The sequence below is a fragment of the Schistocerca gregaria genome, chromosome 2, assembly GCF_023897955.1.
Source record: "Schistocerca gregaria isolate iqSchGreg1 chromosome 2, iqSchGreg1.2, whole genome shotgun sequence".
In the NCBI taxonomy this organism is placed as follows: Eukaryota; Metazoa; Arthropoda; class Insecta; order Orthoptera; family Acrididae; genus Schistocerca; species Schistocerca gregaria.
In genome coordinates this window covers 250,729,871-250,874,049 of record NC_064921.1, presented here as the reverse complement: position 1 = coordinate 250,874,049, position 144,179 = coordinate 250,729,871, and the positions used below count along the sequence as shown (strand labels likewise).

The following is a 144,179-nucleotide window of genomic DNA, read 5'->3' as shown; positions in this document are numbered from 1 at the left end:
CTCAGTGTGCACTGCACTGCTGCAGTGTGTCGTCCACACTGCTGATATGCCCAAACCACCTCCACCAGTCCACATCCTTCAGTGTGCTGATGACACTGCTTTCCTCGTCCTCTATCCTGCACTCCATAAATCCCAAAATACACTGTTGTTGTTGTTGTGGTTTTCAGTCCTGAGACTGGTTTGATGAAGCTCTCCATGCTACTCTATCCTATGCAAGCTTCTTCATCTCCCAGTACCTACTGCAACCTACATCCTTCTGAATCTGCTTAGTGTATTCATCTCTTGGTCTCCCTCTACGATTTTTACCCTCCACGCTGCCCTCCAATGCTAAATTGGTGATCCCTTGATGCCTCAAAACATGTCCTACCAACCAATCCCGTCTTCTAGTCAAGTTGTACCACAAACTTCTCTTCTCCCCAATCCTATTCAATACCTCCTCATTAGTTATGTGATCTACCCACCTAATCTTCAGCATTATTCTGTAGCACCAAGTTTCGAAAGCTTATATTCTCTTCTTGTCCAAACCAGTTATTGTCCATGTTTCACTTCCATACATGGCTACACTCCATACAAATACTTTCAGAAACGACTTCCTGACACTTAAATCTATACATGATGTTAACAAATTTCTCTTCCTCAGAAACGCTTTCCTTGTCATTGCCAGTCTGCATTTTATATCCTTTCTACTTCGACCATCATCAGTTATTTTCCTCCCCAAATAGCAAAACTCCTTTACTACTTTAAGTGACTCATTTCCTAATCTAATTCCCTCAGCAACACCAGAATTAATTCGACTACATTCCATTATCCTCATCTTACTTTTCTTGATGTTCATCTCATATCCTCCCTTCAAGACACTGTCCATTCCGTTCAACTACTCTTCCAAATCCTTTGCTGTCTCTGACAGAATTACAATGTCATCGGCGAACCTCAAAGTTTTTATTTCTTCTCCATGGATTTTAATACCTACTCCAAATTTTTCTTTTGTTCCCTTTACTGCTTGCTCAATATACAGATTGAATAACATCGGGGAGGGGCTACAAACCTGTCTCACTCCCTTTCCCACCATTGCTTCCCTTTCATGCCCCTCGACTCTTGTAACTGCCATCTGGTTTCTGTACAATTTGAAAATAATCTTTCGCTCCTTGTATTTTACCCCTGCCACCTTCAGAATTCGAAAGAGAGTATTCCACTCAACATTGTCAAAAGCTTTCTCTAAGTCTACAAATGCTAGAAACGTAGTTTTGCCTTTCCTTAATCTTTCTTCTAAGATCAGTCGTAAGGTCAGTATTGCCTCACGTGTTCCAGTATTTCTACGGAATCCAAACTGATCTTCCCCGAGGTCGGCTTCTACTAGTTTTTCCATTTGTCTGTAAAGAATTCGTGTTAGTATTTTGCAGCTGTGGCTTCTTAAACTGATAGTTCGGTAATTTTCACATCTGTCAACACCTGCTTTCTTTGGGATTGTAATTATTGTATTCTTCTTGAAGTCTGACGGTGTTCGCCTATCTCGTACATCTTGCTCACCAGATGACTGGCTCTCCCAAGGCTGTCAGTAGTTCTAATGGAATGTTGTCTACTCCCGGGGCCTTGTTTCGACTCAGGTCTTTCAGTGCTCTGTCAAACTCTTCACGCAGTATCGTATCTCCCATTTCATCTTCATCTACATGCTCTTCCATTTCCATAATATTGCCCTCAAGTACATCGCCCTTGTATAGACCCTCTATATACTCCTTCCACCTTTCTGCTTTCCCCTCTTTGCTTAGAACTAGGTTTCCATCTGAGCTCTTGATATTCCTACAAGTGGCTCTCTTTTCTCCAAAGGTCTCTTTAATTTTCCTGTAGGTTGTATCTATGTTACCCCTAGTGAGATAGGCCTCTACATCCTTACATTTGTCCTCCAGCCATCCCTGCTTAGCCATTTTGCACTTCCTGTCGATCTCATTTTTGAGACGTTTGTATTCCTTTTTGGCTTCTTCATTTACTGCATTTTTATATTTTCTCCTTTTATCAATTAAATTCAATATTTCTTCTGTTACCCAAGGATTTCTATTAGCCCTCGTCTTTTTACCTACTTGATCCTCTACTGCCTTCACTACTTCATCCCTCAAAGCTACCCATTCGTCTTCTGCTGTATTTCTTTCCCCCATTCCTGTCAATAGTTTCTTTATGCTCTCCCTGAAACTCTGTACAACCTCTGGTTTAGTCAGTTTATTCAGGTCCCTGCCCCTTAAATTCCCATCTTTTAGCAAATTCTTCAGTTTTAATCTATAGTTTATAACCAATAGATTGTGGTCATAGTCCACATCTGCCCCTGGAAATGTCCTACAATTTAAAACCTTGTTCCTAAATCTCTGTCTTACCATTATATAATCTATCTGAAACCTGTCAGTATCTCCAGGCTTCTTACATGTATACAGCCTTGTTTTATGATTCTTGAACCAAGTATTAGCTATGATTAAGTTGTGCTCTGTGCAAAATTCTACCAGGCGGCTTTCTCTTTCATTTCTTAGCTCCAATCCATATTCACCTACTACGTTTCCTTCTCTCCCTTTTTCTACTGCCGAATTCCAGTCACCCATGACTATTAAATTTTCGTTCCGCTTCACTACTTGAATAATTTCTTTTATCTCATCATACATTCCATCAATGTTTTCATCATGTGCAGAGCTAGTGGCATATAAACTTGCGCTACTGTAGTAGGCGTGAGCTTCGTTTCTATCTTGACCACAATAATGCGTTCACTATGCTGTTTGTAGTAGCTTACCCGCACTCCTATTTTTTATTCATTATGAAACCTACTCCTCACCCCTATTTGATTTTGTATTTATAACCCTACATTCACCTGACCAAAAGTCTTGTTCCTCCTGCCACCGAACTTCACTAAATCCCACTATATCTAAAAACTTTAACCTATCCATTTCCCTTTTTAAATTTTCTAACGTACCTGCCCGATTAAGGGATCTGACATTCCACGCTCCGATCCATAGAATGCCAGTTTTCTTTCTCCTGATAACGACGTCCTCTTGAGTAGTCCCCGCCCGGAGATCCTTATGGGGAACTATTTTACCTCCGGAATATTTTACCCAAGAGGACTCCATCATCATTTAACCATACAGTAAAGCTGCATACCCTCGGGAAAAATTACGGCTGTAGTTTCCCCTTGCTTTCAGCCAGCACAGCAAGGCCGTTTTGGTTATTGTTACAAGGCCAGATCAGTCAATCATCCAGACTGTTGCCCCTGCAACTACTGAAATGGTTGCTGTCCCTCTTCAGGGACCACACGTCTGTCTGGCCTCTCAACAGATACCCCTCCGTTGTGGTTGCACTTGCGGTACGGCTATCTTGATCGTTGAGTTACGCAAGCTTCCCGACCAACGCCAAGGTCCATGGTTCATGGGGGGAGGCAAAATACACTGTGATCAAAAGTATCCGGATACCTGACTGAAAATGAATAACAAGTTTTCGTGGCGCTTTCCATCGGTAGCGCTGGAATTCAATACGGTGTTGGCCCACCCTTACCGTTGATGACAGCTTCCATTCTCGCAGACATACGTTCAATCAGGTGCTGGAAGGTTTCTTGGAGAATGGCAGGCCATTTTTCACGGAGTGCTGCACTGAGTAGAGGTATCGATGTCGGTCGGTGAGGCCTGGCACGAAGTCGGCGTTCCAAGGACATCCCAAAGGTATTCTATAGGATTCAGGTCAGGACTCTGTGCAGGTCTGTCCATTACAGGGATGTTATTGTCGTGTAACCATCCCGCCACAGGCCGTGCATTATGAACAGGTGCTCGATCGTGTTGAAAGATGCAATTGGCGTTCCCGAATTGTTCTTCAACAGTGGGAAGCAAGAAGGTGCTTAAAACATCAATGTAGGCCTGTGCTGTGATAGTGTCACGCAAAAGAACAAGGGGTCCAAGCCCCCTCTACGAAAAACACGACAACACCATAACACCACTGCCTCGGAATTTTACTGTTGGCGCTACACACGCTGGCAGATGACATTCACTGGGCATTCGCCATACCAACACCCGGCCGTCGGATCGCCACATTGTGTATCGTGATTCGTCACTCCAAACAACGCTTTTCCACTGTTCAGTCGTCCAATGTTTACGTTCCTCACACCAAGTGAGGCATCGTTGGCATTTACCAGCTTGATGTGTTGATTATAAGCAGCCGCCTAACTGTCATGGTACTTGCAGTGGATCCTGATGCAGTTTGGAATTCCTGTGTGATGGTCTGGATAGATGTGTGCTTATTACACATTACAACCGTCTTCAACTGTCGGCGGTCTCTGTTGATCAACAGACGAGGTCGGCCTGTACGCTTTTATGCTGTACGTGTCCCTTCACGTTTCCACTTCATTATCACATCGAAAACAGTGGTCACAGAGATGTTTAGGAGTGTGGAAATGTCGCGTACAGACGTATGACACAAGTGACAACACATCATCTGACCACGTTCGAAGTCCGTGAGTTCTGCGGAGCACCCCATTCTGCTCTCTCACTATGTCTAGTGACTACTGAGGTCGCTGATATGGAGTACCTGGCAGTAGTTGGCATCACAATGCGCCTAATATGAAAAACATATGTTTTTGGGGGGTGTCCGGGTACTTTTGATCACAAAGTGTACCTCCAAACCCACTTCAATCATTTTACCACCTGGTGTAAACAGTGGCTCCTCGAATCAACCCTACCAAATCTTATGAGATCATTATTACATGCGCCAAATACATCTTCTGTCTCCAAGACGTTATCATTTACGCCTGTCATATCCAGTCAATTAATACACTAAAATATCTTGTACCAACCATCAACTCTCAAATCCTATAACTCGTCGATGTCTTCATCGATGACATCATCAGTGACCTACATTGAAACTGAACACCCTCAGCCTACCAAATTTAGATAAACCCATTGCAGTTGGAATGGTTATTATGAATATTTCGAAAAAGCTTCTTATCGACTTCCATTATGGATGCATATTAAACAAGTCTCCGAAAAACCATGTAACACTGCGCGTCACAGGCTGGGAAAGTTGAATAATATATCACATTACAACGGTATATTAAGCGATGTTCTTACGAGATTCGATACTTAGTGGTTCACTGCAAATAATGTATACAATAACCTCTTGGTGAATAAAAAAAGACATTGATTTAATGAAAGACAAATGGTGAAACTATTACAAGGCCTACAAGCAAAAATGTATGCTCTCAAGACCAAGTCAGCGCACATAATGTGTGGAGCAAAAGACATAAAACAATCTTCTCTTACTAGGTTAACCGTAGACCATTATAAACAATATGAGTTGGATACAAAAGAAATATCTACTGTGCAGTTTGTAATTAAGGCGAATCAGTATGTTGTTTCTGATGTTACACAACACAAATCTGCTTACCTACAAAGGATGATAATCATCTGATGCTTCAAGATAAGATAAGTAACTGGCTTAAGACCATTAACACATGAAAAATGGTGACTGATTTTATAATGAGTGCCTGAAAAAATGTAAATAGCTGTAAAGAGTGTAAAACTGTATGTGTTTCAAAATATAACTCCTATAAATACCTGAAAAATGCGTTTGAAAAATGTGAACTGTAACTGATTAGAATACATGTACTTATTTCTTATTCATTCATGTTCTCATTATCTTGATGCATACCTCTTGATTGATATTTAATGATTTATCATACTTGATTAGACAACGAGAAATATAAAAACATTGTACAATGCTCAAACCTGTAAACTATTATTGTCTGCTGACTATCATTCTCCACTGACCATTTTTCTCCAATGAATATCATTCTCCATTCACCACCAAAGATTCAGGTGTGTGTGAGCACAACCCATGTGCACACATGTATGTGTGTGAATGAGAGAGAGAGAGAGAGAGCATATGTGAAATGGTGACCATCATTGCTCCATCTAATATTATCCAAAAGGTAATGGCAAATACTTCTGGAAACTGTCCCACTTACAGTAAACAGAGTTGAAAACTGACCATTATTTTCCTCTGATTATAATTCTTTACTGGCCGTCATTCTCCACTGAGCACCAATCTGAAGTAACCATCATCCCTCTGTAAACTAACCATCATTATCCCTCACAAATGCAGATGTGTGTGTGTGTGTGTGTGTGTGTGTGTTTGTGTGTGTGTGTGTGTGTGTGTGTGTGTGTGTGTGTGCGTGCATGTGCTTTCGCGTGTGTCCATAATTTAGAGGCAAATATGCAATGTTGTGCCAGTAGCAGTATTAATACTTAGACAGTGAAATATAGGATTGTGTGTGTGTAAAAAACTGAGACATGAGTATCTTATGCCACTTTATAGAAAAATTTTTAATTTGACATAAATTTTACACAACAGACACCATCAGTTTAATATTTTGCTGTTTAAATACAGAGATGTGTAAATTAAAGGGCCAATGTCTTTGCTATTTTACACAAATATCTCTGGCTTTCAAGTGAAGGTTGGCAATGGCCTTGCCGCAGTGGGTACACTGGTTCCCGTGAGATAACCGAAGTTAAACACTGTTGGGTGTTGCCGACACTTGGATGAGTGACCATCTAAATGCCATGCGCTGTTGCAATTTTTCGGGGTGCGCTCAGCCAAGTGATGCCAATTGAGGAGCTACTCGACTGAATAGTAGCGGCTTCGGTCAAGAATACCATCATAACGACTGTGAGAGCTGTGTGCTGACACCACACCCCTCCTATCCACATCCTCCACTGAGGATGACACGGCGGTCGGATGGTCCCGGTAGGCCACTCGTGGCCTAAAGACGGAGTGCTTTTTTCAAGCAAGGTCACAGAAAAAAAATATATACAGACTCGCGAAATTTGGCACGTACTTCGATGCGAGATGCCTTTAATAGGTTCCACAACGAAACATTGTCTCGAAATTTGGTAGAAAATCCGAAGAAATTCTGGTCGTATGTAAAGTACACAAGCGGCAAGACGCAGTCAATACCTTCGCTGCGCAGTGCCGATGGTACTGTTATCGACGACTGTGCCGCTAAAGCGGAGTTATTGAACGCAGTTTTCCGAAATTCCTTCACCAGGGAAGACGAATGGAATATTCCAGAATTTGAAACACGAACATCTGCTAGCATGAGTTTCTTAGAAGTAGATACCTTAGGGGTTGCGAAGCAACTCAAATCGCTTGATACGGGCAAGTCTTCAGGTCCAGATTGTATACCGATTAGGTTCCTTTCAGATTACGCTGATACTATAGCTCCCTACTTAGCACTCATATACAACCGCTCGCTCACCGATAGATCTGTACCTACAGATTGGAAAATTGCGCAGGTCGCACCAGTGTTCAAGAAGGGTAGTAGGAGTAATCCATTTAACTACAGACCTATATCCTTGACGTCGGTTTGCAGTAGGGTTTTGGAGCATATACTGTATTCAAACATCATGATTCACCTCGAAGGGAACGATCTATTGACACGTAATCAGCATGGCTTCAGAAAACATCGCTCTTGTGCAACGCAGCTAGCTCTTTATTCGCACGAAGTAATGGCCGCTATCGACAGGGGATCTCAAGTTGATTCCGTATTTCTAGATTTCCGGAAAGCTTTTGACACCGTTCCTCACAAGCGACTTCTAATCAAGCTGCGGAGCTATGGGGTATCGTCTCAGTTGTGCGACTGGATTCGTGATTTCCTGTCAGGAAGGTCGCAGTTCGTAGTAATAGACGGCAAATCATCGAGTAAAACTGAAGTGATATCAGGTGTTCCCCAGGGAAGCGTCCTGGGACCTCTACTGTTCCTGATCTATATAAATGACCTGGGTGACAATCTGAGCAGTTCTCTTAGGTTGTTCGCAGATGATGCTGTAATTTACCGTCTAGTAAGGTCATCCGAAGACCAGTATCAGCTGCAAAGCGATTTAGAAAAGATTGCTGTATGGTGTGTCAGGTGGCAGTTGACGCTAAATAACGAAAAGTGTGAGATGATCCACATGAGTTCTAAAAGAAATCCGTTGGAATTCGATTACTCGATAAATAGTACAATTCTCAAGGCTGTCAATTCAACTAAGTACCTGGGTGTTAAAATTACGAACAACTTCAGTTGGAAGGACCACATAGATAATATTGTCGGGAAGGCGAGCCAAAGGTTGCGTTTCATTGGCAGGACACTTAGAAGATGCAACAAGTCCACTAAAGAGACAGCTTACACTACACTCGTTCGTCCTCTGTTAGAATATTGCTGCGCGGTGTGGGATCCTTACCAGGTGGGATTGACGGAGGACATCGAGAGGGTGCAAAGAAGGGCAGCTCGTTTTGTATTATCGCGTTATAGGGGAGAGAGTGTGGCAGATATGATACACGAGTTGGGATGGAAGTCATTACAGCATAGACGTTTTTCGTCGCGGCGAGAGCTTTTTACGAAATTTCAGTCACCAACTTTCTCTTCCGAATGCGAAAATATTTTGTTGAGCCCAACCTACATAGGTAGGAATGATCATCAAAATAAAATAAGAGAAATCAGAGCTCGAACAGAAAGGTTTAGGTGTTCGTTTTTCCCGCTCGCTGTTCGGGAGTGGAATAGTAGAGAGATAGTATGATTGTGGTTCGATGAACCCTCTGCCAAGCACTTAAATGTGAATTGCAGAGTAGTCATGTAGATGTAGATGAACTTCAATACATAAGTGGCATTTGCTTTCTGATTAGCTCTGTCCATTTTAATACTATGCTGTCTTTGACTGGAGATGAGGTGAAGAAAAGGGAGGGGGGAGAGGGGATACATACTACTGCTGTATTAGTTCCTCCATCATGGTTTAATTTTTTTTTTAGTTTTCCACTAGCACAGCTGGGTCAGAGATACCATCTTCGATTTTGATTGGTTCATTCATATTAACTATCTTTAAAGTGCAGGACTTTGATTGGTTGGAAAGACGGGGAAGAGTGAGTTGGGAGAGAATATAAAGCACAGCTGTGGTAGTTCCCATACCTTGGAGTTTTCAAATTCCCACGATATTGGATTTTTTAAAAGTTTTCCACTGACTAGAATTTTTAAAAAATTACTACCTTTGCCATCTAGCATTTTATAATTTCCTGCCGTCCACCATCTTTGATTTCTAAATTTCCCAGTATCCAAAATCTTGAATTTTTTATTTTCCCAGTGACTGGAGCACTTCAGCTGTGGCGCTGACTAATGGCAGAAACTTGAACTATATGCCGGAACACTTATAGGTCTACTATCCACAATAACAAAAGAAATGGAATGGTCACTGTCTCGGACACAAAGGAAAATGGAGATACGAAAAAAAAAACAAAGCAATATGACGCTCTTGGAAACTATTCAGCATACACAAAAAACAGCTTCCAGTTTTTCCTTGAATAGGAATGTGAAGCCCACATCTCTGTAGTGTGAGAAATAAAATGTGTGCTTGGAGAATGTGAAGGCCTGTCCATTCACTGAATAGCCTTTCATTTCAAGAGGTCCTCCTCCTGTGCTGTTCTATGTGATCACGATTGTCATCTATAAAAAACGAAGTCAGGATCAATTGCATTGCTGAAAAGCTACACATGGGGCAGGGGTATATTGTCACAAAACATTGACCAGTGAGTGTATCATGTTCAGAGATTTGGAAATAGATACGCCAGTGCAACATTATGCCCCCACACAATAGCACTTTGACTGGTCCACCTGTTCCCCTAACTTAAAACCTATCAAGCCATATGGGACGCATTGGGGATACGTGCTGCAGCACATCTCCATGCGCCAGTGAACATCCAACAACTGTCAACCACATTGATGGAGGGATGGAAAGCCCTACCACAAGAACTCCTTACCCACCTTGTGCCCAGAATGGGCCCATGGTGCAGAGCATGCACTGCCTATATGTGTTAATCATACACCCTATTTAGACTACATTACACCTTCTGTAAATCCTGGTGGACAATTATGAATCTTGTTGGCTTCAGCGTAATTATTGTCACTGAATAAAAGTGTCTCTTCTGTGCGCCTTATTGCACATTTCTTTGAGTTACCTTCATTACTATACCACTGAAATTGATTCTGTGTATGGTCTAAGCTTCATTGGGCTATGTTACTTGACAGTGACACATCATGCAAAAGTTACTTTCGTCCTTAAGTTTTGCGTACCAGTGTATTACATTTATTTATGGCGAGTCTCTGTCACCACACATAGGACCAGATATGTCTCTCTTCGTTTTGTAACAATTTACTAATCATTCTACAGATCTGTAGAAAAGTGCATCACTTGCAAATAATCTGGGAGAAAGTACGAACAGTGACACACTTATCACACTCTCTTGAGGTATTTCCGACAATGCTTCTTTTGATGGTGCCCTACATTAATAAACATGTAATGAGTTCTATTTGCTAGAAGATCTCTAACTTTGTTGTTATTAATTGCTAGGTCTTGGGTTAGACTTCCAGTAACTGCACAGAACGTTACTCAGTTCTGGAATGTGATCCACATGGCTTTGGGGTCCTGAATGGGAAACTACTTCAATAATTAAGAAAAATAAAACTGTCAGCAAAGGAACAAAGTTTCGACAAATTGAAAGCCTTGCAACGGAATAATGAACTTTTCATTTTATGCTGAAGAAAAACTGTAACTTGTTTTTAAGTGTGAACAGACTCACCGAGTGTTGTGGAAATTATTTTAAAAAAGGAAACTACAAAAATAAGTAGATAATTACTTAGTGTTTTTAAGGCTGTTCAATCACAATAGAAGTTCTTGAAGCTCTTCAACTCGTCACAACTTCGGAATGTTTCAGGGGAGAATCTGCTCACCATCTCATGTAACTGACACCAAATATTGATGCCAAACCTTAGAAGCAGTCTCGCAGCAAAACATGTGGTGAACAGGCATTGTTGTGCTTCTATTTAGTATTTCAAGCGAGCTAGATTTATTCCATCCTGCATCTATCACTTCGTAGTCTAAAAGTCGCAGTTGACAGTTAATCAATAATCAGTTAAATGGTAAATTCTGAGGGTATTAGTAGGTCTTTGGCAACTAGCCTAGAAAACCACCTAATTAAAGACCCAAATCCCCAAAAGCAACTTTAACCACCATCCAGCATTGAAACAATCAACTAATGACCGTGGGAGAACTGCCTCAGAAGCGCCAAAATGTTTGTACAGAGAGTTTGTGTGCAGGACCAGAAATTGTCAAAGAAACCATTGTCGATGTATAGTTCTCAACCAGTTTTCATGCAACCCAAGCTACTTAGAGAAATATTGGTGAGACTTCCTTGCCATTGTTCTTCTGTTACTGTCATATGGAGGACTGGGTGGTAAACAGGCAGCTAAAGGAGTGAGTGCCTGCAATAGGACCAAAGCCTTTCTTCAGACAAGAAGGGCTCTCAGATACTACAATCAGATTAAAGTTACATATTAGTCGACACTTCATGCCTTGGAATGTGGTTACTCCTTCTACAGAATCTCAATGCCAGTTGCAAACTGAATGCCATTGCCTATCAGCTACAATGAAGCATTATTTCCAATGAAACTTTCTGGCAGATTAAAACTGTGTGTCAGACCTAGACTTGAACTCGAGAGCTTTGCCTTCTGTGGGCAAGTCTCTACCAACTTTTTCTTTTTCTTTATTTTTTAAAATATTTATTTAAGGAACAATGTTACACATTCCAATACATACTGAGTACATGTACTAACCATGCACACATGTTATACATGAAACGATTTGAACAAAAACAGTTTGACCATTGCAATTATGCTGATCTTAAAGAAATACAACAGAAGAATGTGTTATTGACTAAATTATCAGAAAGAATTAATTTGAACTGCAAGAAAAGTTTTTTTAAAGACATCCAAACTTCTTCAAACATCAATAAATAAAAAACTGCACTTTGAATTATATGTGCTCCAATATTTACAGAAGTATAAATAGAAATTTATGAAGAATATCGGCAAGTTTTGGGATAATTTTTAATATATTAATGTACACAAGGAAATCGTCTCCTTGAGAGACAGGTTAAGCGGAGAAATTGATCTTTGACTTTCTCAGCTCGATCAGACTAGCTACGAGCACTTCACACAATTGTATAAAAGTTACCAAACTTATACAGAATGTGGAAGATTGATGGCCATTGCACATAAAAACAATTTAATAATTATATTACATAATCTCTTAAATACTTGAGAATGGCGGAAAAGAGATGTTATAAAGTTGACTAGCCATCCAACTACACTTTGTTGACATTAACGGAATGTTAATTACCTGAAGTGATCAGACGCATATAATAGATCTTTCATTGGAAAACTGACTTACACATCACAGTGCAAAAATGAACAGGGAAATTTGCCAGCCATTGAATATTACATTATGTCAGATACAATCTTATGATTTTAACCAATCGATAAAGGACTTTTCGATAAACCTGACAATTTTCATATTTATACTACAAATCAATAATGTAGCTTTAATGTTTTGTGTTTTTACACTATTAAACACACAAGCTGATTGTCACATATGTCCTGTACATTAGCTTATAAAATTTCAAAAAGTACTTTCTGAAGCAGAAAAAGCACACACTAAAAACTGACAAGGAACTACAATACATCACTGTCAACACAGCCTTCTTTTTATATTTACCAATGCCCATTCTTTCAAATATAATTTTTAACGTATTACCGAACTGTTGCTCGTGATTTGAATACCTAGTAATTTTGTGGTATTCACACAGCTTGTATACCCTGAACTCTATGGTGCTGTCGGAGCATAGTTTGTTAATGACGTAATTAACAAGATTGCCCAGCAACCAGTACACAGTGTTAGTTTTTGCCTCTGAGAAATAGCGTGCTTCATGCCTGTGTATCAATGACAGCGATATATTCTCAGGGGATGCCCTTGTAATCAGAGCTATTTGCTCTCCTACCCATTTCCAACTATTCGTGTGACTGCTGCAAGTGTATCTATGAATTATTGTGTCAACTAAATAGCACTGTTTGCACAAATTTATTTAACAGGAGTCCGATTGCGTACAGCCTTTCATTGGCGCTAACTATGTTGTTAACTGTCTTGCATCATGATTTTTTATATTAGACGTGAGCACATTAGAACTAACGTTTTTCCAAATCTCAGTCCAATCAATGTTTGAAAACTGTCATTCTATTTTGATTCTTTCTTCTCTTTTCTTTCGTTCCCACACTGTGGCTCTTGATGTTAAGTGTCGTGACTGATTTCGGCACTTACGTAACTGAACTCAACATAGAAAACCCTCACCTGCTGTAAACGACTGTTGATATTCTGCACGTCAATCGAGGAAGCAGGTTTCGAGGTGTAATAATCTCGAAAAGTTGGCTGGTTATGCTTTCTCGCGAGTCTCTTATTGAATTAATTTGCCTTTTGATAAAAAGTGCAGAGGCTTTATCTGTTATATCAGTTAATCCTATTCCACCATTTTTAGGATCTAAATTGGCTTCTTTAGCAGGTACTCTGAACACTTCACCTTTCCACAAAAAGTTTGTGATTTTGGACATTATTCTTCTCGCTATCATTATCGGTATTGGAAACAGCTGGGCAGTATAATAAGCTTTAGCAAGGATGCATGAGTTGATATACATCGTCCCTTGAACTTGGTTCATATATCGAGTTAATTTTTTTATAATGGCTCCTTGCACTTTATCTGCTGCAACTTTTCAATTTAAAGCCGTTATTTTCATGGGGCATACTGTCAGGGTGATCCCAAGTGCTTTATGGTGTCGGACTAATTTTGCCCACTCGACTTTGATATTATCAAAACCTCTGAAATTTAACATATTACTTGTTTTCGCTGGCATTGGCTCCAGATGCTTTACAGTACGTATCAATCACTGTTGTTAGCGTGGTTACCTCTTCATTATTCCTTATAATGACCCCTATGTCGTCAGCATACGCTCTTATTACTGTATTGTTTCCTGAAAATGCTAAGCCTTTCAATATAGCATGGACATGGTCGGAGGAAAGGTTCCAGTGAAATGGCGAAGAGCGACACTGGACAGAGAACCTCCTTGAGGAATACCTCGTTTTATTTGTATCGGCCTGGATTGTTGACAATTCACAGCTATTTTAGCATTTATTCCAGTTGCTATGTTCTTTATCAACTGTATGATCCTATCGTTGAAACCAATTTTCTTCAACGTCTGTAGAAGATAATTCATGATTTATAACATCGGAGGCTTAATAAAAATCTAAAAAAGAACAAAGGACACTTTACGTTTGTTACAGAAGTTATTGCAATGATATTCCTGAATTCTGCAGCATTTTGAAAAATGGTTCTGTCTTCACTGACTACCTCTAGAAAAATTTCGTTGTCATCTTCTGTCAGCTGTGGGGCTAGGATGTCAAGGAATACTTCCAAGGATGCATCACTGCTTTGATTTACAGAATATAGCTGGCAATAATAGCGATAAATCTCGTCCATGATATCCTGCTGGGTTCTGGGAATAGTACAGTTTTTTGTTCGAATTTCATTCTTCCTTTTTCGTATGCTTCACTAAATGATAAAGGGAAGTAGTTTTGTCTTCTGACACCGAATTTACATTCGATTTTATTTTCAACCCTTCCATTTGATTTCTATTGATATTAAGTAACTTGGTTTTGACTTTTTTGATGTCTGCTATCCGAAGTGAGGAATATGCTGAGACCTGATCATATAGATCTCTCAAAACGGAATAGTAATATTCTACAGTGCATTTCATTTCTGTTGCGCTCTGGGGACTGGATTGAATAAGAACCTTCCTTAACTTTGGCTTCGCCATTGTATCCCACTAGTCTATAGCAGTGGCATATCTACTACGAGCACGCAGGCTTATTGCCCATCCTTCTTTAATCAGGTCTTCTAAATCATGATTCACTAACAAGGAATTGTTAAAAATTCCTCTGATTCTTGAATCGGCGAACTGCCTGTCTTGTTATATTTATGCAAGCTAAGACACTTGAATGGTTTGGAAAGTACCTCTACTTTTGTCACGGAAGTTTCAAGGTTTTTAGAAATATATAATGTATCAATCATGCTACGAGATGCTGCCGAGACATAACTCAACAATGGAGTGGTATTTGACTTCCCACGTATCCTTAAATTCTAAACCAGTAACTAGTTGTTTTAGTTCACTTGAGAAATTAAAATTAGGTAACTGATCTTTTCAATTTAAAACACAATTAAAACCGCCTCCAAGTAATAATTGTCTTGGATTTTTCCTTAACAGGTATATCAGTTCGTCTTTGAAGAAAGGTGCCCTGTCAGCTTTGTGGGAACTTCCTGAAGAGGCATACAAGTTAATGATACTCACATCATGGATACTTAGACCTATTCCCCTTCCGGATTCCAGTCGTTCCACCTCACTTACTGGAATCCCTTTCCTCGCCAAAACAGCCGTTCCAACACTTGTTTCGTGATACACGTTTATGTAACTGAAATAACAGGGAATTACTAAATCCGACATTATAACTTCTTGGAACAGGGCAATATCAGTTGCAGATTCGTACAAAAATTCCTTAAGTGCCGATAATTTCAAACCGGATGTAATTTTATTTATGTTTATAGTGGTGACAGAATAAGATTGCGTCATTGCGCAGTCACAATGTAGTTGTTTTGACGAACTAATTTAGTTTCCTGTGGTTCAGAGTTCAGTAAAACTATTAACAGTGATCTCGGAAGGGTAAACATGGAATAACACTGCAATCAGTTTATTAGTTACTGTTCCGTTTTTTTTCTACTTCTGTGGTTTTCTCTCGTACAGCTAGCAAACTGATTTCCTTGTGAACTTTCTGATTTTTCCTCTAGTGATTCGTGTAGGACCGTTTCGCATCGAACATTCTTTGGGCTTGGGTCGCCCTTTCCAGATTTTCCCTCCCTTGGTTACGCATACATTCGCATTTGGTTGCGTTTTTATTTTACTTGACGGCTCATCTGGAGCAGCGGCAGACGCCTTCGCAATTTCTATTGCTGGCGCCTGCCCTGCGATGTTGACTGTGATTTCATTTTGGCCACCACTTCCTCGTTCTTTATTAATATCACTTACTTCCTGAACGGGGGACACAAATGGACACGGCAGTTTTGCAACCTCTCCCTGAACTGACTTATTAACAGATAGCTGCTGATCTTTGCAATCAGCTACATCACCTGTTGTTCCTTGCAAATTAACAGTGACTACACCCCCTTAATTTTCTTGTACCCTATGTTTATTATCTTTCTGTTCATCAGTTTCCATTCTCATTCTGCCTTCTCATCACACTGTTTTTGCTTGCCAACTGCGAGAGTTGGACAGGACAGCTCGTCCTCTGAACAACTATCAGTTGTTTCCACAGGTCGTTTTTTCGGTTGCATTTCAGTTTCACGAGAAGTGGTAACATGGTTTCCTTTTTTGTTAACGGGGAAAATTGACTGGCTCGCTGCGTTAACATCCTCAAACAGTTGATCCGGCCTATTCTTTAGTAACAGATCATTTAAGGCATGTTTCTGATGCTGCATCAAATTATTTTTAAGAACACCAGTTCACCGCGGACATTCCTGTCTGAAGTGGCCGGTTTCGTTACCTATATGACATGTAGCTTCCTGACCTGTATAAACAATTTGTGCCTAATACTCACAAACAGTTATGTGAGATGGAACATTTATCTTAACGTCCATCTCTACACAGCGGACTCCGCTGAAACATTGCGGTTTAAAGCGAGGCATTCATCTTACATTTACAATTGATTTAACGTCCCCGTAGTTTGAAAGAGATTCCTTATTCTCTCAATTTCAATGGGAAAATTCAAGACACGAACGATTTTGTAATCAATATCGGCTCTGTAGATGTAAACACAAAATCTACTTCATAGCCCCCCCCCCCCTTTCGTAACACTTTATCAACAGTCGCAGCACTGAATAACTTGACAAAAAATGGTTCCAATGGCTCTGAGCACTATGGGACTTAGCAGCTGAGGTCATCAGTCCCCTAGAACTTAGAACTACTTAAACCTAACTAACCTAAGGACATCAAACACATCCATGCCCGAGGCAGGATTCGAACCTGCGGCCGTAGCGCTCCCGCGGTTCCAGACTGAAGCGCCTAGAACCGCTCGGCCACTCCGGCCGGTAACTTGACAAAAACAGAGTATTTTTCCCGATCCATTTGCTAAGTATGGACGGTTTCAGAATTGAGACGAATTACCTGCGTAATCCACTCATCTATATCCGGGGATGTCTGCTGAACAGGACGGCATTCCTTGTCAAAAGCAAATGCCAGAGTATCCTTCTTGAGTTTGCAGCCATGGTTAATTCAGCATCAAAATTTCGGTTAAACAATCAAAATTCCAATTAGGAGCAGCAAGACCAGAAGGAGCGATCAGATCACTAGCAATATGAACGAACACGAGATTAACGGGCGGACAGCACTCTGCGAAGCCCAAGTATGGCTATGTGAACACGGAAGTGCAGAGCAGCAGTAAACAACGTCCACTCGCTAGCGCGGGCTGAAATAGAACTGCCGACTGAGCTACCCAAACACTACTCACGCCCCGTCCTCACAGGCTTAATTCCGCCAGTACCTCGTCTCCTACCTTCCAAACTTCACAGAAGCCCTTCCGTGAACCTTGCAGAACTAGCACTCCTGGAAGAAAGGATATAGCGGAGATATGGATTAGCCACAGCCTGGGGGATGTTTCCAGAATGAAATTCTCATTCTGCAGTGGAATGTGCGCTGATGTGACACTTACTGACAGATTAAAACTGTGTACTGGACTGAGACTCGTACTCGGGACATTCTGGGTTGTTTCCAGTATATGGGAAGTGCGATGCGCATACATAACCAGTACCCCATTTGTCACTGGCTACGGTGAAAAATACAGTCTATTTCCAACATGCACTCCATTTTTCGAACCTTAGTTGATTTTCGGTTGGGAACCGACTGACATGTACTCTTAGAAACGTCTAGTAGCAACATGTGTGTCCCAAACACCTCAAACGATGACCCCCAATAACTTCTTCTAAACTATCTTTTTCCATGTAACATCTCTGATTTGAGGTCTCCCTCAGCATTTAACGTCACCATCTGAAGAAGACATATAGGTGCACTATCACAATGTCCAACACACCATCAAGTTTCCAGAATGAGATTTTCACTCTGCAGCGGAGTGTGTGCTGATGTGAAACTTATAGGCAGACTAAAACTGTGTGCTGGACCGAGATTCGAACTCGGGACCTTTGCCTTTCGCGGGCAAGTGCTCTATCAACTGAGCTACCCAAGCAAGACTCACGCCACGTCCTCAGATCTTTACTTCTGCAAGTACCTCGTCTCCTACCTTCCAAACTTTACAGAAGCTCTCCTGCGAACTTAGAAGAACTAGCACTCCTGAAAGAAAGGATATTGCGGAGACATGGCTTAGCCACAGCCTGGGGAATGTTTCCAGAATGAGATTTTCACTCTGCAGTGGAGTGTGCGCTCAGTTGGTAGAGCACTTGCCCGCGAAAGGCAAAGGGTGTTGAATCTTGTCGTTTTCACAGTGGGCGGCCGGGAGGAGTTGTCCAAGCAGCTGCAGTACCTGTCTTACCAACTGCGGCATGACTATGTAGCATTCTGCATCTGCGACATTAAATCGATTCTTTACATTCTATTTTGTATTATCATTTATTATTACAGTTGTTCTCTGTTGATGGTAGTCTGTAGAACCTTGTCTTTTTCACAGTGGGTGGCCGGGAGGAGCTGTCCCAGCAGCTGCACCAGCTGTCTCGTCAAGTGCGCCACAGCCCCGTGACCTTCAGCGCCTGCTCACTCTTCTCTGTGGACGGCAGCCTACTGACTGGTTTCTCAGCGGCCGTCATCACATACGCCATCATCCTGCTGCAGTTCAGCTCCCAGTCCACTGGTGACAGTGCGACCACTCCAAAAGCTGTTTCCTGAATTCCTCACTCACCGAGACATTACTTACGTCATCTAGAAAATCAGGAGATTTTTCTTAAGGACACCAGAGGAAGTTCTGCCTTAATATGGATGTGAGATCTGAGAAGCAGGTGATGAAGCAGCAGAAGATACAAGTATATACTTTATGATCCGATATGATGCACATTTTATATCAGCAATTGAATCTTTAAATATCTGATGAGTGTTTCACGTCATAGTCATGAGTGTTTCATATCAGTCACAGATATTGTATAGAAATATATCATTAAAATCTTGTTTAGATGTAGTATGTTCTAACTAAATATAATTAATTTCGAAATCTATCTACTGTCTCTATAACTTTATTCGTACATTCAGTTTATTCAGCAAATTGCACTTGTATTGCGCTCTGAATTCTTAAACCCCTTATCAATCTTTATTTATTTATTTATTTACACGTCAAGTTCCGTAGGACCAAATTGAGGAGCAAATCTCCAAGGTCATGGATCGTGTCAGTATATGAAATTACAACATAAAAGTAATAACAGATAAAAATAAATGTTCATGAACCTGAAAAAAGTCAGTCCATAAATTTAAGTAAACGCTATCTGCAATACAATAAGAATCAGCTTAATTTTTCAAGGAACTCCTCGACAGAATAGAAGGAGTGACCCTTGAGTAAACTCTTAAGTTTAGATTTGAAAGCGCGTGGATTATTGCTAAGATTTTTGGATTCAAGTGGCTGCTTAATGAAAATGGATGCAGCAGTATACTGCACACCTTCTTGCACAAGAGTTAAGGAAGTCCAATTCAAATGCAGGTTTGATTTCTGCCAACTATTAACCGAGTGAAAGCTACTTATTCTTGGGAATAAACTAATATTGATAACAAGAAACGACAATAAGGAATTTACATATTGAGAGGCCAATGTCAAAATACCCAGACTCGAGAACAGAGGTCGACAAGAGGTTCGTGAACTCACACCACTTATTGCCCAAACCGCCCGTTTCTGAGCCAACAATATCCTTGTAGAATGAGAAGGGTTGCCCCAAAATATAATACAATACGACATAAGCGAATGAAAATAAGCAAAGTAGACTAATTTTCGTTTCTAAGTATCACTCACTTTTGATACCATTAGAATAGTGAAAATGGCAGTATTAAGTCTTTGAACAAGATCCTGAACGTGGGCTTTCCACGTCAGCTTACTATCTATCTGAACACCTAGAAATTTGAACTGTTCAGTTTCACTAATCATATGCCCCTTCTGTGAAGTTAAAACGTCAGGTTTTGTTGACTGTGCGTTAGAAACTGCGAAATTTGAGTCTTGCTGTGATTTAACGTTAGTTTATTTTCTACAAGCCATGAACTGAGGTCATGTACTGCACTATTCAAAACCGAGTCAATGTTGCACACAACATCCCTTACTACCAAGCTAGTGTCATCAGCAAACAGAAATATTTTAGAGTTACCCATAATACCAGAGGGCATATCATTTACAAATAAGGAACAGGAGCGGCCCCAACACTGACCCCTGGGGCACCCCCCACTTCACAGTACCCCACTCAGATCCCACATCACAGCCGTTATCAGCATTGTGAATAATCACCTTTTGCTGCCTGTTGCTAAAGTAAGAGGTGAACCAATTGTGAGCTACTTCCCGCATTCTCGACAGGATAGAAGGATGGTCCAGCTTCTAGAGCAATATTTTGTGATCAACACAATCATATCCCTCAGTTAAATAAAAAAAATACGCAGAGCGTTCGAAACTTTTTGTTTATCCCATCCAGTACCTCACAGAGAGAAGAGAATATAGCATTTTCAGTTGTTGAACGACTTCTAAAGCCGAACTGTTATTTGATAGCAAATCGTATGATATAAAATGATCAGTTATCCTTAGATACACAGCCTTTTCAATAACATGAGCAAACGCTGATTGCATAGAAATAGGTCTAAAATTATCTACATTATCCCTTTCTCCCTTTTTATAAGGCGGGATTACTACTGAGTACTTTAATCGCTCAGGAAACTGACCATTCCTAAAAGAAAAATTACAAATATGGCTACATACAGGGCTAACATGTGCAGCACAGCACTTTAATATTCTGCTAGACACTCCATCATAACCATGATGGCAGTGTGTAACCTCACATTGTTCTCTTGATTGGGTCATCATATCTTGTCTCCCTGTGATCTGTAAAAATGTGGGCCATGTGTCGGCCTACATTGTTTGGATGACTATAATGTGTGTCCTTACAGTACAGTATTGTGTCTTTGTTGGTGTGGATGATTGCCAAACTGAAGAAGAAATACACCATTCTCACAATCACTGAATTGCCTGAGCATGCAGCAAAAGACATCCCAGGGATATTACATGGGACCATAAAAACGTTTAATGACACTGAAGTCGAAAGTAGTAACAGTCAATCAACTGTTCGGGATGTATCATCAGATCATGAATGTTGTTCACGTTTTCCAAGTTTGACCATTATCAGAGAAACATCTTGCACTGAGAGGTTAGTTTGCATGGCGCTGTCTAGCAGAGCATATCACTACGGCGCAGTTCAGCTGATGACGATATTCGATTTGTGGAGCGCTCAACTGTGCGGTCATCAGCGCACATACAAAGTCCCAAATCTTAACACTATCCAATGTTCAACTCAGTCCATTCTAGCAACTGTCACAAACGAGGATGATAATGATGAAATGATGAGGACAACACAAACACCCAATCCTCGGGCAGAGAAAATCCCCGAACCGACTGGGAATTGATCTTGGGACCCCGTAATCCAGAGGCAGCAACGCTAGCCACTAGACCACGAGCTGCGGACAGTTGACGCAGCAGTGGTGGCCTACTGTCACTCTATGTAACAGTACACTGAAAAACTTGGTAAAACATAGCCATCAGTGGTACAGCATTTTCTGCGTATTTTGTGTGGCCAACATGAAATTATTTCTCTTTTGTGTCAAGGGTAGTAGTGTAACTAAACCATCAGCAACATTGTGACATTGCAGCAGCCTGTAAATATACTTAAATGGGTAGTTAGTCCATTTTAAGACCACTAGAATTGGCTGGAGACCTGTGTCACCTATTTATCTAGGCAGGGCTACTTTCTGGAGCTAAAGATGAGCAAATAAGCTTTCACTAGTTGCTATGTTTTCATCTCCATAGTTGTTAGCACAGTCATCGCCACTGTTACCGTCTTCGCCATCACTGAAGCTACCGTGAGTGACTCCACATACATCACTGGTACTATAATCGTAGACTGCAGTCCTTTGTCACGCAATCACTGGTTCGACACTCTAGGTTCAGATTCCGCCCTGCCGATGGCGATGTCACTTACTTTTCGTTAGATGTTAGGGCACTCTGGGCTGACCCGACTATTACAGCAAGACATCTGCAATTCTTCTGACTCATACCAGAAACTGATGAAACGAAATAAAATGACGGCACCAGCCAACGACCACTATTATATACACCAATAATCTGGTGTTCATCACCGTATCACTATCTACGTCTCTTTGAAATTTTTGACTTCTTAGTCGCGTCATCAGGGCCAACAATACCGCCAGCTGCATCAGCAGCGACTAGCGGAACTCTGCCGACCAGCCCCCCCCCCCCCCCCCAAGACCTAAAAACATCAGAAAGAAGAAAAGGCTGTTCAGGTACGTGGACATAACTGCTAATTAGCTCAACCCTCTCAACAATTTCACTGCAGACCACTTTCATTTCCATTCAGTCTACCTCTCTTACCATATACATTCATCCCCTTTTCAATCCTGACCCAAAGGTCTTAATCGCAAAACTCTAGGAATAATGACAACATCCTTTATTGCAACATATGCTTCTTAAGCACCAAACACAGCAGAATGGAACAGCTAGTGGCAAAGATCAGTATAATCTGATCGCTATAGCTTTTTACATTGGACTACTTCTGTGCATTCATATTGAAAATGATGCAGTATGTCGACTTGCTTCCCTTCTCGAATGTGTATCCTGATAGATTCCACTGAGTTTTAATGTTAAAAATTGCATTTTAATGAGGAATAAGGGCAGGCCATACAACACAGCCCTTATATTTTGGGAAATATGATTGTTTACTCCATATGTTATACATGTTTTAAGCAAATCTTTAGCTTCTCGCGAAATAATACGTCATTTACGTCCTTTTGAGGCTGCTGGTCATAATTTTCTGTCACACTGTATTGTTTCTTCAGCGGCATGTACTACTGTAGTCTTTAGGTAGCAAACAAATGCTGGCTTTAACGGATAAATATTCTTGATAAATCGTAGAACAGGCATATCCCCCCTATCTTTAGACAATTTTTGTTCTGTTTCAGGCGTCTGAGCTGGGGTATAACACTTGTAAGGAATGGACTTTCCCTCTCTCTCCATCTGGACAGTAGGTTTCGATTTCTGCTGAATACTGTTAATGTAATCCTTGAATTGCTACAATGTTATTTGAAGGTGAAGCCATATAAGAAGTGAATCGTCGAGGTTGATATTAATAAACATACTGTTCCTTGGAACATGGCTAAAGTGGAATACAACTTAACAACAGTATACTATACATTGTCTATGGATCTGGTAGCATCCGCTGCTTTCATTTTGTTTAGTAAGTAAGCTGCACCAAGTTTCTTGTAAATGCACAAATAAATCATAATGAAATGCCAAGATACTACGAATTACTGTGGCTAAGACGAGTTGTTTGTAATAACACGTAGAAGACGTTGATTGGTACCTACTATATTATGAGCCTTAATTAGTACTATTAGCAAATTCTGCACCAATTGGCGTAAAGTAAAACATGAAAGTGCGTGGACTGATTTATGAGGATCCCCCCCCCCCCCCCCTTACAGAGTATATAGGGTGAGTCACAAACTATTGCAACCAAGAATAGCTCCGAAAGTATGATAGGAGCTGAAAGGTTTGTGGGTCAAATGTTGCATGGACAACGGGGGATATAATATGACGTCGGTTTTTTGTTGTTAGGTGGGGTCGCGTCAGAGGTATGAAGATCAACATTTTTTTAAAATGGGATGCTATAGTTTGGTAATTTTTTTCTGATAGCGGCTATCGAGACGAATCCGATGATGTGTAACAGTAAGGTCTTTGAAGGTCAACGAAGGTCAGAAAGATGGCATGAACGTCCATTTACAGAAGGTGATCAAAGTGTTGACCATTGGTACCAATGCATTGCTGCAATCTTCTTATCATGGAATGAGTGGTATTCCTTATCACGTCAGCACTTATCGAAGCACATGCTCTGATAGTTCTCTCTCGTATATCGTGCAAGTAGTAAATATTCGCCGAATACAGCGTATCCATCTAACGCGCCATTGACATGTAAACACCAGTTGACGGTTTCGCAATACAACACTAATAGGAACGGTAAGACTAGTATCGTCGAATGAAGTGAATGTGAACGATGTTTACCTTCGAAGAACAAGTCGATATGCTTCTCATTTACGGATAATGCCAACGAAATTCAGTGAGGACTGAAAGATATCCTCAAGGTACCCTACACGTCATACATTGAAATCTATGTATGATAAATTGAGAACAACTGGATCTTTAACGTGTCGGAAACATATCCGGCAAACGAAAGTTGCTAACGATGAAAGGGAAATTGGTACTCTTGCCACCTGGGTTCGAGATCCTTGTGTTAATTCGTGTCAAATCGCAAGGGAATCTGGCATGAGCCAGAGTAGTGTTGTTCGTATTCTGCATAGCCATAAATATCATCCATACCATATCAGTCTTCACCAGCTGGTATGAATTGTATGAGTCGCATTGAATTCTGTCGATGGACTCAACTTCAGATTCAGAGGGATGACACATTTGTTAATTTGATTTTATTTACTGAAGAGGCCACATTGACGAACCATGGAAATGTTAATTTGCATAACTGGCACTATTAGGCAACTGAAAATCCATGTTGGCTGTGGCAAGTTGTACACCAAAAACGGTGGTCGGTGAATGTATGGTGTGGGGTTTCGGAGGACAGAATTATAGGCCCCTATTTCACTGAAGGAAATCTTAGTGGTAGGAAGTACACCACATTCCTGCAAGAAACTGCAAGAAACATAGGTCTGTTATTGGAAGAAATACCTTTAGGAACAAGGAACAAAATGTGTTATCAACACGATGGGTGTCCTGCAGATTTTTCGCTGATGGTTTCAAATGAATTGCAGAGACAATTCCCAAATCATTGGATTCGTCCCGATAGTCGCTATCAAAAACTGGCACCAAACTGAAGCATCCCATTAAAAAAAAAAGGTTGATCTTCATATCTCTGACACGACCACACCTATCAACAAAAGACCGACGTGATATTATGGCCCCAGTTGTCCCATGCAACTTTTGTCCCACAAACTTTTCAGCTCCTATCATACTTTCGGAGTTATTCTTGGTTGCAATAGTTAGTGACTCGCACTGTATAACATTGTAAAATTTCTAAGTTGAATTCACATATAAATACGAGTCCTGACTGCAGCCATCACAACTAGAAATAATACAAGTTCTCAGAAATGTATTCGAGATATCGGAAATGCCTGTGAAACTGTCAAGTAAAGTTAGAGGCCGAAACGAGATTCAACAGCAGTGCCGAGAGAGAACACATGAATAATTATAAGTTCAAACGGAAAGGGGTGGTCGATTCATCCGCAAGAATAACACTGGTCGTGCTCTTGGTGTGGTTAAAAAGTTGAAACCACTCCGACGTCAAATATCCTTTGGCTGTTGTCTGAATAACACTGTACAGATCGCTATAATAATTGTCGTTATTTGTTACGCCATATTGGCTGCTGGCATCATCAGATATTAAAAAGCTTAGAACTTCCAGAGCAAGGATCAGTGTCAGAATTAAAAGCTATAGATAATCGAGATATCGACTTACACCCCGAAAAGGCATAGGTTTCAATATTCTCACTAAACCTTGTTCTGCAAGTTATAAGCTTCTGATATCTGCTAACGCCAGTAGCTGAAACAACATAATAAATGAAGACAAATTCAATAGCGATCTAGTCGGTTTTATTCACAAAATGTTTACAATGATCTTGGACTCATACAGTACTTCATTCTCTTTATTAGTAATCCTTGGGCTGGGTATTCCTAGACTACCAGTACTTAGGCTCAGAAAATACGAGAGCTGCAAATTACAATTTCTCTATCGTTTATGGAGCTAAAATCTAGTTACATGGGTGGGTACATAATTCTGTATTCATTAATTCAAGAAGGGGTAGTAAGTTATGGACTCACAGTTAGTAAAAATATAATTAGTGAGAGGGCACAATTTCACTAATTTATTAGTAATGCCTACGTTTTCTTACTATTTTACTAAGTGGCACATCAACCTAATAGAAAACTGCTTCTCCTTTCTGCTATTCCAGTCGCATTATGGGCAATTTTAATTGCTAAAGCCTTAACTTATTGAAAATGAACCATGTAAAACGTATTACACAAGTTGCAGGCGGTTTGTGTGATAGTGTCCTGGTACATATTGCGTGTTGGTCTTAAGTATAGCTGGCTTCTTTGGATAATTATACAGTGTTTTGATTAAATTTGTATAAAATATATTTGATACGTGAAATACGCCAAGAGCTGCATCTCGTCAAGCTCTTCAGTTTGGTATCTTGATAATTACTTTATTACTTCTCGTTAAATAATTTTGGACTTCATTGCCTCATTACTGTTATCATCACCCTAACGAATATTTGTTAGTTTTAATGATGCCAGTACAAATGTAGTACTTCAGACATGCTCAGATGATGAACCTGCCGGAAGTTTCTGTCACACCAAATTTTTGGGCAAAATTTTATCTTGTATTATAATTAGGTCTAATGAACTGTTGTTATTTCTCCATTTATACCCTATTCCAGCAGAAGATAGTCTTGGTCAAAACTAGAAGCAACTTCTCTGTAACTTTGTGCCCAGAAGTCTATGTCTATTAAGATATGGTCCAATATACCATTCCCAAATGTCGGTTATGCAGAAGTAGACAGTGTCACATATTGTCACTATGTATCCTCATTACGTCGAATTATGCACACTTCGAAATGCATCCTGTTCTCTGTAGATTGTGTCCCACTCTAAACCGACACCTACTGTTGAGCTACTATTAATAATGAATTGTGATGAGGAATTATTAGATTGCGTATTAAGTGTATATCACATTTATGTCACTGACGTAAGTGTTATAACAGTGGCCCTGATAAAAACAGAAAAAGATGATTTCAGTTCATCCTTGTTGCGATATGAATTTCCAGGAGCAATTAAATTTCATTCAGACATTTCATAAGTGAGGTCCGGAATTTTTACGAAATGACTCATTTTCTTTCACTGTAGCTGATTTATTTCTGTGGCTTTCTTTGATCCAAATATATTACTTGTCCGAGTTTTCATCACATAGTTTCCCTACGTCAGAGTCATATCTTGAACATTCACTATTATTTCAACAGACAGAGCCTAACTTAAAAAGGGTGACGCCAGAACCATAACTTAACACAGAGTGCCCCACAACAGGGTTATAACTTACAACAAGAAACTGTCCTATGAGAGAGATGATTTTTCGAAGGACGTTACAGTTTCGATTCTATGACATTAACTTTGTGCATAGGAAAGATATACACTGAAGAACCAAGGAAACTGGCACACCTGCCTAATATCGTGAACGGCCCCCGCGGGCAAGCAGAAGTGCCGCAACACGATGTGGCATGCACTAGACTAATGTCTGAAGTACTGCTGAAGGGAAAAGACATCATGACTTGTGCTGGGCTGTCCATAAATCCGCAAGAGTACGAGGGAGTGGAAATCTCTTCTGAACAGCACGTTGCAAGGCGTCCCAGGTATTCTCAATAATGTTTATATCTGGGGAGTCTGGTGGCCACCGGAATGTTTAAACTCCGTCGGAATGCACAATGGACATGAATGGATCCAGGGATCAGAAAGGATGTATAAATACTTGTCACCTGTCAGAGTCATATCTAGAAACATCAGGGCTCCCATATCACTCCAACTGCACACGTCCCCATCATTACACAGTCTCCGCCAGTTTGAACAGTCCCCTGCTGACATGCAGTGTCCACGGATTCGTAAGGTTGTCTCCATACCCGTACACATCCATCCACTCGATACAACTTGAAACGAGACTCTTCCGACTAGGCAAGATGTTTCCAGTCATCAAAAGTCGAATCGGCGTTGACGGACGCAGGTGAGTAGTAAAGTTTTGTGTCGTGCAATCATCAAGGATATATGAGTGGGCCGTCGACTCCAAATGCCCATATCGATGATGTTTTGTTAAATGGTTCACACACTGACACGTGTTGATGGCCTAGCATTGAAATTTGCATCAATTAGCGGTAGGGTTGCACTTCTGTCACATTGAACGATTCTCTTCAGGCGTCGTTGGTCTCGTTCTTGCAGGATCTTTTTCCAACAGCAACGATGTAGTAGATTTGATGTTTTACTGGATTCATGATATTCACGGTACACTCTTTAAATGGCTGTATGGGCAAATCCCCACTTCATCGCTACCTCGGAGAACCTGTCCTATCGCTCGCGCACAGACTATGATACACGTTCAGACTCGCTTAAATCTTGATAACCTGCCATTGTAGCAGCAGTAACCGATATAACAACTGCACCAGACACTTGTGCGTTGCCAACCGCAGCGCCATATTCCATCTATTTACATATCTGTGTATTTGAATACACATGGCTACACCAGTTTCTTTGGCCCTTCAGTGTATTTTCATGGCCGCTACAGTCTGGAACCACGCGACCGCTAAGGACGCAGGTTCGAATCCTGCCCCAGGCATGGGTGTGTGTGATGTCCTTAGGTTTGTTAGGTTTAAGTAGCTCTACGTTATAGGGGACTGATGACCTCAGAAGTTAAGTCCCATAGTGCTCAAAGCCATTTGAACCATTTTTTTTGTAGTTTCATGTGTTATTGTGAAATATAACTTTTATTGACATTAATAATTATTTTTATCCTATTTTATTCAAGTTGAGTGTAAAATCACCTGGATAACTCGTTTTTCAGATTGCACGTATTTTCATGTAAAAAGCATACCGAACATCTTCATAATTATCCAATACAATAAAGGAATACAGTAAATACCAGCACCTCAAAAATGGCGAGAATTACACATAGAATGAGAAAAAGTGGTGTCAAGCGATTCATTGAGAGTGAGTGCAGCATCAGTAGAGTCAGTTTAGGAGAGAGAAAATTACCCTATGGTTATTAGAACTACTCTTCTCAAACAACGTCATGCATAGCATATGTATGGCATTTTTTGACCTTAAATATGTCTATCTGGCGTAGTAAAAAAGTCATATTCTTTTTGTATTTGTAATTTTGAATGCAAATGCCTTGTGTTACTGTGACAGGTGATGGCAGTCTTCATATTAATTAATAGTGTCATATGAAAACTGTATGATAAAATTTTTCTGAAATTCTTGCTTAATTATCTGTGTCATCAACTATAAGTAAAGTGCAAAATATCTTTTTAACCAAAGTTTTACATTTCTTCACAGTATGACAAATATCATATTTCCTATGCTTTGATAAACGACAAATAGGTTGTAACACATGAAAGAATTTCAGAAGTTATCTTTTAATGAGTATGCAGTATATTAGTAACAAAAATGAATTTACTTGTAAAAAAACTTAAAATATATGCTTTCTCCAACAAAGTAAACTTTCAAAATAAGTTTTATATGCTTAGCAGGATACATGAGACACTGATAATAACATTTGTGTCATACTCGTACACGTCTATGGAGTAAAATTGCAAATATAACTAAGTATAGCATCATACATGTGCAATATAAAAAAAGACATGTAATAATTACTGTTAAATATTTACTAATTTTTGTGTGCAGTTTAATTGGTGCTGATTGACAACTTCAAAGACATTTTGTGTGATGAGTATTTTTAGCTCATTGTTTTATAAAAGTAGTCATGAAAATTGTCTGCCCCTACACTGTACAGCCCCCCCCCCCTCCTCATGAACCATGGACCTTGCTGTTGGTGGGGAGGTTTGCGTGATTCAGCGATACAGATAGCCGTACCATAGGTGCAACCACAACGGAGGGTTATCTGTTGAGAGGCCAGACAAACGGTGGTTCCTGAAGAGGGGCAGCAGCCTTTTCAGTAGTTGCAAGGGCAACAGTCTGGATGATTGACTGATCTGGCCTTGTAACCCTAACCAAAACGGCCTTGCTGTGCTGGTACTGCGAACGGCTGAAGGCAAGGGGAAACTACTGCCGTAATTTTTTCCGAGGGCATGCAGCTTTACTGTATGGTTAAATGATGATGATATCCTCTTGGGTAAAATATTCCGGAGGTAAAACAGTCCCCCATTCGGATCTCCGGGCGGGGACTAGTCAAGAGAACGTCATTATCAGGAGAAAGAAAACTGGCGTTCTACGGATCGGAGCGTGGAATGTCAGATCCCTTAATCGGGCAGGTAGATTAGAAAATTTAAAAATGGAAATGGATAGGTTAAAGTTAGATATAGTGGGAATTAGTGAAGTTCGGTGGAAGGAGGAACAAGACTTCTGGTCAGGTGACTACAGGCTTATAAACACAAAATCAAATAGGGGTAATGCAGGTGTAGGTTTATATGCCAACTAGCTCTGCAGATGACGAAGAAATTGAGGAAATGCATGATGAAATAAAATAAATTATTCAGATTGTGAAGGGAGACGAAAATTTAATAGTCATGGGTGACTGGAATTCGCCAGTAGGAAAAGGGTGAGAAGGAAACGTAGTAGGTGAATATGAATTGGGGCTAAGAAATGAAAGAGGAAGCCGCCTGGTAGAATTTTGCACAGAGCACAACTTAATCATAGCTAATACTTGGTTCAAGAATAATGAAATAAGATTGTATATATGGAAGAAGCCTGAAGATATTGACAGGTTTCAGATAGATTATATAATGGTAAGACAGAGATTTAGGAACCAGGTTTTAAATTGTAAGACATTTCCAAGGGCAGATGTGGATTTTGACCACGATCTATTGGTTATGACCTATAGATTAAAATTAAAGAAACTGCAAAAAGGTGGGAATTTAAGGAGATGGGACGTGGGTAAACTGACTAAAGCAGAGGTTGTAGAGAGTTTCAGGGAGAGCATAAGGGAAAAATAGACAGGAATGGGGGAAAGAAATACAGTAGAAGAAGAGTGGGTAGTTTTGAGGGATGAAGTAGTAAAGGCAACAGAGGATCAAGTAGGTAAAAAGACGAGGGCTAGTAGAAATCCTTGGGTAACAGAAGAAATACTGAATTGTATTGATGAAAGGAGAAAATATAAAAATGCAGTAAATGAAGCAGTAAATGAATACAAACGTCTCAAAAAATGAGTTCGACAGGAAGAGCAAAATGGCTAAGCAGGCATGGCTAGAGGACAAATGTAAGGATGTAGAGGCTTATCTCACTAGGCGCAAGATAGATACAGCCTACAGGAAAATTAAAGGGACCTTTGGAGAAAAGAGAACCACTTGTATGAATATCAAAAGCTAAGATGGAATCCCAGTTCTAAGCAAATAAGGGAAAGCAGAAAGGTGGAAGGAGTATATAGAGGGTATATACAAGGACGACGTACTCGAGGACAATATTATGGAAATGGAAGAGGATGTAGATGAAGATGAAACGGGAGATATAATACTGCGTGAAGAGTTTGACAGAGCACTGAAAGACCTGAATCGAAACAAGGCCCTGGGAGTAGACAACATTCCATTAGAACTATTGACAGCCTTGGGAGAGACAGTCCTGATGAAACTCTACCATCTTGTGAGCAAGATGTATGAAACAGGCGAAATACCCTCAGACTTCAATAAGAATAACCTGCGGAGGACTGTGTGACACCGAACGTCAGCTTCTTTCGAAATTTGATACCAAACTCACTTCATGTTTTGTTACCAAACACACACCTCCCGCATCAGGTCAATGGAAGTAGCTTCTCTATGTGCTCGTCCCGCAGTGATACCACCAGCACAGGACGATTGGAGAAGGAACCTCCCATCAATCCTTTCTCCAGTCCCCTCCTTCCCTCGCCTCTCACCCCTCTGATAACTCCCTCGCCTCTCACCCCTCTGATAACTTTCTGTCGAACAAAGCATCAGCTGGTGGCAACTTTTGATATTGATACCTGGGAAATTCCTGGCAAAACATATGTTTCTTTCTCTCTCCCCTCTTTCTCTCTCTCAAGCTGCTACTTTCTGACCAGCGAGCATCTGTCGCATGCCATCAGAATCCACATTAACCCTCCTTTTGTTCTCAACAAAGTAGTGGATACCTTGTAGACCCCCAGATGTGGATGTCTTGTGTTTCGGCGTATCGACAAGCGCAGGCATGAAGATTAAGGACGAAAGAGCAGAGAAGGCCATGAGATTACGTCAAACAATAGCCCGCTGACTAGGACCGAACCACAACCGAAGCGGCCTCTATACGAAGGGAATTTAAGCGCCGCTCCTGCCAGCCTAGGGCGGACAATATACGGGGAGTAGAAGACGGACACTAGTAGAAACCACGTCTTAGCACTATAATAGTCGTTACTGGTGATCCACAAACTATGTGACAAACTTGCATGAACATTGTATACGGCAAAGGCCTCTGTTTGCATGTCGCCCATCGCTTGTGGCAACTCGCTGTAAATCCAAAGTTAAGTATTGTCAATCATCTTTATTGTAATAAAAACTATTAATGTGATTTTGCTTGAATTGCTGTATAGATATCCGACAACTCTGCATTCCTTTGGCACCATATAACAGACGAGTGGGCAGGACACTGCATCTTGGAAATAGTTCATTTCGATACTTCCACTCTATCAAATTTATTGACAAATTAATAAAAGCGGTACCCTGTCTGTAGTACAGTTTTCCTTGCATTCTATTGGTGGATACCAGGAGTGGCAGAATTGGCGGGAAATTCTGAGACTATCTGGTATTAGATCCCGCAACTGCCCAGTCTCCAAACCCTCCTCTTCTCCCTTCTGGTTTTTCCTTCCCTCCGATTGGTGGGTGCTGACGCAGTTAGAACGTTTGGTGGGAAATGTATTACTTTGCAGGTAGCTGAAAATGGTAGTGAAAATTTCAAATGTTAGCTCAATTGCGCTTTGTCCTTAAGCAGTTTGCAGGAGACAGGAGGGTATTTGACCGAAGTATACTCGCAATACCACTATTGGAAAATAAATCGATCAATTAGGATTTTAACATCGTGATTGGAAGCAAAGATGTATAAAATTATAGTTCTAATTTCAAATTTCGGTGGTAATTATTGCCATCATGGCTGTGTAATTCCCGACCAACTACAGGTCTAAAGCACTATTGAATTGTTTCCAGAGCTCTCGGGTCCAGCCGAATGCTATCTATCGTTGAAGTACGACGATATTTCGGCAAATAACCTTTCCGCCATCATCAGGTGGTTCCGTCAGCGCCAACTGATGATGGCGGACAGGTTATTCGCCCGAATGTCGTGGGACTTCAACGATCGCATCCGAGAGCCCTGGAAACAACACATACGTAGGTTCAAATGGCTCTGAGCACTGTGGGACTTAACTTCTGAGTCCCTAGAACTTAGAACTACTTAAACCTAACTAACCTAAGGACATCACACACATCCATGCCCGAGGCAGGATTCGGACCTGCGACCGTAGCGGTTACGCGGTTCCAGACTGAAGCGCCTAGAACCGCACGGCCCACAGACGTAGGGAAAGCCTCCGATCACACTATACAGTTCCCAAGTTGGTTCTCTCTGCTATACCAGGAAGAAGAAGAAGAGGAAAACGCCTATCACATGACAGAATAGTAACAACAACAAATCCACATTTATTTAAACAAACACCACTCAACCTTTCCACAGCACAACAGAGTCCACTGTGATGTATTGAGAACCACTCAGTGCTACACATAGCAACTGTCAGCACATGGGCAAGGCACTTTTGTTAACACAAATGCTCAAACCATGATCCACTCCATGGTAGTAGTCATAACTAGATGTCAGAAATCATAAAAACTTCTGTAGGCCACCGTTGTCGGTTGTCTTCACACACACATCGCCTGGCATCCATACCCCATTCATACCAGACATTCAGAAGCCAGAGAGACTGCTACCGTGGCCACCAAGCCATCAACCAGCTAGTCTACACGGGGGACAATACTCGCCCAGCGGAAGCACTGCCTATGTCACGTGGCACAAATACTATTTCTTAGTATAGGAATTAAACACCACCAGAGAGGAAGTGCAAAAACTACGATCCTTGGATGAAACAATTTATGAATTCGATAAGATTTCATTACGAGCTGCCATCTCCTCCTATTTGGATAAAGGCGGAGATTGAAAGATCTAACGCTTTGCCTCTGTTTCGAAACAAGCTGTCCCTTCGATCTCCTGATTTCACCCGAGTCCTGCGTCATACACGATCTCTCTAGATACATGCATGATGATGTTAACACTCCTTTTTGGTTGTATAGTCGATACGAGCTGTATACATTTGAGAGTGTTGTGGTGATATAACCGACGATTAAGAAGAAGAAGAAACATATGATTTACGCTTGGTGGAGCTCCAGATGGAAGCAGTTTGAAACATTTTACGTAAATCACTTGTGCTATCGATTCTATAGTATTGTTGTAGTGTTTGGATTCCATACAAAGAAGGTAGTGGAGAGGGAGAAATGATTGTAGATCATAAACACGAATTTCTAAGGCTACACAGTTCTGCACTTAAGCATGCTATAATGTTAAAGCAGTGTGGTTACTGATATATTATTCACGTGGAATGAAATACTTTGCCCGCATCTCGTGGTCGTGCAGTAGCGTTCTCGCTTCCCGCGTCCGGGTTCCCGGGTTCGATTCCCGGCGGGGTCAGGGATTTTTTCTGCTCGTGATGGCTGGGTGTTGTGTGTTGTCCTTAGGTTAGTTAGGTTTAAGTAGTTCTAAGTTCTAGGGGACTGATGACCATAGATGTTAAGTCCCATAGTGCTCAGAGCCATTTGAACCATATTTTTTAAAATACTGTTAATACTGCAATGCAGGAAATATATTTGCAACATATGACATACATTCGCCCTGGTGAGAAACTTTACGATTATAAAACCGCTACCTTCTACACCAAAGAAAAAAAAGCCATAGATTCTTTGTGATCCGTGCAGTATATAGCTTTCTGGAGGTGTATAGCGCCCACTGTTCACATCCGACTAAGATTCGGAAATGTTTCTCAAAACCTTTCGTCCGCAGAGCGCTGTTGATTATCACATAGTGCTGGATGCCTGTGCTTTAAAACACTTGTTTGAGAGAATCTTGGCGGGATGCAGCACCTTGCATAAGTGCTGACTGAAAATATCCGTAGCCTATTCTCGAATCTGATTGTCTGGGATTTCCTGGAGCTGAGGAGAATCAAGCCACATTGCCAGTGTGTGTTGACATAACGTAATTTTTTTCGGACGCTATACACATATAAACGTTAATTGCACTGCTTGTTTGAGCGTTAAGTTACTATGGCCGAAATGTGTAAAGACAATGATGTGGCAGGGACTAGATCCATTCATAAGGGAGGTGTAGAGTTGTCACGGTAAATTGTGGTTTCAGTGCATCGATATTCATAAGGGGTATGAAAGATTTTACGTGAAAAATTACGTCCAGTTGTAAGGAAGATATAGATTTATGTGGGAAACTGATGTTTCCAGAGCAACAGTCGTCAAAAGGATGTATTCCCGATACTTTGCTCATTGTCGAATGTACCCAGATTGATCGTAATATTTAATTGTAATTACACTGATAAATATGTGGCTGGTTTCCTAGAACGGCTGTGCTTGGCGTCCAGGGGCGTGGTGGAGGTATCTCCATGTAAATTGACCGGCTGATGGCTTGGCGGTCATGGTGGCAGTCTGTTCGGCCTCTGAGCATCAGGTATGACTGGCGTGTGGATTACAGGAGATGTGTGTGTGAAGATGACCGACAGTGGTGACCTACGAAGGTTGTCACGATCTCTGATATTCAATCACGGGAACTACTGCAGAATGGATTGTTTTGAAGTGTATGTGGTTACAAAGTGCCCTTTCCATGTGCTGACAGCATCTGTGTGTGTTGTTGAATGGTTCTGAATACATTCCAGTGGACCCTGTCTTGTAGCGGATAGGTGCTGTCGTATTTGTTTAAATAAATGAGGATTTGTTGTTGTTGTTATTATCCTATGTTACCCTCCTTCATCATGGCATAGCAGAGAGGACCAACGTAGGAATTCTACAGTGCTTTAAAAAATATACTTACTAGATCTGTTGGTGGTCGGGAATTAGACAACCGCATCGGCATAAATTCCCCAGAAATTTGAAATTACAACTATAATTTCATACAGTATTGCTTTCAATAGCGATTTTAAGTTCCTGATTGATCAATTTATTGATTCCAATAGTGATATTGCGAGAAGCACGCCACTCAAACCCCTCCCAGTCACGTGGAAATCGTTTAAGGACGTAGTGCAATAGAGCTGAAATTTGAAATATTCATTACCGTTTTCAGCTGTCTTGGATGTAATAGATTTCCCACCAAACGACCTAACTGTGCCAGTATCCACCAATAGGAGGAAAGGGTAATCCAGAAGGGAAAGGGGTAGTGTTTCGAAACTGGGCAGTTGCAGGATCAAATTCCGGATAGCCCCAGAATTTCCCATCAAAAAGTCTAGTCTTGATATCCATCAACAGAGAGCAAGGAAAAACTGTCCCACAGAGAGGATGTCGATTTAATTAAATAGTCAATCAATCTGTTAGAGTAGAGGAAGCGCAATTGGACTATTTCCAAGACATCCACGGCTGGTGTTTACCAGGTAACCAGTGATTTGTTCAGGGCAAAAGAGGGGTTAGTGTGGATTCTGGTGGCAAGTGACAGAAGCTCGCTAGTGAGAAATAGCCACCTGAGAGACAGAGAGGGGAACGAGAGAGAGAGAGAGAGAGAGAGAGAGAGAGAGAGAGAGAGAGAGAGGTGAGCATGTGTTTCGACAGGAATTTCTCACGTATCAAAGAGTTGCCAGCACCTGATGATTTGTGCAACTGAAAGTTATCGATGGGAATGAGAGGACAGGATTGGAGGAAGGAGTGTTGGGTAGGTTGCTTCTCCCAGTGTCTCAGGTGGTTGTATTTTGAACTAACCAGTCAGTATCTGCATGGCAGGGTGAGCACATAGAGCAGCTGCGCGCACTCACCTGGAGTGGAAGGTGTGTGTTCGGGGACAGAACACGAGTCTAGAATCAGATTTCAAAGGAAGTTAACATCTGCTAACACGCATTCCTCCACAGGCAACTGCCGCCTCTCAGTCCTGCGTTCGAAACTGGAAGGATTGCGATGGTCTGGAAATGTGTGGTGCGTTGCAGCACGTGACCGGAAGGTTTTTTTTGTGTATGGCTTGTGATGGTGCTTGTGTAAACACACGTCTGTGTATGCAGGACTTCAGATATATCACAAGTGTTTTTCCAGCAAATATCGATATTCTACACAATCAATCAGTAGCGCTACAAATTCTTTAAGTAAATAAATAAACTATATTCCATACACTGCCCAGTATCCCATAAATTGTTTAAACGAACAATATTCCACACATTGCTTTGTCTCTCAGAAATTGTTAAACAATATTCCAAACACTGCAATCAATTATGCGCAAAATAACAAATCAATAAATGTTTCCAGAGTGGGTGGGGCAGTATCCACCAGTAGGATCCAAGGAAACTGTCCCACACAAAAGGATGCCAATTTAATTAATTAATTAATCAATTTGATGGAGCGCAGGGCTATTCAAATAACTCAGGCCAGATTGAAAAAGCTCGTGTTCAGCGACAGAATATTGAGAGGGGGGAAATAGGCAGAGCACTGAACATTAGCTTCTCGGGAGGTGGATCGGGAGGCGGAGGGGTGGAGACTTCCCAGAGGGGAGTTTGATAAAGAAAAGTAGTGTAGAACCTGCCTTCAGAACCGGATGAAGTTCATAAACTGTCCTCAAACGTGATGGCCAGGGAAATCCCATGACGTCATCGGAGGGAGTGGGAATTAATTAATAAATGAATCAATTAATTTGATATCAGTTTTATATGAGTTTGATATAAATTATCCTTTTTCCTGCTTTATGCTACTACTGAAGTTGTGGTGCGTTTTACAGAGTTCACAGAATTGCGGATATGTTGAGTGCATTTACACCACATAAGGGTTTAGTATTACCTTCAGGTATTTATCCAGTGTATATGTAGGTGAAGTAATGCTGCTGAAAGCTCTTGCATTGCCGAAGAGATGTCGTGCCGAACTTCGCTAAGGTCACGTGTCACAGCGATTCTGCAGCAGCCTGGTGCTTTAACAAGTGGGACGGCCTATCCACGGTACGTGAGAGAGTGAACTCTACCACCCAGAGCCTTGAGTGCAGCTCCCAGGAACTGTTTAGACTATATTACAGCTGCTCAATCATTTTCATTACTAGACCTGGGATTTGGATTATGATGTAACGTGGGTGGCAGCCGATTCCGCCTTAGGAAGGCCACAGGACGTGAAATGTCAAAATTCTTACGTCTTCTTGACAAACTGTCATTGGAGGTCCAATGCAAGATAGTAATTAGTCTGATTGACACGGAGTTGAGGGACGATGCTGTTTCAGTTTAGAAGAAGTTCGCACCAGTGACGAACACTTTCAGCGAAGTTGAACAAGTTGCGACCCTGCTATCACCTGAAGCAGATGAAGAAATACGTCGTGAAAGCTGCTTTGCTCTGGCGAGAACTGGACCAGCGAAATCGAACGTTAGCAGCAGAGAGAGGACGACTGCTTTGTGATTGGGACCTTAGAGAGTACGCTGAGATTGTTGTCTTACCTGCTGACAGAGGAAACACTTTGTTCTTTCCCTCAGGGTCTACATTGAGACGATGAAGAGTGTGCTAGATGATGATTCACACAGGAACAACTAGGGTTGTTCCCAAGGACGTGGATTTGCCACAGGGGGTCGCCAAGAATCTGTTAGCTCAAGGACTTGTGTCGTCAAGGCTTTATGCACTCCCTCAAGTTATCTAAGGTAGGATGCCGTTGCGCCCCTTTATCACCAACATTAGGTACCTGCATAGTTGCTGGCAAAATTCCTGATGGAAATAGTGAGCCCATATATGGATAAATTCACTCATCATATCTACAATTCTGTGGATTTTGTAAAACGCCTAGACAGTATATGAATACCGATTATACTCTACTAAGCACTGATCACAGGAATAGGGCACTAATATACACCCATGTACTATTAATATACGGGGGACTCCCTTCACGTTGAAACATTACTGTCGCGACATGGTTCTCAAGTCCCGTTCAAGCATCACGATACTTCCATTAGTATGGTGTCAATCGCAGATGCTGAAATTGACTATACCAATGTTCGAATGTTCAGCCTCCCGCCGGAGGTTGATGACAACTTTTGAAAGAACGTATTGACTCATTGTCGAAACGTGGAAAACGTCCGTCGTGAACGTTTGCCTACTCAACACAGATTACAGTGTTACTGTGGAATTCGTTCCGTGGAAATGCGTGTAAAATGCAATATTCCATCACATTGGCGTGGTTATCGCGTTCGTGTCATTCATGTACACTAGTCAAAAGGGAACCTGCTCTCTATGTAATGAAAGTGAACACTTTATGTCTAGTTGCCGGCTGAGAGTTTTTGTATTAAAGCCGTCAGTAATACAGTGTCGCAAATTGACGGTTGCTAATCTTGTTCCTTCCACTCCTGACGTCGGACCTACTTCTGCTTCGGATCATAATGAACACAAAGTCAATTCTCAGAACTGAATCGTGTAGATGAATTTCCGCCTTTCCCTCCGCGACAGGTTTAGAATCCTATTGCCCTCAGGACAGAATCTGTACAGTGACAAACAAGCGAAGTCGCATTCAAGATGGTGAGGGTGAGGATTTGGCTGTGCCTTCTGCCCCAACCTCCTCAAAATCGATTGTGTCCCCTGCTCCTGTCGATGCTACGATACATCCCGTCCGTGTTACGGTGAATGGTGAAGAAGTTATCTCCCGCATCCCTGCTGCTCGCGAAGTGGCTTCTTCTGAGCTGCCTGTGTGTGGAAATGGAGCGGAGTCCACCCCTTCGTCTTTGTGTCCTCTGTTATCTTTGTGTCCTCTGTTACAGTTTGAGACGTTGCAATGTCATCCTACTCCTTCGTCTTCAGCCACCGACGGTTTCCCGAATTTGCCGCCTACAGCAACTCCAGAGGACAATAAAATTAGCGACCAAGTATCGCCTGTTGCGTTGGTTGTTCCACAGAATGCTTCCGCCTTAGCGACTGGACCTGTGATACCTGTCCCTTTTGTGAGCGGCAGGAAGGAGTGCCTATGTCCCCTCCCACACCTACGTCTGCGGAGGCCACCATCCCACATAGCTGACAGAAACAATACATGCAACCTGACCGTGCGGTGGCACATAAGAAATCTAAGAAAAAAGGTTATGAAGATGCGGGTTCTGGATCCCCGATGTCTGATTCGTCTGTGGACTCCGCAGTGGACCTTGACACTCAGCTGTCTACCTAATTCTGCTCGTACGTTCCGTACATCCCTGTATAGCTGCGACCAATGACACAACCCTACACGTTCCTTTCCTTAAATGTTAAACGTGTGGAATCAGAACTGCTTCGCTGCATCAGTTCATTTATGACCCATGTGTGGACATAATGTTCTTACAGGGGGTATTATTTATGAATTTCTCCTTACCTGGTGTTCGTATGATCTTTAATGTAGCACTTGAATATTCTACGTGGACCGCCTTATTCTTTCGCGAAGGCATTTCTATTGCTGATGTGGAAATGTTGATTTAAAAAGGGTCATACGTAATTAAAATTTTAATCTTAACTTGGTTCATTTACATGCCCCTTCTGGCTCTAGACGCACAGTAGATCGCGTTTTTACAAAGAGGAAATTGTTTATCTGTTGCGTAAGCGTCATCCGGGTATTCTATTAGGTGGTGATTTTAACTGTCTGTTGCGTCCTGCAGATCAGTCTCCAAACATTAATTCCTGTCCTCAGTTACATGAATTGGTCCGTTTCTTTAGTCTGAAAGACCCTTGGATATGTAAATACCCGACGTTAGTTAAATTTACTCACTTTACTGCGACTTCTAGTAGCACAGGCTCATCCAAGAATTGCTGGCGGCGGGCGCGGCCGTGTCCGCGGGCGCAAGGCAGTGTAGTTCAGCGTCCCGTACTCGACCGTGTGTCGCTAGTGTCGGCATAGGAGCGAGAGAGACAGCTGCGGACCGAGTGAGATCGCGAAGCACTGCTCGGCGATCAGGTGCGACGTAAACAAAGTAACAGAGGAAGCGCAGCTCTGTAAAAGTGGTCGATGAGCGGTAAAACAAGCAAACCATTTACTGTTTAGGTGACAATTAGTGCGCGTGTGGCAGAATTACTACGCAAAGCTTTAGAAAACAAAATCCAAAGCAAGAATCGGAGAACAACTTATTAGTTTTCTGCCCTCATGTTGATTGTATTAGTATTGCACATGCACACTCGTCATACGTACAGTGGGCGTCTCCTGAAAGACGTATCAATTTCTTAAATGAAATAGTGTCATAAATATTATACTTTAGAAATAATTTTACGTAAGGGATGTAGAGTCTCATACTTACTGTTTGTAGTTACAAGTTAATATTTTTGGTTGTACTTCGTTCTACAGCTTTTTGTATTCCTTTTCAGAGCTTAGACATCGGATCCTTAATTTGCTGTTTTGTACCCAATCATTTTAATTGACCAAGTTTGAAAACTTATTGAAAATTCAACTTAAGTTATAAAGATCTTAAGCCTTGAAGTCAACATTGTTAAAGAAGACAATTAACATTTTTCACGTTTTTCTTTTCCGAGGAAATTATTTTGCCTGGGTTCAGAAATGGTTCAAATGGCTCTAAGCACTATGGGACTTAACATGTGAGGTCATCAGTCCCCTAGAACTTAGAACTACTTAAACTTAACTAACCTGAGGACATCACACACATCCATGCCCGAGGCAGGATTCGAACCTGCGACTGTAGCAGCAGCATGGCTCAAGACTGCAGCCCCTAGAACCGCTCGGTCACAGCGGCCGGCTATTTTGTCTAGGTTTGGTACAACATTCCGGGAGATTGCTGACCTCAAAGTACTAGTCAAATTTTTATCACTAAGTAGTGAACGCTTCTTCCTTTTAGCAAGCCTTAAAGTGAGAAAAAGCGCTCACAAATATACGTGGAACCAAACAATGAGAGAGCTTTGGCCGTGCGCTTGTGCAAAACAGGAACTTTTCTATCGTGGTAAGCAGCTGTAAAAATCATCCTGACATTTACGGATAAGAAAGCGGTCCTTCAGGCGGATATCGCACAGCAGGTCAATCAACTCTGGTTGAAACACTTGTGAGACGTCCTCTGCCCGAAGGGAAAACGGGCGAAAAAATGTATCCAAGGCTGGTTGAAGCTCACTTATCTCCAAAAATCTGTTTTCAAACTCCTCTTGTAATTCGCAAATGATTGGAACATAATCTGAAAAATTCATATCTTCTTTAGCCCTGTCTAATGCTACGAAGTATCCACAATTCTCTTCGCGCATTTGTTTTTCCCACAAAATAAGATTTTTTTTAAAAAAATGCTTGAATCGTATGCATTAAATCAACAACAGAGTGATTTTTGCCTTGGAGTGAAATGTTCAAAGTATCTAAATAACCAGTTAGGTCACTCAAAAAAGCCATATTCGCCTCCCACTTAGGATCACGAAGTAATTCTTCTGGACGTCCTTTCATTTCCTTTGATTTCGTCACTCAAGGAGAAAAACCGATAAAGCACCTTCCTGCTGCTCAGCCATCTTACTTCGGAGTTTTAGGGAATGTCCGGGTATTCCGCCTAGATATCAGCCAGAACTTCTTTAAACTGGCGATGTGTGAGTCGTTGCGAGCGAAGATAATTAACCGTTGGAAAAAATGTGTCTATAAAATTTTTTATGTTTACAATCTCCACACAAAGTGCCTCTTGGTGTTCAGACAATGGACTGCAGCGAATAAGGAACATCCGACTTCAGCCGTTTCTGACCTGACGTAATCCAGGAATCCAGTGCGTATTCCTCATAGCACAGGGGCTCCATCGTTGGTGAGGCGTTCCCATTGGAAACCCATTGACTCCAACACATTTCCACGACTAGAAAAATATCCAAAACCGTGGTCGTGTGTTTTAATGGTATAAGGTCGACTGCTGTTGACCATCCATCTCGATTCACTGTAGCCTTACGACTATTGACTAACGGCTTTGTGTCGTATCAATGCTTCTGTCCACTGCTGGTGCTGTGGTCTGTCTTCCGTAAAAAGCGTGCGTACAGCGGCATGACGAGGCACGGCTAGCTAAGCGACACGGCTCGGCCAACGCATCAGCATATGAATTCGCTCGGGGCGCTGGCCTCGGGCGATTGTGGGTGCTAGCGTCCCCGGGGGCACAAAAAAATGATTCAAATGGCTCTGCGCACTATGGGACTCAACATCTGAGATCATCAGTGCCCTAGACTTAAAACTACTTAAACCTAACTAACCTAAGGCCTGAGGTAGGATTCGAACCTGCGACCGTAGCGGTCGCGCGATTCCGAACTGAAGTGCCTAGAACCGCTCGGCCACAGCGGCCACCTCCGGGGGAACAGTTAGTACGAGCCTGTAGTAGTAGGTTAGATAGGTTTTACTTATCAGACTGCCTGAGAGATCGTATTCTTAATGTTGAAGTCATCCCAGCTGTGACTTCAGCTCTCAATCTTGAGTGGCAACCAGTCAAATTGTTTCGCCCTCCGTGGAAGTTAAACGTCGCTCACCTAGTTGACTCCTCTCTCGATGAAGTGATGCGAGCCCTGTGGGAGCGTACTCTACGGTCCACTGGGAAATACTCTTCCACCCTTGACTGGTAGCCAGGCCAGGTTCAGGCTAACTTTGATACTTTTCAGGCCAGACGGGGTGGCCGAGCGGTTCCAGGCGCTACAGCCTGGAACCGCGCGACCGCTACGGTCGCAGGTTCGAATCCTGCCTCGGGCATGGATGTGTCTGATGTCCTTAGGTTAGTCAGGTTTAAGTAGTTCTAAGTTCTAGGAGACTGATGACCTCAGATGTTAAGTCCCATAGCGCTCAGAGCCATTTGAACCAAAGTTGGGCCATAAAAGAGCTCAGGAATAACAAGAATATTTTGGTTCTACATGCAGTCAGAAAAAAGACTATGGTTCTGATGGATACCTCTGAACAGAAAAATGAAATGGTCGAACTGCTGAGCGACCCCTTTTACAGAGAAATAAGGAGTGATCCGACAGTGAGGGCAGTCAAGAACACGAAGGCCCTTGTAAAGGACTCGAGAACTGATCCTGACGCAGCCAAGAGACTATCATCAAAGTTTCCGTCCCTGCTAGAAGTTTTGGAGTACCTAAGCTCCACTGAGGCCTTTAGTGAACGGAATCGACTTGCCTACCTATTACGTACCAAAACATCTGGCATCTAAATTGCACCGCCTTGTGGGACAAACTGTATATGAAGGATTCTTCCCTCTTTGTACAACTGATTAAGGAGCAGCTAATACTGTCAACTGATATTATGGTTGGTTTCGATATCAAGTCTTTTTTTTGTTTTGTTTTTAGCACTAGGGGCTTAATTTCTGAGGTCATCAGTCCCCTAGAAATTAGAACCACTTAGACCTAACTAACCTATGGATAGAGGTCTGCGCGGATAAGAAAGGTGCAATCCGCATCCGCATATATTTAAGTTTTGAATGAGTAATTAATAGTAATAGGCAGTAGTACTTACAATTATGGTATGTAATAACATAGTTATTGTTAGGGTGCCATTTCTGCGATAACTTAACTACTTTTGACTTCTTAAATCGCAGAAAATGCTCTATACCTACTCTCAAGCAGACCATTCCAAACAGGAAAGCATTGGCGCTCCGGACTACACACAGTAGCGGTTCGGATCTCGTGAGATTAGAAACGCTATTTAAAAAAAAATCAATGTAATAGTGTGAAATGATGGAAATACGTGTATAGAAACAATTATATTTGGCTGCTCTTGTTCCAAGGCAGCTGAAAATGACGATAGTTTTAAACTGTTACTAGCACATTGCATCATTTACTGACAGTTTTTTTGTACTCACTGCTTGGATGTGTCACATTTTTGAAGCCATTCATGTCATCTGATGATCATATTATAGCTTACACGTTCAGTCCTCGTCATTTCCAGTTGAAAATATTTACAGTATTAGGCCTACACTGCAAAACGCTGGCGCACCCGTGAAGAAGTTAAACTGCCAGCAATAATTGACGTTGTCTGGAAGAAATATCTCGTCTTCCGAAGAGTGACAACAAAATCAGTGGTTATAGAAATTAGGAGTGGTTGCATGAGGTAGCAGTTCCTTAGCAATCACTGGACCGTACTTGGCCCCCACATCAATATGTACCGTCTCGAGAAACCCAGATCCACACGCAACTTCGAATGGTAAAATGTCTTTGCTGACAAGATTGATAAGTTTTTCTGTCGCGGCTGTCTTAAAATTTGGCGGAACTTCAGGAACTTTCTCTTGGTATTTAAATAAGTAATTATGCTGCTTTGTCCAGCCTCACACGAATGTTTTGGCAAATTTGAAGTTCCACTTTTGTGTCCAGTGTATGAATACACTTTTTTACATGTAAAACAAGCCACTATATCTTTTATCTTTTCGTTGGCATAAAATGCGTATCCAAATTTTTTCCAAATTGCTGATTTCAATTTGTTTTCCTTCACTAATGTACAATCATCTTTTTTCGTCTTACACGAAATTGTATCCATCGATATGGTGTTCATTTGAAGAAAGAACTCTCACTGATATTTGCTACGATGCATGTTGTCACTCGGTCACTACAAAGCGCTAACTGAAGTCGGCGGAAAATTGCAATGGGCACCTGTCTGGTAGACAGTGGGCAGGTTTGCCACCCAGAGAGCACTTCACAGGCCACACGAAAGACACGGTCGCGGAAACGGATTAGACGCAGGTCTCTTGGGTACAGCTACGTCGGTCGTAGCCAGGGGCTAAGGACAACAGACATCCGCTCTACCCAGGCCCTGCAAGATTCCAAGAATGTCAACAGACTTGAAGTTTTGAACTAACATTGCAACATACGTACTGGGCAGATGCCTTGCTCATTATCCGCAGATGAACCGCGGATATTCGCACCGGCCGCGATTTTATCCGCCAAGTAACAAATACCGTGGATGTCCGCAGATATATCCGCGGATATCCGCATCCGCGCAGACCTCTACCTATGGACATCACAGGATTCGAACCTGCGACCGTAGCGGTCGCGCGGTTCCAGACTGTAGCGCCTAGATCCGCTCGGCCACTCCGGCCGGCCGTCTCTCTTTACCAGTACAACTACAGAGGAGACTGTTGGTATCCTACAGTAGCAGACCCCACCTGATATTTGTGATTTGGTGCGCTTAGCACATAAACGTAATTCACCTCGCGGGGAAAATCTTACGAGCAACTACATGGAACGGCAGCGCGGTCTTTCTCTCCTCCCAGCCGCTGCGGACATCTTCGTGGAAGCTTTTGAGCGAACGACCCTAGCTTCTGTGCGTTGTTGTCTACAGTATGTAGACGACACATTCGTTACTGGCCGCACGGCGAGGAGGGCTCGGAAAATTTCTCCAGCCTTTAAACAGATTGCAAAAGAATATACAGTTCACTGAAGAATCCGAGAACAACAGTAAGTTACCATTTGTAGACGTGGAGATATATAAAACTGCGTATTGGACACTGGGGACAAATTAGTACCTGTACGCGGAGAGTCACCATAACCCGGCTTGGAAGTATTTAGTTCTGATTACGCTGACTCCCTTGCCTACCGGGTAAGTGACCCTAACAACATCAAAGAAGAATTGAGGGACCTACACCACACGTTTACCGCCGACGGTTATGACAACAACATTATAAGAAAAGCGACCATGGTAAATCGAAACAAAACAAGAGAAGTAGTCAAGGAACAGAAGCTTCCGCTTGTGCACTTAGCATAGGTGAAGGGCGTCAGTGAACGGGTAGGCAACGTCCTCTGCCGACGGGGCTCCAGTCCGATTTTATGCAGCTGCTACAGGGTCTATAACATGATAGGTTTCACAGAGGGTGTAGTCAACAAGGTTCTGCAGGAATATATGAACTAGTTTGTGAGTGCAGAGCTGCCTTCGTAGGGGAGACAAGGAGTCCATTTAGCGCACGTCCAGTAGAACATGAACTTTAAGGTCGATTAGCGATAATAACTCGACGACACTAGAACACAAGCGTGGCTGTGGGCAGACTATTTTGCTGTAGGAAGCCCGTGTGGTGTCAAAAGAGCTGTGGACGAACCAAAGCAAAATTTTAAGATTATTAAAATTCTTCTAGATATTGTGCTACGTCATTGTACAAAATAATTTAGTTACAAACTGTGAAATCAACTTTTCGACCATATACCAACAGCCTTTCTCAGGGTAAGGCCGCTTGTGGTGGACCAAAGGTGGTCCTGTTTATTGCAGACTATTGGTGTCAATACGTCGTAGGCGACAGAAATTGTTAAGCAGTCTGGCAACATCAATAGAGAGGACGGCTAAAAACTTTTGGCTGACGATTATCCCAGTCCAATAGGCTGCGAGAAGTTGCGGGGATAAAGTGTCAATAGGCAAGGGCACGACAGCCTAAACAAACAGTTATACAGGGACTGTCAGTGTGTATCTGTGCACGTCAGGGGGAAAATATGTACGCTAGAGACCAAGCGCTGATTTGCAATTGTCGCCAATCACTGACAAGCCTGCTAACCCATGGATAGCTTCTTTCCTACCCTTTCACTTACGTCATGAGTAGTCTATTAAAATTCCAGAGCCAACGAAGTTTTACAAATATAGCGTATTTACACGGATCGTCTGCAGTAAATAGAGGCTCCTGTCCTCCACAAAAACCCCGAGAAAGGCAATTTTAATACAGTCCAAACGTTTTACAGTTTACAATTGAAGTATTTTGTAAAATGATGTGGTAACAGAGCCAGAAGAATTTTAATCATCTTAACTGTCTTTGTTATTCGTCTCGTTGGTGATTCCTGATACCTTGCCTTCCCCGCAGTACCAGTGTGTAGTACAGGTAGTATTGAAATGATGCTTTCCAGCCAGCACTTCTACAGATGGTAGTACCACCTGCCTCTACAGCGCTGTTCTAAAGCTGCCGCAGGTCCACGCCCACCGTGACAGGCAATTCGTACCCGCGACCAGCTGCTCTATCTTCAATTGTGCAATTGCTGTTCTCTCGCATCTTTTTTATTGTACACTGATCCAATGAAAAATTTCGCACAGTTCTAGAAAGCAGAATATAATTATTAAAATTAAATACGAGGGCTATCCAGACAGTAAGTTCCGATCGTCCGCGAAATGAGAATTGCTGTAAAAATAAAAAATATTTTACTTGCAACAGCTAGCCACAGCTCCCAGCTAATTATATAAATAATCGCCGCTCCAACTTAGACATTTGTCGTGGTGTTGTACCAATTTTCACTACCCTTGTCAAAGAAGGAAGCCGCCAGTGCTCTCCGCTAATTCTCTACACAGGTCTACAGCTCGTTGTCTGTGCCAAAATGTTGTCTTCATACACAGCGGTTCGTGCGAGCAGAGATGAAACTCAGGGGGTCAATTGCGGTCTGTACTGTTGGTGATCAAACACTTCCTACTGAAAACGCTGTAGGAGGATCTTCACTGCCCCTGCAGAGAGCAGCTGAGAGCTGTCATGCAGAGGGTACGGTGTGACAGTTGTGTTATGTGGGCTGCATAGCATCAGGAGAAATTTCTCACCAGGCCCTCGTACTTGGCGGGAGACACTATATCCTTTGCAGGTGGCTGACGCTGAACGAGGACTCTGTACGAGCACCCAGCGCCAACCGCCGAGCAGCACAACGCACAACGCCAAGGTATCGACAAGCATGATATCCACTACTTAGAAAGCCTATCCCTGCACAACCTATCGCAGGCAGCAAGAAAACCGCAGAGGTTTTTTTCCCTTGGCTCTTGCCCTGGCACTTTTTTTCCTCTGCCCTTAAAACCGCTACCCTTCGTCAGATTTCGACCAATCTATCTCCAGATGAGCGCGTATTAATGATTAATCCTAACCAGACGTACGCAAACATCGCAGTACCCACATCCTGCGACACCTCACTTTAGTGAATACTAATCCTTATGCAGAGATGGCAGTAGACCTTTTGTGTTGGCCATCATGCCGGTGTGGGCGTGGAGGGGCTCCACCTCTATTTAAAAAAAAACTATTTTCTAGGTACATTTACGTACTCACTGTGGCCTCAGATCTGAAAAGAGCGATGCAAAGCGATCGACGGGAGTTCTACAGACACTGCCCAACACATGTGAGCAAAGCTTCCTCGGATTTTAGCAGTTGTTTCCATTTCGAGACCGATCGGAACTTACTTTGTGGATAGCCTGGTAATTTTTTAATATAACACGTTTTTAAATCAGGCTAAAAATATAAAACAATTTCTTAGTCTCTTACAGACTCCTAACCCCGCGCAGATAGCTCCAAAAATTTGTGATTTTGAGCTGACAGAAAGCTATCTGTGTGCGATTCATGAAGCCCGAATTCTTCTCGGCACCTGAATTTGCAAGAAGCCTTTTTTCCGCCGTGATGCCAGATTGGACTTCTGTTTGCCAGTTTCAAGAAATGGGTGCATGGGCATCTCTTGAATAGCGTCTGTTGGTTCCTGAGTCTTAGCAAACTGTCATAACACTTACTTGATACTTGATGGCAGCCCTTGGCCAAGCGGTTCTCAACATAAGCTTCGATCTGCAAGAAATTGCGGTGAGCGTCTGATTACCGGTGCGTGATTATGTTGCGTCGTGCAGTGGATATTCTAACACAACATCCTGATTCTCTATCGTGACCTATAAACATCTTCATTCACGAATATTTTAAATGATGCCACTCAAGTCACGTTTCTGTGAATGTATGTCACTAAACTGTGGTACTCGAGCTATCTTTAGCCACACCTATGATTAAAATTTGTTGTTTGTTTTGGAATCAGATGCTTAAGGTACAACTTTCGTCTTTTTCGAGTGTATTTACAGTGTCATTTGTGTCGAAAATTCAAATTGTTAATTAGTTGCTCACATGTTACAGCATAACTTGATGTATCTGTTGTTTATACTATGTGTCCAGCTAAAGAGGCCTGGTTACGATAAATGGCTTTACTAAGAGCGTCTGTCTACTTAGTAGCGATCGCCAATCACACTTAAGTGAAGAAAGAGACATTGCTTGGGTCTGCAACCCCTATTTATACCACACATTTGAATTCAATGTTGTCAGGTTATTTCGCCTAGAACCAGTGGTCTTCCCTCTAATTATCTTCAAAGAGTCACATGATAGTCAATGGCTGAAGATAATAATGTGTTAGCTATTTTCAATTTCTTTTTGAAATATGTATGCAGATTAATTTTATAGATTTGTGTTCTGATTAGACCTCTGTGATAATCATCTATCAAATTGTAAGTATGGTTCTCGGCCGAGACGTCGTGTTTGTTGCACCTGAAGATGTTGGTGAGTTGCGGCGACGAAATATTGTGGACTCTTCACAATGACATCTGACGCCTCCCCTGCTCCCCTGAGAACCATATTTACAACTAGTCCGTTAGGAAAGCTTCAAGCAACACATGTATTAAATTATTTTTAACTTAATCTTGTTCTCAAAAAATATTTAATTTCATTCAGTTTTTCTGAAAGTTATGTAATATCTACCAACGTCGCGTTGTTGGAGATTAATTTAATTAATTCTGGGTGTAGCTGCTGAGATTGTTTTGCATCATTTTCTATGTTCTAACAAACTGATTTGTGTTTCTAATAAATATGTTAATACATTTGTGGCCCTTCAACTCAACACCAGCTTCATCTACAACTACATCTACATACATACTCCGCAATCCACCATGCGGTGCGTGGCAGAGGGTACCTCGTACCACAGCTAGCATCTTCTCTCCCTGTTCCACTTCCAAACAGAACGAGGGAAAAATGACTGCCTATATGCCTCTGTACGAGCCCTAATCTCTCTTATCTTATCTTTGTGGTCTTTCCGCGAGATGTAAGTAGGCGGCAGTAAAATTGTACTGCAGTCAGCCTCAAATGATTGTTCTCAAAATTTCCTCAGTAGCGATTCACAAACAGAACGCCTCCTTTCCTCTAGAGACTTCCAACCGAGTTCCTGAAGCATTTCCGTAACACTCGCGTGATGATCAAACCTACCAGTAACAAATCTAGCAGCCCGCCTCTGAATTGCTTCTATGTCCTCCCTCAATCCGACCTGATAGGGATCCCAAACGCTCGAGCAGTAGTCAAGAATAGGTCGTATTAGTGTTTTATAAGCGATCTCCTTTACAGATGAACCACATCTTCCCAAAATTCTACCAATGAACCGAAGACGACTATCCTCCTTCCCCACAACTGGCATTACATGCTTGTCCCACTTCATATGGCTCTGTAATGTTATGCCCAAATATTTAATCGACGTGACTGTGTCAAGCGCTACACTACTAATGGAGTATTCAAACATTATGGGATTCTTTTTTCTATTCATCTGCATTAATTTATATTTATCTACATTTAGAGTTAGCCACCATTCTTTACACCAATCACAAATCCTGTCCAAGTCATCGTGTATCCTCCTACAGTCACTCAACGACGACACCTTTCCGTACACCACAGCATCATCAGGAAAAAGCCGCACATTTCTATCCACCCTATCCAAAAGATCATTTATGTAGATAGAAAACAACAGCGGACCTACCACACTTCCCTGGGGCACTCCAGATGATGCCAAAAATGGTTCAAATGGCTCTGATCACTATGGGACTTAACATCTGAGGTCATCAGTCCCCTAGAACTTAGACTACTTAAACCTAACTCACCTAAGGACAACACACACATCCACGCCCGAGGCAGGATTCGAATCTGCGACCGTAGCAGTCCCGTGGTTCCGGACTGAAGCGCCTAGAACAGCTCGGCCACAGCGACCGGCACAGATGATACCCTCACCTCCGATGAACACTCACCAAATTGTTAATTAGTTGCTCATACGTTACAGCATAACTTGATGTATCTGTTGTTTATACTATGTGTCCAGCTAAAGAGACCTGGCTACTATAAATGATTTTATTGCCATATTAGAAATTTATTTCGGTTTAAATCATTGATTATAGTTGGAAAAAAAGTGTGGTTGTGTTACAAGATGTCTTTTTTTTCCTTTATTGAATTTCGATTCCCCCCCCCCCCCCCCCCCCCCCCGAAGGCAGCAGCTTAGTATGCCGCTCTTCAGCCCTACAGACTTTTTTTAAAAAAATATGAAGAGAATAAATAATAAAAACAGGCGATAAAATCGGAGAATTAAATAGTAACATGGCGACAAAATCGTGGAACTTAAAACATAGAACAAAGGGATGATAATGCTAATAAAATACATGCGAAGCAGACAGGTAAAATAATAGACAGACAATTAAAAAACACGGCGACAGTCTAGTTTCTGTCCGCAAAAGACATAAAATTCACACCCTGCGACAGCATGGTTTCTAAAAATGGTTCAAAGGGCTCTGAGCGCTATGCGACTTAACATCTAAGGTCAACAGTCGCCTAGAACTTAGAACTAATGAAACCTAACTAACCTAAGGACATTACACACATCCATGCCCGAGGCAGGATTCGAACCTGTGACCGTAGCGGTCGCTCGGCTCTAGACTGTAGCGCCCAGAACCGCACGGCCACTCCGGGCGGCAGTATGGTTTCTGTTCGCAACACGAGAAAGACGAACAACACTGAACATTCACTGGAACAGTGCACTAAAAAGTTAGCAAATGAGACATACCGCAGCCGAGAGCAGGTGGGGGGAAACTGGACAGATGATGGGAAGATAAAAATAAGGGGGAAGGAGAGGAAAAGCGAAGGGGGGGGGGGGGGGAGTCACAAGATGTTATCGACATATTGTACTTCATCACATTTATGTAGCAGCACACTTCCACTATGTATGATTTGTGGGAGCAGTATTTGCTATTATAGTAGGTGTGGTGATGGGGCTTTTGTCTGTCCGAGTTTTAGCCTATGGTGCTCAGCTGCGTCAGTATGATAAGGTAAGAGATGACAGCGGCGAGCGCCGATATCAACAGCGGCCTGTCCACCGTGAAGAAGCCAGCTGCGGTGAAGCGCACAGCCGGCATCAGCGCCACCTGCCTGAGCAGCGGCCGCAGCTGCAGCTGCCAGCCGCAGCTGCGCGGCGAAGAGGCACGCAGGAGGATGGGGCGCGCTGCTGCCGCCTGGCGAGAGGCGCCGGAACAGGACAGCGCCAGAGCCAGCAGCTTTCCGCAGTGGTAGCACAGCCAGAAAGGCACGCCCCACTGCAGCCACCGCGTCCAGCGCGCGCCCGCCCCCAGCATCTGGAAGGCGAAGTGCAGCGCCCCGCCAGTGGCGAACGCCACGTCGAGCAGCGCACTCAGCCCGAAGTGCGCCTGCAGCACTTCAGCCGCGCGGTGCAGCAGCACGTGCGCCTCTTGCAAGCGGCACACCTCGGCGCGGTCCACCACTTTCGCACACTGCTCACATCCCGTCACTCGAACACGATGCGATTCCGTATCCAGCGGGGCTAATTCGAGAAGCGCCTCGTTCAGGTTCTTGAACCTTAGTCGCAGCTCTTGCACTGACAGGATGAAGTGCATCGACGTCACGAAGTCGGCCACGAAGAAGTACGAGTACGTGGAGAAGCCGACGATGAAGCGGCTACCACACATGTGCTCGAAACGCAAATACGTGATGCAAATTGAAGCAACGGCCACAAAAACTGTTAGTGAACTTGTAAATGCCCTCATTATTGCGGTATTCTCCGGCGACCGTTTCAAAAGCTCATCTGCTTTTCTAGTAGTTGCAATAAATATTCTGTAATCGTCTCTGAAGACAGCTTGGGCCAGAGTGCAAAATACTTTCGCTCTGCCGGTGAGGAAAGTAACGGTGTATGCCAGTTGTCCTCCTGCAGAATCGTGGGAAATACTCGGTACATAGAGGAAACATCTGAGCACGAGGGTGACAGACGTGACTACCATCCAAAAAATCGCAGGATGCAACATTCCTCTCCATTGCCAGTTTCCACGCCGTGCATTGACAAATTCACGATTGTTTCTCAAGCTTAAGTGTGTTAGGCCAAACACTTTCATTAGCATATGCAGCGGTCTCCCTGCGATCTCCATAATGCTCGAGGTAATAGGAAGAGTCGATGGTGTATCTTACTGTGTTTCTTTCCTTTGAATTGGCGAACACAATGCGTACAGCAAACGGCAGAGGTGTTAACCAGCTGTAAGCTGCACGAGCTGAAGGTACACTCAACATTAACATCTGACAGATCCGCATTAAAAACTCGTCTGATATGCATTAACTCGAGATCGATCCCCTGTTCGTACTTGGGTGAAAATCGATAGTTGTCAAAAAGCAGACACATTTAGGAAATTAATGTTCATCTTTATTACTCTCTGATTGAAATATTTTATTTATCGCTAGTATTTACAAATAACCCGAAGTGCTATTCAATTTGAGGTACAACGTCTATACAGATGCGCCGTTGTGTAGTTACAGGAACTTCTGTTTCTTACCGAGAGAGGTGACGCACTGAGAGACCGTGTGGAGTCCCGGTGTGATAAGAGCGTAACCCTAGGATGCACGAAAGGGAATTCTGATGCCCCTCAGAATGAGGAACCACGTTACAAGTTCATGCAAATTAATTAAAAACATGTATACTGTTGCACAACGGAAAACATCTTGTTTAATTCAATGTTAATACTGGTGGCCCTATTAGACATGGAAGAAGTGGGTACCTCGCTCTCAGACAAATATCGGGAAGGGGCATTTTTAGCTATGAATGGAAATAAATGGACACTACAAAAAATAAATTTATTCATTTTGAACAAGAAAGTTACTCACTGACATCTTGAAAAGAACCATTAGAAATCGGACAAGTTATAACCTTGGCACAAGTGGGTATTGAGGATAAAACACAGTTAAGATACTAAATTGCGGACATGGCAGGTATTGCGGAATTCGTTAATGAGGTCGTGAAAATACACAGAAAGACAAGATTTTTAACACCATTTAGAGCAGAGGTTCCCAAACTTTTGTTTGTCACGCCCCCCTTCGGCCGGAAAGAAAACTTACGTGCCCCTCCCCCCCCCCCCCTCATAAAAAATATAGAGATTTTTATTAATTATCAAGAAACTATTGAAAAATTTGTGATGGTGGCGTCATGTAACATGGTGGACTGTTAATGTATCGAGTCGCAGTTATTACGTCATCAGTCTAGTCTAGTGATTATAAGCCACTCCGAAAGTAAAAAAAAAGTCCTTGGTAAACAAGGAAAAATGTTTGCGACCTTTGCAGATCAGTGGATGCGGGCTATTGTTTTGAGTGTAGCTTTTACTTTCACTGATTATCAAAAATAGTCACTCAGTCACGGTGTTAACGAACATCACTGATTTGTACGCCTATAGCGCTCCCCGTTGTCACTGCGCATAGGTTGGCATTTATGTCAACGACGACAGTTACCGAACGGCGACAAAGGCCCAGTTCCCAGAAACAGACAGAAAATAAAAAATTAGTTTTACGCAATAATCCTGCAGACTACACAGAACTTTGAAAAATATGAATAAAACAACTTCCTTACCTTGATTACATTCCCTTGCTGCACACCATTTCTTCACCCGTATACGATTTTAGGACTACTCTTCGCTTGCCATATCTAGGATAAACTTTCGCTGTGTCTTCGTCCAGAAGAGATACTATTATTAGTTGAAATAACATACCACACGTAACATCAGAATCCATAAGGATCACACGCAGTATTTATATTTAAATCAGATTCACTACATTTATTTTATATTGTTTCTTCGAAATAGTTATTTATAATTTTACAGTATTACCTACATGTACGGATAGTTGGGAGGAAAAAACAAGTTCTCTTATAATGTGACGTATTTATTACAAAAATATTGTTTCCACACACATATAGCAAGAAGAAAACAAATAAATCAATGTGAAGGATGAGCTTGCATACTTTTTACAAGATTTTGAATTCTTGGCTGAATAGTAGAAACTGCGCAACGTAAGTCATTGGCAATACCGAGTTTGCTTCTAAGCTTATTTTTTATCGCCACTACCGCTGAAAATGCTCTTTCGCACAAATAAGTGCTTGAAAATGGTAAATACAGTTTCAGTGCTTGTTCTGCTGTGCTGGGATACACCGTGAGATATTTCACCCAAAATATAGTTTTATCCATCTTCTCAAAGTCATACTTCGCTGCAGAATCATTTTTAATTTCTAAGGCTTCCTCTTGTAGTCTGTCTGGCAACACATCGACGTCAACGTGAAATGGATCCGTCGTTAACCTATAGTAAATTTTATCATCACAACTGTTAGGGAAGTATCGTTCGAATTCATCAGTGAGGTGCTGCAAATTGTTTGATATTTTACTCTCAGTATCAGTATCCTTAAAATCGTTTTGGAATCGGGCTTCTTCCAGGATTCCAAACAATCTGGGAAAGCAGGAATAACTTCAGGCTAAAATTTTACGTTTCCATAGTTGAAACTTATTAGTAAACGCTTTGATGGCATCCCGATGAAAAATTGTTTGACTCTCCACCTTGTAATTTCAAATTCAATGTGTTAAAAGTTTCGAAAATATCTGACAGATAAGCCAATACAACATGAACACCGGGCTTTCTAAATTCCACATACAATTCAGTTTTTTTTCCGAAAAACTCCATCACTTCGTCTCGAAGTTCAAATAATCTTCCTAGCATATTTCCTTTTGAGAGCCAGCGTACTTCTGTATGAAGTACTCTGCTTTCTCATTCACATCGTGCACATTTTTCTGGTGACAAAGGGCATAACCCTGGCGTCCAAATTACGAACCCGCCAGTTCATTTGAAGTGTATACAGTCTATTAAAGTCACTGTAATCGCATCACATGGGGATCCGCGGGTTGACAGGGTAATAAAACGGCATTTTTGCAGTTACGCAGTATAAGTGATTATTACTCTGATGAACATAGCCTACTACGGCTAAAAGTTATAACATGATTACGTTCACTTCATGTGTACATATCTACGGAATAGTTAATATCTGACTTTTCTGTTTTCCAATTGTCAGAAGTAAGTTGTTTACAAATCTAATATATTAGAATTAACGCAAATCGCCTTCGTAATTTTGAGAGTTTCTGTGTGTGATATTCTAAACGTGACATTCTAAACGTGATCTTCAAAAGCTGTAAGTTCTAGGATATGTTATTGAGATTTCAGGAAGTGTGACGGGAAACGATTTCATTTAGCACCATAATCTATCAGTAATACCTGCACATTCATTTTTATTAAAATATCGATATTAAAAAGAAATATTAGGTTTATACCACTAATTCCACCCGCACCCCCCTTGCAACATCATCACGCCCCCCCCCCCCCCTCCAGGGGGGCGCGCCCCCCAGTTTGGGAACCTCTGATTCAGAGTGAATACCATTTAGATTAGTCTCTATACTGCTTCGGGGCCGCGCCGATGTGTCGTCTTACGAAGCGGGAAGTGGCGTCTAGAGGATATGATGCTAGTCCTCCTTTAGTTCTTAGTGCTTAGACGCAGACATGTTCCCAGGGGTAGAAGGCTAGTTTCGTTAGTCATTTCTTCTGCGCGAATCTCAGAGCAAAGTCATCACTGGAAAGAGACCTAAAGCGAAGTGTTTACAACAACCTGATATGAAACTTCCTGGCAGACGGAAGCTGTGTGCCGGACGGAGACTCGAACTCGAGACGTTTGCCTTTGGCGGGCAAGTGCTCTACCAACTGAGCTACCCAAGCACGACTCACGACCCTTCCACATAGCTTCAATTCTGCCAGAACCTCGTCTCCTACTTTCCAAAATTCACAGAAGCTCTTCTACGAACCTTGCAGAACTATCACTCCTGGAAAGTAAGAGACGAGCTACTGGCAGAAGCGAAGCTGTGTGGACGGGTCCTGACTCGTGCTTGGATAGCTCAGATGGTAGAGCACTTGTCCGCGAAAGGAAAAGGTCTCGAGTTCGAGTCCCGGTCCGACACACAGTTTTAATCTGCCAGGAAGTTTCATACCAGCGCACACTCCGCTGAAGAGTGAAAATCACATTCTAACAACCTGATAGGAAGAGAGTTCTCCAAAAGCCCTCTGAAACTCGCCTCTATCGCTCCTGGAACTGTAAGTCGCTGCGCAGTGAGCGCGAAGATCCCGAATTCCGACGAATGAAAAGTTTTTAGCTGCGTTAAACAATTCCTACTCCTATATTTCAGCCAGTCACTCGCACTCCATGATATCATTCTGAAAACGAGAAAAGAATGCATCTGCACGTAAGCACAGCGCAAAAACACGGATACTGCCGAAAATAACAGCGCCAGCCAATCAGGAGGCTGTATTCTGGAAGTCTAAACTGGAAAAAATCCCGAGGCGTCTTGACAAACATTCACACGCCCGAATAGAATCACAGCTGCCTATTCCTTTGGCGGAGGAAAGCATTCTTCCCATCCCTTCTGGATAGTGTGCGGGTCGATGAAAACACGAGGCTCGCTACCTGTCGACAGGCCATAGCCCAAAGTACAGTTTTATAACGGGAAATTCCTCTTAAGAAAGGCTCTTATCTAGCTCATCCATCTTGCAAGGTTTCCAGTCTTTGGAACCACCACCGACTGTATAAGCAAGGCAGAAGCGAAGCGAAAAACAGCCACTGCCAATGCTAAGCTAGATCTGTAATTACAGAGCAATGCACTGGACAACTACTTGATCAAGGGTATTTGCATATCAACCAGTGAAATATGCTAGTGGACGTTTTCAGCGAAAAATGACCACATTAAAACTGGCCTCGTATTCGGGAGGACGACCGTTCAAATCCGCGTCCAGCCACTAAGATTTAGGTTTGCTGTGATTTACCGAAATCTCTCCAGGCAAATGCCGGGATGTTTTCTTTGCAAGGACGTGGCTGATTTCCTTTTCCATCCCTACAAAACAATCTGAGATTGTGCTCCATCTCTAATGACTTCGATGTCGACGGGACCTTAAACACTGATCTTCCCTCCTGTTTCTGACTGGGTTGTACGAATAAAGGGAAACACTACCCCTTTGACTGCTGGAGGCTCACGATCCGCTTGGCACGCTGAGGCGCTGCTTCCTGCACTGTCATCCGTATACCTGCGCTAATGTGCCTGACCCATGGACATCGTCCTAACAACTGACAGGAGCGATGCAAAGGCGCTACGCCTCACACCCCTTGTAATTATTAAAGTTGTTAAAAACAACTTTTTATAATTTGACTACATCGCGACTGTCTCCTTACTCTCAAAACAAATGGGAAATTTGAAAATTACTAATCTAAGTTACAGAATTCTTACTTCGGACTTGGCATACTAGCCTAACTAAGTCTAATATTTTACAAAACTTTTAGATTTTTTTAGGAATTTTTTTACATAACTTTACAGCTGACCTAATTAATTTTTTCCTTCAAAACCAAACTTTCCGCAAATTGTGACTTTACATAAAATAGTTCTTGTCCATTACAATTAGATTTTTCGCCTTTTACCCCCTCTTATTTACATGAACGCAATATTTCATTGAATCTCCACGCGCACTTTGATTGGTGTCCTGGTGTAATTTCGAAGTCACCCCTTCCTTACGCGTTGCACTGCATAGGTGTCCTCTACCTCACGATTTTTCTCTTAGCATGTCACAACACCTTGGTTGGTTGGCGTCCATAACATATCACATTGGTCCACTCTCAGGCCAGTCCTTATTGTACAGTGGTTTTTACCTACAAAACATAGTTTCGTCTAAGACTACTAATATACATAACCGTCTCAACACATAGTGTAAAATTGTTCCCCCTATTCTATACTCTTTAATTAATTATATTTTAACTATTCAAAGCAAATTAACAGAACATTTAACTCTTAAACTGCAAGAAAATTTGCATTTTCTTTTAAAGTGTTTAACTACTTCAGCAAAACTATGCTTTCTTATTGAAGGCATACGCTGAAATCACTTAATTAGGTTAAATTCTGATTATTCCCTATCCACTAAATCTTTTCTCAAAACTTGACAACTACGGCAAAGTCTTCATGACAGCTTTTACTAGGTTCCATAAATGATTTCTTCTTCAAAAATTTTAAGAAGTCTTTTACAATACCAAATAATACACAAAGAAGCCAGCAAGGTAGCTCAGCGTGTTCGGTCAGAGGGTAATGTGCCCTCTGTAATAGAAAAACTGAATTAATAGATCAACAACGAACTTAAAATGGATGTCTTACGACGTCCTTTCCGAGCAGATGCAACGAACTAAAGCGAAAAAAAAGACAAAAAAAAACAAAAAGCAAAAAATTGAGCTGCCGCCTGGGGCGGTGCGCTCCTCTCTGCCCCACCTGCCATGTGCTGAATAATTATGCAGTGACTGCGACTCCACGCGAAATGTGTCCTCTCACGGCTGATACAGAATACTCGTAAATGCTCTCACTACGTAGTTCCCCTGCAGGTGAATTACTACAGAATCAAACTGTCTGGTAAAACTATTTTCCATCACCAAGAAAGATATCTTGCTTGTAGTTTTCTTGCACTATTTTTGTAGATCATGCCGAAAGCGACGTGACTCGTTAGCTTTACATCAATAGTTTATTGTTCTTTCTCGGATACCCGTTTATATTGCCTGCATTTATCTATGCGTTCCTCACCGTACTAACTCAAGAACGAATAAAATAAGCCATAGATTATAGATTACTGTACGTTATTTTTGTTGTTCAGAACATCGTATTACGTGGTTTATAGGAGAAAGCGACTTACAGATCATCTTTTATACCGCACTACGACATCGGAATTTATTGTGAGCAACGGTAAAAACAATTTTACTTCACGTCGTTAAATTCGTATTCTATTGTGATAAGAAATTTCACATAGCCTACTGTTTGTATCGCTGAATTGCCTGAATATTTGTTGCGCTTTGTAATTACCCGATTATGCGTAATTTTGTTTCTTTGGCGAAATTTGTACAATACTTGTGATTGTTGCATATAAGTACTCAACAGATTTTCCAACATCTGAAAGCTGTGAAATCTCTGTCTTTTTGTTAGTACATTAAATTCACTTACAGAGAAAATTCAAAGTCATGAACTGTAAATTTAGACGTTATTTTTACACTTTGTGAATATGTTTCCCATCCTTCTTTTTGATAGGGGCTTTGGACAGGCACTGGCGAAGTTAAAAACGTTTTCATTTTGTTTTTCCTTTTTTATAATTTTTTTTTCGTTTTCGAAGGTTTTTTTTCTAATTGTTGTATTCGTTGTATGCTGCAATTAGTAATTCTGTTTTGTGTGGGATTTTTCAAAACACCGCAGCTGCAATTCTTCCATGGAGATCACCAAGGTCACGTACAGGCGAGGCAAACACAATGTGTTTCACGTCACCTCGTAAGTAGAAGTGCAGGTGGGTTATGTGCGGAATTCACGGCACATCACATTCTATTCAACGCCCAGGAAATGTTTGGTCCAGCAACTTACGGACATATGGTGCACCATACTGTTGAAATACAGCATTTGGCTGAAGAGAAAGAGGCTTGGGGACAGGAAACTGCCCCAGCAAGACCACTTCATTAAAAATAGCTCTGCTGTTGCCGAAGATTGCGTGGATACTGGTCACCTCATGTTATATAATAACTCCAAGATATTGGCATGCACGTCCAGCTATTGGGACAGTGTTATTAAGGAGGCAGTTGAGATTAAATTAGCTAGCAACCTCGGCAAAAGGGATGGAGGTTTTTGTTTAAACTCTGTTTGGAATCCGGCTCTCTCCCCTGTCATAAAACAGAGGGAGCGAGTCATTGCTACTTCACCTGCGAATTCGTAGTCTCACTATCGATAGGTCTGAGTTTGATCATCTTTGGTGGCACTTGTGTTCAGTGTTTGTATACTCCTGGAAATTGAAATAAGAACATCGTGAATTCATTGTCCCAGGAAGGGGAAACTTTATTGACACATTCCTGGGGTCAGATACATCACATGATCACACTGACAGAACCACAGGCACATAGACACAGGCAACAGAGCATGCACAATGTCGGCACTAGTACAGTGTATATCCACCTTTCGCAGCAATGCAGGCTGCTATTCTCTCATGGAGACGATCGTAGAGATGCTGGATGTAGTCCTGTGGAACGGCTTGCCATGCCATTTCCACCTGGCGCCTCAGTTGGACCAGCGGTCGTGCTGGACGTGCAGACCGCGTGAGACGACGCTTCATCCAATCCCAAACATGCTCAATGGGGGACAGATCCGGAGATCTTGCTGGCTAGGGTAGTTGACTTACACCTTCTAAAGCACGTTGGGTGGCACGGGATACATGCGGACGTGCATTGTGCTGTTGGAACAGCAAGTTCCCTTGCCGATCTAGGAATGGTAGAACGATGGGTTCGATGACGGTTTGGATGTACCGTGCACTATTCAGTGTCCCCTCGACGATCACCAGAGGTGTACGGCCAGTGTAGGAGATCGCTCCCCACACCATGATGCCGGTTGTTGGCCCTGTGTGCCTCGGTCGTATGCAGTTCTGATTGTGGCGCTCACCTGCACGGCGCCAAACACGCATACGACCATCATTGGCACCAAGGCAGAAGCGACTCTCAACGCTGAAGACGACACGTCTCCATTCGTCCCTCCATTCACGCCTGTCGCGACACCACTGGAGGCGGGCTGAACGATGTTGGGGCGTGAGCGGAAGACGGCCTAACAGTGTGCGGGACCGTAGCCCAGCTTCATGGAGACGGTTGCGAATGGTCCTCGCCGATACCCCAGGAGCAACAGTGTCCCTAATTTGCTGGGAAGTGGCAGTGCGGTCCCCTACGGCACTGCGTAGGATCCTACGGTCTTGGCGTGCATCCGTGCGTCGCTGCGGTCCGGTCCCAGGTCGACGGGCACGTGCACCTTCCGCCGACCACTGGCGACAACATCGATGTACTGTGAAGACCTCACGCCCCACGTGTTGAGCAATTGGGCGGTACGTTCACCCGGCCTCCCGCATGCCCACTATACGCCCTCGCTCAAAGTCCGTCAACTGCACATACGGTTCACGTCCACGCTGTCGCGGCATGCTACCAGTGTTAAAGACTGCGATGGAGCTCCGTATGCCACGGCAAACTGGCTGACACTGACGGCGGCGGTGCACAAATGCTGCGCAGCTAGCGCCATTCGACGGCCAACACCGCGGTTCCTGGTGTGTCCGTTGTGCCGTGCGTATGATCATTGCTTGTACAGCCCTCTCGCAGTGTCCGGAGCAAGTATGGTAGGTCTGACACACCGGTTTCAATGTGTTCTTTTTTCCATTTCCAGGAGTGTATTATCTTTCCTGCATCAATTTGAAACCGAGGTTTTAAATTGGCATGTATAGTCATGCTCAAAAGTAACCGAAAGACCTGCATTGCATTTCGCCTGAGTCGTATGCAACCCACATAACGCAGCTGTCTAGCAGGTCCTCTAATCGCTCCTTGGTACAGTCGTTTGACTATTGAAAATGGTAACGAGTCACCACTAGAAAACACGGCACCGTATCGTAATAACTCAAGATGTAAAATAATACCACGATACTGGAAATATCAGGAAACACGTTACCACAGATATGACTGTCCTTAAGGCTTGTAAGCTCACATTTATTGCAAGAAATGACATACCTGAAGTGTTACCACTCTTATTATTACGTCAGATAGGTTATGCACGTAGTAAGTTCGTCGTATTCGTGATTTCCTCTTCAAAGTAACATACCGTACTTGTTGTTTAACACTAAATGACATTAAAAATTTAAGTTATTCACGAGCAGCTAGTTGAGAATATGTATGAACTTCAAATGACACGACGAACCGTCTCGTTCTGCATATGGATTCAAACCCAGGTCATGCAGACTGACGGAAACTAACAGTCATTCCTGACTAGGCATACAGAGAGCGATATACCTCGATTTTAGACAGTATCAGTTAGCAAATATCAACTTTAAATTACATAATGTAACCATTTTTACCGGACGTAAATTCTTACCCAGCATCTATTGTCCCTTTTAACGAACTACGAGAGATGTTAAATATTGCTTCTTCTCAAGTAACTTACTTGAAATGCCTTGAGGTAAGGCTTTGTGTTGGACAGGGATTCGAACCCAGAACCTAACCCGATTGTTATCGAGGCACAATTCGAGGCATAATTAACTGTGACATATCGAATTTTTTCTCTGTAGTAGCTAGATGTTTTAACTGAAATAACGAAAGGAAACATTAATTTTTTTCCTTCCCATTACTCCAACCCGGCATCTATCACGTTATATTCGAGAGAAAACGAACGTTAAATATGGGTTTGTTACACCATGACATGTGAGCATGTTTGAACTAGAAATAATATGACGAAGAGTTCAGTGCTGACTGGGAATCGAACTCCACACATATCGTTGTTGACTACATACAAACAGACGTCAGCTACAGAATTTTTCTCCACCAGCAGCTCGGAATAACGTCCTTGAACTTACAATGATCTCGCAAATAGTTATATGTCTCACTGTTAGTAAAAAACGCCTGATACCATTAGTGTTGACAACGAATGAAAAAGCATTAAAAATGAAAATTATTATCCACCAGCAGATAGGTGTTCTCATGCTAGAGCTTGATAATTCATAATGAACAACTTAGTGCCGGGCCAGGAATCGAACCCATTCACGTGGAGTATGTGGAGATGTTGAGGAATATGCAGTTCTGAACAAACAACAAATTGTAGTTGGGCTGTATTCTCACGAAGGGATCAAATTCCACGTTAAGGGCGGTCTGAGTTGCATTCCCAATTCAGAACTAATTTGATCGAAATACAGGAGCTCAAGTAAAAGATGGAATAAGTGTCCTGTGACCCTACATAGCGTTTGTTTCATCACTAGAAATAAATAACTAGTAAGGATATTGGTGATAGAGTTACTATATGTCGCCACTCTTGACTTTATTGTGGTTCAACGTAATGTCTACTTGGTAAAGAAGGAATAGCATTTTAATGTGTATTTCATACCACAATACCATTATACCTTCACACTTGTCTTAGCCATAAGCAAATAAAATCTGTCTCTCCCTATGGAAAAGCATCCGCAGAAATTGGAATCGAACCTACATAGTCAGTATATTAAATAATGATCAATCCAACACACCACCAAATCCTCTTCTCTGTGACTTATTTTTCTGTCATAACACCGATGAGAATTCTGACACACAGGCTCCCTGTAGTAGTTTGCAGCATGTTCAGTACATTTATTTGCTTGCTTGATCGAATCGCCATGAACAAGCTGCCTCAGCTATCCAGTGCATACATTCGACTCTATTTTGTAATCACCGAAATAAAATGACGTAACTTCCACCTACACAGAACTGCCAACAGTGTAGGATCCATAAATTTAAGTAGGAAGTGTTCTTTTCCATTTGAGCTACTCTATTGCGCTATCTGTTTATTGAAACCGTCGTGCAGTGCAAAAGAAAAGCTGTAACTGTCTCTCACTCAGAAGTCTAGATCCACCCATATGCATTATCTCACAGCACTGTGGAATGCGGAAGTTCTGGAGGAACTGTTGTCGACTTCTGGAGCTGCTAGCTGGTAGTGTAACGGGAAGTGTCGCGATTTATAATACATTTGCTGCTACATTTTTTAAAACGCAATTCTGCTGTCTGCTGTAGTTATCAATTTAATGGAACTTCGAACATAATTTCCTTCACTTCTTAATCCAAAATAGTCGCTTGTCGAAAAAGGGCCAACTTCTGTGTCATTTTGTTCTTTTCAGGTTTAATATCCTGCCAGGCAGCAGATGCATCTCAAAGCTTTTGTATCATGTACGGGGAGAGCGCATCGTGCCAAAATAGACATAAAAGTATTTTTTACATTAGCTGTCGTCTAGTAGCGGCATTTTAATCTTCTTCAAACCTTGTTTGACAGCTTTAGCTCAGAACAAATTTTATACATGCATGTAATCAATAAACTGCATGTGTTATAGATAACATCAGAGAATTTGCATGTATCGTTGATGATTAATTTCTCTCTCATGCTTTGTATTGTTTTAATAACACTAAAAGAAACCTTACGAAAATTGTGCCCTGTATTATAAGAAATGAAATAAAACTACCCACAATAATCTTTGATGAAAGTCTGTTTTAATAAAACTATCTGTACACAGGCGGGCCTCTATCGGCACGAACTAGTATAATACTACTCACTTAGAGTTCGATTGGGTCTGTGTTTAATTGGTACGCTGTGTCATACTCAACAGGTATGCAAATGTGGCATTCCATAAATGAAGTTATGTAGTCCTAGAAACCCAAACTTTGCTTGTCAGCAGCGGATAGAAGCGTTACGTGTTGTGCAGCTTTGTAAGTATTTCAGCATTTCGCTATGAGCTGAAAGTATTTTCTTGCGATTTGCTTATCGATGTTTGATCTGACTGCTTGTAGCTCTTTCACAGAAGGGATAAGAACGTTACAGTCAGAGAGACTGGAACCTCGAACCATAACTGACGCTTTCTCACAGGTCAGCACGGCACCACGTCGCCGCAGAGCTCGCGAAGAGGTATGTGTTGCGCCTTCCTCTTACAAGGCCAATAGTGGCTAGAACTCGTAAACCGCTATTTAAAGGTCTTGATTAGTAGCAGTTTCCACATGCAAAGACTTTCCTGGGCTGAAAACGGTAAATTTACAATCTTCTGTTACACCTCAAGCGATAATAGCTCAGATTATTCAATGGAAATGACAGGAAACGTCAAGTGAGCTTTGAGGCTTAATTCCGTGCCCTCCAGGAAGTAACTCGTCGATCACAGTGTTGCCAAACATACCTTGCCTTGTTGCCAAATCTCAGTTACAGTACCAGCAGGAAGGAGAACCGACGTGATCCTGCATCGGTCTGGGAAGTGACCATCCCTGGCGTCTCAAAAACGCGGCTGCTACAGCCTGGAATACGTGATGCGTCTGATTCCCATTTCTCTAACTAGGTTTAGGGACTGGAGCGTAGTTACTGATAATACTCATAACTGACTGCTAACTAAGCATCATAAACCAGTAACTGTCATAGTTGTTTTTATATTTCTTTCGTAACTGTACTCAAAACTAAGAAACTCATTCATATAGGTTTTCGTGCCTCGCCGATAGTCGAGCACAACGAACGAATAAAAAGAAAAAGAATGTGTGTGTATGTGTGTGTTTGTGTGTGTGTGTGTGTGTGTGTGTGTGTGTGAGAGAGAGAGAGAGAGAGAGAGAGAGAGAGAGAGAAATAAAAAAGAATGAGAGAAAGGGTGAAAAATTGTTGTAAAAAATTTGAATACTAGTATGTAAAGAAATCTTTCATTCAATGATACGTTCCACATCATTACGAAATGTCATATTCATGATCTGTGGAACAAGTATTAATCTAATCTAATCTAGTCATATCATATTGCTGACTAGCGATGAAGAGTCACGAATTACCGAAATTTTTGCCAATATCAGTAACCAAATCTAAACTTGAAAATGAAAGACGACAGTTTTTGTAATAAACTGGGACTCGTATCAAGACCCGCATGATGTGAAGATCTGTGACGGAGATACGAACCCAACACGTAATCGGATTGTTAACTAAGTAAAATCAAATGTTACGTATCGATTTGTCTTACCAGCTGCTAGGTGTCTGAATCCAAAATAATTTTTGTGCCTGAGTGACAGTCGAACCGCACGCCTATCGTTCTTCTTTATCGTCCACGAACAAATTGCTTACTCACCAACAGTAAGATGTGCGCGTGTTTGACCAGAAATTGTTGGCAACATGAACAGACATTAAAAATGCACGTTAATTTCCACTACCAGGCCGGTGTGCACGTGATAGGGCTTCAAATTAAATTGTGTTTTCTGTCTATTTTGGCAAGATGCGCTCTCCCCGTACATGATACAATAGCTTTGAGATGCATCTGCTGCCTGGCCGTCTATTAAACCTGAAAAGAACAAAATGACACAGAAGTTAGCCGTTTTTCGACAAGCGACTATTTTGGGTTGAGAAGTGAAGGGAATTATGTTGAAAGTTCCATTAAATTGATAACTACAGCAGACAGCAGAATTGCGTTTAAAAAAATGTAGCAGTGAATGTATTATAACTCGCGACGCTTCCCGTTACGCTACCAGCTAGCAGCTCCAGAAGTCAACAACAGTTCCTCCAGAACTTCCGCATTCCACAGTGCTGAGAGATAATGCATATGGGTGGTTCTAGACTTCTGAGAGACAGACAGTTACAGCTTTTCTTTTGCACTGCACGACGGTTTCAATAAACAGATAGCACAATAGAGTAGCTCAAATGGAAGAGAACACTTCTTACTTAAATTTATGGATCCTACACTGTCGGCAGTTCTGCGTAGGTGGCAGTTACGTTATTTTATTTTGGTCATTACAAAATAGAGCCGATTGTATGCACTGTATAGCTGAGGCAGTTAGTTCATGGCGATTCGGTCAACCAAGTAAATGAATGTACTGAACGTGCTGCAAACTACTACAGGGAGCTTGTGTGTCGGGATTCTCATAGAGTACGCCGCATCGGTGTTATGATAGAAAAATAAGTAACAGAGAAGAGGGCCGGCAGTGTGGCCGTGCGGTTCTAGGCGCTTCAGTCTGGAACCGCGTGACCGGTACGGTCGCATGTTTGAATCCTGCCTCGGGCATGGATGTGTGTGATGTTCTTAGGTGGAGAGAGTGTGGCAGATATGATACACGAGTTGGGATGGAAGTCATTACAGCATAGACGTTTTTCGTCGCGGCGAGAGATTTTTACGAAATTTCAGTCAGCAACTTTCTCTTCCGAATGCGAAAATATTTTGTTGAGCCCAACCTACATAGGTAGGAATGATCATCAAAATAAAATAAGAGAAAACAGAGCTCGAACAGAAAGGTTTAGGTGTTCGTTTTTCCCGCTCGCTGTTCGGGAGTGGAATAGTAGAGAGATAGTATGATTGTGGTTCGATGAACCCTCTGCCAAGCACTTAAATGTGAATTGCAGAGTAGTCATGTAGATGTAGATGTAGGTTAGTTAGGTTTAATTAGTTCTAAGTTCTAGGCGGCTGAAGACCTTAGAAGCTAAGTCGCATAGTGCTCAGAGCCATTTGAACAGAGAAGAGGATTTGGTGGTGTGTTGGATTGATAAGTTAATATACTGACCGTGTAGGTTCGATTCCAATTTCTCCCGATGCTTTTTCATAGGGAGAGACAGATTCTATTCGCTTCTGGCTACGCCAAGTGTGAAGATATAATGGCATTGTGGTATGCGTTTTCATTCTTTGTCAACATGCTATTCCTTCTCTACCAAGTAGACGTTAGGTTGAACCGCAATAAAGTCAGGAGTGGCGACATATAGTAACTCTATCACCAGTATCCTTACTAGTTATTTATTTCTAGTGACCAAACAAACGCCATGTAGGGTCACAGGACACTTATTCTATCTTTTATTTGAGCTTCTGTATGTCGATCAAATTGGTTCTGAACTGGGAATGCAACTCAGACCACCCTTAACGCGGAGTTCGATTCCTTCGTGACAATACAGCTCGACTACAATTTGTTGTTTGTTTAGAACTGCATATTCCTCAACATCTCCACATATTCCACGTAAATGGGTTCGATTCCTGGCCCGGCATTAAGTTTTTCATTATGTATTATCAAGCTCTAACATGAGAACACCTATCTGCTGGTGGATAATAATTTTTTTTAATGCGTTTTCATTCTTTGTCAACACTAATGATATCAGGCGTTTTTGACTAACAGTGAGACATATAACTATTTGCGAGATCATCGTAAGTTCAAGGACGTTATTCCGGGCTGCTGGTGGAGAAAAATTCTGTAGCTGACGTCTGTTTGTGTGTAGTGAACAACGATACAACGATATGTATGGTGTTCGATTCCCAGTCAGCACTGAACTCTTCGTCATATTATTTCTAGTTCAAACATGCTCACGTGTCATGATGTAACAAACCCATATTTAACGTTCGTTTTCTCTAGAATATAACAGCGATAGGTGCCGGGTTGGAGTAATGGGAAGGAAAAAATTAATGTTTCGTCTCATCACTTCAGTTAAAACTTCTAGCCACTCCCGAGAAACTCCGATATGTCACAGTTCATTATGCTTCGATGACAATCAGATTCTCGGTTCGAATCCCTGTGCAATACAAAGCTTTACCTCACGGCATTTCAAGTAAGTTACTTGTGAAGAAGCAATATTTAACATCTCTCGTAGTTCGTTAACAGGGACAATAGATGCTGGGTAAGAATTTACGTCCGGTAAAAATGGTTACATTATGTAATTTAAAGTTGATATTTGCTAACTGATACTGTCTAAAATCGAGGTATATCGCTCTCTGTATGCCTAGTCAGGAATGACTGTTAGTTTTCGTCAGTCTGCATGACCTGGGTTTGAATCCATATGCAGAACGAGACGGTTCGTCGTGTCATTTGAAGTTCATACATATTCTCAACTAGCTGCTCGTGAATAACTTAAATTTTTAATGTTATTTAGTGTTAAACAACAAGTACGGTATGTTACTTTGAAGAGGAAATCACGAATACGACGAACTTACTACGTGCATAACCTATCTGACGTAATAATAAGAGTGGTAACACTTCAGGTATGTCATTTATTGCAATAAATGTGAGCTTACAAGCCTTAAGGACAGTCATATCTGTGATGAGGTGTTCCCTGATATTTCTATTATCGTGGTATTACCTTACATCTTGAGTTATTGCGATACAGAGCAGTGTTTTCTAGTGATGACTTGTGGGAACCACTTTCAATAGTCAAACGACTGTACCAAGGAGCGATTAGACGACCACTGCGTTATATGGGTTGCATGCGACTCAGGTGAAATTCAATTCAGGTCGTTCGGATACTTATGAGCACGACTGTACGTCGCCTGTTGCAGTTGCCTTGAAAATGTAGGGGTGTTCTCCCGCCGAAGTATCGGCGATCGCTGAAAGTGTTACCTGGTTGAATTTTCGGAAGTTATTTGAAAGTTGTATACGCCAGAAGAAACTCAGGTCTCACAGTAATCATACTGCTGTCCGTGTGGGTTTGAAATATTTCTCAGTGTTTTCCTGTTTTAGAAACACAGAAATGTGTTTTCCATACCTTGTGTGACCTTTCAATCAAAACGTTGATCGGTATCATTGTTAGATAACACACAAAATATTTGACAATATTTTTATGTCAGTAAAAGATATAATTCTTTTGATAATTCGCTATTTGCAGTATACTTCATTTAGGAAAATAAATTCCAACAAAAATATTTAAAGAATGTAGTTCATGTATGTATATGATATTTTCTGCATTATTTGTATGGCTTAATTACCTTTTTTAATGGGCGATGCCTCCCAAAACTTCTTTGTGTAAGGTGTAAACCAGATATACATATGTAATCTGACTATGTGATCACGTGATTGTGAGTGTTCCTGGTTCTTCGCAAAAATTAGCAATTACACACTGGAACTACGAGATTTATATTGCAATAGCATAATAGTTGTTGCAATAATGGCTCAGTGTTTGTCTTCATCATTCAAGTTAAAGTACCCACCATTATCTCTTAACTGTACATACGATATAGCCTTCAGCAATGTGTAGCACATGAGTGCATCAAAGATGCAACAAATCATTTAGTTCATACACTCAGAGGTTATGCAATCTGCAGCCGGGTGGGGTGACCCATCGGTTCTAGGCGCTACAGTTTGGAACCGCGCTGCCGCTACGGTCGCAGATTCGAATCCTGTCTCGGGCTCGGATGTGTGTGATGTCCTTAGGTTAGTTAGGTTTAAGTAGTTCTAAGTTCTAGAGGACTAATGACCTTAGAAGTGAAGTCCCATAGTGCTCAGAACCATTTCTTTTATTCAATCTGCGGTTCTATGCAGCAAGAGAATTGTGGTGTCCAGATAGTTTTATTATGGCATACTGTTTGCTCAATCTGTCCTATTTGCGCTTAAAATTTGTTCCAACAACACTGACAAGATACTTTGTATCAATATGTTTAATGGTATGTCTGAACCTGTGGTTGTTATTGGTTTTCTCCCACTTTACTCCCGTTTATACTGTCCTGTCAAGATGGCCTATTGCCACTTCACCATTGCGTTTCAGTTTACATTTACGTCTTATTAGCAAATGTGACAAGGTACATTAAGTCGATTTTGCTCATGCCGTCTCATGGTTGTTAATATACGCATAACTATTTCTCTTATACCTTGTCTTCCTTGTACGGATTTTTGAGTATGTACAGTGACCGAAAAGTCAGGAAAGAACTAAAATATTTGCGGTTAGGACATATATACAAACTGTATGAATACTGAAAAAGGCGTTTCAGTAAGGCTCGTATTACACGGTGGAATTTATTTGATGAACGCTTCTCAAAAGCTACTTCCACGCTTTAATTTTTGCAAAAGATATATCAAAAGTGGCACAGTACACCACGGAAGATTTTATAAGTGGTCTTTCACAAAAAAAGAAAACACTTTACAAAGATCTCCTACAGTGTAATGCACGTAAGGCATTATTTTTTAAAAAAAATTTTGAATTCGAACATTGAATTAAATAACATTTATTGTATATAAATACATGTAAAATATTAGAGCTGTTTTTTTGGACGGGACACACAGCGGTGTCACAGGGAACTGCCAGTAGCGTGCACAATGACTTCGTGTGCCTGAAACAAATAACGTTTTGCTTAGATATCCACAGGGCTACGAAAACAATTTCAGAAGCATTAAGAAGAAAGTTGTCCTCAACCCAAAGGTCGGTTTGAACAGCCAGTGCTTTACTAACTGCGGTATGCTCGGTCCTACTTTTGAACTTACCAACCGACTCTACCCAGCCATGTATTGGGTGATTTGCAATGCAACATGTAATCAAAAACCACTCTATAAGTTGGAATTTTTCTCATTAACAAATCGTTGGTTAATGAGGTCACATAAGAAATCACAGGACCAACAGATGACCAAACTCTGGAGCTGACAATTTATAGTCTGACACATGCTGACTTACTTAGTCGCAGCGCCATTATTTGTGTGGTAAGCGACTACCTCGGTGCAGGTACAGTTGCACTTGTCCTATCTAACGGATTCAAAGGACAATAAATTTGATTTTCTGTATTTCATAAAATTATTAACTGAATTTAAAAATGAATATTCTGTCACGCGCCGGCCGGAGTGGCCGAGCGGTTCTAGGCACTACAGTCTGGAACCGCGCGTCCGCTACGGTCGCAGGTTCGAAACCTGCCTCGGGCATGGATGTGTGTGATGTCCTTAGGTTAGTTAGGTTTAAGTAGTTCTAAGTTCTAGGGGACTGATGACCTCAGAAGTTAAGTCCCATAGTGCTCAGAGCCATTTGAACCATTCTGTCACGACTTACTCATTAAGAGCAATAATTTTATGTTAAAGATTTAACACAGTAAGTTGGATTTGTACAGACTTAAGGCATATTAACTCAAGGCCTCCAATTACTTACGGGGAGAATACGGCAAGTGCCATAACCCGATTTCCTAGAAAATTCGGTCAGTGAAAGAGTAGCCAAAATAAACGAACACATCTCTCGGCTTATTCGTAGGTACTCGATAGTTTCTGATAAAAGGACGGTCAAGAATTCCACGTAATTTAAATGCTTTTTATCACTCGATGTTCTCAATCGATGTGGTCGCACTGTGAGCAGCGTCTCCACCTCCGATTTTTTCGCTCCGTGCCCGAAATTAGATTGATGTTTCCGCTTACTTTATTTTATCCTTTATTTTTTTCATTTAGCTACCATATTCAAGGTTACCCCACACGAATGTTTCTTATCAAGTTAGGGAATACAATGAAGTCATATTAACTGTAAAATTACAACAGCATTTCACAGTAAGTTTCATACATTAGTTGTATTATATTAGTGTGTATTGTATTTTTAGGGCTAATAATCTTCTTATATTCTCATATTCTTATGTTTGTTTCTTATATTAATTCTTATGTCTTATTCCAATCTTTAAGCCTCAGGAAGATTTGGTGCATTCCATTAGATGATACCGATCATAGAATCAGTCGAAACACGGTAATTCCGAACACCACGAGCATCTTGCGAAAGCGGGTTTGCGAAAGTGAAATTTCTCCGTGTGAATCTCACTCGGGAAAGAAATGCCGCTAACGCTGCCCAAGATTTCACGTGTGGGAAATAATAACCACACGTAATGGAACACTTTAAGGAAACTGGTGATTGCAATTAGTTATGAATCAAGATACACTACAGGAACGTGAACGAAAACAATCTCAAATAATTTCCTCATTAATTTGTCACTTTTATTTTATTAATTTTTTAAAAAATTCTTTCACGAAACATACAACTAGTAGACGATAAAGGACAGTGTTATTTTAATATATATTGGAGAACAATCATGTAGTAATGTTCTACGGATGTTGATAGAACAAAGAAAAAACACAAAGCAAAAATAATAATAGGATTTCAAACACAAGACGCAATGGCGAGAAGCTGGGATGATAGCCACAATGTCACTACTTTTGTTGAGCTATTTACTCGCTAAAAGGCACATACAGTACCTCGAAAACTCTGACCGTTGTTTTTTCAGAAACGGTCGAGTATCTATGCATAAGCCGAGACAAATGTTCATTTATTCTGACTCGTCTTCCGCTGAGCGAAATTTCTGGGAAATCGGGTTATGGCACTAGTTGTGTTCTTCTGCTTAGAATGTATTCATCCAGTATTTAAGGATGAGAGCACTTAGCAACATCCAACAAACTTCACACATACATAATTTCGTATCTTTACGAAAGTCTTCAACGCCGGCAACCCACCCGGCACAAAATGATGATGACTTTCGTTGTTGATGCAATAAGACTTCAGCATCATGCATGAAGTTGTACTTTATTTCATTTTTACTACAAATTCTATTCGTGACACATGTTACAGAGATTACCGCCATATACTGCTGAATGCACCTGCAAGATGGTATCACTGTACGACGCATACTCAGAAGATATGACGTGTTAACACTGAGATGCTTTTGTAAATTACTCAGACTTCCTATCCATTGTTTCATAATGGAATCACTTAGCGACTGCTAACAAAATTTAAAAGACTTGTTTTAACTTCTTTTCTTTTACATGCTTAACGCAAAATCTTGAACACATTAACTCATTTTCTAATGTAATCAGGCGTTTGAAGCTCTTTTATATACGGGAGTCCTATTATTTACAGAATCGCGGGATTACTGGTGCAAACTATTTTTTGAAACGTCTCGTAACATGTATAAGCTGTTGGTTTTGGTTTTGCATGTTGGTATTCCGGTTGCTACGGTTTTATATATCGATTGTCGTATTTTATTTGTGGTTCAATGTAGCTGCATTAGTTTACATATTGTCATTTGGTCATCTCAACATACTGAGATGAGCTGCGGACGCTAGAAAATGGAGTGCAAAGTGGAGAAATCGGAACGTTTCTGACATATTCTTCTGTTTGATTTCAAAAGAGGGTGACAGCAACAGAGGCAGCCACAAACATTTCCGCAGTGTATGGGGGTTATACCAGAGGACAGAGCATGACGAGGGTTTTATCATTTAAGGAGGATCGTTTTGACGTTAGCGACTCTCTACATTCAGGAAGATCTTCGAGGTTTGATGAAAATCATTTACATGCATTAATCCACAATGATTCACAACAGTGTACTCGAGAACTGTCAAAGATGAAGAACTGTGATCATTCCACCAGCGAGTGACATTTCCATGCAACGGGAAAGTTCAGAGATCTGATGTAAGGGTACGTCATGCTGGAAGCCAAAATCAGAAAAATCAACGGGCCGCCATGTGTGCATCCCTACGCGCTCGTCATCAACAGGTTCACCGACCATTTACATCCTTTATCGTTACTGGTGACGAGAAATGGTGTCTGTATGCTAACAAAAGGAAAAGGAAGGAATGATTGAGCTCAAAGCAGCAACTCCTCGTAGAAAGACCTGCGCGCATCCGCAAAAGGAAATGTCATGTATCTGGTGTATTCCAAATTCTTCCCCGAGCTGTAGCCAATACTGCTGACATTTACTGTCAGCAATTGAAACGTCTTGCAGACGCAATCCGATGACGACAACTAGGAAGACTGCGTGGAGTGATGCTGCTCCACCATAACGCGCGGCTGCACTCTGCTGACTATAACAGGCTGAGATGCAGGAGGATCTGCAGCGAATTGACGCATGGTGCAGGGAACGGCAACTGAATCTCAATGTAGACAAGTGTGATGTGCTGCGAATACATAGAAAGAAAGATCCTTTATCATTTAGCTACAATATAGCAGGTGAGCAACTGGAAGCACTTAATTCCATAAATTATCTGGGAGTACGCATCAGGAGTGATTTAAAATGGAATGATCATATAAAGTTGATCGTCGGTAAAGCAGATGCCAGACTGAGATTCATTGGAAGAATCCTAAGGCAATGCAATCCGAAAACAAAGGAAGTAGGTTACAGGACATTTGTTCGCCCACTGCTTGAATACTGCTCACCAGTATGGGATCCGTACCAGACAGGTTTGATGGAAGAGATAGAGAAGATCCAACGGAGAGCAGCGCTCTCCGTTACAGGATCATTTAGTAATCGCGAAAGGGTTACGGAAATGATAGATACACTCCAATACTCCAGTGGAAGACTCTGCAGGAGAGACGCTAAGTAGCTCGGTACGGGCTTTTGTTGAACTTTCGAGAATATACCTTCACCCCCCCCCCCCCCCCCCCCCCCGCCCATGAACCATGGACCTTGCCGTTGGTGGGGAGGCTTGCGTGCCTCAGCGATACAGATGGCCGTACCGTAGGTGCAACCACGACGGAGGGGTATCTGTTGAGAGGCCAGACAAACATGTGGTTCCGGAAGAGGGGCAGCAGCCTTTTCAGTACTTGCAGGGGCAACAGTCTGGATGATTGATCTGGCCTTGCGACATTAACCAAAACGGCCTTGCTGTGCTGGTACTGCGAACGGCTGAAAGCAAGGGGAAACTACAGCCGTAATTTTTCCCGAGGACATGCAGCTTTACTGTATGATTAAAAGATGAAGGCGTCCTCTTGGGTAAAATATTCCGGAAGTAAAATAGTCCCCCATTCGGAACTCCGGGCGGGGACTACTCAGGAGGACGTCGTTATCAGGAGAAAGAAAACTGGCGTTCTACGGATCGGAGCGTGGAATGTCAGATCCCTTAATCGGGCAGGTAGGTTAGAAAATTTAAAAAGGGAAATGGATAGGTTAAAGTTAGATATAGTGGGAATTAGTGAAGTTCGGTGGCAGGAGGAGCAAGACTTTTGGTCAGGTGAATACAGGGTTATAAATACAAAATCAAATAGGTGTAATGCAGGAGTAGGTTTAATAATGAATAAAAAAATAGAAGTGCGGGTAAGCTACTACAAACAGCATAGTGAACACATTATTGTGGCCAAGATAGACACAAAGCCCATGCCTACTACAGTAGTACAAGTTTATATGCCAACTAGCTCTGCAGATGATGAAGAAATTGATGAAATGTATGATGAGATAAAAGAAATTATTCAGGTAGTGAAGGGAGACGAAAATTTAATAGTCATGGGTGACTGGAATTCGTCAGTAGGAAAAGGGAGAGAAGGAAACATAGTAGGTGATTATGGATTGGGGCTAAGAAATGAAAGAAGAAGCCGTCTGGTAGAATTTTGCACAGAGCATAACTTAATCATAGCTAACACTTGGTTCAAGAATCATAAAAGAAGGTTGTGTACATGGAAGAATCCTGGAGATACTAAAAGGTATCAGATAGATTATATAATGGTAAGACAGAGATTTAGGAATCAGGTTTTAAATTGTAGGACATTTCCAGGGGCAGATATGGACTCTGACCACAATCTATTGGTTATGACCTGTAGGTTAAAACTGAAGAAACTGCAAAAAGGTGGGAATTTAAGGACATAGGATCTGGATAAGGTGAAAGAACCAGAGGTTGTACAGAGTTTCAAGGAGAGAATAAGGGAACAATTGACAGGAATGGGGGAAAGAAACACAGTAGAAGAAGAATGGGTAGCTCTGAGGGATGAAGTAGTGAAGGCAGCAGAGGATCAAGTAGGTAAAAAGACGAGGGCTGCTAGAAATCCTTGGGTAACAGAAGAAATATTGAATTTAATTGATGAAAGGAGAAAATATAAAAATGCAGTAAATGAAGCAGGCAAAAAGGAATACAACCGTCTCAAAAATGAGATCGACAGGAAGTGCAAAATGGCTAAGCAGAGATGGCTAGAGCACAAATGTAAGGATGCAGAAGCTTATCTCACTAGGGGTAAGATAGATACTGCCTACAGGAAAATTAAAGAGACCTTTGGAGAGAAGAGAACCACGTGTATGAATATCAAGAGCTCAGATGGCAACCCAATTCTAAGCAAAGAAGAGAAGGCAGAAAGGTGGAAGGAGTATATAGAAGGTTTATACAAGGGCGATGTACTTGAGGACAATATTATGAAATGGAAGAGGATGTAGGTGAAGACGAAATGGGAGATAAGATACTGCGTGAAGAGTTTGACAGAGCACTGAAAGAGCTGAGTCGAAACAAAGCGCCCGGAGTAGACAACATTCCATTAGAACTACTGATGGCCTTGGGAGAGCCAGTCATGACAAAACTCTACCAGCTGGTAAGCAAGATGTATGAGACAGGCGAAATACCCTCAGACTTCAAGACGAATATAATAATTCCAATTCCAAAGAAAGGAGGTGCTGACAGATGTGAAAATTACCGAACTATCAGTTTAATAAGTCACAGCTGCAAAATACTAACGCGAATTCTTTACAGACGAATGGAAAAACTGGTAGATGCGGACCTGGGGGAGGATCAGTTTGGATTCCGTAGAAATGTTGGAACACGTGAGGCAATATTGACCTTACGACTTATCTTAGAAGAAAGATTAAGAAAAGGCAAACCTACGTTTCTAGCATTTTTAGACTTAGAAAAAGCTTTTGAGAATGTTGACTGGAATACTCTCTTTCAAATTCTGAAAGTGGCAGGGGTAAAATACAGGGAGCGAAAGGCTATTTACAATTTGTACAGAAACCAGATGGCAGTTATAAGAGTCGAGGGGCATGAAAGGGAAGCACTGGTTGGGAAAGGAGTGAGACAGGGTTGTAGCCTCTCCCCGATGTTATTCAATCTGTATATTGAGCAAGCAGTAAAGGAAACAAAAGAAAAATTTGGAGTAGGTATTAAAATTCATGGAGAAGAAGTAAAAACTTTGAGGTTCGCCGATGACATTGTAATTCTGTCAGAGACGGCAAAGGACTTGGAAGAGCAGTTGAACGGAATGGACAGTGTCTTGAAAAGAGGATATAAGATGAACATCAACAAAAGCAAAACGAGGATAATGGAATGTAGTCAAATTAAATCGGGCGATGCTGAGGGAATTATATTAGGAAATGAGACACTTAAAGTAGTAAATGAGTTTTGCTATTTAGGAAGTAAAATAACTGATGATGGTCGAAGTAGAGAGGATATAAAATGTAGACTGGCAATGGCCAGGAAAGCGTTTCTGAAGAAGAGAAATTTGTTAACATCGAATATAGATTTATGTATCAGGAAGTTGTTTCTGAAAGTATTTGTTTGGAGTGTAGCCATGTATGGAAGTGAAACATGGACGATAACTAGTTTGGACAAGAAGAGAATAGAAGCTTTCGAAATGTGGTGCTACAGAAGAATGCTGAAGATAAGGTGGATAGATCACGTAACTAATGAGGAGGTATTGAATAGGTTTGGGGAGAAGAGAAGTTTGTGGCACAACGTGACTAGAAGAAGGGATCGGTTAGTAGGACATGTTCTGAGGCATCAAGGGATCACAAATTTAGCATTGGAGGGCAGTGTGGAGGGTAAAAATCGTAGAGGGAGACCAAGAGATGAATACACTAAGCAGATTCAGAACGATGTAGGTTGCAGTAGGTACTGGGAGATGAAGAAGCTTGCACAGGATAGAGTAGCATGGAGAGCTGCATCAAACCAGTCTCAGGACTGAAGACAACAACAACAACAACAACAACAACAACAACCTTCACCGAGGAGTCAAGCAGTATATTGCTCCCTCCTACGTATATCTCGCGAAGAAACCGTGAGGATAAAATCAGAGAGATTAGAGCCCACACAGAAGCATACCGACAATCCTTCTTTCCACGACCAATTCGAGACTGGAATAGAAGGGAGAACCGATAGAGGTACTCAAGGTACCCTGCGCCACACACCGTCAGATGACTTGTAGATTATGGATGTGGATGTAGATAAACGAGTTGGTCGGGAAGCCATTACGCATCCACTTTATTCACCTGATCTTGCGCCCTCATATTTTTTCACCCTTTCGCTACTCTATCAAACAGCTTTCAAGGAACGTCCTTCCCGGATGATTACCCGCTTCGAACAAGGCTCGACGAGTTCTTCGTCCCACAACCACGTTATTTCTACAGTCGCGTAATCGAAAAGTTACCCCAGCGTTGGCAAAGTGTTGTAAACAGTGAAGTCTTTCTTATGTCTATCTACTGTGTTTATAAAAATTATGCAAAAACGCTAAGAAGCTATGCACCAACCCAACAGTATTGAATGAAATATCGACGCAAGGTAATGACGTAGATTCGAGTCACGACGTAACACTCAATTTGAATGTCAGCTATGGCGACATACCTGTAGGAAGTGGTGATTTGATTTGCTATTTAGAGATTCAGCCGTGATCTTAATCACTGCACCAATTAAAGTCGGCCGGCCGGGATGGCCGTGCGGTTCTAGGCGCTACAGTCTGGAACCGCGAAACCGCTACAGTCGCAGGTTCGAATCCTGCCTCGGGCATGGATGTTTGTGATGTCCTAAGGTTAGTTAGGTTTAAGTAGTTCTAAGTTCTAGGGGACTGATGACCTCAGCGGTTAAGTCCCATAGTGTTCAGAGCCTTTTGAACCAATTAAAGTCTTTTAACCAAATAAGTCTCGTTCAACGTACTGAAGACAACATTGTTGTCATGGTCTTCAGTCCGATGAGTGCCATAAATTTTCCGTTCGGTCTAATTTGTCTTCATTACTTATTTGATCTACTCAGCTCTTCAGGATTCTTCCGCAGCGCCACATTTTAAACAACCTCGTTTCTCTTCTTTGAACTGTTTATCGTTCACGTTTCACTTCCATACTAGGCTGCACTCCAGACAATATTAAGGTACAAACTGGACAAGTGTGCACTTATAATTGTACTGTTTCTTCAAGGGGAATAATAGCAGACGAGAGAAATTTGTGAAACAAATCCATTGGGTGCAGTCTATTAAGACCAATTTAGCTATGCAGTTACATAGCACAAAAGAGCGTGTACACTAAACTATGGGAACCAGAATCTCCCAAGCACAGGCATGGCTCTGTGAAGTGTTGCTGGGCCCACTCTGAAGGTTAGTCACCGGATGACATTCATGACAGCTCACAGTCGGTTTGAAGCTTACCTGAATCATTCTAGGGACCATTTAATAAGTTTTTTTCCAATTCTGGAAATTTAATTATTTTCTTGCCAAACCACGGAGGCTGTTATTTTTGAAAAGTGAAATTGAATTAGAATACCAGTCATTTGACAATCAATCTCCTTCGTACGAATCTTATTTTTGTGATTGTTGGACCATAGAGGTTGAAGTTTACTTTTGGGAATGATGGGCACTTTTTATCCATAATATTATTTGAATGAAGTTACTCGTTTGCCACAGGGAGCTACGAACTTTCTGTATGATAGGATGTTTAAGATGAATTACTTAATTTTATTTCAGAAGAAAACAGCTGATGAAATCAATAAATTTCTTCTGTAGGCTATGACAAAAAAAAAAGCAATAGATTTGTTTGAGGCAAAGATTTCTGACCTTCAGGCTGAATTATAACACTCGAAATATGAACTTCGTTGGCTGAATTCAAAAAAAGATCGTAGTAACTGGGTAAAGGTAAAAGGCGAAGAGCGAAAGGGAAATAGTTCTTCAACTTCTTCATCTACATTTGAGCTTACAGTAGCGAATAAGTTTTACCTGTTACGTAAAGTAGGAGTGGAAAAGTCTCTTCGAGCTGTAGGTCACAGTAGGGTGCAGCAGGCTTCTAGCAAAGAAACCAAGTGTAGGTTGGTACCAAAAGAGTGCAGGAAGAAAACAGTATTGCTGCTAGATAAAAGTCTTGGGGAGAGTGTAGGGCATATGGTATAGGACAAACTACGAATGGGGTACCAAGTGACAAGTATTGCGAAGCCAAGTGCCAGAATTAGCAAGGTGACTGAGGACGTAGAGAATTTGTGCAAACATTTTGTCAAAGAGAATCAATTACTGTAGCAGGTGGAGCAGGTAACAGCCTTCCAAAGGAAAATAATTACATTATTAGTGGTGACCTGGATGAAATAAGAGTAGCAACACCACACACAAACAAATGTGAGTTTTGTGGAGGTGGTGCAGCGCCATGACTAGCCCTGGGTCAACACTACTGTGAGCTGTGTTAAGACGGAGTTAATCAGGCGGCTACTGACTGAAATGAAAACTCACATGAGTACAGTGCCTGTAGCTACAGTTGGGAGAAGGGGATATACTAGACACGACCTACACCTCAGTAGGAGAAGGAAAGACAGTTTTTTGCAGAAAAAAATCAAAATCTCTGTGGTTACTGGTGTCAGAGAGGTACCTTTCTTAGGTTAGAATCAGGATTCAGACACCCTGTTTTTAAAGAAGTCAAAATAACAGAAAAGACCCACAAAATACTTAAGAATGTACAGACAAGTAATATTACCTCATTACATCTAAATATTAGAGGAGTGAGTAATAAAACAGAAGAGCTACTTGTCTATTTGGAAAATTTAGGGAACTATGAAAAGATAGACATTCCAGTGTCTACCTGAACGTCATATATTCAAAGAGTTAGATAAGTTACATGCAAAAGATTACACTTCAGCAGCTTACTCATGCAGAATTACGAGTTATACGGGAAGAGGAAGAGTTGTTGCATGTCTTAAGACAGAACACAAGTTGAAAAACATTGAGGCCACTAGATATTGCAGTGATCAGCACACAGAAGTGTTTGCTTGTGAATTAATACTGAAAAATAGTTCATTTTCAATTATGACTCTGTGTTGATCCCCACTGGGGAATTTTGAGCTGTTTATGGGGAATCTGGATTCCTTACTATGCTGTCTGTCAGACAGTAGCGAGCTATTAATGGTTTGTGGTGACTTAAGGTTTTATAGAGAATTCTGGTGTGACAAATAATCTGGGAACCTTTTATACTCCTCCAGTTAGATCACAGAAATTACCTTTCTAACGCTGGTGGATAAGGACAGCAGGACACTAACTGATAATGTTTTCCTTAGTGAAGCTCAAAGCTAGAAAATAGCTGTTTACCAGTGACAAATTCTCTCTCTGACGACGATGCACAGCTAGTTAGGATAAATAACATACTGTCTTTCAGTGGATACTGTTCAGCGGAAATCAGTTGTAATAATTAATGACTCCAGGACAAATGTTTTTGAGATTAGTTTCCAAGAGATGACCTAGGATGAAATTTGTAATGAACCAAATACTAACGTAGAAAGTAGTCTATTCTACAACAAATTCATACCATTACTTGAAAATAGCTTTCCACAAAAACTAACCAGAAAGGACATTAAACATCTGTGTAAAAAACTACAGGTCACGATGGGGATAAAAGTATCTTGTGAAAGGAGAAGGGAAATGTATCTGTTGGCAAGAAGAAATAGAGACGATGCAGTAATTGCGCACTACAAAAACCAGGGAAGTTATTAAAAAATCAATAAAAATTCACATTTTGTCAAAAGTCAGTAATTTCGGCAGCAGACTTAAGACTGTGTGGAATGTAGTGAAATAAGGCAGTACAACCAGCCACAGAAGAGGATGACTGAATGGAGGAGCTATAAATGATGATTCGTATGAAGCAAATGTATTTAATAATCATTTCTTAAATGTGATACAAAACATAGCGACAAAGAAACTTCCTGGCAGATTAAAACTGTGTGCCCGACCGAGACTCGAACTGGGGACCTTTGCCTTTCGCGGGCAAGTGCTCTACCAACTTTTTTTTACAATTTTTTTTCAAAGCCAAACTCAAACTTTTTTAAGAACAAATTATGAGGAATAAATAAGGAAAAGTTTTTTTTTACGTAAAGTCGTCGTGCGACTTGTAGTTAAAGTCCAGTTCTGCCAGGAGCTCCTGAAGTGCCGCCGCCTACAGCGTGCCAGCTGGTCCAAACGTGTCTTCTCATGGTGTAGGCGTGGATTCTGGGTAGCAGATCTATTCAGTTCGGCTCGGTTTATACAGTTTTCAGCTTCTCAGCGCTTGGACGTTCCAGCTACTAGGTGGGTCATCGAAAGTTCTCCGTAAGAAATTGGAAAAATATTGTTTATAGCGTGGGTTGCGTATCAGGACGTAGTGTCGTTCGTCGAGATAAGTCCAATATCCTAGCGTAGCCTTGTCGCCGGAAGTAAAAAGATAGCGGATCGTGTGGCCACAGATCCAATTCGCAGAGTGAGTTTTGGCGGAGGGGTAGAAAGTCTTATCGGGGAACAAAAGCATGTGGACGTCGATGTGAGTCGGTGTCTGGCGAGTAAGAAACGCCAAAATTCGCCGCGCAAGTGTCCAGACGTCGAACGCTGTGCCACAGTGGAACCGGTGGACATCCGTGTCATCCACTCCACAGTGGGTGCAGAGGGATGAATCGGCGAGATGGATTCGGTGCAGACGATCTCGGTTAACTTGTTTGCCATTCACGGTGATGTACCACGCTGATTGAACGTCTAATTCAAGAAAACGCGCATGGATCGCCTTCCCTATGTGTCGCCACACGTACTGTGGATACTTACGTTCGATGGGGTTGGACGGGCGGCACTGTTGTAACAATTCGGAGACTGTTTTCGTGAGGTAAAAACGTGTAAGTGGTAAGGACCGGTAGATATAACTGAACTCCAGGAAAAACCGTTGGATGTAATAAAAGGGGGTTGGAATGGTCGATACCAGTACTGGGGCGGACAAGGAGGCCGGTGCAAAGTTGTGAAGCAGGAGGCTAGTAAGGCTCTGCGGGCAACGGTGCCAAAGTTTTAGTTGGGAGCTGACGTTTAGTGCCTTGACACGAGTCGGCACGTGGATGAGTCCCACCCCGCCACGATCTCGTGGCAGTGCAAGGGATTCATACTGCACCTTGAATAACACCCCCGAGCTGACGAAGGAGCCGAGAGCCATCAACAGTCGTCCCGCCAGGAGATTTGGGACTGGTAGTACTTGAGCCACGTGTGGTATACGGGAAGCATGATACATGTTCACGTATTGCGCGCGTTGGATAACGTCGAGAGCTCGTAGCCGGTGATCTGCGAGATTTGCTCTGATTGTCTGTAGCAAGCGTCTACCATTGATAGTCGCTGGGCGGCGCAGGTCTGCTGTGAAATCAAGTCCAAGACACCGTATCGTGGCGGCGACACTAAGGAGGGCAACGCATCTCTCCGGCAAGCCCTCACCAGTGAGTAGGACCTTGGATTTTGACACGTTGAGGCAGCTCCCCGACGCTTCGCCGTAAGTCGCCACCCATGTCAGTGCTGCTCATACTTTATCTTCACTGCGCAGATATAGTACTATGTCGTCTGCGTAGGCTGTACAACAAAAACGGTGGCCGTGCACAGCCATACCTTCCAAACGTTGGCGCATGCCCTGGAGCAGGGATTCCAAGGCGAAAGCATACAAAATCGTGGAAAGAGGGCAGCCTTGTCGTACAGATCGTGCGATGACAACGGACGGTGTAAGGCGACCATTGTACATGATTTTAGAGGTTGCACTACTCAACAGGCGCATAACTACTGTGACAATACCGCCAGGAAAACCCATATGCTGAAGAACTGTCCGTAAATAGAAGTGGTCAACACGGTCGAAAGCCTGGCTAAAGTCGAGTGAAGCCAAGGCGCCAGGGAGACGCTGATAATGCGCTAATGCTATCATGTCTCTGTAAAGGCAAAGGGTCGTACGGATGTTGTTGTCGCCTCCTAGGGAAGTCAGGATGTGACGTAACGTACGACCTTCTTGAGTCGCAATGCCAGTAGCCGTGTGAATATTTTCATGTCGCTGTTGAGCAAAGTAATTGGTCGATAGTCCTGGACCCCCGATAACCTGCGCGGTTTATGTACGGGGATAATAATGCCTTCTAGAAAGGCGTTCGGGACCACCCGTAATGTCCGGAGACCGAATCCAGCATGGGCGACTGTCACTGCACCAATATGTCCATCAGAGTGTTTAAATTTCAGTCCGGTGGCATGACGGTCAATTATGTCATTGCAAATTTCCTCCGTCGACATCTTGATGTAGACAACACTTCCAGTGATGGAGAAATGTATGCCGATTACGTACTGGGGCTTCAAACGTAGATCCTCACGTATGAACTGTTCGAAAGCTTTGGGTCGTGGATGATCGGCCTGAAACGTTACTTTGATCGTTGCACAGCGATACGAGTGTGCCATGGTGTACGTTAGTACTGGATTGACACAAACACCGCGACGCGCAAGTAACCACCGCCGAGAGCGGAGCGTCGCACGGCGCGCGGAGCAGCTCCGCAAGCTAGCACGGCTGCGAGCCGACTGACCAGCTGAGCTACCGAAGCACGACTCACGCCCGGTCCCACAGCTTTACTTCTGCCAGTACCTCGCCTCCTACCTTCCAAACTTCACAGAAGCTCTCCTGCGAACCTTGCAGAACTAGCGCTCCTGAAAGAAAGGATATTGCGGAGACATGGCTTAGCCACAGCCTGGGGGGTGTTTCCAGAGTGAGATTTTCAATCTGCAGCCGAGTGTGCGCTGATATGAAACTTCCTGGCAGATTAAAACTGTGCCCGACAGGTTCGCAGAAGAGCTTCTGTAAAGTTTGGAAGGTAGGAGACGGATACTGGCAGAAGAAAAGCTGTGAGTACCGGATGTGAGTCGTGCTTCGGTAGCTCAGTTGGTAGAGCACTTGCCCGCGAAAGGCAAAGGTCCCGAGTTCGAGTTTCGGTCGGGCACACAGTTTTAATCTGCCAGGAAGTTTCATATCAGCGTACACTCCGCTGCAGAGTGAAAATCTCATTCTGGAAACATCCCCCAGGCTGTGGCTAAGCCATGTCTCCGCAGTATCCTTTCTTTCAGGAGTGCTAGTTCTGCAAGGTTCGCAGAAGAGCTTCTGTAAAGTTTGGAAGGTAGGAGACGGATACTGGCAGAAGTAAAGCTGTGAGTACCGGACCTGAGTCGTGCTTCGGTAGCTCAGTTGGTAGAGCACTTGCCCGCGAAAGGCAAAGGTCCCGAGTTCGAGTCTCGGTCGGGCACACAGTTTTAATCTGCCAGGAAGTTTCATATCAGCGCACACTCCGCTGCAGAGTGAAAATCTCATTCATAGCGACAAACATTTCACCTGAAAATTTACAGCAGAAAGTTGAATAAGCAACTCTATAGAATTTCGTCAAATGAAATTAAGGAAATTGTAAGAGAGGTATTAAATAAGTAATGCAACACATTTTTTCTGGAAGCATGTGGTTTTTTTCAGCATTCCCATATACCATACTATTCCCCACTCTTTTGGTTGCAAAACCCTATTGTTCCAAATAATCTCTGTTCAGTGCAACAGTCTTACGCCATGTTGCTGGGAGGACCTCTGTGCCCGCAAGGTATAGTAACTTCTCTGGTCGACGTCAGAGCAATCGTTTTCCTGCATCAGTAACCTCCCCATCATACACGTACTGATTCCAGCGGAGTGCTTCCTTCATTGGGCCAGACAGATGGAAATTGGAAGGTGCAACATCCGGGTTGTAGGATGGAAGAGGAAGGAAAGTCCAATGAAGTTTTGTGATCTCCTACCGGATGGGTAGACTTTTGTAAGGCCTCGCGTTGTCATGGAGGAGATTCTGGTCGTATGTGAAGTATGTTAGCGGCAAGAAACATCAATGCGTTCTCTGCACGATAGCAATGGAGATACTATCGAAGATAGTGCTGCCAAAGAAGACGAAGTAAATATTCCAGAATTCGAATCGCAAACAGCTGCCAACATGAGTAATGTAGAAGTAAATATTCTCGGAGCAGTGAAGCAATTTAAATCACTTAATAAAAGCAAGTATTCTGATCCAGACTGTATGCCAATTAGGTTCCTTTCGGAGTATGCTGATGCATTAGCTCCATACTTAACAATCATACAGAATCGTTCGCTCGACGAAAGATCCGTACCCAAAGACTGGAAAGTTGCACATGTAACACCAATATTCAAAAAAGGTAGTATGAGTAATCCACTAAATTACAGGCCCATATCGTTAACGTCGATATGTAGCAGGATTTTGGAACATATATTGTGTTCGAACGTTATGAATTACCTCGAAGGAAACGGGCTATTGACACACAGTCAACATGGGTTTAGAAAACATCGTTCCTGTGGAACACAACTAGATCTTGATTCACATGAAGTGTTCAGTGCTATTGACAAGGGATTTTAGATCGATTCTGTATTTCTGGATTTCCGGAAGGATTTGACACTGTACCACACAAGCGGCTTGTATTGAAATTGCGTGCTTATGGAATATCGTCTCAGTTATGTGACTGGATTTGTGATTTCCTATCAGAGGTCACAGTTCGTAGTAATTGACGCAAAGTCATCGTGTAAAACAGAAGTGATTTCTGGCGTTCCCCAAGGTAGTGTTACAGGACATTTGCTGTTCCTTATCTATATAAACGATTTGGGAGACAATCTGAGCAGCCGTCTTTGGTTGTTTGCACATGACGCTGTCGTTTATCGACTAATAAAGTCATCAGAAGATCAAAAAAATTGCCAAACGGTTTCGAAAAGATATCTGAATGGTGCGAAAATTGGCAGTTGACCCTAAGTGACTAAAAGTGTGAGGTCATCCACGTGAGTGCTAAAAGGAATTCGCTAAACTTCGGTTACACGATAAATCAGTCTAATCTAAAAGCCGTAAATTCAACTAAATACCTAGGTATTACAATTACGAACAACTTAAATTGGAAGGAACACATAGAAAATGTTCTGGAGAAGGCTAACCAAAGACTGCGTTTTATTGGCAGGACACTTGGAAAATGTAACAGATCTACTAAAGAGACTGCCTAACTACGCTTGTTTGTCCTGTTTTAGAATAATGCTGCGATGTGTGGGATCCTTACCAGATAGGACTGACGGAATACATCGAAAAAGTTCAAAGAAAGGCAGCACGTTTGGTATTATCGCGAAATATGGGAGAGAGTGTAACAGAAATGATGCAGGAATTGGGGCAGGAAATTGTTAAAAGAAAGGCGTTTTTCGTTCCGACGGAATCTTCTCACGAAATTCCAATCACCCACATTCACCTCCGAACGCGAAAATATTTTGTTGACACCGACCTACATAGGGAGGAACGATCACCACGATAAAATAGGGGTAATAAGAGCTCGTACGCAAAGATTTAGGTGTTCATTCTTTCCACGCGCTATACGAGATTGGAATAATAGAGAATTTTGAAGGTGGTTCGATGAACGCTCTGCTAGGCACTTAAAAGTGATTTACAGAGTATCCGTATAGATGTAGATGATGAAGAACTTCGTCTGCGTTTTTGTGCGACGAACACGCTGAAGTCGTTCCACCAATTTTCTGAGGGTGGTACAATAAACTTCTGAGTTGACCGTTGGACCATTATGGAGGACATCTAACAGAATAGCCCCTTCAGAATCGCCATGAACTTACTGGCTGAGGACGCGGCTTTGAATTTTTTGTTAACTGCTTGGACTGCTGTTTTGTTTCTGGTTCGAAGTGATGAACCCATGTTTCATCCACTGTGATGATGCTCGCCCAAAAATTGTCACGATCAGCCTAGCAAAGCGCAAGCAGTTAAGTGCAGATGGTTCATTGTTGCTCTTTATGGTCTTCTCTTAGGCGGGGAATCCAGTGGCCAGGCATCTGTGAATGCCCCAACTGGTCGACGAGTGTGTCAGGACTACGAACAGAGAAGTCAATTTGTGCAGCGAGGAGTCTGATTGTGATTCGTCGATCATCTCGAATGAGAGTGTCCATGCCTTCCAGTATTGCAGGATTCACAGCAACTGTGTGCAGCCGGCCATCAAACGGGAGATCGGACAGGTTAGAGCGACTTTGTTCCTATGATAATGGACCCCCCCCCCAACCCAATTAGCTACCGTGCTTTTGATCACTGCCAGGTCTCCGTAATTGCTTGGGACACATCTCCGTTACAGGCTCCATTTTGAAGGCTACACATAGCGTTGCCGTGTATGGGAACTTCATGGAAATATAGAAGCTGAATCGGGAATATTTCACGTTATCCCAAAAAAATTACCGTATTTTTCAACCTAAACTGGCTGAGAAAGAAAAATGTGTTGCGGTACTTACGTAACGGTCCTTGTACATTCTCTCAAAAAAAATCCTATCTCGTTTGAATGGGGTTTTCAATAGAATACTAAGGATTTGTTACCATACAATATGCCCTGTTTAACCTGAAATATGTGGCGTATCACTAACGCAAGGCATTTTTCTAGAGAGACTGAAACATACCATCATCAGTCCCTTCATAAGGATGGTGACTACTGACCTGTTTCAATGCTGGCAATATTTTTCAAAATTTTTGAGAATGTAATGTATTCTAGAACAGTATCTCCCCTGAGCAACAGTAATATCCTCAGCAAATCACAGTTTGGATTTCAGAAGTGTTATTTCACTGACAATGTCATTTCCATGTTCACTCATCAAATTTTACGTAACACAATAGCGGCACTTGGTATTTTATGCGGCATATCTAAGCCAGTTGACTGTGTGAATCACAGTATTCTCTTACACTTGAAGTTTTATGGGACTCATGATGTAGCCAACCAGTGGATGATGCCCCACCTAAGCAAAATAATGCAAAAAAATGTACTTAGTTATTCAACACATGTCATCTGGGGGCATTATTCTGACTGGGGAGAACCAAAAATGGGGTTGTCCAAGGTTCAATCTTAGTTGCAGTGCCATTACACATGTATCTAAATGATCTTCTATCCAATGTACAAGCAGAAACAGTTCTTTTTGCAGATGGCACTAGTATTGTAATCAATCCAAGCATACATACAGAAACAGAAGATACAGTAGACAATGTTCTTAAGAATATCATTGACTGGTTTTCAGCGAAAGGTCTCACCCTCAGTTTTCAAAAGGAGCAGTATTCTGCACATATAGGGGTACAACACCAGTGGTTAGGTTAACACATAGTGTGGGAATAATAAATATGGTGGAAACTTCAAAATTCTTAGGTTTTCAAATAGATGAGAATTCAGGCTGGAAATAGCACATTTTGGAACTCATAAAACAACTAAGTTCAGTCGCATTTGCACTTAGAATCATCGTAAATCCTGTGGACAGACAAATGTGTAGGCTGATATGTTATGCATAATTCTATCAATTTGCACTTGTTATTTTCACCAACATGACGAGATTCTTTGTATCAATCTATTTAATGGTATTTCTGAACTTGCAATTGGTAGCATAAAATAAATTTTCCTCACGATATACTTCCATTCTCTCTGTCCTGTCTCGATGGCCTATGGCCGCTTCACTTACAACTTTCAGTTTAGACTTGCATGTTATTACCAAAGGTGGCGAGATACAGTGTCTCATCGTTTTTCATGCCATTTCGTCGTTACTAATAAGTTTATACGCAAGCTGTTTAAATTTCTTTGATGAATCTTTTACAAAACCTAGTTCCAAGCTGTAATTTTTGTGAAACATTGAAACATATTTTAAAATTTCCCCAGTACATCGTCGAAGATTTCAGGAAACTTATTTTTAAAAGGTATTTGACAAAGATCTTTTACAGTGTAATAGATACCTCAGGGATTAATAAAACACACACTTTTAACTGAAACGTTAAATTAAGTTACATTTATTAAATACAAGTAAATTTAAAAAATAACAGCTGATTTGTTTGACACGATACACAGCATCGTCACTAGGAAGATCCAGTAGGATACATAATGACGTCATGAACCTGAAACAAATAACGTTTTGATTAAGTATTCACAAGTTTACAAAAAACTATTTTAAGAGCATTAAAAATAAAGCTACCCTCCACCTGTATGTTTGGTTGGACACTGTAGCCCACTACTAGGAGCGCAGCTGTTGAGGGAGGTATGCCTGGACCTACTTCCTGCCTATGAACTGACTTTACCCGGCCAGGAAGAGAAGAATCTATGGTGAAAATAGATTCCAAAGCACGTTGTAAGTTGGTATTTTTGACACCCACAGATCACTCAGTTGAGTTGAACAGATCACAGAGCAAAATCCTACAGCCAACTGAGGACTGAACACTGTAGCTTAGCACTTAACAATCAGACATATACTGGACTAGCCACGGAGCCATTGTGGAAACTATTTTGGAAAAGATCATCTGAGATTTATAAGCTGTCACAAAACAGTACCGAATTAGTTATGTGCTTAGGGTAACGATGCAGGTCGAGTCACATCCTTAAACACTAGTGGACCGACATCGTCATGTAAAGTTGTGATTTGACCTGTAATTTCCCTATCTGTCTTCCAAAAGGGACCTGCAGTTATCGAAAAAATATATAAAAACAAATGTTGCTGTCCAAGGATAAATGGTGTTAGTTAAAGGGACCTAGTCGTTCAGTGCCATTTCCCTGGTCCAGATTTCAAATGCAGTGAAGACAATGTTGTTATTGTGTTCATCAGTCCAAAGATGGTGCGAAGCAACTCTGCATGCGAGTGCATTCTCTGCATAACTACTGCAGCCGACGTCCATTTGCAGTTGAATGCAATACTGCCTCTACAGTCAATCCCCTTCTTCCCCCCCCCCCCCCCCCCCTACCACAAACACACACACACACACACACACACACACACACACACACACACACACACACACACAAACTGACGATTCCTTGTTCCTTGATACTTCGCCATGTGCTCTTTCAAGCGATCCCTTCTTTTAGACAAATTGTGCCATAAATTTCTATTTTCCCCAATTGTGGTCTCATCGTCAGTTATTTGGTCTATCCATAGTATCTTCAGCATTTTCTTGTAGGAAAATATTCTAAGAGACTTTAGTTCTCTTATATCAATTATTTAAGGCCACGTTTCACTTCCATACAAGCTACACTCCAAAAAATATTAAGTACATATTGGATAATTATTGTTCTGAAAGCCAATATTTAGTGGCAGTGTGGTGTTCATGTAGGGCTGCATTGTAAAGTTGTTGGCGTTCAGTACCATCATTTGTAACTGTTACACTGTGTATTCACGGAGAATAATAGCAGACAAGAGAAATTTATGATACGAAACAAACGCGTGGAATGCAGCTTGTAAAGACTGATTTAACTGTGCAGTTGGAGACCACGAGGAAGTAGGTACATTAAATGTTGGGTACCAGAATAGCCCAAGAAGAGGCATGGGTCTGTGGATTTTTTCTGCATACAGCCTCAACATTAGTCACCTGAGAGCTCGCAGTCGTTCCCAAACTTGTGTGAGGCATTTTAACCATCATTAAATACTAGCAGCGGAACTACTTTCCTAATTTTTTTTTATTTTGGAACTTCCATTATTTCTTACCGAGCCAGATGCAGTATTCGTGTGATTTTGAAAAGTGAAATCTAAGTAGAGGACTGACGATTATTTGACAGGCTACCTCCGTATCTGACTTACGAAACTTACTATTTATGAGGGAATCATGTCGCTTCCCGCGCCAGGGTTCCCGGGTTCGATTCCCGGCGGGGTCAGGGATTTTCTCTGCCACGTGATGACTGGGTGTTGTGTGATGTCCTTAGGTTAGTTAGGTTTAAGTAGTTCTAAGTTCTAGGGGACTGATGACCATAGCTGTTAAGTCCCATAGGGCTCAGAGCCATTTTTAAGGGAATCATGTAATATCAAGCGTTTCCTTTTTCAAAAAGGTTGCCATTTTTTGCACTGAGATTTTTTTCGGTGAAGTGACTCTTTTCCTGTAGGAACGTACGGATCATGTGTATGACAGGACATCTAAGATGAATTATTAAATTTTACTTCAGAAGGAATTAGTTAATTAATATTTATTCTCCGGAAACTACAGTCCTGATTTGAGAAATTAAATTCTGTAACGTTAATGCACGGTACCAGTCTTCTCAGGAAAAAATATGTGTACTCACTTGGACTCGAGGATGTTGGGACAACATGTAGACAACGGCTTCAGCCACGTCCTCAGACTGCAGGCAGGGTATCGTGTCGTATAAGTTCGGAGGCAATCCTTTGAAGTTCGAGATGAACTCTGTCTTCACAGCTCCTGGAGACACTTCCTGTTGAAGAAGAAAATACTTTTTTACTAAAAAAAAAAAAAACAGTTAGAATAGCGATGTAACTACCAAGCGTTAACTTATTTATTTCCTAGTAAACAACACTGAAGTACTGTTGTCATTTCCGGATCACAAGTCAATGTAACATGATAATTCTAGCACTCGTGGTCTTAGAAATATGTTACTACAGATGGATGGCTTCAGATGCAGACTAGTCATTGGATGTCACATGCGTAACAAATCCATGAGGGTCATTTCAGTTCTTCTAAAGCTGCCGAAGTCGTCACTTGGTGATGTGATTGTGAAGTTGGAACGCAAAGGGACAGCTACATCGAGAGCAGATGTTACGTACAGACGGACAGCGGCCGCCGAGCTTTCAGGAGGGTGGCTGGCAGAACGCGCATGAAACCAGTGGGAGGAATCACTCGCGAGTGCCGGAGTCTGTCAGCAGTCCAGCCAGATCAACGGCTGTGCGTAGAGAGTCAAGAAGAATGGGGAACAATGGACGAGCAGCTCGTCTTAAGCCACACATGAAGGGCTTATTTCGAAAGTGTTACAAGTCCATCATCTCCACTTTTCTGTCTACAATGCTTTTGAAATTATTGAGTCAAACAAACAGAAAGAAAGGTTCATCTCTGTCAAGACGCCATATACTTGAATATTTCTGGTATCTCAACTGCAGATTTTTCAGCGTTCATTTAACTTTAGGACTCAATATGAACAAAAACGGACTTGTACCATTATTGACATAAGCCCTTCACATGTCGGTAGTCACTGCTAAGCGACTCTTGAGGTGGAGTAAAGAGCGACGCCAGTGCACAGTAGTTGACTGGAGAGTAATTTGGAGTGACGAATCTCTGTACCCCCTGATAATCCGATGGGAGAGTTCGGGTTTGGCATCAGTTGCTGTGCCAACACTAAAATACGGACGAGGCCGTTTTGGGGAATGGGGGTGTTTTTCGTGGTTTCAGTGTGGAGGATACGAACCCATTTTGCAGAATTGGGTGTATTGCGTACGGAAGAGAAAAGTTTGGAGCCGGCGAATGTTTGTGTCGGCATGACAATGCACCCTGTCAAAACGCCGATTCTGTGAGGAAAAGGTTTGTGGACAGTAGCAGTCCCGTAATGGACTCGTCTGCCTGGGGCCCCGACCTGAACCCAATGGAACACCTTTGGAATGAGGCAGAACGACGACTTCACTCCAGACCCTGCTCTCGGCTCATGGACTGCCATTTCTTCGTAGACATGTCAGACACCTCATTGAAAGTATACGCTGCAGATTTCAGACCGTCATAAAGGCAAAGGGCGGGCAAAATCCGTATTAATGTCTACTAACAGGTGTACGGATATATTTTATAAGATGGTGTAGACCGGGTGATAATTATTTAAACCGACAGACTCTGGGAGCATGTACATGACACCGAAACAAATATTAAACCAGTAGGAGGAGTTTTCTTTGGATAAAAATTAATTAAACTAATGAATTCTGGGAGACTGAATGGGACAGTGAAAACACTTTTCGTAATGTGTTTACTTGTGAGGACGAATAGTTTCACAAACATGTTTTCATTCTTTACTTCTCCAAAACAGAAACATTAACACAACACAATTACTTCAGTCATAGTAGCTGTTCAAAATGCCGCCATCAACTTGTAAACAGATGTTACACCACTGGGTCATGATGTTCTGTCCGTCACAGTGGAAGACTACATGAATGTCTTTAATTACTACTACTGCTGTTATTATCCGGGCAATAGGGTTCTCTTCTGATTCAACACGGGCTTTGTAAACAAGACTCCACATCTCCCGACACATCGATAAGTCCTGAGGGGCCAAATCCCCAGAATCGACGCACAGTACGACTGAAATGTGCCGCGCCCGTCATGTTGGAACCAAATACCCTGTCCTGTAGTGAGGGGCACGCCATCCAGCAACTCTGGCAATGCTCTGGCGAGGAAATTACAATAATGGCTGTGATTTAATGGCCTAGGTAAGTCACCAACAATATCTGCACACACTTTCACGTAGAACCGCAGTTGATTCACTCAAAACATTCGAATTGTCGATGTTGAATAACCCATCACGCCCGAACGTTGCTTCATCTGTAAACAGCACACAGGACGGAAGTGTAGGATGGCTCTGGCGCTGTCAAGGACCACTGCGAAAACTGTGCTCTGAGTGGATTATTACCCGGTTCCAGGTTGTGCACACTCTGTAAGTGAAATGGATTAACAGTTGCTCATGAAGGAGGCTTCTTACATTCGCCTGATTCGTTCGCACATTATATGCAGTTACACGAGTGCCGAAAGCGATTACGCCCTCTGCCGGACGAAAAAATGCTCATAGGTGATTACGAAATTGCAGAAAAATGTTTTGGTGTCTCGTGGAAACTCCCAATGTTTGTCGGTTTACATAACTTTCACCACGTATGCATAACGAGGAAGCGTCTGAGATGGGGGAAGCTGTTTCGGTTTTCTTTGAAAGGTCGTGCCACCATTGACAGGAGGACAGTGTCGGAAGTGCCATCGCGGCAAGGAAACGCTACAGTTTCCTGTGAACACTCTGGCAAATCCTTTCTATAGTGATTGTTGAAGCCATAGTATATCCCGTCGTCCTCGCCAATACTAAATCTGCAGCTTCGTAGAATCGCAGAGAATTATTTCTAGAATGTGCGAGAATCTGGCAATGAATTACAAGTTTGTACCCCAGATTCCGGAAGCAGCCATATGCCCCCCTTTGTCCCTATGGTCCTCGAAACCTGCCGTGCATCTGTTGTTTTCAGCCAGATCAAGTACAGGGGACCCTGCTAGGTCGAGTTGTTTATGGTGGTGGTATTAATTTCCATGAAAACACCCTTTACTGAGAAAGGATGGCTGGGTGGCCGTGCAGCTGAACCTAGCAAAACATTATCATTAACTCTATTCGCTACAGAAGATGCAGATTCTGTGCACCACTGCAGGAAATTTAGCATGAAATACAAAGAACGATTAAGTCCTCTAGTCCGAGATTCTGCTTTTGCTTATAGACTACATTCAGAGCTACAGCTACATGATTACTCTGCAATTCACATTTAAGTATTTGGCAGAGGTTCATGGAGCCTGGTTCATACTATTTCTGTACTGTTGCCCTGCCAAACAGCACGTGGGAATAAGATAATCATTCTAGCCGATGTAGGTGGGAGACAACAAATACTTTCCCACATTTGGAGGAGAAAGTTGGTGAATGAAATTTCGTGGAAAGATTTCATTGCAGCGAAATACGTCTTATTTTAGTGAGTAACACAACAATTTTATTATATCCGTCACACTTTCCCCGCTATTTCGCGATAGAGCAAAACGAGCTGCCCTTCTTTGGACTTTGTCCTTTATCAACGCTATCTGGCAGGGATCCCATACCGCGCAGTACGTCTTCTGCCAATAGAATGCAGTTATTGGTTCTCTATGGCTATAATGCAGATGTTCCTAGGTCTAGACTTATCCTTTGCCCTGATCCCTTTGAGACTGTGTCCCTCTTTGAACTGACCTTCTAACCGAAAGAAACACTCACTACTACTATCGAAACAGCTCAGCATCTTCTTCGTCATATTTTCAAGAAACAAATGTGGGTGCCATCGCCGTCATCCAGATGGCGCAAACTCTGATGATGGCCCGTAATTAAAAGACCGAAACCAGTCATAATGTAACGTCCGCTGCGATCAAGATTGCTTTTAAATAATTTCATCACAATAAGATCTCTCTTTTCCGATTACGTTATATGCTCGTAAAATGTGGATGTTGTGAAATGGCGTTGTTTCAATTCTTTTGGCTGGGATGAATTTTGACACTCTGAGAGAATAAATTACTTCTCAAACATTTACCGTTCTTTTTGCAGTACGGACTGCCTCAAGCTATTGTTTTTTTTTTTTTATTATTAAATCAACCCTCGACCCGCCTCGAATTCCTTTCCTGTGCCAACTTTTCATCTCAAAGTAACACTTGCGACCTACGTTTTCAGTAACTTGCTGGATGTATTCCAGTCTCTGCCTTCTGTACTGTACTGTACTGAACTGTAGTTCTTACCCTCTAGTACCATGGAACTTATTCCTATGTCTTAACAGACTTCCTCCCATATTGTTCCTTCTTCTCGGCAATGTTTCCCATATATTCCTTTCCTCGCCGATCCTACGGAGAACTTCTTCATTCCTTACCTCGTCAGTGCACTTAATTGTCAACGTTCTTCTGTATAAAGAGAAAGGGAAAGAGTTATACCCCAAGAACAAAAAGAGTACGGACTCCTCAATGCTTCATTCACAGCAACCGAACTGGAAGACGCCATTCAGAATATGAAACTGAATAAGACCGCTGGAACTTATGACCTTAGAACGGAGCAGATAGAACAGTTTGGGCCCAAAGGTCGAAACTGGTTACTACTGTATTAAAGAGCTGAATATTTCAAAACTATGGCGGCAGGCTAGAGTGGTGGCTTTACTGAAACCTGGCAAGGAGATATAGAACCCCAAAAGTTACAGACCAGTGTCACTTCTGTGCCCTCTCCATAAGATACTGGAGCGGATGATTCTCAACCGGGTGGCAGAAACTATAGATGGAAAAGCTCATAAAGGAACAAGCAGGTTTCAGACCAGGAATATCTTGTTGTGGGCAAATACTTAATCTGACGCAACATATAGAAGATGGGTTTGAAAAAATAACTGGAGCAGCTTTCGTAGATCTTACTGCTGCATATGACACGGTAAACCACAGAAAGCTATTGCGCAAATTATATCACCTCACAGGGGACTGTAGGTTGACGATGGTTATTGGTAGTCTTCTGCAGAATCGAAGATTTTATGTCTCCCTAAATGGTAAGAACAGTAGATGACGACTGCAGAAGAATGGCATGCCACAAGGAAGTGTACTTTCTCCCGTCCTTTATAATGTGTACACTAATGACCAACCTATATCTCAAGGTGCAAGACTGTTCGTATATGCTGATGACAGAGCTGTGGTGGTCCAGGGATCCAATTTTGATGCAACATCTGGAAATATCTCTAGAGCGTTTGAAGAACTGGCTCAATACTACGACGCCAATCACCTCAAGCCAAACCCCGACAAAACCCAAGTACGTGCTTTCCATCTACGCAATAGAGATGCTGGAGTTGAGCGCGACGTTACATGGCAAAGTAAGAAGCTAAAGCACTGTCCAACACCTAAATACCTTGGGGTTGTACTTGACAGAACGCTTTCCTTCAAGCAGCATTGCTAAAACACCAAGGCTAAAGTCTGCTCCAGGAATAACATCATCCGCAGAAAGACAAACTATGAATGGGGAGCTCAACCATCAGTACTGGGAACACCAGCACTTGCTCTGTGTGTTTCTGCAGCAGACTATGCAGCACCAGTATGGGCAGCGTCTGCACATGCTAAAAAGGTTGCTGTAAGTGTAAATGAGACAATGTGAATTGTTACAGGCTGTCTCAGACCCACACCAACGGGTAATTTGTACCTACTTGCTGGAATTGCCCCATCCAACATCAGAAGGCAGGTGGCAGTAGACGCTGAGAGAACAAAGAAAGAAACAGATTCTCGACACCCACTGAGTGGGCACATCACTCAGGCCCGGAGGCGTAAGTCTAGAAATAGCTTAATTGTAAGAACCAAGATCCTTGACGGTTCACAGGAAGATAATAGAGTCGGTAAATGGGAGAATGAACAAACCTCACTGCAAATAATACCAAAGGAGTAAATGGCACCTGGAAACAAACTTCCTTATACAGTGTGGAGAACACTAAATAGCCTGAGGGCTGGTGTACCCAGATGCAAAACTAATCTGTGCAAGTGGGGAGTGCTGACTACCGATGGCGACGTTCTTTGCGAATGCGGAGAGGTACAAGACGAGGCACATCAGCTCATGTGTCGACTACTGCCGGAGCCTTGCAGTTTTAGTGACCTGCTACAAGCCAACGACAAAGCCGTAGCGGTGGCTAACTATTGGAAAAATAAAATTTGATTTGGATGCGCAAAAGTAAAGTAACCACATCTCAAATGATTCTGTTCTCTTCTGTTCTGATTTTCCCACAACCAATGTCTCACTGCTACACAAGGCTATGCTAAGCGTCCGAGATGAGGGACACTGTTTCGGTAGTGTTCCTTGAAAGCTCGTGTCACCATTGACAGAAGGATAGCATCGGAAGTCGACACCGCGCCAAGGAAACGCTACAGTTTCTCGCAAACAGTCTGACCGATAAGCGAATCCTTTAGACAGTGATTGTGAAGTCACAGTATATCCCATCGCCATCGCCAATACTAAATCTGCATTTTGATAGAATCGCAGAGAATTATTTCTAGAAAGCATAGAATACTATTCTAAATTTCGGAAGTTTTTTCCTCAAATTAAGGCCTATGTTTGATACTAGTTAACTTCTCTTTGTCAGTAATGTTCTTCTTACCAGTGCTACACTGCTTTTTATGGGCCCGTTGCTCCGTCCGTCATGGGCTGTTTTCCTGCCTAGGTAGCAGAATTCCTTAATTTCATCAATCCTGATCATAAGTTTCTCGCTGTTCTGAGTTTTGATATTCCTCATTACTTTCGCCTTTCTTCGATTTACTCGCAATCCATATTCCGTACTCATTAGACAGTTCATTTCATTCAAGAGATTCTGTAATTCTTCTTCACTTTCACTCAGGATAGCAATGTCATCAGCGAATCTTATCACTGACATCCTTTCACCTGGGATTGTCGGTATGCCTCTGTCCGGGTTCTAATATCTCTGATTTTATCATCATGGTCTCTTCGCGAGATATACGTAGGAGGGAACAATATAATGCTTGACTTCTCGGTGAAGGTATGTTCTCGAAAGTTCAACAAAAGCCCGTACCGAGCTACTGAGCGTCTCTCTTGCAGAGTCTTCCACTGGAGTTTATCTACCATCTCCGTGACGCTTTCGCGATTACTAATCGATCCTGTAACGAGGCGCCCTGCTCTTCGTTGGATCTTCTCTATCTCTTCTATGAACCCTGTCTGGTACGGATCCCACACTGGTGAGCAGTGTTCAAGCACTGGTCGAAGAAGTGTACTGTATGAATGAGATTTTCACTCTGCAGCGGAGTGTGCGCTGATATGAAACTTCCTGGCAGATTAAAACTGTGTGCCGGACCGAGACTGGAACTCGGGACCTTTGCCTTTCGCGGGCAAGTGCTCTACCAGTTGAGCTACCCAAGCACGACTCACGCACCGTCCTCACAGCTGGAGACGAGTTACTGGCAGAAGTAAAGGTGTGAGTACGGGGCGTGAATCGTGCTTGGGTAGCTCAGTTGGTAGAGCACTTGCCCGCGAAAGGCAAAGGTCGCGAGTTCGAGTCTCTGTCCGGCACACAGTTTTAATCTGCCAGGAAGTTTCAAGGGTACTGTAACCTACTTCATTTGTTTTCGCACTGCATTTCCTTAGGATTCTTCCCATGAATCTCAGCTTAGCATCTGCTTTACCGACGATTAATTTTATATGGTCATTCCATTTTAAATCACTTCTAATGCCTCCTCCCAGATAATTTATGGAATTAACTACTTCCAGTTGGAGACCTGCTATATTGTAGCTAAATGATAAAGGATCTTTCTTTCTATGTATTCGCAGCACATTACACTTGTCTACATTGAGATTCAATTGCCATTCCCTGCATCATGTGTCAATTCGGGCAGATCCTCCTGCAAAGAAAAACTGGGAACGAACTCTATAGATGTAGCAGTCAGGGCGAACAGGCTTAGATGGTGGGGTTATATTACACGCATGGGAGAAGCAAGGTTACCCAAGAGACTCATGGGTTCAGCAGTAGAGGGTAGGAGGAGTCGGGGCAGACCAAGGAGAAGGTACCTGGATTCGGTTAAGAATGATTTTGAAGTAATAGGTTTAACCCGTGTTAAGTAACTTCTAACGTCACAAGTTGCGCTTAGATATCACTGTCGCCAGCTGTTTGGGACTGTGTACTCACCCCAACGCGGATCTTGCTCTAGTTGGCGACCAGGTCCTTCCACAGTCCTTCCAGCAATGTCTTGACGGCTTTGCTTGCTCGCCGTGTACATCGCTATGGCGCTGTTTGATGGCGGCACGTGGCCCAGTAAGCTGTGGACACAAGGAGCAGCTGTTATATATGTGCTCGAAGACAGAAAAATATACTCATTGACATTTAGATTTCAAAACTTTGGTAGCTCCTCAACTCGAGCGATGAAAAACGCATGGTTGTAAGTTCATGTGGGACCAAACCGCTGAGGTCTTCGGTCCCTAGGCTTACACACTACTTAATTTAACCTATACTAACTTTTGCTAAGGACGACACACACACACACACACACACACACACACACACACACGTGCCGGAGGGTGGACTCGAACCTCCGATGTGGGGAGCCGCGCTAACTGCTGCAAGGCGCCTGAGAATGGGAAAGTCTTTCCTGGTGTTCTGCGAGATCTGTGTGAATAATATCAGCGTGAGTTGCACGTCAGTCTATCTTCTTTGCGACATTCAATTGTCATCTATCGGTGACGTAAGATCCCGAAAGCCGGTTCGTGACCAAATAGATAATATTTTGCATAACGTCGGGAAAGCCTTTCTTACTTAATACTGTTATCATATTGTATCAACCGCCGACGGAAAATACAGTTATCAAAAGAAAATCATTTTAAAACACAGAATCTGTTTATTAACGTTATTTGTCTGTAAAACTCTGTAATTGTGTACAGTCGGCGTTTGAAGCTGCACAAGCTTAAGTCTCTGAATAAACAATACCTTGTAACAGTCCGTTATGACTAGCATACTCACAGGAGCTAAATGAGGTATCGTTTGACAGAAGACTAAACATTTGCTTGAAGCAACGTATGTTAACAAATGCAGTACAAGTAGAGTGGTGTTTCCAGAAATAAGTTGCTGTGCTGCCGTAGGATATTTCCTTATTCTTCATACACGCGCAAATTGTTTCGATTGAGTAATTAAAACACAGTATAATGGAACAGTATGTATACTTGACAAGGTCGACCTCTGGGCAGGCTGCGTTGTTTTCGGCGTATACGGCGCTGTAGGGCAATACCACATTATCCAAATTTTTGCCACGGTTTTTGGATCCCGCTGTGAAACATTTATGAAGTAACTGTTACGTTTTTATTAAGTAATACCTCTTATGGCTTTTGAATTTGGTGATCATTATCGTCTGTTACAAGTTGTTGTCTATGCAGCTGCTTGTACTACTGTACTCTTTATTTTCGAATATCTGTAGTACAGAAATGCAGCAATTTACAGGTAAATGACCTGGAGGATCTTCATTTTTGATGTATTTTAGTCGCTCGAGCTCAGGTACTTCCCCTCTGGATTCAAATATTCTCTGTGGAATATATGAGAGTTGCTTGAGTGATTTTAGTGATCAAACAAAACACAGATATTTGAATTTTGCGGAGAGTGACCAGAATAAAATTGTGACAAAATGGCCTCACATACAACGGATGATTCAAAAGTAGTTTCAATTTTATGCAGCCTATTGTTTTCCAACCTCCGACTGGCTGCGAAATTAAAACCACAGTGAAATCTGGTGCAGGTATTTGTAGGTGTGTTGCGTAGTGTCTGTAGTAACACCGTCTATCGCGTCACTTCACTCAGTTTTGAGCACACAGTGAGCACTTACAGATGCGCAGAAAATAGTAAAGTTCCTGTATGTTTGTCCTATGTATGCTGACTGAAAGCGCTGCGTGTGAGTTCATATATGCCTGATGTACTCAGTTTATCTGTGGGTGTATCCTGTGTTCCGAGTTTTTTCTGTGTTGTGTGGTCTGTCCTGTATCCCTTTGAAGTACCTGTTTTTTTTAACATGCTGCACATTCAGTGAACTATTTTATTACTTTACGCGAGTATGTGCCATTTCGTTTCGTGGTTATGTTGTCGCTCTGTTGTGACACGGCTTGAGGTAACTATCTGTGAGTTACGTAAGATCTGGTTTGTATGAGACCGGTTGTCTTGAGGCGACGAAATTACGTTCAGATATGGACCGATGTGTCAACTCGCTAACCGCACCATTTAGTTACAGACGACAAGCTACCAATAAATGATAATGTACAGAGCGGCCTGCGTAAACGTATACTGTAAGATTAAGGTAATGACAACAACAAAAATTGTCCTTAAACCCAATTTTCGGATATTAGTTATCATTTAAAATCGCATTTCACAGATCTGAATAAAGAAAACACATTGACGATGGCACAAAGTTGCTGAAACACATTTGGATCATATAAAAAACAGTATCTTGCATAACAGATGGGTCTTACACCCAATAATTTTATCTGCAAACACAACGAATGAAAGAGTAGCAATGATGACTGTTGTAATTTAATGCTACAGCGATTATACAGAATAGTGATAGAGACAATAGAGTTGAGAGGTGGCAGAAGCCCCCTCTCATACACTCCCGGAAATTGAAATAAGAACACCGTGAATTCATTGTCCCAGGAAGGGGAAACTTTATTGACACATTCTTGGAGTCAGATACATCACATGATCACACTAACAGAACCACAGGCACATAGACACAGGCAACAGAGCATGCACAATGTCGGCACTAGTACAGTGTATATCCACCTTTCGCAGCAATGCAGGCCGCTATTCGCCCATGGAGACGATCGTAGAGATGCTGGATGTAGTCCTGTGGAACGGCTTGCCATGCCATTTCCACCTGGCGCCTCAGTTGGACCAGCGTTCGTGCTGGACGTGCAGACCGCGTGAGACGACGCTTCATCCAGTCCCAAATATGCTCAATGGGGGACAGATCCGGAGATTTTGCTGGCCAGGGTAGTTGACTTACACCTTCTAGAGCCAATCTAGGAATGGTAGAACGACGGGTTCGATGACGGTTTGGATGTACCGTGCACTATTCAGTGTCCCCTCGACGATCACCAGAGGTGTACGGCCAGTGTAGGAGATCGCTCTCCACACCATGATGCCGGGTGTTGGCCCTGTGTGCCTCGGTCGTATGCAGTCCTGATTGTGGCGCTCACCTGCACGGCGCCAAACACGCATACGACCATCATTGGCACCAAGGCAGAAGTGACTCTCATCGCTGAAGACGACACGTCTCCATTCGTCCCTCCATTCACGCCTGTCGCGACGCCACTGGAGGCGGGCTGCATGATGTTGGGGCGTGAGCGGAAGACGGCCTAACGGTGTGCTGGACCGTAGCCCAGCTTCATGGAGACGGTTGCGAATGGTCCTCGCCGATACCCCAGGAGCAACAGTGTCCCTAATTTGCTGGGAAGTGGCGGTGTGGTCCCCTACGGCACTGCGTAGGATCCTACGGTCTTGGCGTGCATCCGTGCGTCGCTGCGGTCCGGTACCAGGTCGACGGGTACGTGCACCTTCCGCCGACCACTGGCGACAACATCGATGTACTGTGGAGACCTCATAACGCCCCACGTGTTGAGCAATTCGGCGGTACGTCCACCCGGCCTCCCGCATGCCCACTATACGCTCTCGCTCAATGTCCGTCAACTGCACATACGGTTCACGTCCACGCTGTCGCGGCATGCTACCAGTGTTAAAGACTGCGATGGAGCTTCGTATGCCACGGAAAACTGGCTGACACTGACGGCGGCGGTGCACAAATGCTGCGCAGCTAGCGCCATTCGACGGCCAACACCGCGGTTCCTGGTGTGTCTGCTGTGCCGTGCGTGTGATCATTGCTTGTACAGCCCTCTCGCAGTGTCCGGAGCAAGTATGGTGGGTCTGACACACCGGTGTCAATGTGTTCTTTTTTCCATTTCCAGGAGTGTATTTCTATCTTACTCTGAGTAATTCTATTTTCCTCTCTAATTGCATGCGGTGAAAAGTTGCTATTCCTTCACATGCGGACTTCCCAAGCAGCCTCTCTCGTCATCCGGGTGGTCCGGTGAGAGGTGGGCTCTGCTGATCTTGAAAGAGTTAAGCCGACGGGTGTGAGGGAGTCGAGTGAATGCTTTCCAGACACAGACATTGTCAGTAGAGCGGCGGAGACACGCCCGCAGGGGCCTGAAGGAGCGCCTGGACTAGAGATTCCGTTACTTCGCAGAAACTTAGCGAAAACACTTTCTGGCGGGCTACTAGCGAGGCGTGGGAATGACTTGTGTACCAGGCAGTCTTGGCGGGCAAAGTCCCTAGTTTTCTGCCAAATCGTAACTGTGATTGGCTTGCTCAGAACATAACTCTGTGACGTAGGAAAATTGGCGCAGAAATTGGCGCCAAGAATCTCCATTGGTGGAATTACAGTCCTTCAGCAATAGAGTGGAATTTTCCGCCGGTTTTCGAGTTGCTGATTGGAACGTTTGACCACGGCCACTGTCGTGGGGGCGGGAATCTTCTGTGTTCAATTTGTACGGGTGCTCTTGTGGTATTCGACTCTCGCCTTTCGGTCGGAGTAGGTTACAAGACTGAGCTCTCGCTGCTCTGGACAGCCTGCCTTCCGTTGGCTGTCTAATATGCTTTTATTTGATTGTAACTGTTTGACGAAGTTGCTGAAGTTTCAACTGCAATGTAACTTTCCGAGTACAGTTGGCAATTGCGCGTTCTGCGCACAAGCGGCCTATGTTGTCTGTCTTGGGCAGTTTTGGCTAATGTTGACTGTACCTTGTTACTGTGTGACTTCGTTTGTTAAAATCAATCACTGTACCGTCAGTGACTGTGTGGCGAGCGTTCTTCGTCTCCCTCAGAGGCGCATTTGTATTTCTAGGAAGTCTTTAGTCTGGAACAACCAGACCAGGACACTTTGTTTCGGGCTATACTCGCGACATTATCATCACCACGACGGGACGTCGAAGCAACCATCCATAGCCTCCGGTACGCCAGATCGTGTTCTTGCAATTAAGAAGACAGCTTGGTAATGTATGTCCGCAGCACCGGCAGATTAGGGATGTTCCTAGGTGATAATCAGAGCTCAGCAGAGCGCGCCTGTTCGTCTTTTTCTAACTTTATTCTGTCTTGGGTGTTCATTGTCTGAGTTATCACTAATGTAGCAGCAATTAATGTTGGGTTGGCTGTGTGTCTCTCTTAAGATCTGAGTTGCAAGGAATTGGCTCCACATACCACTTCGCCATAAATGTCACAATCTAATTTAGGGACAACTTCACCTTCACAGCATTTATTTGAGTATCCAATTTGAGCCAATTTGATGTATTGTAAATGTTTCGTGTATTTTTGTTTATTATTTTGTGTTTAGTCTTAATAAATCATATTGTTATTTTGGACAGAACTTTCATTCTGTTAATCGGTAGAGCAACCCTATCATTTCTCACTACGTTAATGAAACCTTCCTTTATTGAACTTATTTATCGAATTAAATTATTGCAGGTGCCAAACTCTTTTCTACTCCACTTGCAGGGTCGATTACAGCCAGTTCGCGTTTCTTTTTAATCCATGTGCAACAGCAAAAGTCGGAGTTAGAATAGGGGGGGGGGCTTAGAGCATCATTTACATATGTAGATTCTAGAAGAATTTAGTGTTGAATAGACTGCTAGCCCCGGCACCTCGCACAGTACAGTATCTCGTCATTCCCTATTTCATGAAACTCTCAGGGTAAGCTGAATATCAAACTTACGCAGAGTATGTTTATTTTGCATTCAGTAAGTTACAGATGGAAATGACCACTTTAGTGGGAATACGTATGGGATAATTATTACAGTCAGACTGTTAAGTATGTAGTGTTCTGAAATAGTTGAGCAAGCTAAAGTACTGGATACCACAGACAAGGCTACCCGCCAGTGAAGTACAAATAACGTCATGTTACTCTCAAGTACAACAACCGGTGGGCTGTCAGACACTAGGAAAATAGGTAAGAGAACTGTTTCTCCATACCTGCTGATGTGAATGACGAACCGTTGTCGACGCCCCTGCTCAACATGTCCTGCACGGCCTCCCTGGTGCAGATGCTCAGACCCAACACGTTCACGTCCAGGATGCGCTTCCAGTCTTCTGTCTTACCAGCTGTTCAAATAGAAACAAGAGCTTTCCAGGAGAACATCCGCATGATTGCAATTTTAATATACTCGTACCTCTTACGAATGTGAGTGCAGCAACAAAAACAAGTAATAATTTTTACTCAGAACATATTCTTACATTTAGTATTTAGAATTTCTGGTAGCAGGTTGTTGCTGCACATGTAATTTGTATTTTTTAAAATTATATTTGGTGCCCTGTCCATTGTGATGTTCATTTAAGAATTTATATTTGTTTTTGTGTCCTGATTCATTTCCATAGTGCTTTTGATGGCTGTATAATCTGGAGAACTAATGCGTGATAAAGAGCAAAGCTTCCCTATAAATGATAAACTAATGTTCATCGCGTGTCGGTGAGCGACCCTTTCTTGACCTTGAATTGTTCTGTTACGTTGTAATAAATGGCACCAAGATTAATGAACGCAGTTTCAGCGGACGCTTTTTCTCATGTCACCTCCCTTTTCGGAGTCCCCTCTCGGAGATCCGAATGAGGGAGTATTCCGGAATGGAGAGATCATCATGACACTTTTTGAATTACAGTTGTAGTGCTCCAGTCGCAGACGAAATCGCCGGGTCTTCAATGCAGCTTAACACAAAAGGAAAGGAACACTTGGATTTAACGCTCCGTCGACGATGAGATCATTACAGACGGACCACAAGCGTGGGTTGGAGAAGACGAGTAGGGAAATCGGTGGTGCCCTTTCCAAGGAATCATTCCGTTTCGGGAACTACAGAAAACTTAAATCTGGATGGCCGAGTGTAAACTTGAACCGTTGCTCTCCCGAATTCAAGTACGATGTCTTAACAATACACCACCTCTCTTGCTAGCTCAATAAAAAAGTCATGCAGTCATGATTAGAGCATCGGAGGAAACGAATGTGTGTCAGGACTTAACAGAGTTGTGTTGTGTAGCCGTAAGCTGAATATTATTTTTCGGTCGCTACAAATGGTTCCTTGGTAATGTAAGCAAAATCGTTTCTTTCGTGTAGGGCTTGTATACGTTTCTTCCTGTAGGATAGGCATCACCTTGAAATTACAGCGTTTACAATACGAAGTATATATCAACGTAATTTAAAATTTTAATAGCGGCAATTATTTATTTACAACTTATACAAAATAGATACATGTTTCAGAGTTTTACTGTCCTTCAGAGCAGTCGCCAGCATTGTGTATAACCCGTTGCCAACGATGTGGATGTCGTAGGACTACTCTTAGCAGCGCCTGTGAGCTCATAGTTCGTGTAGAGACCTCTTTGCCCGACGAATCTCTGTAAAAGTTCTGAAGTGAATGCCATGAAGTGCTACCTTACCCATAGGAATCGAGTTGAAGTCACACGGGCTTACGTCTGGGAAGTGTGATGAGTGGTACAGCGCTTCCCAGCCTCATCGATCGAACAAACCACTCACAACTTGCGCCATATGGACTTGAGCATTGTCCTTCAAAATGATGGGCGCGTCCAGCAAAAAGTGTCACAGCTTGTTTCTTTAAGCTGGCCACAGGCTGTGTTCCAAAAATGAACACATTAAAGAAAGAAGCGGTGACACTTTCTGTAGGTCACACTTATCGTTATGCAGGACAATTCTCAGGTGCATATGGCGCAAGTTGTGACTGATTTGTTCTATCGATGAGGCTGGAAAGTGCTGTACCACACACCATTACACCAGGACTTAAACCCTTGTGGCTTCAACTTGACTCATAAGATGGAGGCACTTCATGGCATCCGCTTCACAACTGTTACGGTGATTCGTCGGGTAAATGACTGCTCCACACGAATTGTCAACACAATTGGCACTGCCAAGCACATCCTGCGACTTCCATATCGTTGGCAACGGGTTATACACAATACTGGTGACTACTCTGAAGGGCAGTAGAATACTGAAACATGTACCTATTTTGTATAAGTCCTAAATAAAACAGGTCCAATATTAAAATTTCAACTGTCGTAAACTCTTATTTCTACATACACATCTACATAACATCTCTACAATTCTTGAGTGCCTGGCAGAGGGTTCATCGAACCAGCTTCAGACTCTTTCTTTACCGTTCCACTCTCGAACAGGGCGTGAAACAAATGAATAATTAGATCTTTCCATACGAGCTCTGATTTCTATTACTTTTATTACGCTGATCGTTTCTTCCTATGAGGGTTGACATTAATAAAATATTTTCACACTCAGAGGAGAAAGTTGGTAATTGAAATTTCGTGAAAAGACGTCGCCGCAAAGAAAAACGCCTTTGTTTTAATTACTGCCACCCCAACTCGCTCGTCATACCCGTGGCGCTCTCACCCCTACTTCGAGAGAATGCAAAACGAGCTACCCTTCTGTGGACTTCTTCGTTATCCTCCGTAAATGCTGTCTGGTTAGGATCCCATACCGTGCAACAATACACTGGCAGAGGACAGACAAGCGTAATGTAGGCAGTCTCTTTGGTAGACCTGGACATCTTCTAACATCTTGGTTATTAAAAACAAAAATGGCTCTGAGCACTATGGGACTTAACATCTGCCGCGCGGGATTAGACGAGCGGTCTGGAGCGCTGCAGTCATACATTGTGCGGCTGGTCCCGGCGGAGGTTCGAGTCCTCCCTCGGGCATGCGTGTGTGTGTTTGGCCTTAGGATAATTTAGGTTAAGTAGTGTGCAAGCTTAGGGACTGATGACCTTAGCAGTTAAGTCTCATAAGATTTCACACACACACACACACACACACACACGCTTAACATCTGAGGTCATCAGTCCCCTAGAACTTAGAACTACTTAAACCTAACTAACCTAAGGACATCACACACATCCGTGCCCGAGGCAGGATTCGAACCTGGGACCGTAGCGGTCGCGCAGTTCCAGACTGAAGCGCCTAGAACCGCTCGGCCACTTCGGCCGACTATTAATAACAGCTTCAGCTGTATTTTGGTTCTTTATTACTGTACCACTACCGGTTTTGTGGCATTAGAGCCACATCTCCAGGTGACATATGATTAAAACATTAGAGCGGAAAAGCTCTGATCTTTCTTAACATTAGTGGTCCGTCAATGCAAAACACCGCTAAAAGACGGTATGTCATGAGTTAAAAACTGCCAAATTCCAATATCCATAACATACCGTCTCTTAGCGGTGTTTTGTACTGACGGACATGGAATGTTGAGAAAAAAGATCCCGAGCTTTTCCGCTCTTATGTTTTAATCATATGTCACCTGAAGATGTGGCTTTAACGTTATGAAACTGGTAGTGGTACCCTAAAGGACCAAAATCCAGCTGAAGCGGTTATTAATACCCAAGATGAAAAGTCATAGCCGCTCGGAGTGGCCACTTGGTTTAGGATGTTATGTCAAGCATTGCGCGGCCCCTCCCGCCTGAGGTTCGAGTCCTCCATCGGGCTTGGGTATGTGTATTTTTCTTAGCATAAGTTAGCTTAAATTAGTTTAAGTAGTGCGTAAGTCTAGGGACAGATGACCTGAACAGGTTGATCCCTTAGGAATTCACACACACAATACCCATAGCTATGGTTGCCCCACATATAAGGTTGTCTGCATCCTCTAACAGTTCTCTAATAAAATGCATTCTGTGGTTTGCCTTCGCCATAACATCTTCCCTATGGATGCTTTTTATCTGGGTAAGATTATTTGCACTTACTGTTCATTTCGTGATTGGAAATCGTACGTTCTTGTACTGTACTGTATCACTACGTTTGTTATGACATACGCCTATATGTCAATTCTGAAACACCGTCTTTAGATACAAAAATTACACTTCACTACAAACGCGATGAACTCTAGATGACAGAAAAATAACATAAAAATATATGAAAACTAATTCATCGTGCCAACATTAGTAATTTCGAACCGACTCTGGTGAGGAAAGTAAACTAAAAATAGTTTGAAGTTTTTCTTTTCAGTTTGTGGTGAAATGAACACACAATGCTAGTTGATGGCAACTGATTTGAAATATAGAATGAACTGCCGGCTGGAGTGGCCGAGCGGTTGTAGGCGCTGCAGTCTGGAACCGCGTGACCGCTGCTGTCGCAGGTTTGAATCCTGCCTCGGGCATGGATGTATGTGATGTCCGTAGGTTAGTTAGGTTTAAGTAGTTCTAAGTTCTAGCGGACTGATGACCTCAGAAGTTAAGCCCATACTGCTCAGAGCCATTTGAACCATTTATAGAGTGAACTATTCAAGAACTGTTACTTTTATTATGGAAAGCAAGAGGCTTTGAGTTTATATATCGTTAGGAGCCTAACGCTTTTATTCAAGAAGCAGAAGACTAGAAAGAATGATTTAAAAACCTTCGCTGCTGTGTTACTTCTAAACACGTTCAAAGCTGATCATGACTAAGTAATTGGTAGAAATGTTCCGGTTTCATACGGATGCAGAATATCAAATTAATTGAATGTGTGATATTTTCTTGCAGATAAGTAAGGGACCCATATTACATTAGGAAAGAGTAGCAACTGCAGCCATGAAGCTGCAGGGTTTCGTAGATACTTTTCGGAGGACAATCGCATACTTACACGTCAGATCGCTGTCAATGCCCAGGCCAGCGTTGTTGATTAAGATGTCGACCCCGGACAGGTTTTCTTTGATCCACTTGAACGCTGCCGTGATGCTGCTCTCGTCTGCGACATCGCCCTGAATCGCGTGCAGTTTACCAGGGGCATCCTTTAGTGCTAATGCCTGAAACATATATAAATAAATAATAAAAAAACAACGGATGAAGCTGTTGACTCACAGGGTTCAAGAGCCAGAGCCGAAAGGAACAGTAGCGCACAGTTCACAACAGGAAACTAGTAATGATGAAATGGCTCAAATGGCTCTGAGGATTATGGGACTTAATTTCTGAGGTCATCAGTCCCCTAGAACTTAGAACTACTTAAACCTAACTAACCTAAGGACATCACACACATCCATCCCGAGGCAGGATTCAAACCTGCGACAGTAGCAGTCGCGCGGTTCCAGCCTGTAGCTCCTAGAACCGCTCGGCCACTCCAGCTTGCAATGATGAGATGCCGTATGCATTATTTTAGTCAATGCTTCAAGTGAACACTTTATCGTGAAGGTACTTAAAAGCTCTGGAGCCATACGATATGTCTCACCCGAACTGCATCCTGTTTTCACCACTACGTGCTCTTAAGGGTAATAGTAGTAATTGATACCGTACAAAATAAAATTCATTAAGAAACATTACTCCAGACAATGAAAACACTCCCATCTTAGATTTAGTTACTTTCACAAAACTCAGTTCTTGGTGAAACAGTACAGGAAGCAAGCACAAAATGTAATCGGGCTTTCCTCTCTGTCACAAAGTTAAACGTCCAAGGAAACTGCAGTTTGGTAACAGCTCAGCTACTCTCTTTGTACTCAGTTTTCCAAAGCATTAGAATTCGCAAACATACACAGAGTGAAGGTCGGATTCAAAAGTGAAATGAAACAGTTTCCACTCTTAATAACTTTACTTTGTCTTGACCACTTTTTTATTTTTCATCAACCTTACGAGTTTTGACTTTCCGTCATTTTCAAAGGCATTGCTATGTCAGTCACATAAAAACATTAGGTACATTGCATCACGTCAAGATTCTCGAGCACGAGATAAGTGACATAGCAATGCCTTTGAAAATGACGGAAAGTCGAAATGCGTAAGGTTGATCAAAAATAAAAATGTGGTCAGAAGATAAGTAAAGTTATTCAAAGTGCATCTAGACGGCTGCGTCATCTCATAGCATTTTCAGGCAAATTGCCACTTTTTCCACTCAGGTCTCCATTGACTTACGAAGATTACAACTGCCACTAATATACTGAGCAACGAAAGAAACCCAGCAATCCGGTAATGGTTTCTGTTTACAGAAGTTTACATTTCTTCATCAGGGGAAGCTATTTGGAGTAGAAGGAAACGAATAGGTTGTTTACTCATCGTAGATATGTCTATGTTTCGTAACGGAGAAGCAATGAAAAAATGTTAAACAACAAATATAACGTCAATAGCGGAAAAGGAACGCTACAGTGATCGAAATGGCACCCAAAATAATGAAAGTAGGGACGAGGGGTTAAAAGTAGAACAATGTTTGGGGAAACACAACAGAACAAATGAAGCAAGCCTGCTCTCCAGCAAGCAAAAGAGTACGGTGGCAAGAGGGACATCTGGAGCAGACTCCTGTGCATGAAAAGGTTTCTGTTGCAGAATATCCTTTCTTGCATCGAATATTCACATAGAAGTTACTGAAACTATCCAACTGCAGCACAGTACTACCTAATAAAAGGAGAGCATGAGGAAAACTCAAGGGAAACGAAAGAGGTAATAATTTAAATGCAGCATCACAGAAGGAAATTAAAAATTAGAGCACAAGTAAATGAACTTATAGGTGGAACGAATTCACTTGCAAGGAAATGTAACAAGAGCACTATCTCAGATGGAACGGCTCGTTTTAAAATTCGGTGTCTGTCTCACCACCCATGAAGGTCATTTACACGGAAATCACCGTATTAGTGAACAGTCCATGTCTGAAAGTTGGGTATAGCAACAGAAGGCGCTGAAAAACTATATTGTATTACCAACATTTATGTCCACGAGGTTGACGAAAGCCGCAACGGAGGTATTATTTGGCAAAAAACTAAACATTTGCTAGATATGATATAAAATGTCAACATACACTATACTCATGGAGTCATATTTCCCAAAATAGAAGTTTCCATGTTGTGCAGATTCTTCCCGTACTCGTCACTGCACTGAAAATTTGGTATTTCAGCGAATAATTAAAACAGAGGTGAATGGAATAGTTTTCAGACTTGACAAGGACAACGTCTGGGAATACTATTTCAATTTCGATTTATCCGCACCGCAATGGTACAACACCAAAGGACGCAGTTATCACACCTCAAATAATGGAACAGGAATATCAACTTCGAAATCAGAATATCTGAAACGCTTATAATAACATAGCTCTATATCTCGGTGCAGAAAGTTGGTTGCTGGTAGCAGAGTGGATGTGGATGGTGAAATATCGATCATTTAACGTGACCCACCGTTTGACAGTTTTCAACAGTATAAAATCGACAGCAGATGTGGCATAAATTTTGTACTGCTTAAAGAAATGTGCATCCAGAGGCTAACGGTACCTGGTTGTCTTTGCTGGCAGTAGATTTAACGTAGTACGCTTGTTGCAAAACATCCTTCATTCAGACTGTAGTTTTTGTGTACTGATCAGAAATCACAAAGTAATAAACCTCTCTCACCAATGAGGTCACCAAGTACTGAATGTAGAGAGCTTTGCTTGTGCTGTTTGTTCATTTTTTCCAATTGTACTCGCTCGCCATGGATGTTCCGTGTACACACTACTGGTAGTTTCTTTGCAGCCCAAACATCCCCCGTGTTTTTTCCAAACAAGTGTAAAACTTGTCCGCTAAACCATGGCCCCAACCATACCCATTGTTTAACGGTGTGTGGACGTATGAGCAGACTTCACTTCGCCAGCTGATTTTTCCCCCCTGTGTGATAGCGTCGAAGAAGATGGTAGTTAATAAGAATCTGCGCTCTTTCCTTATGTTTTCGTCTTTAATGAACATGCTCTATCTGCCACAAATGTTCCTGTTGTCTGCGTAATGGTATGGGCTTCTTCCATATCTTAGCGAGTCACCCCTAATCGAAATGTTCAATTCTTCTTTGAAGACACTCACATAATGCTAACGAGCTTTGAAGTCTTCCGAAAGAACAACTCTAGCCTCTTCCAGAGCCCACACTTGAAGGTGTGACAAGCTATACTGGGCTTACATTTCAGCAAAATAATGTCCTCCTGCACTTCGTGAGCGTTTGCACTGTTTGTATTCCAGGTTGGCAAACACTACCTTCGCCAGAAGGGACGTCGGATCACTCCCTATTTGAAAACATTTGGAGCACTACGGGCAGGGACTACCAACCAGCTCGGTATTTTGACCACATAACGCGCCAATTGGACGGAATAGACAGAATTTGGCATGATGTCCGACAGGACTTCGAGCAACTCTATCAACCAGTGTCAAGCAGAATAATTGCTTACATGAGGGCCAGAGGTGGTCTCAGGCATTGTTGACTTGCTCAGTTTGTGAAGCACTTTCTGTTGAATAAATAATCAAATTTTCCTGAAACTGTAATCATTTGTTTGTCTCTGCATGTACGAGGGTTGACTGGAAAGTAATACCTCCACCTTCGTAAGTCTTCAATAATTGGTAGCATTGGTATGCGGCAGCTAGTGACTTGTTCCGTAGCTTCTTCTCTACAGCTCCAGTTGGCGAGAAGCCTTAGCATTCAACGGTTGTGTTGTTACAGTGTAAATATGGAACCCTGTGCAGACGGTCGGTCAGTGCGATTTAAGCAGCGTGCAGTCATTGAATACGTGACAGCAAAAGGTGTCACTCCCAAAGGACATTCACCAGAGAATGAAGCAGTTTATGGTAATTGTGTTGATGTGAGTGCTATGCGTCGTTGGGAGAGTAAGTTTAAAGATTTTGAGGCGGGAGCATCTGACCTGCGTGACAAACAAAGAGTTGGACGTCCTTTGACAGCAACCACCGAGTTTCACAAGCAAAGTGTTGACAGATTGATTCAGGACGATCGTCGTATCACTCAGAGAGAAACTGCCAGCACAATTGGCATTTCACAAAAGCGTGTGGGTCACATTATTGCTTTGGCTATCGGCAGATCTATGCACGATGCGTACCCCGGATGCTGACTCCTGAAATGAAAGTGAACAGACTTGAAATTTGCCAGGAAGTCCTCTCGCGTTATCAGAATGAAGGTGACGCTTTTCTCCATTCGATTATGACGCATCATTATGCTTCTGATGAAGACGGTGAGAGAACAGCGAGACTGTGGTTGCGGAAACAAAGTGTCGACTTCTTCCGTGGAAGAAATGTATCAGATTGGCTGGTGATTCCCATCGAAACCCAGTGGCGACAGGTAGGGCATCCGGCCACCCCTTGACAGTAACATGCCACATCCGATTAACCAGCAGCCTCTACCCCCCCCCCCCCCCCCAATCGTGATAAATGCTTAAATGCGCCGGCCACAGTGACCAAGCGGTTCTAGGCGCTACAGTCTGGAACCGCGCGACCGCTACGGTCGCAGACTCGAATCATGCCTCGGGCATGGATGTTTGTGATGTCCTTAGGTTAGATAGGTTTAAGTAGTTCTAAGTTCTAGGGGACTGATGACCTCAGATGTTAAGTCCCATAGTGCTCAGAGCCATTTGAACCATTTTGATTAAATGCTTAGAGAGAGACCCATCCAAACCCAATTAACGAAGGTGGAAGCATTACTTGTCATTCAACCCTCGTACATCTCATCTACCAATATCCTTCGTGGTGCGTCGTTTTTTACCCCTTAGAGTGTATTCTTACACCATTGCACAACAATCACTGGAAGCATTCATATCCGTTAATTATGTGGGAGTATAGATGACGATTGATTTTACGTGGAACATCCACATGAAACTAAGCTCAGGCAAGGCAGATGCTAGACTGAGATTCATTGGAAGGATCCTCAGAAGGTGTACTCCGTCTTCAAAGGTCACTTACAAAACACTCGTTCGACCAGTACTTGAATATGGTTCGTCAGTGTTGGATCCGTACAAGATAGGATTGGTAGAGGAAAAGGTGAAGATCCAAGAGGCGCAGGACATTTAGTCCCTGGTCCATTTAGTAAGCGCAAAGCGTCACGTATCTGCTCAGCGTATTCCAATGGCATACGCTACAAGAGAGGTGCTACGCATCGTGGTGAGTTTTACTGCTGAAATTGTGAGATCGTACGGTCGTAGATGTATCAACTGGAAACGTGCTTGTTCCCGCTTGTAGCTCGCGGAAAGATCATGAAGCTAAAATTAAAGACATTGGAGCTCACACAGAGACTCAACAATCGTTGCTCTTCTCTCGCACCATTCGTGACCGAAAGACGAAAGGAGCGAAGTGAAAGTTGTTCACAGCGTATCTCCGCCATACAGCATAAAGTGGCTTGCGGTGTATATCGTAAGTAATATTTTTAGCGCGTTACTGGTCAGTTTTAGCCATTCGAGCTGGTCTTGAAAGCTGATCTTGAAAGTAAAAGCTTTTTACATAACAGGAAATTGGTGGAGTAGGGGCTGTGGTATTCTGGAACAGCTAACATAGAAATGGAAGGAGTGTAACACATAAAATTAGCGTATGCAGAAGGGAGGAATGGTGATTTTGCGGGTAATAGGTAAGAAACAGATCAGTGAGTGTCAACTAGTAGTTGAAAGAGATAGAGTGTCGACCGCTGTGGCCGAGCGGTTCTAGGCCTTTCAGTCCGGAACCGCGCTGCTGCTACGGTCGCAGGTTCGGATCCTGCCTCGGGCATGGATGTGTGTGAAGTCCTTAGGTTAGTTAGGTTTAAGTAGTTCTAAGTTCTAGGGGACTGATGAACTGAGATGTTAAGTCCCTTGGTGCTCAGAGCCATTTGAACCAATACAAACGCGGACGACGTTTGCAGCAGGATGGACTATCAGCTCGGAGACCATGGCTGCGGTTACCCTTGACGCAGCATCACAGACAGGAGCGCCTGCGATGGTATACTCAACGACGAACCTGGCTGCACGAATGGCGAAACGTCATTTTTTCGAATGAATCCAGTTTCTGTTTACAGCATCATGATGGTCGCATCCGTGTTTGGCGACATCGCGGTGAACGCACATTGGAACCGTGTATTAGTCATCGCCATTCTGGAGTATCACCCGGCGTGATGGAATGGGGTGTCATTGGTTACACGTCTCGGTCACCTCTTGTTCGCATTGACGGCACTTTGAACAGTGGACGTTACATTTCAGATGTGTTACGACCTGTGGCTCTACCCTTCGTTCGATCCCTGCGAAACCCTACATTTCAGCTGGATAATGCACGAACGAATACTGCAGGTCCTGTACGGGCCTTTTTGCATACAGAAAATGTTCGACTGCTGCCCTGGCCAGCACAGTCTCCAGATCTCTCGCCAACTGAAAACGTCTGGTCAATGGTGGCCGAGCAACTGGCTCGTCACAATACGCCAGTCACTACTCTTGATGAACTGTGGTATCGTGTTGAAGCTGCACGGGCAGCTGTACCTGCACATGCCATCCAAGCTCTGTTTGACTCAGTGCCCAGGCGTATCAAGGCCGTTATTATGGCCAGAGGTGGTTGTTCTGGCTATTGATTTCTTAGGATCTGTGCACCCAAATTGCGTGTAATTGTTATCACCTGTCAGTTCTAGTATAATATATTTATCCAATGAGTACCCGTTCATCATCTGCATTTCTTCCTGGTGTAGCAATTTTAATGGCCAGGTAAGAAGGAGAGCAACGAGTGTCACTTAGTAGTTGAAAGAGAGAGAGTACTGAAAGAAATGGACTGAGTGGTTTGGTTACAGGAGGCGTGTTTTCCGGGAAACGCCCACCTTGACCCTGTCGACCCTCCTGGCCAGGCCGACGACGGTGAGGCCGTGTCTGAGCAGCGCCTGTGTGATGGCGGCGCCGATGCCGGAGCTGGCGCCAGTCACCAGTGCGACGCGGCCTGCGTACGTCTCGATGTCCAAGGCTGCTGCTGTTGGCTGCCCTGATGCCACTGGCCGTAGCGGGCAGGCCCAACTCTATGTAGACGCGGCCTACGGCTCTCGGGGAAAAGTGCAACGTCGCCATCATTCCCCTCCACAGTGACAACTCGAGCTCCACCCGGAGACACCTTGACTGATAAGCAAAACGGATCTGCACACACCTTGAGTCACTGTCTTACCACGAGTTGTCGGCCGGCTCCACACGGATACAGGTTGGCTGATGAGGAAAGCAGATCTGTGCAGTCCCTTTGGCCTTACCTTATAGCCACCTGACGGTCGCACATCTCACCAATGTGTCGAATGGCGGACGAGCAAGGTAGCAAGATCAGGAACTAGCAGTGACATTCTGTTTTTAGTATCAGTAATGTTCAAAGATTGAAATACCTCAGAGAAATCATTCAAACCAACAGATTGACTAGAGAAGCAAACAGTGCCGTAGAGACAGCATATTTCTACATCTACGTCTGTCTAGTTACTCTGGTTACTCTGCAATTCACACTTAAGTGCCGGGCACAGGGTTCATCGAAACATTTTCACACTGCTTCTCTACCATTCCACTCTCGAATGGCGCGCGGGGAAAAGGAACACCTAAATCTTTCTGTTCGAGTTCTGATTGCTCTTAGTTTATTATGATGATCATTTCACCATACGTAGGTGGGTGTCTACAAAGTATTTTCGCATTTGGAATAGAATGTTTGTGATTGAAATTTCGTAAATATATTTCGCCGCAAAGAAGAGTGAGTGGCACCCCAACTCGCGTATCAAAACAGTGACACTCTGACTCCTGTTGCGCGATAACACGAAACGAGCTGCCCTTCTTTGCACTTTTTCGATGTCCTCCGTCAATCTTACCTGGTAAAGATCCTACACCGCGCAGCAGTATTCAAGAAGAGGACGAACAAGTGTCTCTTTAGTGGGTTTGTCGCACCTTCTAAGTGTTCTGCCAACAAAGCGAAGTATTTGTTTCGCCTTCCCCACAATATTATCTAAGTGGTCTCTCCAATTGAATTTGCTCGTAATTGTAATTCCTAGGTATTTAGTCGAATTGACAGCCCTTAGATTTGTGCGAGTTATCGTATACCCAAAATTTATCGGACTTTTTTTAGTACGCATGTGGATGACCTCGCACTTTTCTTTGTTTAGTGCCAATTGCTACTTTTCGCACCATACAGAAATTCTCTCTAGATCATTTTGTGATTGGAAATGATCGTCTGATGATTTTACTATGCGGTAAATTACAGCGTCATCTGCAAACAATCTAAATGGGCTGCTTAGATTGTCACCTAGATCATTTACGTAAATCAGGAGCACCAGAGGGTCTATGGCACTACCATGCGGAACGCCATATTTGACTCCTGTTCTACTCGATGATTTACCATCTATCACTACGAACTGTGATCTCTGTGAGAGGAAATCACGAATCCAACATATTGAACTGGACCTGGTTGAAGGGCACTCTGTGAAAGCTTGGGATGCGGCAGTGGGTCGTGGTGAGGGCACAGAGCGATGGAAACTCAGATAAACAACACCAGAAGTACAATACACTCAAAGACAAAAGAAAAGAAACAAGATATACCACGAAGGAATTATCCGAATGGGACGAAAATCGGTAGATGTGTTCTACATTTACAGACTAACAAAGGATCACAATTTCTGAAAAAAAGTAGGTGATTTATTCAAGAGAACGAGCTTCACAAATTGGGCAAGTCAGTAACGCGTTAGTCCACGATGGCTTTCCATGAAGGGGAACAATGTGGGGCGAAGAAAATAGTCGACGTACCACTGTGCTGTAGAGGTCCCGTGGATGACAACCAAAGGGGTCCCGCTATGAAATATGGCACCCCACGCCATCACTCCTACATGTTGGGCACCCCACAGCTATCCGAAGTGGAACTCATCACTGAGACAATTCTACTCCAGTCACTGAGATTCCGGGCAGAAGACGTTGAAAGGTGGCTACACTGAGTCACAGCGCCAGAGATTGCGCCAAAGAGTATTATTCAGCCGCCTCCACTGGCAGTTGCAGCAGAGAAGTTGCTGAGGGCAGTTGTAGTTCTGAGGTAGGCGTGATGAGTGCTTGTTGAGACGATGTCGATAGAGTACTAGTTGTGAGCATGTCTTATGCAGTTGTTCTGTTGGGCAAGACACCGTATGTTGTTCGATTGGGGATGTTGTAATGATCAGAGTGTATTTTTTCGTCAATATATATGAAGGCAAAGGATTGTTTTTATTTTTAAATGTCGTAAATAACAATGCCTCTTGGTCACAGGTTCAGTCAACAAAGCATCTGGCTCGTGTTTTTTTTTTTAAATTACTTCAGTGTAAATAGTGTTTAAAATATCTTGTCTTATAGTGGAAGAACCGTGCCAGATGTGTACGTTGAATCACACTTCCATACACAGAAGAGTTACATTTGTGCTTTGTTGTTTCGTAGCTTTTATAGTTGCTGGGGACTTAATTAATTAATTGTGTTAACGGAAATTTCCTTTCATTCTTTGTTGTTATTCTATGCAGTCAGATTGCGTACTAATATTATTTAGGGCCAACCGGTTACGAGACCTAGTCATCGGACAAACAGCGACTAAAAATTAAAATTATTAGCATTTTATTTAATTAAGCCCCCATGCAACGTGTCCACAGATGCCCCGGACAGCGGTGGAGTATCAGCCGGAATGTCCCTCGACAGCCGGCCTGACAGTCAGGAATTATCGTCTGGCAGGCCATTTCTTTTCGTTGTTGGACACTTTTGGTTGTCATCCGCGGCAACTTTGCAGCTCAGCGGTATGCCGACGATATTCTATGCCCCGTTTTGTTCCTCTTCATCGCAAGCCATCCTGGTCTTAAATTTCAGGAAGGTAATGGCCGATCGCTCATAGTGAGACTTTCTAATGTTTGTCTTAGTGCTTCCCTAACATTGCCTTGGACAGCAAAGTCACCGGATCTCTCCCCAGTTGAGAATGTTTGGAGCATTTTGGTCAGGGATCTTAACACCCGAACGCACCAATTGGGCAGAATTCAGCACGATATCCCTTAGGAGGATATCCTACAACTTTATTAATCAATGTCAAGCCGAATAACCGCTTGCATAAGGGCCCGAAATGGACCAACGCGTTATTGACTTGCTCAATTTACGGAGCTCTTTCTCTTGAATAAATCATCCAGTTCTTCTGAAATTATAATCATTTGTTTATCTGTACATGTACGTCACATCTACCGAGTTCCATCCCTTTCGGATTATTGCTAGTGTTTTTATTAAAACTTGCGCTACTAATTAAAACTTACGCTAATATACTCGTAGCGTTGCTGTGCAGTGGTCACGTCCGCTCGCAGAATGTGGTGTATATCGATCACGGAGTGTGGTAGAGGCTAGCTGTTTGCTAATAGGCTATGACGTCTTCACGCAGGAATGCTAACAGCCTGAGCTCCTTCAGTTGTGCCTCCCACTTTAAGACGCTGTATGGCTATGCGCTAGAGGCGCCAGTAGCTCAGAAGACTGCCAGAATATGCAAGTTTGTCATATGATGACATGGTTAGACACTGTGGCTGTTATTTGAAGACAAATGTTGATGGTGTTGGTACAGCAAATACTATACATTTGAAAATAACTACACCATACATAACACACATGAACTCATAAGCGTAATTAAAGACATCCACATCCCACTAACAGCTAAATTACCATCACTAGACATTGTCAACCTATACACGAACATCCCTGTCAAAGAGACTATTAACATTATAAGAAACAATCTGCTGAAATATAAGAAAATTAGTATTGCAGAGATCTGTGAAATCACAGAAATACTTACACTTATTTTAGAGCATAATTACTTCAGCCTCAACAACGAACTGTACCAACAACATGATGGTTTGGCAATGGGAAGTAGCTCAGCTGGGATATTGGCTGATATTTACATCAACCATACAGAAGAAAAATTCTTCTCAGCCAACCAGCACATCTCAAACAAAATAATCTACTACAGAAGATATGTTGATGATACAAACTTGCTTTTTGATGGTACAAACTATGAAACAGATACATTAGCAGCAGATCTAAGCAAAATGCACAAAAATATTAAATTCACAGTTGAAAATGAAACTAATAAGGGCATTAACTTTCTTGACCACAAGATTTGGAATAATAACAATAAACATCAATTTAGTACTTACAGAAAACCTACCACCACAAATGTCAGTATTGACAACTGATCTTGCCACCCCCACCAACAAAAAATGGCGTATTTCAGAGTGATGCTACACCGAATTAAAAAAGTACCAATGAGTGACACAGATCAACAAAATGAAATCAATATAATTAAAACAGTTGCTCATAATAATGGATATACATCCATAACAATAGAAAAACTCCACAACAAAATGCAAAAAACCCAGATCCACTTCACAGCAATCACTTCAAGCCAAATCAGAGTGCTACAGAAGCCAAACCTAAATGTGCTACTCTGCCATACATAGATCCACTATCATACCAAATAGCAAACTTATTTAAAAAGAAAAATATCACAATCAGCTTTTCCACAAATAATAAATTACTGCAAAATGTAATCCATGATGTAAATACCTCCAAGAGTCCCTATCGTAAATCAGGAATATACAAAGTCAAATGTGATACATGCTCAAAATTCTACATTGGACAGACAGGCAGAAGTTTTGAAATTAGATACAAAATACACATTGATGCTTTAAGGCTTGGAAACTTGAACAAATCTGCATTTGCAGCCCATTTTGCTGAAGAAAACCATTCAGTGAGAAACATTGAGAACAACTTCAAAATTTTACATCTAGCAGAAAAAGGAGCCACTATGAATATATTAGAAGAAATAACAATACACACACACAAAAAAACAGCACACCAGACTACATACTTAAGCAGCAGACCGAGTTAGGTAACACCCTTTTCCTGAAAAATTTCCAAAAATTATTTTCCACCCTCCAAAGCAAATAATATTTCTATGCCTATCTACAGATCAAGTAGCAAATTTATATGTTACTATAACTCTTATGATGCTAAATGTAATTAAATAATGTACTGTTTCACCTACACAGTACAAGAAAAACGAACAACTTCATAATTAATGCAACAGTATCCACTCAAAAACTCACAAATTCAGTTGCATAACTGAATATATGATCTCCTTACAAACATATGACATCTTCAAATGTTACGATATATCATAGCATCATTGATACTCATATGTTTGTAAGCATTTTGGATGTATGAAAACATGTGGTGCGTGGTGTAAATCTTTTCAGTGGCAAATCTAAAGTGTTCAGCGAGAAAAATTTACGTGTGCAACGATAAGAATGCAGTGGGAACGTATTCACATCTGTTGGACGAATGTCATGAAAATAAACAGTCCAAAGCGACATTTCACGTAAGTCACATCCAATGAAAATCTGTAACTCAACCTTCTGTGTGCGGCGTGGTTTTAATTATGTATTATTTATATTTTATGACAATTAATCTGTAAAAAAAAACGCACCACATGTAGTAAAAAAAGCATGTAAATCGTCTGAAGATGAATCATAACGATTCTAAACCGGTAACGGTACCCTTTGAATAATGGAACTGAAAGTAAATTTGTGGTTGGTTGCTGGCCCAACACCATCAACTGCCGGAATACATTCAGGAGATCACAGCCTCCGATGATGGATCTCGTTTCTGCGAGTGATGTGCGTGGTTCCAGGCCACACGTACCAGCACAGGAGTGTGAGAGGCTGCACCGCACCGGTCCCGATCTGCTCCTCCAGGGCAGCAGTCTGGCTACTGCTGGAGTGAAACTGGAGGTGGCCCACCAGTCGAGAGGCACCATATTGTGGAATTAGAGCTCGTCAGGGTGATCAGATAATGGGGAGACCGAACTCGTGGCGATTTCTTGCCGCCCCATATCGCCCCTGTGTCTAGCGCAGCCCTTCCGACGTGGTAGACCCTGCTCGACTGCTGGTACCTCTGTTAATATTTACCGCTATTTATATGGATTTGGAGCTAACTAGCCATGTTCAGAACAAAACATCCGTGGTCTGCTGACAACCTGTTCCAAAGCCGGTCGTGGTGGCCGAGCGGTTCTAGGCGCTTCAGTCCGGAACGGCGCGACTCCTACGGTCGCAGGTTCGAATCCTGCCTCGGGCATGGGTGTGTGTGATGTCCTTAGGTTAGTTAGGTTTAGGTAGTTCTAAGTTCTAGGGGACTGATGACCTCAGATGGTAAGTCCCATAGTGCTCAGAGCCAACCTGCTCCAAGGTATGCTTTCGTTTGCCTTAGCTGTAGTAGACCACCATTTGCGTCGAATATGAGATGGAGTTCTTGCCATTGGAAGTGGTAATAATGATTCAGACAAGTTGCTAACTACGACAATAACATCTACCGTTCTAGTGACTCTTCTTTGTAGCGAACTACTACGCAGCAGTTGGAAAATGTAATGTGATGTGGAGACCAAATGTGACATGTAAAACACAAAGAATCCATCTTTGGATTCACCCAATAGCCGGCCGGTGTGGCCGTGCGGTTCTAGGCGCTTCGGTCTGGAACCACGTGACCGCTACGGTAGCAGGTTCGAATCCTGCCTCGGGCATGGATGTGTGTGATGTCCTTAGGTTAGTTAGGTTTAAGTAGTTCTAAGTTTTAGGTGAAAGGATATCAATGATATGATTCGCTGATGACATTGCTATCCTGAGTGAAAGTGAAGAAGAATTAAATGATCTGCTGAACGGAATGAACAGTCTAATGAGTACACAGTATGCTTTGAGAGTAAATCGAAGAAAGAATGATGGTCACGAAGTCAATGAAGTTAAGGAATTCTGCTACCTAGGCAGTAAAATAACTAATAACGGACGGAGCAAGGAGGACATCAAAAGCAGACTCGCTATAGCAAAAAAGGCATTTCTGGCCAAGAGAAGTCTACTAATTTCAAATACCGGCCTTAATTTGAGGAAGAAATTTCTGAGGAGGTACGTCTGGAGTACAGCATTGTATGGTAGTGAAACATGGACTGTGGGAAAACCGGAACAGAAGAGAATCGAAGCATTTGAGATGTGGTGCTATAGACGAATGTTGTAAATTAGGAGGACTGATAAGGTAAGGAATGAGGAGGTTCTACGCAGAATCGGAGAGGAAAGGAATAAATCGAAAACACTGATAAGGAGAAGGGACAGGATGATAGGACATCTTCTAAGACATGAGGGAATGACTTCCATGGTACTAGAGGGAACTGTAGAGGGCAAAAACTGTAGAGATAAACAGAGATTGGAATACGTCAAGCAAATAATTGAGGACGTAGGTTGCAAGTGCTACTCTGAGATGAAGAGGTTAGCACAGGAAAGGAATTCGTGGCGGGCCACATCAAACCAGTCAGTAGACTGATGACAAAAAAAAAAAAAAGTTTTAGGGGACTGATGACCACAGACGTTAAGTCCCATAGTGCTCAGAGCCATTTGAGCCATTCACCCAATACTGTCAAAAAGACGAGAATAATAAGGAAAAATAAGACGACCATTTTTTTGAAATGAGCGTCTGTATTTCCTTAAATTAAATTTATTGACAAAACGCACTCCCTCCTTCGAACAGCTTCATTTGTCGAGGTTATGAGAAAGAATGTAGCTACAGTTTAACAGGCCGCCCACGACTCCATCGTTAGAGCACAGACTCGTGGAAGACAGGAGACAGAGTTAAAGGAGTTGAAGCAAAGCAAGCGCTGTATCATGTATAAGATACAGAGGCGAGCGAGTGCATGGGACTTACCCTAGTTCACTGCTAGTAGCGTCACGTCATCGTAACGCGCCTGCATATAGTATTGCACCACATTTAACATAAAAGTAAAAATTAAGATTTGTGTGTAAAACTTTGTTAAAGTATAGTTCTATGTAATAATGTTTCAGGTAACAAATCTTAATGTTATAAAATTAGTAGTTTACATAAAATTCACGTTTTGAAAGAAAAATAGGATGCGCTAAATAATGACGCTAGGAAGCCAAAATTTGGTGAGAAGGTGCAGTAAGAAGTCATTAATGAGTGGTGCTGGTTTCCAAAACCATAAAACTAAAATTGACTCCAGAATCCGCGTTTTTCGGAAAAATCAGAGGCGCGAAATAATAGAGCTACAATATTGAAAATTGGTAGGATGCTTCAGTTCACCCTAATAATAATAATGGAAATACCACAATCAGTTACCTCTTCTAGTTTTTTAGTAATTTAGTAAAAACTACTTTTGTGAGTAAAATGTACATAAGCATTATAGATTAAGTACTTTAAATTTTAATGATAAAACAAATTCTTTAAGACCAATGATCAGATAGGACAATTAACAAAGCTACACCAAGTTTTAGTCTTGTAGCATAATTAACAGCTGATACAAGTCTTGATAAAGCTATGGTTCAGAGGTAACAATCTACCGTTAGTTCCATTGTAAAAATTCTAGAGAGTAAAGTTTTAATTTTAGCGGGCTGAGATTTTCTACGTGCTTCTGTACTGCTCAGATGTATGTATACAAAAATTGAGAAGTTTGTAAAGCTATTATTAAATGTGATATTTAAGATTATGTGCCTGAGATAGCGATCATTTGAAGGCTGCAGGCATCTGCATAGGAATGGAAAGAACAGATGCTCTCTTGGCGGTACGCGCCGGAGCTATATAAAAAGAGCGGCAGAGGCAGTAGTAAGTTCACTCCGCATTAGACCAACGCCTAGTCCACGCGAGCTTAACATCCGATCGCGCCTCGCCTCGGGTGACGTCATAGCGGGCTGTGACATGCGCGTACTTAGCAATGTAAACGGACATTGAAAATCGCGAGGACTGTACACCGTCCTGGATCGTTTAGACTTCGGTAACAAACTGTTATTGTGCCGTCCGTGTGAAGTATAATTCCGCGTGGCAAGTGGTGACTAACTCCACTTTTAAGGCGAGCATTAATCTTTTTTTTTAACATTATTGCGAACTATTAATAGAGCACCGTTAGTTAGAGTAATGAACTATTCGGGAGGAACTTGCTGTAGAAGTCGCCTCTGAACTATTAAACGATTGGCTGAATTAACAATATTTAATGTCTTTAGCATTTTCAGAAGTTTCGAGTAATTTGTGTGAGCCTTTAAGATAATAAAATCTTGTTTGGAACTTTAAATTTTATTGAAGCAGCCCTAATCCCGTGAAGAACTATGGATATTTTTCGTTTAGCTGGGCTGTACAGGAATGTGGCCGTGCAGACTGGGAACTAAGGTCAGTAAGTTTCCCTTCGCTTTCTGACTGGCCACCAAATTAGTTGCCAGGCTCGCGTGATTTAAGGTGGCAATGTTCAACTTTCATTCAACATTAAACAACGACTTCTTCGCCGTCCCACATATGTTGCATCGGCAATAGTCTGTTACGTGAAATGAACATTCAAACAACTCATTCGACAACTTTTTCGCCGCCCCACATATGGTGCTTATCGGCCGGGAAAACTGAATTAAAAGCAAATAAAAGTGCTCGATGTGTGAAAGCGATTGGTATAAATTAACGAACTCGGTAGGCAATAACAGGACACTGAATTGAACTAGTGTGGGAACAGTGTTACCAGTAAAGGCAGGTGTAGTGTATAAACAATAAGTGTCTACCGCTGTACGTTGGTTAGTGACGATGGTGAGGAAGGCGACGATGCTGGATCGCGGCTGCCGACGGCGCTGAGACTAAAGGAAGACGGTGCGTCATCGCGGAGCTGCGCTGATCTGCGAGACAGCTGCCGGCTGCGCCGAGCGGTCAACGGTGCCTTGCTGCCCCCCCCCCCCCCCCCCCCCCCCTGGAGCTATTGCAGTAGGCGATTCCTGTGGCGGTACTCGACGCTACGGCTGCTGCTGCTGCCTTCAATACGTCGCGACGCGTCGCATCACGATTGCTGGTACACCGCGACGACATCATTCGTCGAAATCAAGCATTTAAGTTAAGTCAAAGACTTTTAAAATATTTATTAACTGCTGCTAACAAACTAAAAGATATGGAAAGTAGTGTACATTTCAGAAGGGAACCGGTCTCTGACCAAGAATCCTCACGATCAGGAATTGAGTTTAATGAAGATGGTTCCATTAATCCCTCAAATATTGAACTAGAACGTAATTTGTCACCAGTAAATTATGACTTTAATTTAAATGAGAGTGCAGGGATGCAATCAATAAGTGAAATAGAAGTCAAAAGGGAGCCAGTAGAGTTGCTAACTTTGTCAGGTAGTGAAACTGAGCTCAATATATCTCCAGCTCAGTCAAGTCAAGAGATACAAAGTATCAAGGTAGAAGCTCCGGATTGGATGCAAATACTGTTTGCCAAACTCGAATCAAACCAAAATAAAATTGAGGCTAAAATTGAAAATAGTAATAAAGAGTTGGAGAATAAAATTGAGGTTAGTAATAAAGGGTTGGAAAATAAAATTGAGGATAGTAATAAAGAACTAAAAGAAGAACTGCAATCAAAATGGAATAGTTTGAATTATAAGATAGATGCTATTCATCATGACATTCAAGTAAAAGTAGGGCAACAGTTAACTAAAATGCATAGTACTTTCAAATGTGAAATAGATCAAATTCAAAAAAATTATCAAGAGGCAGATGAACTTTTGGAAGTGAGGTTGTCCGAAAGATTGAGCAACGAGTCCAAACTTTGCTCTGACAAAGTTAAAGAGGTACAAATTAAAGTAGATACTTGTCAGAAAAACATTGAGAAAGTAAAAGAAACCTGTACCGAAATTCGTGGTGCAGTGGAACAAAGATGTTCTGCCAGGATAGAAGCAGTAGAGTCACAAGTAGAGGAATTAAATACTAACATTGCTAACCTAGAAAATAGAGTAACCTCTGTTAATTCTAGTCATTCTACTGTACAGCATGTGACTTCAGTTGACGCCGCTTTTATAGGGTGTCGACAGTTTTTGCGCTTTGATCCTGATAAGTACATTCACCCTCTTGAATTTTGGAATGACTTTGAGGATGTTCTCCCCAACACGTGGTCAGAAAGAGAAAAAATTTCATTTATAAGAAGTCATTTGTCAGGTGATGCTTTGCGATGGTCAGCGGATGTAATGATCAAATGTAAAACTTTATCTGAATTTAAGTCTGCATTTCTCAACGAATACTGGTCACATAACAAACAAAATGATGTGTTAAGGGAATTCTGGAGTGGTAAGAAGTTTTTCCCAGGGCGTGAATCAGTAAAGGATTTCGCTAGGAAGTGGGTTTCAAGACTGTCACATTTGACAGAAAAGATGAAGCCAGATATGATCATTATGGGTTTAGAAGGTAAGCTGCCGTGGTACTGGCAGAAGAGGATCATTTCCGCCCCTAGAGATAATATAGACAAATTTATTGAATATCTGGAAAGAGTGGAAAGAGTAGCTGCTGCTGAGGAGCAGGTGCAGCAGAATAACAAATCTTCTAACAATCACGTACAAAATAATGGAAACGTGAACGTTAGAAATATGGAAGTTAGGCACACCAAAACAAACTATCGAAACCAAAGCCGTGGCAGAGGAAGAGGGGGTAGATACTCACCACGCTTTCGTAACAACTACTATGACGAAAGTGGAGAAGTAAATACTATGCCATTAAGACAAGAAGGGAGTCATGATGCTACTATATCTAGTGGTGTCACAGATGAACACAACAGGCCGCGTGTGGGAAACTAAATCCCGTCTATGAGGAAACTGGCGCTCACCAGGCGGTAACAGTAACACAGCCAGTAACGGAAACACAGACAATCAGCCAACATACACAGACAGACAACATGGATGACGAAATAAATACAGATAATACCAGTGATGTGTTAAGCCACTCTCACAAAATAGTGGATAGTATTTTGGATACACTAGAAAAATGGGTCAAGGAAGAACAGGAACTCAAGGTAGATAATGGGGAAGAAATAGATAATGGGTTTGAGTCTGATGGGAATAATGATGAAGTAAAAGCTTACATCTTCGATGAAAATGGCAATCTAAAAGCTGAAGTAGAAGTAGCAGAAGTAGAATCAGTACTGCAAAACTTTAGAGAGGAGGAAATGATGAATGAAGGGGGTAGAAATAGTAACGAGGTGAAAGAATCTAGTAGCTGTGTAAACGTGCCACAAATGGTTGAAGGTGACGACATTCTTATGAACAGCAATATTGCGCAGGGACGCAGTTGCTCAGAGGTAGAGGATAGTTTGGCTGATGTGCAGCAAACAAAAGTAGAAAAAGTCGTCAGATGCTTCGATTTAAAGTTAGTGGACAGATTAGAGAAAGCAGCTAAGATTATAGAGCATGATGAGCCCCAGGATGTAAATGTAAATGTAATTGCAACTGATCAGAATTACTTTAGCTGGAAGAACATAGAACGAGATTTATTAGACGAGGTGTGTGAGCAACCTGTTCAATGTAAAATAACTCACCCTGTTATCAAAGTAAACATATCAGGAGTCACTGTGCGTTGTCTGCTTGACAGTGGCAGTGAAGCAAGTGCTTTATCACAAACATTTTTTGACACCATACCCAATAAAGAGAAGTTAACAGTTATGAAAGTAAGTGGCTTAAAAATTATAGGTGCTACTGGAAAAGTCTCTAGACCAGTTCAACACGAAGCTTTGATACCCATTGGTATAAATGACGTAGTAATAGATCATCCTTGTTTGATTGTGCTAGGCTTAAGTGTTGATATGTTGATTGGTACTGATTTCTTATCAAAGTACCAGGGAAAGATCAATTTTGATCAGAACAACTTAATTTTAACTTTACCTGACTCTAAAGTGATAAGAGAGTCTTTTATAGGAAGTCATATAGGCGGTAGTAATGAAACTTGGGAACTGCCTATTAGAGTAATAAAGAATAAAGGATATTTGCAGGAAAATTTGGTTTTCAGTGAGAATGAGGAAAGTGCTAAGGTTGAAGAGAGACACATCCTAAAGGAAATAGAGGAAAAGGTACAATCAACAAAGCAAATTGCTGACGAACAAAGATCAGAGTTAAAGAGTGGGTTAACTAAGCATAGTAATGTATTCTCAAACGCACCTGGTGAAGTTAAAGGTTATGAATGCCATTTGAATATCAAGCCTGGGAAGGTATTTTTTAAGAAGCCTTATCCAATACATGATGCAAGGGCTTCCCCCACTAGTTTTAAAATTGGTGAGCTAGTACTGGTCAAAAAAAAAAAAAAATCAAAGAAAATTTCTGCAGAAACTAAAAAGTTTATGCATGTATATCATGGACCATTTAGAATAGTAAGTAAACCTCATGCAAATGCCTATCGTTTGGAATATCCAAAGAGTAAGAGAGAACTAGGTCTAAGAAATATTGTGGATCTAAAGGAATTTAAAATTAACAGTAATTAATTACTGTAGGGAGTCTGCCACTCTTTGGCGGATACACGGTTTGGCGTACCGTGCAGTCCCAGCTGGGTGAAACTTTATTTCCTTTTCAAGTTTCATTCCCTTCTTCTGGTCTATCATAACAGGTAAGAATCACATATGTCTTCATGTTGTATATATGCTATTAGGTTTTAAGTATTCTTAGTAAGGATCTACCTAGTGAATGGCAAAACAAAAGTCTGAGTACCAATAAGAGGCAAACATGGCTAAAATAAATAAATTAAAATATTTCATGTAATTGTAAAGGGTTAGAAACTACAACTAAGAGAGACACTTTGCAGTATACGAAGTACGGTATGAATATGAATAATCCATGAGATTATGCAGAAGGTAGTATGTTGCTAGAAATAAGGTTGTCTGAAGGAAAACAGCGTAAGAAGGTAATGCTCATAGAGGCAAGCAATGGCGTTTTAGAATTAAATAAATGGAGATGTGTGGAAGTGGTGTGAGGATCGCACCAAATATATAGAAACAGGACGTCAATAGGCTGACAAAAGGAAAAGGGAGAAAGAAGTGGAGAAATGAAGTATTTTGAATCTGGAAGAAAAGGGAGAAAATGAATAAGGTGAAGAAGTGAAGTAAGTAAATTGAAGTAAATGATGTAGGATTAAAGAATAATTCCCTCACGTCTCGTGAAATGGTGAAAAACGCTAAATCTTGCTTGAGGCAAATAAATAGTTAAACAGACAACAGAAACACACAAATATTGGAAAATGCAGAAATTTGGAATCGGTATACTGAAAATAACTAATTTCTTTAGTAATTCATACAATAAAGCAAAGTGCTGGTCAGCAAATGACTTCTTTGATGAACTAATCCATACGATAATTAAGCCAGAGTACATTAAAACTAAAAGGTTACTCAATTTTCTAAGTTGAAGCAAGATCTTAATATATTAATTTGCTAAAAGAATTTTCACTATTTAGGAACCTAAAAGATTATTTATGAAAGAAGAAAGTAGGAGCTATTGTATCAGATACGACTTAGTGCTAAATGTCTTTCTGACAACTTCACAATTAGTAAAATAGTGCCAGAATATAAACTATAAAATGTACTTTGTCCTACCTTAGATATAAGTTGAAAACAGAAACTTAGACTGTATTGTCTGTTTCTCAGGGACATGCAGGCTGCATGAATGACTGACAACAAGCGGTAGGGAGATTGGAAGTAGAGACGCAAACCACAGTGAATACAATTTCCTCCCACAATTTTGTCAATCAGTGAAATTAAATGAGTGTTACAATAGGACACCCACCACAGTGCCGAGTATTATAGTAAAAGAAAAATGTGAGTGCGTTGCAGTGATAAAAGTCGTGTGTATTTTCTTTTTCAGGAAGAGACTGATTTTAAAGAAAAAAAAAATATAACTATTTTGTAACCATTGAAAAATTTATATTTCCATGTAAATGTATGTAAATAATTTGTGAATATCTTCTGTACTAGGTTTTCTATGTGTATATGAATATGGTTATTTTGTGTATGTAGTAATAAGGAATTTCCTAAGAAGAAGCAACTTAAGTTGAAAGAGGTATACTAAAGTAATCCATCGCTTGTTTGTTCTTTTAGAAATTTAATTTTGTTCAAAAATAGATTTTCACGAAAATTAAAAAGGGGGTGATGAAGCAAAGCAAGCGCTGTATCATGTATAAGATACAGAGGCGAGCGAGTGCACGGGACTTAACCTAGTTCACTGCTAGTAGCGTCACGTCATCGTAACGCGCCTGCATATAGTATTGCACCACATTTAACATAAAAGTAAAAATTAAGATTTGTGTGTAAAACTTTGTTAAAGTATAGTTCTATGTAATAATGTTTCAGGTAACAAATCTTAATGTTATAAAATTAGTAGTTTACATAAAATTCACGTTTTGAAAGAAAAATAGGATGCGCTAAATAATGACGCTAGGAAGCCAAAATTTGGTGAGAAGGTGCAGTAAGAAGTCATTAATGAGTGGTGCTGGTTTCCAAAACCATAAAACTAAAATTGACTCCAGAATCCGCGTTTTTCGGAAAAATCAGAGGCGCGAAATAATAGAGCTACAATATTGAAAATTGGTAGGATGCTTCAGTTCACCCTAATAATAATAATGGAAATACCACAATCAGTTACCTCTTCTAGTTTTTTAGTAATTTAGTAAAAACTACTTTTGTGAGTAAAATGTACATAAGCATTATAGATTAAGTACTTTAAATTTTAATGATAAAACAAATTCTTTAAGACCAATGATCAGATAGGACAATTAACAAAGCTACACCAAGTTTTAGTCTTGTAGCATAATTAACAGCTGATACAAGTCTTGATAAAGCTATGGTTCAGAGGTAACAATCTACCGTTAGTTCCATTGTAAAAATTCTAGAGAGTAAAGTTTTAATTTTAGCGGGCTGAGATTTTCTACGTGCTTCTGTACTGCTCAGATGTATGTATACAAAAATTGAGAAGTTTGTAAAGCTATTATTAAATGTGATATTTAAGATTATGTGCCTGAGATAGCGATCATTTGAAGGCTGCAGGCATCTGCATAGGAATGGAAAGAACAGATGCTCTCTTGGCGGTACGCGCCGGAGCTATATAAAAAGAGCGGCAGAGGCAGTAGTAAGTTCACTCCGCATTAGACCAACGCCTAGTCCACGCGAGCTTAACATCCGATCGCGCCTCGCCTCGGGTGACGTCATAGCGGGCTGTGACATGCGCGTACTTAGCAATGTAAACGGACATTGAAAATCGCGAGGACTGTACACCGTCCTGGATCGTTTAGACTTCGGTAACAAACTGTTATTGTGCCGTCCGTGTGAAGTATAATTCCGCGTGGCAAGTGGTGACTAACTCCACTTTTAAGGCGAGCATTAATCTTTTTTTTTAACATTATTGCGAACTATTAATAGAGCACCGTTAGTTAGAGTAATGAACTATTCGGGAGGAACTTGCTGTAGAAGTCGCCTCTGAACTATTAAACGATTGGCTGAATTAACAATATTTAATGTCTTTAGCATTTTCAGAAGTTTCGAGTAATTTGTGTGAGCCTTTAAGATAATAAAATCTTGTTTGGAACTTTAAATTTTATTGAAGCAGCCCTAATCCCGTGAAGAACTATGGATATTTTTCGTTTAGCTGGGCTGTACAGGAATGTGGCCGTGCAGACTGGGAACTAAGGTCAGTAAGTTTCCCTTCGCTTTCTGACTGGCCACCAAATTAGTTGCCAGGCTCGCGTGATTTAAGGTGGCAATGTTCAACTTTCATTCAACATTAAACAACGACTTCTTCGCCGTCCCACATATGTTGCATCGGCAATAGTCTGTTACGTGAAATGAACATTCAAACAACTCATTCGACAACTTTTTCGCCGCCCCACAGAGTCTTCAGAGAATTCGCAGTGAGTGATTTCAGAAACGACGGAAAAGTTAAATCTTGAAGGCCGGTTGCGATTTGATCGAAAAAAAAACAGTACATTAAACTGTTAATGCCTCAGACGCATATGCACTCTCCTTGTCATCTGATCGTAGTCTTTTGATGAGTTTTATAACATAATGTCACAAAGACGTCATTCAGAAGGTGTTATGTAGGGTAGAAATTTGAAAATCTTGAAGCAGGTTTGGAAAGAAACGCCATCCTAGTAACGGTGAACACGACAAACACCAATGACCATTTGAAAGCTTTCTCGACTGTCCCAGGACGAAGAAGAATTCTTCGTACAACAGTGATCAAAGCTAGATCAAAAGTAACCACTTCACACATTTACTCATATCTGACTGTAACTGCGCAACGAAGTGTAATGATATTTACAAGTCAACTGCTGTGAAGCGTAAAGCTCCCTTAGAACTTTGCACTTGAGTCTGAGACCAGTTGGTCTGCGTGCACGGCGTCTGGTGACAGTGCGACTCGCTCACGACAGTGCAGAGACAGGTTTGGTTTTACAGTCTCAGCTCACCTGCGCGAATATATAACAGGAAGAAACAGGAGCAGTGAGGGGATAATAGCTAGGGCGAAGCCTTTCGTATAATTAGAGACGTATGTACTAGAAACAATATGTCTACAGACGCAAAAATCAGACACTGTAAGGTAATGGCGAGGAATGTGGCGCTATAAGCGTATGAGACTTCAACACTGGGACGAAATAGTGCAGAACAGCTAGAGAAAAAGGATGAGAAGAACCACGGAAGACCTCTATTGGAGTGTAAGGAATTAGGAAAAAGATTGGGCAAGGTCTGTGGGACAGGCGATCTGGATGAATATGGACAAAATGGCCAAAACAGTATGGGAGAGGCAAAAGACAAAAAAGGAACCAAGTTTGTTATTAAATTGAAGGAGGACTGGTTTCAGGTGAAGATCGAGTCGAAACGGAAGGAAAATTGGAGGAAGAGGAGGAGGAGGTGGAGGAGGAGAAGCAGGATGTGCATACTGACACATACACCAAAGATCAAAACCAGAGAGGGACACAATCTAACAGACAGTCACTGATGGAGCAGCAAGAGAAGGTCAGACTGAAGATCTCTTAAGAAGAACGAGAGAGAAGGTAAGTAATGCTTTCTGGTGGAGGGATGGGGTAGAGAGACTCCAATCCTTGAAGGGACAAAATAGTATACAACCTTTCAGAATGACGGAGTGCAGCAACCAGTCGTCACTTTCTTTCAGGTTTTATTGGAGCAAATCTAGATTTAACCAGTCGTCCCTTTCTTTCAAGTTTCATTGAAGCAAATCTAGGTTTCGGCTAGTGAATAGCCATTATAAACGCACTGCTTCACAGTTTCAATACATGTCCTAGTACATCAGTCCCCTGTTGTTCGGACTTCTGTCACAGTTTATTCAAGAATCGTGAATGAACTGTGACAGAAGTCCGAACAACAGGGGACTGATGTACTAGGACATGTATTGAAACTGTGAAGCAGTGCGTTGATAATGGCTATTCAATAGCCGAAATCTAGATTTGCTTTAATAAAACCTGAAAGAAAAGGACGACTGATTTCTGTGCTCCGTTATTTTGAAAGTCATATCACAGTCGTTGAGTGCATCCACATTCCTAATGGAACGTAACTTGATACAACCTATTCAAACAGGCAAGAAGCGCTTGTATCTTAAGAGGACACCAACCAAAAGGTCCTACAGGAAGGTCTGGTGAAAACTACTGACATCATTTGCTGCCAAGTACTCTTTAAAACAATTTATTAACCAAGAATAATTTCTTTTCCTCAACAGCAAAGAGGTGCAAGGCTTAACTTAAAAAACAGATTAAATATTAGTCTTGAACATCGCTCCTGAGGAAAGGGTATTGAACGTGAAATATCAGAATCGAAACAGTTTAGGTATTACTTAAAGTTTTTTTAAAATTGCAATTAATCAAAACACTAAATATTAATAAGAACCTTCATTATGGCAGCGCGTCAGCAATCGTTGGTTAATATATTAAAAAACTAAAAACATGCCTCGATTGCGAAGAAGGCACCTAGTGTTAAGTGCTCACCCAGGTTTCGGCATAGATAACTACACCTTCTTCAGAACAACAATAAAACCCGCAAGTGCCTAAGAAGACCCTGTGTCAATGATTAAAAGAACACCATAGCTATACTCTAACATTCTGAGTGGTGTCTGTTTGTTCTATATCGTGTCTCCCTACCACTTTCGCGCAGCGACTCTCTGATCGTGTTTTTAGGGGAATTGACTAGTTTGAACCTGGGACCTGTTGCTGGTAAGGAGACGCCAGACCACACATGACATGTAGAATTCAGAAGAGTTCAGTGAGACTAGCGATGATATAACCAAATGCTAAATGATTTCAGCGTCAACTCCACTGCACTCCCTATAAAAGAATCTTAATACTAACTAAATGTAGTAGAAGGGGTTCAAGGCTTTCCTATTTTTAGTTAGCTGGTAAAATAATGTCGAAAAAGCAGTTAAGTTTACCATTGGAAATTTTATTCTACTCACAAAACATTGTTTATAAATTGCACGATTGATAAAAGGAAGTGTTTTACTACAGGATAGTAAAAACCAACTGCGTTTTCGGCGTAACAGAACTGCCATTTCCCTTATGGAATAATAGGTTTCCATTATGTTGGTAAGGGCAAACATAATATTACAGTGTCAAAGCATTTTACGAACGTATCAGAACACAAACTGGTTCCACTAGAACTAATGTTTACATTGCAAGTATTCGTAACTGTGAATACGATTTGCAATAACACCATTAACAGATATTTACTGCATACTGTAGCCAAGGAAATAACAGAGGTATATGTCCTAATTTGTTTACTGTAATCCGCACGTCGTTCCTACAGCAAAGAGCTTGCAGCACGCGATACACGGTTCAGCTACATTAATATGTTTACTGTTTCTGTTCGACGGTAGGTAGCAGCACTACTAGGCTATATAAAGGGCGATGGGGGATGTGGAAAACAGTGCAGTCGTTGTCATATGGTGGAAACTGAATAATTTACATGACGTTTCAAAGGGCTTGAACAATGGATTTTGGGCCAAGAATGGAAGCACGTTAGGAGGCTGATATGCTTATTACTAAGACTAGCCATTATACGAAGAGCGAAAGAAGCTGAAGTTAGTTGTTTGAGAAGCTCAGTAATTTACTTCTTCCAGTTCAAGTTGTCATCAATGTGAACACCCAAAAATTTGGAGAAATCTACCTTGTTAACTGAGCCCCGTTCATATGCTCCATCAATTGTCGGTCAGTGTACATAATTCTTTGAAAGACATCCTTAACAATATCTTCAGCTGCTTTTTTTGGAATGGATTTATTATAACACTCGTGTCATTTGCAAAAAGTGCTAGTTCCGCTAGCTGAACGTTAAGTGGGAGCTGCTTCACATGAATAACGAACAGCAGAGGACCTAAAATTGAACCATGTGGGACTCCTTTTGTGATAACTCCCAATTTAATAGAATTTACCGCCCTCCCAACATTATTTGTGCTATTCAGCACAACTTTTTGCTTTCTGTTCATGTCGCTAACGTACCCCTGTGCTGTGGCGCTCGACTCGGAGGATCGAATCCTCGAGGTGGAAAGCTTTTCACTAACAGTGGAGGAAGAGATGTAGTGGCGTACAGTTTCTGGTCACCAGTGTTGCGCGAATGTCTTACCGCAGTCACGGCCCAGTACTCTACCAGTGAGGAAGTGCAATGCAGTTCTCTGTTGTGTAGCTCTCTGCTATCGGCAGCAAGTGTTGCTGTGCGTTATGTGCTGTTCCTTGTGACGTTACTTAACCTGTAGGTAGTTAAATCTTCCCTTTGTTCTGTTTATCGTTCTTGAATCAGAGGTTCACCTTCGTACGCGTAAACCATATCCGTTGGTTTCGTACGCGTAAACCATATCCGTGAGTTCAGTGAGGAAAAGTACTTTGAGATTCGGCTTTGACAAGAATACGAGATATATGCAACCTACAGTTCTGGAAATTCATGAACAGGTGCATGATAATACAATGTTTCTTGTGACAATGCTGAGTCTAATAATGAAAAATACTTTGTTTTTTGCTAAATTACATAATTCTGTTCTGTTAGACAGCTTATTAGAGAAAACTCGGAGCAAATTTGAATTCCATCACCGTGCTGTCTACATCAGTTCCGTTGACATGAGTATCGCTAACAGTGAACATAGAAGAGTCAAGATGCTAAATCTTCGCCATGAATTAGACAAGGGGTTGATTCAGGAAATCTCAAACCATGGACAACTCCAAAGTATCGAATTCGAATGGTGGTCTAAAATTTACAAGAGTCAGGGCTACAACGGGATTGGAGTTGTGCGAATGTTTGTTACGTCTGATATTACAAGAACTCCTGCGTGTCGCTTGTGCAGCCGGACCTTTACGAAATACCCTGGAACAGCGGATAAGATTAGAGGCACAGGAACTGATTTGCTCAGGTAATTCAGCGGGTAACCGAAAAGGACAGTCTGTAGCTACTTTCCAGCGGATCAGTTACAAAGTCCATAAAATTTCATTTCACCAGGAAGATAATGACACCAGTCATCTGGCGTTAGGAACTTGCTTATTCTGTATAAGAAATAGTAGTAAATAATAATAGTGATGCTGTAACTGTTGGTTGGTAACATTTACTGACAAAATGCAGCCTAACCCTAGATGGCGTACTAACGGCTATCCTGTGTGTCCGTTTTTTAGTAAGACTTAAAAAGAGAGAGAGATTATTAATTGATCACCACTGCGTCGGTTCTCGATTGTGTTCAGGAGACGTACGGACTGATTACGCGAAGGGGTTTTCTTAATTGAACTTTTGACCCGGATTGCCTTCACGCAATGAGAATCTTCGATGAAAATACCTAAGGGACCTATTTGAATATAAAAAATGGAAATGAAAGCAAATTAGTGGAATTTCGTAAGAGATAGATTAACAGATTGGAAGTTGAACACACTAGTGGTCTCTCAAATACAATCGAGACACCGCGATAAAGAGCGAAACTGTAACGAAGCTCATATACAATTTGAACATCATTTTTGGTAAGTGAAAGAAAAGAACAAGAATAAAATTACTGCATCGTAAAATATTAATATATTTTGAACAAATTGGCTTTAGACTTCTAGACATTGACAAATACACAATAAATACATGACTTACATCTGATATTTCTTTTGTACATGGCGCAGTTCAATAATCGCTGCTTTTTCAGTCCGTTCCTTCGTAAAATAAAATGTCCTTGCATGCGCGTAAGTACATTATATCTCCACCCGAGTGAACGAAACGTTTGTTCGTCGTTTCACATAGTTTTACGCAAAATAAATATACAACTTGGAGCAATGCTATGTAGTACGTCGTAACATGTCGGCGACCAAAAGAACAAGGGATAATGAAGTCTCTAGAATATTTCATAACAAAAGATAAACTGTTCTTTCTTCTCTTTCGCAGCTTCTTGCTATCAATGATTTTAAATATCTGCCCCCAGCGGGTCACAGTGTTGATTTAGAGTATTTAAACGCTCGAAGCTCGTCTTGGTATAGGTGCACATTAGAAAAAAAAATATTTCGTCTCTTTACTCTCGCGCTGTGATGCTTAGTATATTTACAAACTACAGCTCGTTGGCTGTCCTTTTCTTTTATGAGAAATATCTCATATGCAAAGTATCTGAAATCCAATAATATTACAGTCACCATAAATGGTTAATAAGAGCTACGTAGAGGACATCGAAGAGAAGTAGGCACAGGTACCTAGGAAATAACACTCTGATCATGTTACAGAAACATATGCTGGATTCGAGATGGAAACGGACAATCACGATGAAACAACTGTTCCCCAATCCTAACAGTCAAATGTGGAACGTTGAGTCGTCCACAGCAAGACAGGTAAATAGCAACCAATGCAGGAGCAGCTGTTACTGAAACATGTAAAGCAGTTAATCAAAGCGAAAAATTGTATAAAACCAAACTTCGCCATCAGCACGGAATCAGAGGAACATTCAGTGAGGGGAGCGGAGCAAAGTAGCAGCAACGAGATAGCTACACGAGCTCAAGGTGTATCGAAGGCACCAAGGGAGAAAGTCAAACCAAACAGAAATGTGGCAAGCAGAAAAATATATGAGAAGATAATACAAAAATGACGAGAAGGCAGAAACAGAAAGAAACCTCCTGGAAACGACTCCGGCCAAGATGCGGTAACAAGAATAGGGAATAAGAACGGAAATCGAAACTCAGCATTATATTTGCAATACACAATACAGCACTGTTGATTGTCCACCAGCTAGGATGTTACTATGATCGTAGACGAGGTACAGAAACGACCATCGGTAACAATACAATCGTAAAACGTAGAAAACAACTTCATCTTGTCGAAGAACTCTGAATTATTGGACGTGAGCATGCAATCATTTAAGACCGAATTCAGTCAGACGTAAAATTCATACGCTGGACCGATGTAGAGATGAGCACTCGGCCGATATTTTAAAGCTATTGGATGACGAATCTATAAAACATTTAGCTAAAATATTTTCAAATCGTTTGCACACTGCAAAATTACCAAAAGATCGGAATAAAGCCACACTAATCCTAATGAGCAATAAAGGTAGTACAAAAGATATAAAGAACTGTAGCCCCATCAGCTTCCTGACCATACTGTACAATGTCTTTACTAGAATTCTGACAACCAGATTGAGCACTACGCTTGACCTGGCCCAATCCATTGAAGAAGCTGGGTTCCGTGCAGGTTTTTGTACAACTAATCATATCCTCACTCTACGTGAAACAAGTAGTAGAACAAATGAGTGACGTCTGTTTCTTTCCCTCGCTTTCATAGATTTAGAAAAGCATTAGATTCGATCAGTTACCCAGTTATGTTTGAGACTGTAGCAAGGTATAGAACACGCCTATATAAAAGTTGTATACAAGATACACAAAACCTCCACAGCGTTTATACCTCTAAAACTTTTCTCATAAGTCCTCGAAAAAGCGATACCTAAATTAGATGGGAAAACAAGGGAAATCCAGGTACTGGGAAAGAAGTTAAACAACCCGAGGTTCACTGACGATATTGTACTATTTTTAAATAGTATAGAAGAACATCAAATTCTTGTAAACGAACTTGCTTCAGTCTGCTCTGAAGTTGCTCTAAAAATGAACTATGATTAAACCGAGATCATGATGAACGAATGGGCGATGGAGGGAAATATATCTGTTGGAAATATGCATCTTCAAAGGATCGCAGAATATGTCTAACGTTTTGAAGCCTGTTTTTAAGAATGATGTCTATTTCAATTTTCACTTTAAAGTTAGGTCCCTTCCAAGTACATCTGCGACTAGGGTGCTTCTTAAAGAACGTATTCTTAATAGTTTTCCTGGATTCTGCAGATTGAACTAGTCTCTCACCTCTGTCACTTCTTTAATTTATTCCGTGTATTTCAATAACTGAATCACCTTCCTTGTGAATTACATCTTTGGCATTAGAGTCGCCAATTATAAATTTATAAAAGCAATCTCTCCCTTTTTCACATGTTTGTTTCAGGCACTCAAAGAAGGGTTCTATTTTCTCATCCGAGTGACTAGAAGTAGTTGCATATCTTCAACTATTTGGATTTTATACATTTCTGATATTTTGAGGACCAAACG

The 144,179-nt window shown here is 42.0% G+C and overlaps 1 protein-coding gene and 1 pseudogene across 2 annotated transcripts; one reads left to right on the top strand and one right to left on the bottom strand.

Moving 5' to 3' along the window:
• Positions 1-91,864: 91,864 nt before the first annotated feature.
• LOC126335727 (dehydrogenase/reductase SDR family member 11-like) lies at positions 91,865-125,599 on the bottom strand (annotated as a pseudogene).
• A 3,250-nt stretch (positions 125,600-128,849) lies between these two features.
• LOC126328286 (uncharacterized) lies at positions 128,850-133,679 on the top strand. 2 transcript variants are annotated; one of them, XM_049996014.1, is made up of 2 exons: positions 128,850-132,687; positions 133,072-133,679. In XM_049996014.1, exons 1-2 carry the CDS (start codon positions 131,521-131,523, stop codon positions 133,093-133,095), a joined length of 1,191 nt encoding a protein of 396 aa, XP_049851971.1. In that variant the 5' UTR covers positions 128,850-131,520; the 3' UTR covers positions 133,096-133,679. The 2 variants fall into 2 exon arrangements, 1 of the variants encoding a protein (XP_049851971.1); XR_007561811.1 differs by having other exon boundaries at positions 129,595-132,687.
• Positions 133,680-144,179: the final 10,500 nt, after the last annotated feature.

What these genes read in the sequence shown, in the direction of transcription:
- LOC126328286 (XM_049996014.1), top strand. Translation starts at nt 131,521, where the DNA reads ATGGATGACGAAATAAATACAGATAATACCAGTGATGTGTTAAGCCAC. An exon ending in TAAAGGAAATAGAGGAAAAG is followed by an intron (nt 132,688 to 133,071) that starts GTACAATCAACA and finishes GTGGATCTAAAG; the next exon opens with GAATTTAAAATTAACAGTAA.